We start from the raw sequence: 142,615 nt of genomic DNA, 5'->3' as shown, positions 1-142,615 counted from the left end.
AATTCGGAATCTAAAACCTGAAATAGGAAAATTGAAAACCGGAAATAGGAAATAAAAGAACCGACCATTCAGCCCATTCCCCTTTCTTCCATCAACACATGTCCATTGGTTTTGTTATTTTTGCCTTTGTTTATTTCCTTGCCATGGGCAAGTCTCGTACAAATGTCAGGTTCACATACTCTATGAAAATTACGTGCACCCGGACACCACCACTGCTCGGTGGGGCGCTCTCCAGCTACCATGCACGCACGTTCAATATATGGTCTCACTGACATGTGGTTGTCTTCACCATGGTGGCTTGGTCACGGTCTCATGGACGCGTCCAATTTTTGCGTAGAAAGTGTTGGGGCACAGTGAAAACGAGACACAGACATATAGAGAAAGTGACAGTTAGAAATGTAGAGAAAGTGACAGTTGTATATTCTTATGAAGTGTGTACATATATATACATAGTGAAGGGACACCACGAAGGGTCGCATCCCTTGGAATTCGATCACATAAAATATTTTCTAACACTCCCCCTTGATCAATTCCAACTTCATTTGATCATCTGTCAGCTGGTATTTCAAGCCATATCTCCTCAAAAACCCTGTGGGAGAAAAATCATGATGAAGCATATAGCTTAGTTGATATTACCTCGTTAAAAACTTTGGATGAGAAAACCTTAATAAGGCAAAACTCAACAAAGAAAAGAGTGTAATATGATGGTACAAAACAGGTCAAATATCATGGAGAATTACTTTCCCCGATCCTTGCAATCACTTAAGTCTTCTCATACCAATCACCTCAACACTTTTATGAAAACGTTGATTATGGTAGAGATTTTGTGAATAAATCAGTATTGATTATCACAAGACTTTGTTTGCAAGATGTTTATATCTCCAATTTCCTGAAGTTCATGGCGATAAAACAATTTAGGAGCAATATGTTGCTCCTGATATAACATGTTTCCATCTGAACAACACAAGCTCAACTATCTATATAGATAATGGTCAGTGGTTCAATTGAACCATGGTACAACATTGTTCTCCAATGGACCTCTAGCCCAAAGAACAATAATATGTCTATAGCCATCATCTCAAAAACCCCCGTGGGGAAAATAAATGATGAGACATATAACTCAGGCTAATATTTCTCTAAGATAATCTAGTCAGAAAATCTGAGAAATCAACATATTAGCCGAGTCTCCTTAAAAACCCAGTGGGAGAAATAAGGAGAGTAGTCATACTCTATTGTTGATTCATTTGAACTCTAGGGAGATAAACTCATCACCTAGTTCAAATACAACAATAACTATTCCATAATGTATCATCCTCAAAAACCTTTACGGGAAAATAGATGATACGACATAGGCTTGTGTTGATGTTGTCTCGTTAAAAACTTTGAATGAGAAACCCATGCAGGGAAAAACTCATGCGAAGAAAAGAGTACAACATGATGTATAAACAAGTTCTTCCGATCAAGAAGAAACTCCCCCTGATCTTTGCAAATCACTAAGTCATCTCATACCTACTCTCAAACATATTAAAAATGTGGAGTAAGGTAGAGACTTAGTTCATAACTTGTTTTTTCATCTAAACAACACAAAGTAATATTATCTTTATAGATAATAAGGTCAGTGATAGAAAATCATGACCACCACATATCCTCAATATGTAGTATATCATTCTGTACAATCCCACGAAGTGTACTATAGAATGATTAGTGTAAGTGACCATTAATCTCTGTTGATCAACATTTATCAAACAGTAGGTCCAACTTACCAGAAGTATGTCATTGATCTTGTACCTAGGGATCTTCTATAGATATCCAAGATCAATATATCCAAACATAAGGAGAGCATGAGTATACCTGGAGATCATAACTCGATCTCATGTGCTGTTAGCTAGCAAACCTTTGCAAAGCAATATCCGGTCGGATGCTCTTGCAAGATACAATAACACATCTCATGATCGGAAAGAATCAAATAACAATGATTCTCTCATATTGAATTTCTTCAATATATGTTGGATATAGACAATTTTTTTATCCAAGATACTCAAGATAGTTTACTTTGAATTGAAAATCTCTTTCAATTCATATCTTCTATCCCGAACTCCGTCGATAAGTAATGTATGTTTAGAAATATGTTGCACATATTTACGCTAAACATACCATTCTTTGTATATCCCTTCGGAAGGAAGGATTCACTAGGTCGAATGTACCATATTTGACCTGAATGCTCTAAGTCACAAAGACTTTCCAAGCATTGCAAAGTTGTGATTGGTTATTATGTATTTGGAATCCTTCAAGACTCCATAAATACCATAATTCAGTGACCACATTTGCATATGTTGTCACTACATCTATCAACTGCAAAGATAGATGATTTACTGCCCATATTATTGTATCGGAATTTAACTACTCACAGTAGAGGAGAATTTATAGCATTAAAACAATGCTTGGGTTTGCGTATAAACCCAGTTGCTACTAGCCATGCTTTCTCACCACCTCATTGTTTCCAAGTCCATGAAAACAAACTTGTATCCACAGTAAGATACCTTGAAGTGGAAATAATTCAACACTTCTTTCCGGTGAGCAAGGCTATCTCTGCAACATTGTATCACTCAATAAGATCCAGTTTGAGCAAACTTGTGCTCTGCTATGGCCATAGTCTTTTGGATCATTTGGAGTGCATATACAATTAGCTGAGATGTATGTGTCGACACTTGTAGCTTTTAAATAACACAATTCTCTAGTTGACATGAAGTCATTTTCTTATGCACCCTTATGATTTCTCGTGAAATCCCAAAACGAGAATAAATGGCTTTCGATAACCTAGCCTCATTAGTGTGCACTGAGCTAGGTTGTGAATGTCTTCCATTCACAGAATAATCCATATCATTTAGGTGTCCACCAACTCTCGGTTGGTTACCATCGAATAGATGGTCTGCATTTACTATCTTAGAAGGTCTAGCCTTCAGCTGCTTGCAAGCATCTTAATCCCAATTTGTGACCACACTTCTCCCCCTCTTATTTACAACATCATTTTAATAGGGAGTTGAGTGGTGTTCCATGTAACCACTCTTTCTGGCACATCCATGTAGGATTAATTTGAGTGACACCTCATAGTAAATGCATATGGCAGTCAATTTGCAACTTCTTGCAAATCATTTGAACCTAAAGGTTCAGTTTTAGTACGTGATCCTGAGCCTGAATGCTTACTGCATTCATTATAATTTCCTGGCATCATTTTGGTACTCGAAATCTCCCCCTAATGCCTGGAAAAGCTCATGATTCAAGCAAGCGTACGGGCCGTAAATAGATTCGCATGAAGAGATTCTAAAACTTAATGATCGACGGAGAATGAATTCTCACATAGATCCCTAGCTTTCTGTGTGCCCATATATGTACGCTGCGGTGGTGAGATTGGGAACATACCCAATGTACGCATGGGAAATCTTTCACGGATTCCCACGTACTAAAACTATAGGGGAACTTGTACATATAGTACATATAGTTAATCACAAGTCAGGAGCATGCAAAGCTTCCTGACTCCAACCATAACCAGTTGGAAATGACAGTACTTACTTATGGTCATTAATGATCTGAAATTTTTGAATCTATCGTAGATTCATCATATCCTTTATGGATATCAGTCTGAATACCAAGAAAAACGATCATCATTGTAAGCACATTTGGTAAATTCAGTAGTGTGGAGGCTAATGTGCTCAAGCTTGAGACATTATTACTTAATGGTCATGTGTCGTCCGAAGGATACACTTGAGGTCATCATATAGATGCACCAAAGAACCATATAAGGCCTTCAATGTCCATACGATCTCTGTAATGGACCACACTCGTTCCTTTGAAACAATTCAAAGAACTTAACCAATTCAGATCAGATTTTAAGATAAGAGGGACTTAAAATCTCATTTTTGATGATACTCATCAAGTATCCATCTTATGGGAAAAACATGACCAACATAATTGTCCACAACTTTTCATTTCATCCCAATAATGGAATTACTAATTCAATCTTACCTAGCATGGTAAGTATCATCACATGAAAAGTTATAACATATGCAACACTTTGTATGGGAGGATGCATGTAGAATACAGTCCATAAGAAATATTTCTGAGAAACATATGCAATATCCATCACTATCACCTTGTGTTTCCACATGATAGTAATTGTATGGATATCTCTATAATTTGGTAAGATAAATTAGGATATATCAACACATCCTTGATACTTCCATTACCAGAAGGGGACTAGATATTAACATATCATGATATCGCGCGAAGTGATTGTCAAAATATTCTTTCCTCTTTCCAAAGGAATATGAGAATATTTTATTTCCCCACTTATAGAGTTTGTGGCTCAATTCTCCACATTGCATGTTTCTTCCTCAATTGGAAGAATCCCTGTACAAGTTTGCACAACTCAAATCAATGAGTCATCAACTCCCTTGATGAGTTCATTCAACTCTAATCGATGAGTTTGTTTAACTCAAATTCATATGAGTTTTTACACTCAAATCACATGATTGTGTTCAACTCACATCGCATGAGTTGAACCTATCAATTATGAGATTATACCAAATCTCATGCGTCATTTAAATAGTACTCAAAAGCAAATCATCTAACAAAGTGGTCTTCTCTTAGAAAAAGAAGTGTTGTTACATGATTAGTCCAAATCATGAATTACACAACTAACCACTGTTATCATGTCAGATGGAAGATTGAAGTACACTTCATATCTTAGCTTTCATGAGTAGTATGCATCTATTGGGATTTCATATACATGATTAGATGCTTAGGTATACAACACTATACCACGTATAGTGTAATGAAAAAAGAGTTTGTCATACTCATTGCCCTTCCCTTTTTAATGTGCGTATATCTTTGCTTTCAAGCAAAATATATGAATACAAAGTGTTAGTCTACAACTTAATGTAGACACATACTCATAAGTCCACAAGTCTTATGATTTTCTTTGCTATTCATTTTGCGCTTGCATATCAAGCCGCAAAAGCACATAAGTTCTTTTCATAAGAACCGTAAGAGAAAGAGGGCATCTCATTTCCTCCAAAATGAAGAAGTGAATCCCCATATTATGCAAAAATGATCTTGATATCCATTGAACATATCCAATGAATATTGAGGATAATTAAGCCCATTAGGCGAGTTCATCAAACTCTATTAAATAATTATCCTTGGAATAACATAACCATTTTCGTGTGATGTTGCAATATTGCAGCAAAATATATCATATATTCATATGTTGGAGAATTCCAGGTATCACATACAGTGTACCAAAAGATTTTTGAAAAATTGGTGGACACAACGTAGATAATCTCCATGTAATGAAACAATGGAGTAGATCTCCCAGTAGTAGGCAAAACTTTTGTTGCCTGAAAGCATGGTCTCTGGGCTGATATATTCAAAGAACATACCGCAGCCAATGCTTAGGACTCCACTACCCTGTGTTTGACCAAATTTTCAAAAACAATGGTAATCACCATAAAGGTGAATAACCAACATCACATCTCCTGCATATCTACTTGGGACAACACATAGGTAATCATCATCCTCATATGATGTAGACCTCTTACTGATGGGCAAATAATATTTTGCTGTCTAAAAGCTTGGTCTCAGGGCAAATAAATTCGAAGAACTTATTGCAGCCAAAGCCTAGATCTCCATCATGTGTTGAATAATCTCAAGTTGAATATATGTATCATATTTTGCAAGAATTCACCCTTTAATTAAGTAGAACTTAATTAAAAGTATTCTCTGAGTTGCCAGCATGACCACAGCGTCCAGCCTGGCTCCATAGCCCGCGACGCCTGTGTGGTACGTGATCTTTTTGGGTTAGCACGTATAGGTAATCATCTCGAAAGATGTAGACCTCATAGTGATAGGCATTTCAAATGCGGCCTAAAGCACGGTCTCTGGGCTACTAAACTCAATAAAGAATTTAGCGCAGCCAATGCTTAGGACTCCATCACCCTATGCTTTTCCCAGAAGAATGCAACCTTATTTTGCATGTAGACTATTCAGTTTCGACTTATTAATGTGCTATGTTTTCCATGCAAACATAAAAGAATGTAAAAACAAAAGCAAGTCGAAAATATGTGAATTATAAATGTAAATATAATTCACTTTCAAGTCTGAATTTTTTACAATAAAAACAGACAAGTATGTGCAATTACATATATCATCATCAGTCTAAATATGCAAATTTAGATGTACAAATAATGATACATTCAGTAATTTATACGAACACATAGTTCACATAGTTCTTGTTACTGAAAAACTGCAGAAAATAAATAAATATAGCGCTCGTGGTCCAACCATGGCCGAAAATGGCCCATGGGTCTATTTTTTTCTTCGGGCAAGATGGAAGATATGTCTACCGAGTGTAAATTAGTTTGGGTATTTTAGCATTCATTCCAATCCACGTGTATTAATATAAATTAGAGTGTAAATTAGTTTATTTACGTTCCAATCCACCTCAATACATATATATAATACATTTCAGCTGCATTTTAGTTTCCTGGCAAGTCGAGGGGCACGATGCTCGTCGATGCTGCCGATTGAATGGGAGAAGATTTGTTCTGCGTGGTTGAATAAGAACTGCAAAGTTTGAACTCCCTGCTGGAGATTATTCAAGCCCAGTCCAACCTTGTTATAATTATTAACTCAGGAAAAAACATAACTTATATCATGTTTTTGTCTGTTAGTGGCGTATAGAGTTGAAAAATAAACAGGGAGCTGATGTGTTCCGTACGTGTATGTAGGAATAAGAAAAAGGAAGGCAGCACGAAAAGGGACCATGCATGAGTGATACGTCCAGTTAATATATATCATCACTAGAGAACATGAACACAATTTTTTCAGTGTTGTGTGACCTCTGACCATGCATGCATGTATTTTTAAGTTGTTGCTATATATGACGACAAGACCGAATTGAAGCTAGTAGCAGCAAGAAAATACTGTAGCAGCTAACATGAGTAGTACAGCGCTGATGATGAACACAGAGAGAGGTTGGAGTACCGCCCGGCCGGCCGAACTCGTCAGCGGCGCCGGCCCTTGCCGCGGGGCGGCTGATGATGCTTGTCCTTGCCGAAGAGGCTGCAGAAGCCGCAGGCGGCGACGCGCGGGGACGGCGGGTCCAGCGCCGGCTGCACGTGGCTGGCCCTGTACCCGCGGCTGGAGCCGCTCCGCTGCTGCCGCGACCGGGCCGGCTTGGCGAGCTCGCCCGACTGGTGCTTGTCCTCCCACACCGTCCCCGACGACCCGGACCGCCGGAACGTCTCGCTCGACCGCTGCAGGCCGGCCATGTATGTACGCTCTCTCCTCTCTGGCTAGGCTAGCTACCACTACCACGCCCTGGTCGTCAGCTGGCCGGCCTGTGAGCTTTATTTCCCGCCTATATATGACCGTGCAGTGCAGGCGAGGATGACGTACGGAGCCGGGGTTTCTGCGCTTCTTTTCTGTGTGTACGGGTACGGGCTCGGCATATAAATGGCCGCCTTGTGCAGATACGGCGGGGGAGGGGACAGACAGCGCAGTGGCTGCTTGCATTGGTCGTCAACTGTGCGATCAAGACTGCATTAAATTAAGCGGGAAGAGATGGTTATTTGACTTTGACCAGAGAAACAAAAGCGTAGCACGGGTCGACGAATGTGGTGTCAGTTTCTGAATAATTCTGATTTATTTACTCACGGCTGACCGGCTTGCAATGGACTATTGGACTGACTGAACAGGTGTGGTCTCTGGTTGCATAGCCTCGTCGATCTCGCGAGAGTCATGGATACTACTTAATTATTAGGTGGACATTGAATGAATTGGTTCTAATACCTCATGATCCGGTCGTACGTACGTGATGGTTTGTGTTGTTGTTTATGTTTACGTTTACTTGACGGCGGTAAGGAATGGTTGGTACATGCTGCCAAGACAACCGGGAGAACGTGGCTGCATGCGTGATCACGCGCACACGTATGCATGGCCTAAGATTTGAGTAGTTGTGGCATTGCTCGTCCACTCGTTGCATGCTGAGACTCTTCAAATTATAATGTGAACACCCCAAGAGCAACTCCAAAAGGATGCTAAAAGCACCCGAAAAAGTGCTTTTTGAGAAAAAAAAACACTTTTCTTCCACTCCAACAGCTTCTGCAAGCTTCCCCAATCTTTTTGTCGTCGCGCATCCGTGATGATCCCTCCCGCATATTTACGCGAGCTGAAATCTCCCCAATCCTCTCGCTCGCGCCCATCCCATTTGTTTCCCGCGTCTATTTGCGTCACGCGCACATTTTTGTCATGGCGAATGTCGAAGGAGGGGGATGCAACATCGACGTCGGGTACTATATATGAGGTGCAGCGCCCGTGTTCGAATCCAACGATGGCCCTCCTTGCATCCTTGGGTTTGCTACAACTACAAGACTGCATTACGACAAGAAAAGAAAAGCACATGGAAATTTCCTGCATCTTGTCGCGATTATTACTGGCAGCTTATCGTGCTAGACACATGAAATACCATAGAATCAGCGGATAAGAATGACCCATTTATCGTCACACATACGCTGGAGCAAAGAGGGCTAGTCTTCAGTTTTTTAATTTAGCCTAGTTTTTAGTTTTTTAGTCTTTATTTAAAGAAACTGTTGGAGTGTACAGGATAATTTGCCCGTGAAATTAGTTTTTAGCATGTCCCTAATAATTATTGTTTAGAGAAATTTTTTAGCAATCTTTTGGAGCTGCTCTAAGATGTTGCCTATTAACACTGCTATGTAACTGTTTTTTTGCACCCGATCCATTTACCGATTAGTTGGCAGTGATAACTCTCTTGAAACTTAAATTAAAAATCCAAAAATAATTAAAAATCTAAAAAATGATTGAGAGTTGTCAAAAGCCATTATTAAAGGTTTGTATCATTGTCGCCTTAGCCACGAATCAATGATAAAATATTACGTTAGTTTAAGCCATGAAGTGAAACAGGCTATCGTTGTCTCGCCTTGAGCCACGAATATCATTGTTAAACACCATTTTATATATAATATTGCAATATTTAAGAATAGTGCAGTATTTTTCAAAACTGTGAAAAAACTTTACTTCCAAACATCCCCTTATGTGTATAGGATACGTTCTTGTTGCCTTTAGCTAATTTCCAACAAAATTTCCGAGAGTCAAACTTCTGACGGGATAATTTTACTTCCGAGGGTTTCGCTAACTTCCTAGAGTTTATGGCTAACTTCCTAGAGTTTAGGCTCTAAAAAGTTAACTATTTTGGTGTAGTGATAGCCTCCTTCCCCTCTCCTCCATCTTGAACACCCATTCAAGGACACGTCTTTTCCTATCTCCCCCTCTATTATTGTTGTGACTATTTGTTTCTAAAATACTCATGGATGCTCTTGGATTTTCAAGAATGGGCATGACCTTCTTACTTTAAGGTTAGTAATAAGGGCACCTACCTCTTTGAATTTGTAACTTCTAATTAGTTTTACTGGTTATATTGCTTGATTATTATGCTAGTTATTTCTTAATTTTAGAGATCACTTTTCAATTTGATCTTGAAGAATACATTCAAATTATATCGAACCCATCTTGCAAAAGGTCGGTGACAATAAAATCATTTATATCATAGCAAAATTGATGGTTTAATGATTGTTAGTTAATATATCATTTAAGCTTTAGTTCTTGTACGGAGTGTGGTGAAGTTTTTTATAGGTACGGAGCGTGGTAAAGTTTTTTTTATAAAACCGCTAGTTTTGAATTCGATGAATAAATGTATGTGGTATGCCACACCTAGTAACCTATTGTTTTGAGCTACAATATTATTGATCGTGAAAGCTCTAATTTTGAAGAGGAGGATATCAAATTCAATTATAAGGAACACATAGATGTGATGCTTAGCAACCCATTATTTTTAGGTATAATATATTATTCATAAAGGCTCTAGTTTTTATTTTTCCAGTGCAGAGATAGATGGATCGATAGTGGAAATATAGTTTGTACCTCTAGACATGCGATATTTGATGGGTGTCAGCACCTTCATCATGGCTGCCAAAGCTTATGCTAAGTATGTAATCTAGGACATCAACATCTTGTATTCTACGCATGTAGAGATTGTAAAAAACTTAGGCAATTCAATAACGTGAAGCAGATACGATGTCACTTGATTAAAATTCCAAAAGAAATCTTGGATGATGCGATCATGCCTAGCGTAGCCCCCAACCCCCGAGGCTGTTACAAACAAAGAAACAAGTTTCAACATGGAAGACTATCAATAAATATATAATTAGAAATACTTTAGCTGACGATATCGTGTTGGATTTTTATGGGCTTGGCCTATTTATTCAATAAACTCTATGGTGTGTAATGGTGGAGAATACCAATAGTACCATATTGGAATTGCAAGGGTTGTTGGCTTGACTTATATGGTGGGAATTATTCTACTTAATTTGAGAAGTCAAAAAACGAACCAGGCGTGCCACACGCGCGCCGCCGCTGGCCGGGTGAGGTGTGGTTGTGTTAATTTTTAGCACTCATTAATCGCGGGAGTTAAATCTTTCAGATGCTCGTCTCTTGATCAGCCAGCTTCCCTTCCGCGGAAGGTTAAGAAGGGGAGAACGCCTGTCACTTGGGACACGCGAGCAGAACACTTTCAGAATCATAGTCCAGTCCTTAGTAAGGGTATTTCCATCTCGTAACTCGGGCAGGTGTCTCCGAAGCTCTTGCCGTTCGAGACCTTGCACGGGGGATCGGCAATTAGATTTTTGGAGAGCGTCTACACGACTGCCCAATGTCCATTGTTGTCTTCTTCACTGGTTCCTGGCGTCTTCATCTTGTACGGATGACAAGAGAAGTTGGACAAGGATCAGGATCCTCGGAGCGCATGGGAGGGTATGATCAATTCAGTTCTTTACTGTTTTACGTTCTGCAGATTATATATGTTTCATATGTTTATCTCTGCTGTTTCGTATGTAGCCATAGAATTATCCAAACTGTTCTGTCATATCATATCATGATATTTCTAATGCCTGTTCATACTATTAAAATATCATATATGTTTGTTTTAATTTTACAGTCATGCTGTTTCTGTTGCTATCTATTTATTTTCAATTATTCTGTCAGTTTATATGCTTATTATATTTATATGATTTATATGATTCATATGGTTTATGTTCTCATGATCCATATTGTTATGGATATATTCGATATCATGATTTCTTTGATTAATCATCTTTTATATGTTATCATCATAATGTTAATTTATGGAATTAAAATAATATGGAAAATGCCTATATTTCTAACAATCCAAAAACTTAATGTTAGGCATTTTTTCTGTCAGAGATTTTGCTGTTGTGCTTAAGCCTGATTCTTTTGATGGTAAAAAAATTCTTGATTTGAAAAGCTAAGATGAAATTGTGGCTTACTGCAATGTCTTGTTATCATGCTGCTGAGGGCAAGCCTGCCAACTTACCTCCTGAGGATGAGGCTAACTTTAAGGCTGATGACAACCTCTTTCGAAGAGCAGTGATCAGCGCACTTGATACAAAATTCCAGAAAAGCTATATCATCCTTCCTACAGGGAAGGAGCTGTAGGATGCACTTGTTGGAAAGTTTGGAGTAACTGACGCTGGTAGCGAGCTGTATCTCATGGAGCAGCTGTATGACTACAAGATGGTTGAGAACCGATCTGTAGTGGAACATGCTCATGAGTTTCAGGCACTAGCTAAGGAACTTGAGCTTTTTTCTTGTCCTTTGCCTGACAAGTTTGTGACTGGCGGTATAATCACCAAGTTGCCACCTTCTTGGAAGGACTTTGCTATCTCTCTCAAACATAAGAGACAAGAGTTCAATGTGGAAGAGCTCATTGATACTCTTGATGTTGAGGAAAGGGCTAGAACAAAGGACAGTGGAAAAGGTGTTGAGACCTCTACTGCTAATGTGGTACAAAAGAGAAACTTCCGCAAGTTTAACAAGAAAAAAAACCAGAACAAACAAGAGAACACAAATAAACCTGTTCAAACAGCACAATTTAAAAAGAAGAACAACAACAATAATAAGGGAAAGGGAGGATGCTTTGTTTGTGGCAGTGATCAACATTGGGCTAGAGAGTGCCCTGATCGCAAGTTCACACAGGACAAGAAATCAGCTAATGTTGTAACCACTGAAACTAGAGATGGAACATCTGGGTATGGTAATTCACTAATTCTTTACCATTTGTTCTTTCAGTTTGTAATTCACCTGAGTGGTGGATGGATAGTGGTGCAAATATTCATGTGTGTGCTGATGCCTCTATGTTCTCCTCCTACCAGGTCGGGAGGTCTGGCGCCTTATTAATGGGAAATGGGTCGCATGCTCATGTTCTTGGTGTTGGTACGGTCATTCTGAAGTTTACTTCGAGAAAGACGGTGCCATTGAAGAGCGTGCAGCATATGCCCTTTATCAAGAAGAATCTTGTTAGTGCTTCTATGCTATGTCGAGATGGGTACAAAGTTGTTCTTGAGTCAAACAAATGTGTTGTGTCAAAACATGGTACTTTTGTTGGTAAAGGATATGACTGCGGAGGCTTGTTCCGCTTAACACTGCATGATGTGTGTAATAAACTGGTGAATTGTGTTAATTTTTCTAATGAGTCAGATTTATGGCATTCATGTTTTTGTCATGCAAGCTTTGGCTGTCTTATGCGGTTAGCAAATCTAAATCTAATTCCTAAATTTAACTTGGTCAAAAAGTCTAAGTGCCATGTGTGTGTTGAATCAAAACAACCCCGCAAGCCTCATAAGGCTGCTGAGGCGAGGAATTTGGTACCTCTAGAACTTGTTTATTCTGATATATGCGATATGAATGGAATTTTGACAAAAGGTGGTAAAAGATACTTTCTCACTTTTATAGATGACTCCATCAGATTTTGCTATGTGTATCTCTTAAAAACAAAAGATGAAGCGTTTAATTATTTTTAAGACATATAAAGCTAAAGTTGAGAACCAACTTGAGAGGAAAATAAAACAGTTAAGGTCCGATCGAGGTGGAGAATATTTCTCTAATGTTTTCGATGAGTTCTGTGTGGAACATGGTATTATTCATGAGAGGACACCACCATTCTCACCACAATCCAATGGGATTGCTGAAAGGAAAAACCGCACTCTAACAGATTTGGTGAATGCCATGTTGAGTACAGCGGGATTATCCAAGGCATGGTGGGGTGAGGCGATTTTGATAGCGTGTCATGTCCTGAACAGAGTTCCAACAAAGAACAAAGAGATCACACCATTTGAGGAATGGGAAAAGAGAATATTAAATCTCTCATATTTGCGCACTTGGGGTTGCTTGGCTAAAGTGAATGTGCCAATCAACAAAAAACATAAACTTGGGCCTAAAACTGTTGATTGTATATTCCTTGGGTACTCTTTTCACAGCACTGGGTATAGGTTCTTAATTATAAAATCTGATGCGCCTGATATGTATGTTGATACTATCATGGAATCAAGAGACACAACATTTTTTGAGAATGAGTTTCCCATGAAGAATACACCTAGTGATACAAGTCATGAGACTATAATTCCCCATGAGCACGAACTGTCTATTCCTATAGATCATGCTGAGGATCCTCACGTGCACATCCCAGAGGAGGATGACACTATAATCACTCGAAAAAGCAAGAGACAGAGGGTTGCAAAATCCTTTGGTAATGACTTTATAGTGTTGAAAGGGAAATGTGCCCTTGGGCCATTTCTAAGTATTTTGGTGATTGAGTGCCAACACAAGTGGTCTTGTGGTAATCTATGCGAAGTGATGGACAAAGTGCAAATCAAGTCTAAAGGTATGTTTCTAGACTTGGTACAATGTTTTAAGAACTAATGTATTGTGTCTAAGTGCTGGAAACAGGAGAAATCAAATTGGAAAAGAGATGGCTTTGTTCAGCCAAAGACAACTCGGTCTGGGTGCACCGGACTATCCAGTGGTGCACCGGACAGTGTCTGGTGCGCTAGGCTGGCGACTGTCAACTGGCTGCTCTCGGGAGGCGATCAACGGCGTACAGCTATAAATCACCGGACTGTCCGGTGGTGCACCGGACTGTCCGGTGAGCCATTCACAGGCGAAGTCGTCGCTCTTGGGAAGTGATTAACGGCGTACGGCTATAATTCACCGGACTGTCCGGTGAGGCACCGGACTGTACGGTGAACCAACTGTCAGCCGGGCCAACGGTCGGCCGAGGATTCCGCGCGTGACTCGTGGCTGAGCCAACGGTCACAAGGGGCACCGGACTGTCCGGTGTGCACCGGGTGTCCGGTGCGCCAACGGCTCTGAATCTGCAACGGTCGGCTTCGCCAAATAAGGAAAGAGATCCACATCGGACAGTGTCCGGTGGTGCACCGGACTGTCCGGTGCGCTAGGCGACTGAAGGCAAGAATTGCCTTCCCCGAATGCTCTCAACGGCTCCTAGCTGCCTTGGGGCTATAAAAGGGACCCCTAGGCGCATGGAGGAGTACACCAAGCATCCTTAGAGCATTGTTGATCACTCACACTTCATTCTTGCGCACTTGTTCGACATTCTTAGTGATTTGAGCTCCGTTCTAGTGAGAACCTCGTGATATTCTTTTGAGCTCAAGTCTGGGTCTTGTGGTTGCGTATTTGCTGTGATTTTGTGTCTCGTGTGCGTTGCTCATCCCTCCCTTACTCCGTGCTTCTTTGTGAACATCAAAGTGTAAGGGCGAGAGGCTCCAAGTTGTGGAGATTCCTCGCGAGCGGGATATAGTAAACAAAGCAAAACATCGTGGTATTCAAGTGGGTCTTTGGACCGCTTGAGAGGGGTTGATTGCAACCCTTGTCCGTTGGGACGCCACAACGTGGAGTAGGCAAGTTTTGTACTTGGCCGAACCACGGGATAAACCACTATGTCTATCTGTGTTGATCCTCTTGTGGTTGTTGTGTTTTGCAAGAACTCCTCTCTAGCCACTTGGCATTATTGTGCTAACGCTTAATCAAGTTTTTGTGGTGTTAAGTTTAAGTTTTTATAGGATCACCTATTCACCCCCCCTCTAGATGCTCTCAATTGGTATCAGAGCCGTTCTCTTCAAGAAAGGGACTAATCGCCCGAAGAGATGGATCCTAAGGGCAAGGGGATTGTGATCAATGATAAGGAGGAGTCCTTCGTCAACGAGCCAAAAGATGGCAAGCCTACCGACTCGGGCTCGGGCCACAAACGAAAAGATGGGAAGAAGAAGAAGACGAGGCGCATCAAGGAGATCGTCTACTACGACGACAGCGACGAGTCCTCTTCTTCCCAAAAGGACAACGACGACAATGACTACGAGAAAAAGAAAACGGTCAATTCGAACTTTTCTTTTGATTACTCTCGTATTCCGCAAAGTACCAATGCTCATTTACTCTCCATTCCACTTGGTAAACCCCCTCACTTTGATGGAGAGGACTACGGATTTTGGAGTCACAAAATGCGTAGTCACTTGTTCTCTCTCCATTCAAGCATATGGGAGATAGTAGAAAGTGGAATGAAATTTGATAGTACTGATAGTCCCATGTTCATTAATGAGCAAATTCACAAAAATGCACAAGCTACTACTATTCTTCTAGCTTCAATGTGCAGGGACGAATACCATAAGGTGAGCGGCTTGGATAACGCCAAGCAGATTTGGGACACCCTCAAGATCTCACATGAGGGGAACGACGTCACCATGCTCACCAAGATGGAGTTGGTGGAGGGCGAACATGGGAGATTCGCGATGATCAGGGGCGAGGAGCCAACCCAAACGTACAACCGGCTCAAGACCCTCGTCAACAAAATAAGGAGCTATGGAAGCACGCGATGGACGGACCACGACGTCGTCCGCCTAATGCTAAGGTCTTTTACCGTCCTTGATCCACATCTTGTGAACAATATTCGTGAGAATCCTAGGTACACCAAGATAACACCCGAGGAGATACTTGGGAAGTTTGTAAGCGGGCGGATGATGATCAAGGAGGCAAGATACGTCAACGATGCATTGAATGGTCCAATCCATGAGCCTCAAGTCATTGCTCTCAAGGCATCAAGTAGCAAGGAGGCGCTACCTAGCAAGGTGGCGCAAGTTGAGGCGGTGGGGCTAAATGAGGAAGAGATGGCCCTCATCATTAAGCGCTTCAAGACGGCGCTAAAGGGACGCAAGGAGCATCCCAAAAAGAACAAGACGAAGGGGAAGCGCTCATGCTTCAAATGTGGTAAGATTGGTCATTTTATCGCTAATTGTCCCGATAATGAGAGTGACCAGGAACAAGGGAACAAGAGGGAAAAGAAGAAAGCTTACAAGAAGGCTAAGGGCGAGGCACACCTTGGCAAGGAGTGGGACTCGAATTGTTCGTCGTCCGACTCCGACAACGAAGGACTCGCCGCCACCGCCTTCAACAAATCGGCCCTCTTCCCCAACGAGCGTCACACATGCCTCATGGCAAAGGAGAAGAAGGTATGTACTCGGAATACTACTTATGCTTCTTCAAGTGATGATGAGTCTAGTGATGATGATGAAATAGACTATTCTAGTTTATTTAAAGGTTTAGATAGAAATAAAATTGATAAGATCAATGAATTGATTGATGCTTTAAATGATAAAAATAGGTTATTAGAAAAGCAAGAGGATCTTTTGTATGAAGAACATGATAAGTTTGTTGAGGCACAAAAATCCCTTGCTTTAGAAATTAAAAGGAATGAAATGCTTTCTAGTGAATTGTCTACATGTCATGACTCTATTTCTAGCTTAAAGAGCATAAATGATGATTTGAATGCTAAGTTAAAACTAGCTAATAAATCAACATCTTGTGTAGAAAATGTTGTAATTTGCAATAGGTGTAAAGATTTTAATGTTGATGCTTGTAGTGAACACCTAGTTTCAATTTCTAAATTGAATGATGAAGTGGCTAGTCTTAATGCCCAACTTAAGACTAGCAAGAGTGAATATGACAAACTAAAATTTGCAAGGGATGCCTACATGATTGGTAGACACCCCTCAATTAAGGATGGTCTTGGCTTCAAGAGGGAAGTCAAGAACTTAACAAGCCATAAGGCTTCCATCTCCGCCAAGGAGAAAGGGAAGGCCCCTATGGCTAGTAATGCTCAAAAGAACCATGCTTTCATGTATCATGATAGGAGACAATCTAGAAATGTTAATAGAAGTTATGATGCTTTTAATTCTCATGCCATGATTGCTTCTAGTTCTTCTATTATGCATGATAGAAATTTGGCTAAGAAAAATGCTATGCCTAGAAGAAATGTTGTTCATGTTCCTAGGAAAGTAAACAATGAACCTTCTACAATTTTTCATACTTGCAATGCTTCCTTTGCTATTTGTAGAAAGGATAAGAAGGTGATTGCTAGGAAGTTAGGGGCAAGATGCAAGGGAGATAAAACTTGCATCTGGATCCCTAAGACTATTGTAACTAACCTTGTAGGACCCAACATGAGTTGGGTACCTAAGACCCAAGCCTAAATTGCCTTGCAGGTTTATGCATCCGGGGGATCAAGCTGGATTATCGACAGCGGATGCACAAACCACATGACGGGGGAGAAGAAGATGTTCACCTCCTACGTCAAGAATAAAGTTTCCCAAGATTCAATCATGTTCGGTGACGGAAATCAAGGCAAGATTAAAGGCTTAGGCAAGATTGCAATCTCAAATGAGCACCCCATTTCTAATGTGTTTTTAGTGGAGTCACTTGGATATAATTTGTTATCCGTTAGTCAATTATGTAATATGGGATATAATTGTTTATTCACAAATGTAGATGTGTCTGTCTTTAGAAGAAGTGATGGTTCATTAGCTTTTAAGGGTGTACTAGACGACAAACTTTATTTAGTTGATTTTGCAAAAGAGGAGGCCGGTCTAGATGCATGCTTAATTGCTAAGACTAGCATGGGCTGGCTGAGGCATCGCCGCTTAGCACATGTGGGGATGAAGAACCTTCACAAGCTTCTAAAGGGAGAACACGTGATAGGTCTAACTAATGTTACTTTCGAAAAAGATAGACCTTGTGCAGCTTGTCAAGCAGGTAAATAGGTGGGAAGCTCTCATCATGCCAAAAATGTGATGACCACATCAAGACCTCTGGAGCTGCTTCATATGGACCTCTTCGGACCCGTCACCTATCTAAGCATAGGAGGAAGTAAGTATGGTCTTGTTATAGTTGATAATTTTTCCCGCTTCACTTGGGTATTCTTTTTGCAGGATAAAACTAAAACCCAAGGAACCCTCAAGCGCTTCCTAAGGAGAGCTCAAAATGAGTTTGAGCTCAAAGTGAAGAAGATAAGGAGCGACAACGGGTCCGAGTTCAAGAACCTTCAAGTGGAGGAGTACCTTGAGGAGGAAGGGATCAAGCACGAGTTCTCCGCTCCCTACACACCACAGTAAAATGGTGTGGTAGAGAGGAAGAATAGGACGCTCATAGACATGGCGAGGACAATGCTTGGAGAGTTCAAGACCCCCGAGCGGTTTTGGTCGGAAGCCGTGAACACGGCTTGCCACACCATCAACCGGGTCTACCTTCACCGCCTCCTCAAGAAGACTTCGTATGAGCTTCTAACCGGTAACAAAACTAATGTGTCTTACTTTCGTGTATTTGGGAGCAAATGCTATATTCTAGTGAAGAAAGGTAGAAATTCTATGTTTGCTCCCAAAGCTGTAGAAGGGTTTTTGTTAGGTTATGACTCAAATACAAAGGCGTATAGAGTCTTCAACAAATCATCGGGTTTGGTTGAAGTCTCTAGCGACGTTGTATTTGATGAGACTAATGGCTCTCCAAGAGAGCAAGTTGTTGATCTTGATGATGTAGATGAAGGAGACGTTCCGACGGCCGCAATACGCACCATCACTACTACAGATCATGCTATATGAGACAGTTAATTTTCAGTTGTTAAGACGCTTATGATGTGTCCAATTTTGATGGAGTCGCAAAAGATGTCCCACATTTAAGATGGTTATAAATCGTCTTAAAAGATATTATATAAGACAGTTTTTAATTTATAACCATCTGAAAAAGGTATTTGTTTAAGTCATTTTGTCCGATAAACCGTCTGAAAAATGTATTTGTTTAAGTCATTTTGTCCGATAAACCGTCTTGAATTAGGTTTTTTTAAGACACTGTTTCTAAAGAACCGTAGAGAATACAAACATTAAAAGTCATAAAGTATTTATCAAACCGTCTCGAACATCCTACAATAATAGACGATTACAATAGGAAAACCATCTTATTTATGTGACTAATAATGGACGTTTTAGAAATTGTCTTATTTAGGAGACTGATATTAGACATTTTAGTGACCGTCTTATTAAGATTTAAACGAAATGACTTACACGGCAGTACATTCTTCAATTTATAATCATTTGTTCAGACATCACGTTATAATAATTTGAAAGAGAAATATACATACACATATATTGAACAACATTATAATTAATATAATATAAATAAGTACCATTCAATATATCATAAATAAGCATTGTCAAACAAGGCATACATAAGTGTACTCTAAATCTAAACTAAAATACAACTGTTTGCATTAATGTTAAGCCTAACTTTATATGAATTCAAGTCTCCACACTTTTGCGACCACCAAATTTGAATTCCATTCTATGTTTTCCTGTACAACAAATAGGAGAAAACTAGACATAGCATGCAAAAAACTCCAAGCAGCACGTCGATGACCTCGAAGATGCCCTTGTGCTTCTCCCAGTTCTTGATCACTCCTACACGCCCGGTGTTCCTCCCGCCAGTCACCATGACCACGTTGTCGACGTCAAACTGAACAGACCTCCCGTTGCAGAGCTTGAACTGCACACAAACCAATAGAAAAGCAGTGAGCATTTCACAGACGTACTATGAAAGGGCATGAGAATTTCCAGTGATGTAACTGTATAGATAGATAGAGCAACATCTATTAATAGTCCTAACGATTATAGCACATGACATTATCAATGCAAGACTTTCATGCACACAGCATATATGGACTGTATAGCAAGGATAAGGTACATAGATCTACTAATGAAAAACAGCAACCTCACACAGCTACCAAGATCATCATGCTCAACTAGAACAATGAGAGATGATGTGTAAGAGAATTGAGCTAACCTTGGCATCCTCATCCCTGATTGGGTGAAGACGGAAGCAGCCTGTAGTTCTTATTTGTCTTAGGGATGGAAATGACATCTGCCAAAAAATGACACCACAAATCAGCAACCAAAATAGGTGTATAGGTATCTTTATGCATTAATAGAGATATAGGCATACCCATGAACCCAACAGGGTAGGTCTTGTCAGTCCTGACCTTGCCATCAACAAGTACATGGCGTTGCAAATTCATGTATGGTATGAGTTGAATATATAACATCAAATATGAAAAATCTAAAATAGACATACATGTCCAATCGTCTACAGTATTAATCATTCATGCACAAGCTGCTTGTTCCAGTAATGCTCTTTCGTGCACAAGTTGCTTGTTCCAGTTCATGCATATTATTTGATGGACGGACGCAGGAAGCAGCAGTGCCAACTCACCAGCAATCAACATGCCACGATGGCAACCGGGCAGGGCACGCAGGAGCAGAGCAGCAGCTAGCAGCTCTAGCTAGGGTGGTAAACCGGGCCTAGACAAGCAGGTGCCAAGTGGTAAGTAGTTAAGTGCATAGTCATCGTGTAATAAAGAGATTAGCTCCTGTTGCCAACAATGTTATATACTAGTAAAGTGCGCGCGCCATGCGCGCGTGGATTATAACAATGGGTGTGTGCTAAGTATATGATATAGTTTGGGGATATAGGCTATAAATATACTAAGAATATAGAAAGTAAACGTAACAAAATATGCCCCACTATGTACCAAATTGCATGGAACAATGGCTCATGCTAGTAGATAACACAGGGACCACATGCTGTTATATTTTTTTTGAAGTGTCTTGCAGAAGCCAGATATAAAATAATTGAACTGTAATTTAAAGGGAAGATTGACTTGTATCTGGTCCTTTAACATAACAGCCAGAGAGAAAAAAGGAGCATATGAGAAGGTAGCACTCAAATGAGTTCTAACAGCAATAACCAATTCGGAATTCGTTTAAAAAAACCTGTACATGCACCACAACAATTAGGAAATAAGGATATAAGGATGGTACTCAGTAGCAGCAACTGTGGCGTTCCAGATGGAGTTTTCTGCAAGAAAAATGCAGTGAAGTTCAAAACTACATTGCGAGGCATCATGTTCATGTAATTCTGCTAGACAAATAATGGGATCATACATGGAAAAAAGGGTTGTTTACTTGTTTCTCTCCCAAATGATTGTCACAGTGACGGAACAGATCTATAAGAAGATTTCCCCCTTGCCTGTGCAGTGTCGAGAACATGAGTATTTACATGAACACTAGTTCCATTAGCAATCCTTTCATATACATCAGACTGTACCCTTACCCTCTTGGGACATTGGTAATGCACTTCAGTTGCATGCATTTACATGTGAACCTACAAGAGGAAACAGATAGCATTAGCCATCTGGTGTTTGTAACTTTTGTCATTAAAAATACTCAAGTTACTCAGCCGACCTTCATGAAAAACAAGTGCTCAAATCTAACCAGAACTTTGAAGTGAAAACTGAGTAAGACCAAACTTACCACATCGCACATGTTAATCATTAGATTTGTCATTGAATCACCTTTACCAAGTTCTTGGTGACTTCCATGTGCAATTAGCAATCCTTTCCCTAATTCAGGTTGTAAGGCATCTGGTATTGTTTTCTCTTTCCTTTTCCAAAATTATCCTGAAGATAACACCAATGGGAACAAATATGACCCCGACGATGAAGAAAACAGAGACAACCTACAAAACATATGACAAAGCTCAAAACATTTGTGACCTTGTCCGATGTTACCTTCCTAAATTTCCAAAACCAGTAGCATCATAATCTTCACAACTCGTAAGCCTACCCATTTTGGAGTAAGAATCGGCTTGCAAGCTGGCAACTCCTGTTGTGTGAACTTGGAATCTGTACACAAGAATTTCAGAGTAAGAATAGGTTTGCAATCCGCAAATGCAAGTCACATCACAGTCTTAGCATTTGTCAAGCAGGTGATCACAATTTCTGACCTCATAATGTCATTGGAACCCAGTGTCCAAAGTCCAAACACATGTACTGTAAACAATACCACCATAACTCCAATTTTCGAAACATGTACAGAATTTGGACAGATTCTGAAACTGGACTTGGAAAAATCATAACTCCTAAACTACTAAACCTATGATCTTGAAATTTTTACACAAGTAAGATAAAGAAGTTATCTACAACGTTCCTATATAAAATTGCTACAGAAAACATGGTTTACTTCATTGAACTGGCTGCATAACTAAAACTGGTCATGCAGTCTCAAACATCAAGCAGTAGATTTTATTCAAGTTCTATACTCTTTTAAGATCAAGCATTCATCGAAAGACAAATAACTTTAGATTCTTCATTACGAGACACTTAGAATAAATATAAGGATAGAAGCAATCTGCTAACTTTCTAAATCATTTTGTTGGATACTAGAATTACACAATACTAAGGAAATCATCTCACTGATCATTCTAGCAAGTAGAGCACCATGAAAACATTACACGATTCCACTCGACTATTACTTAGAAGTAAAGACTTAAAGTACTTAACACACCTTCTATTAAGTAGATTTCAGATTTCAAACAGAAGACCTATCGATGTTACTAGATTTCAATTACTCGGAGAAAAATAGTAACCTCCAACTATGGCATTAGCCAGCCACTAATATAGATTGGGTGACTCCTAAAGCAACTCATTGACTTCAACACATCAACACAATCAGCACAACACACTGATAGGACCTGTCGGATAATCGATAAAAATTCTAAACTCATACTACACAATATTTTAGTTCACCAAAATCACAACATTGAACCTATAAAACCATACTTGGTAACCATGAGAGCATCACCGACACAAACATCTAATCATCCATTCATCAAATTAATTTTGCAAGGACAGTGACCGGGCTCACCATGTCATAAACCAAATCGATATGTGTAAGGGCGATGACGATTTCCGGTTTAAGCTTTTTGCCAAACACATAGAGCGCGCCGAATGGACTTTCTTCTTCCACGGTAAACCTAGGGTTTCACTCCACATATTGTACACGCATAAACATACATAATCATAATATGAGAAGGATGACAATATAAATTAAAAAGAGAATGAACATCGGCTCTCACCGGCAGCAAGACGAGGGAGATCGACGCTGGGGTTTGAGGGCTGAAACCAGGGGGACAGCGATAGACTCCGGGATCGAGAGGGCAGCATCGAGCAGTAGCTGGAGGGGCATCAGGCATCAGCATAGAAACGGCTGGGCGAGCTCGACTAGGGAAGAAGACCAGGCGCCATGGAAGGGGATCCTGCAGGGGGGAGCTCTGCCATGGAAATCCAGGGCGGCCATGGTAGGGGTAGGGACGACTTCTGCGTGGGGAGAGATGGAGGGAGCGGCTGGGGAGGGAGGAGATGGCTGGGCGAGCAGGGAGGGCGCGGCATGGGAGAGGACACCGGCCAAGGAGCGTCCATGGATCAAGAGGTGAAAGGGAAAAGGTGTGGGGAGGAGGTAACGTGAAGAAACAAAGCTCCTGGTGAGCGGCGTGAAGATAGGGCAGTAGACAGATGAGTAGAGAGGTGAAAGGATAAGGAAGCATTCTGGATTTTTTACACAAGTGACACAGATATACACGATTATGAGATTAAGGTTAAAAAGAGACATAAACAAGTTGGACCAAAATAATTTTGAGTACATAATTTTGACATGATTTTATTTGGTGAATACTCTGGAGTCAGATGAATTTTTACCCGTTATTTATTTTCGAATATTTAGATCTGGACGAGAAACGCACGGACCAAACCAAACGACATCAGAGTCGATATATTAAGACTGTGCTTAATTTGATTTGATTTGAAACCCAATAATTTTATCCGCAGTCTGAACAGAGAAACAAAATAATTATGAATACTCAATATCGACTATAATTATCTCGGTCAAATTTAATCTCGCATCAACACTCTTGCTGCTGATGGTGCCACGAATGAACGTCGCAGGCTGGCGCCGGTCGTTCTAAGCCACCACAACGTGAGACGGCCTCCAGCGGCGACGATTCTTGGGGTTCGGAGTCCATGATTATTGGGCGGCGGCTGTCGTTCCCGAGGGAGGCATTGGGTGTGTATGGTGAGAAGGCGTCGCGGATGGAAACAAAATGATAGCGATTTGTATATATCATCAGCTCAAGGTGATTTCACTATTTGCTACATTTTTCATATACGTCTTGTTAGACTATCATGTGAAGACGGTTCCATATTTATAAGTGTCTAGTATACTCACTAACATCTATGACGGTTCTTATAGTCCAGACGACTCTAATAGTATTCTTATTTGAGATGGTTTCATAAATAGAAGTGTCTCAAATACTCATTGCCATCTAAGACAGTTGTTAAAGTAGGGATGACTCAAATACTATCTTTATTTGAGACAGTTAATAATAAAAACATGTCTTAAATCAATATAAGACATTTTTTACGACGTAACTGTCTCAAAAAACTTTTCCAATTAAGACAGATTTCCAAAAAAATGTCTTATCTTACTCAACATCGTATGATATAAGACACTTCTATAAAATGTACTTATATGAGTCTTTAATGGTGTGTCTTAAATAGCATGATCTGTAGTAGTGCATGGTGATTGGCGATGTGCGACCACAGGAACTCGAGGAGCAAGATCAACCTTCTTCCTCAACAATGGTGCATCCCCCAACTCAAGACGATGAACAGGTTCATCAAGAAGAGGCGTGTGATCAAGGGGGAGCACAAGATGATCATGTAATGGAGGAAGAAGCACAACCGGCACCTCCAACCCAAGTTCGAGCGACGATTCAAAGGAATCATCCCGTCGACCAAATTTTGGGTGACATTAGCAAGGGAGTAACTACTCGTTCAAGATTAGTTAATTTTTGTGAGCATTACTCCTTTGTCTGTTCTATTGAGCCTTTCAGGGTAGAAGAGGCCTTGCTAGATCCGGACTGGGTGTTGGCCATGCAGGAAGAGCTCAATAATTTCAAGAGAAATAAAGTTTGGACACTGGTGCCGTGTCCCAAGCAAAATGTTGTGGGAACCAAGTGGGTGTTCCGCAACAAACAAGACGAGCACGTGGTGGTGACGAGGAACAAGGCTCGACTTGTGGCAAAAGGTTATGCCCAAGTCGCAGGTTTGGACTTTGAGGAGACTTTTGCTCCTGTGGCTAGGCGAGAGTCTATTCGTATATTGCTAGCATATGCCGCTCACCATTCTTTCAGGTTGTTCCAAATGGATGTGAAGAGCGCTTTCCTCAACGGGCCAATCAAGGAGGAGGTGTACGTGGAGCAACCCCCTGGCTTTGAGGATGAACGGTACCCCGACCACGTATGTAAGCTCTCTAAGGCGCTCTATGGACTTAAGCAAGCCCCAAGAGCATGGTATGAATGCCTTAGAGACTTTTTAATTGCTAATGCTTTCAAGGTTGGGAAAGCCGATCCAACTTTATTCACTAAGACTTGTGATGGTGACTTATTTGTGTGCCAAATTTATGTCGATGACATAATATTTGGTTCTACTAATCAAAAGTCTTGTGAAGAGTTTAGCAGGGTGATGACGCAGAAATTCGAGATGTCGATGATGGGCGAGTTGAACTACTTCCTTGGGTTCCAAGTGAAGCAACTCAAGGACGACACCTTCATCTCCCAAACAAAGTACACGCAAGACTTGCTAAAGCGGTTTGGGATGAAGGACGCCAAGCCCGCAAAGACTCCGATGGGAACTGACGGACACGTCGACCTCAACAAAGGAGGTAAGTCCGTTGATCAAAAAGCATACCGGTCTATGATAGGTTCTTTGCTTCATTTATGCGCTAGTAGACCGGATATTATGCTTAGTGTATGCATGTGTGCTAGATTTCAATCCGATCCAAGGGAGTGTCACTTAGTGGCTGTGAAGCGAATTCTTAGATATTTAGTCGCTACGCCTTGCTTCGGGATCTGGTATCCAAAGGGGTCTACCTTTGACTTAATTGGATATTCAGACTCCGATTATGCTGGATGTAAGGTCGATAGGAAGAGTACATCGGGGACGTGCCAATTCTTAGGAAGGTCCCTGGTGTCATGGAGTTCTAAGAAACAAACTTCTGTTGCCCTATCCACCGCTGAGGCCGAGTACGTTGCCGCAGGACAGTGTTGCACGCAACTACTTTGGATGAGGCAAACCCTCCGGGACTTTGGCTACAATCTGAGCAAAGTCCCACTCCTATGTGACAATGAGAGTGCTATCCGCATAGCGGACAATCCTGTCGAGCACAGCCGCACAAAGCACATTGACATCTGGCATCACTTTTTGAGAGACCACCAGCAAAAGGGAGATATCGAAGTGTTCTATATTAGCTCCGAGAACCAGCTAGCCGATATCTTTACCAAGCCTTTAGATTAAAAGACCTTTTGCAGGCTGCGTAGTGAGCTAAATGTCTTAGATTCGCGGAACTTGGATTGATTTGTAGCATACATGTGTATTATGCTTTGATCATGTTCCTTATGCATTTTGTTGTTTATTTATGGTGCTCAAGTTGTACAAACACTCCCCGGACCTCAAAAGTCCATGTGTGAGTGATGCACATACTTAGGAGGAGATGTACTACAACTTGACCCTTTGAGACTAACCGTGTGCTTGAGTTTGCTTGATTTAGTCTCAAAGGTGGATTGAAAGGGAAAGGTGGACTTGGACCATGAAAGACTTCCACTGCACTCCGATGAGAGGGTAACTCACTCCAAGTTCATCTCCATCTTCTTATTGCCTTTGTACTCTTATGTGAAGATTTTGGTGAGGCAATGAGGTTTAAGGGCCAAGATTGATCCCGTTTTGGTGCTTGATGCCAAAGGGGGAGAAAATAAGGCCAAAGCAATAAATGGATCAACTACCACTTGAGAATTTTGAAAATAGTAGAATAGAGCTTTTGGTTTGTCAAAACTCTCTTGTTGTCTCTTTTGTCAAAAGTTGGCTTCTTGTGGGGAGAATGTTTGATTATGGGAAAAAGGGGGAGTTTTTGAATCTTTGATCAATTTCTCTTGGAATACCTCTCTTTATGTCTCTACAAGTGAATTTGACTTAGAGATAGAAAATTGAGTTTGATTTGCAAAAACAAACCAAGTGGTGGCAAAGTATGATCCAAATATGCCAAAGTTGAATCAAAACAATTTGTGTTCTTATTTGCATTGATATTGCACTTGTTCTAGTTGCTTTGTGTTGTGTTGGCATAAATCACCAAAAAGGGGGAGATTGAAAGGGAAATGTGCCCTTGGGCCATTTCTAAGTATTTTGGTGATTGAGTGCCAACACAAGTGGTCTTGTGGTAATCTATGCGAAGTGATGGACAAAGTGCAAATCAAGTCTAAAGGTATGTTTCTAGACTTGGTACATTGTTTTAAGAACTAATGTATTGTGTCTAAGTGCTGGAAACAGGAGAAATCAAATTAGAAAAGAGATGGCTTTGTTCAGCCAAAGACAGCTCGGTCTGGGTGCACCGGACAGTGTCCGGTGCGCCAGGCTGGCGACTGTCAACTGGCTGCTCTCGGGAGGCGATCAACGACGTACGGCTATAAATCACCGGACTGTCCGGTGGTGCACCGGACTGTCCGGTGAGCCATTCACAGGCGAAGTCGTCGCTCTCGGGAAGTGATTAACGGCGTACGGCTATAATTCACCGGACTGTCCGGTGAGGCACCGGACTATCCGGTGAACCAACTGTCAGCCGGGCCAACGGTCGGCCGAGGATTCCGCGTGTGACGCGTGGCCAAGCCAACGGTCACAAGGGGGCACCAGACTGTCCGGTGTGCACCGGACAGTGTCCGGTGCGCCAACGTCTCTGAATCTGCAACGGTCGGCTTCGCCAAATAAGGAAAGAGATCCGCACCGGACTATGTCCGGTGGTGCACCGGACTGTCCGGTGCGCCAGGCGACTGAAGGCAAGAATTGCCTTCCCCGAATGCTCTCGACGGCTCCTAGCTGCCTTGGGGCTATAAAAGGGACCCCTAGGCGCATGGAGGAGTACACCAAGCATCCTTAGAGCATTGTTGATCACTCACACTTCATTCTTGCGCACTTGTTCGACATTCTTAGTGATTTGAGCTCCGTTCTAGTGAGAACCTCGTGATATTCTTTTGAGCTCAAGTCTGGGTCTTGTGGTTGCGTATTTGCTGTGATTTTGTGTCTCGTGTGCGTTGCTCATCCCTCCCTTACTCCGTGCTTCTTTGTGAACATCAAAGTGTAAGGGCGAGAGGCTCCAAGTTGTGGAGATTCCTCGCGAGCGGGATATAGTAAACAAAGCAAAACACCGTGGTATTCAAGTGGGTCTTTGGACCGCTTGAGAGGGGTTGATTGCAACCCTTGTCCGTTGGGACGCCACAACGTGGAGTAGGCAAGTTTTGTACTTGGCCGAACCACGGGATAAACCACTGTGTCTATCTGTGTTGATCCTCTTGTGGTTGTTGTGTTTTGCAAGAACTCCTCTCTAGCCACTTGGCCTTATTGTGCTAACGCTTAATCAAGTTTTTATGGCGTTAAGTTTAAGTTTTCACAGGATCACCTATTCACCCCCCCTCTAGGTGCTCTCAAGTGTACCTTGTGGAAGACACACCAACTACCATTAGTGAGGCATATTCCTCTCCTGATGCTGACTTATGGAAGGAAGTAGTAAGGAGTGAGATGGAATCTATTATGTCTAATGGAACTTGGGAGATCGTTGACCGTCCTTATGGTTGTCAACCTATAGGATGCAAATGGATCTTCAAGAAAAAGCTTAGGCCTGATGGTACAATCGAGAGGTACAAGGCAAGGCTTGTGGCCAAAGGATATACCTAAAAAGAGGGTGAGAATTTCTTTGATACCTACTCACCAGTGGCTCGATTGACTACAATTCGCACATTAATAGCTATGGCAGCCTCTTATGGTCTTATCATTCATCAGATGGATGTTAAGACAGCTTTACTAAATGGAGAGTTGGATGAGGAGATCTACATGGATCAGCCAAAAGGGTTCATTGTGGATGGTCAAGAGAACAAGGTGTGCAGGTTGATAAAGTCATTGTATGGCCTAAAACAAGCACCTAAGCAATGGCATGAAAAGTTTGATAATACTCTTACAGCTGCTGGTTTTGCTGTAAATGAATCTGACACGTGTGTATATTATCGGTATGGTGGGGGTGAGTCTGTTATGTTGTGCCTTTATGTCGATGACATCCTGATCTTTGGATCAAATCTCATTGTGATTGAGGAAGTTAAAAATCTTCTATCGAGCAATTTCGAAATGAAAGATTTGGGAGAGGCTGATGTTATTCTAGACATCAAGCTTGTTAGAGAAGGTGATGGTGGGGTAACTTTGTTACAATCTCATTATGTGGAAAAGGTATTGAGTCGCTTTGGTTTTAGTGACTGTGATCCTACTCCAACACCTTATGACCCTAGTATGCTATTGAGAAAGAATCGGAGAATAGCAAGGGATCAATTGACATACTCCCAGATCATTGGCTCGCTCATGTACCTTGCAAGTGCAACAAGGCCGGACATCTCATATGCTGTGAGTAAGCTGAGTCGGTTTGTGTCAAAACCAGGAGATGATCACTGGCGTGCTGTTGAGAGAGTGTTGCGGTATTTGAAAGGTACTATGACATACGATATTTATTATACTGGAAACCTAAAAGTGCTGGAAGGCTATTGTGACGCTAACTGGATTTCTGATGCTGATGAGCTTTATGCCACAAGCGGATATGTGTTTCTGTTTGGAGGTGGCGCTGTTTTCTGGAAGTCTTGCAAGCAGACTATCTTAACGAAGTCTACGATGGAAGCAGAACTCGTAGCATTAGACACTGTTGGGGCTGAGGCCGAGTGGCTTCGTGATTTCCTATTGGATTTACCGGTAGTTGAAAAACCGATACCGGCTATTTCCATGAACTGTGACAACCAAATGGTGATTACAAAGGTTAACAGTTCTAGGAATAATATGAAGTCTACAAGGCATGTTAAGAGAAGATCGAAATCTGTCAGAAAGCTGAAAAACTCCGGAGTTATAACTGTGGATTATATCCACACATCAAATAATCTAGCAGATCAATTCACTAAGGGTCTATCACGCAATGTGATAGAAAGTGCATCGAGAGAAATGGGTATGAGACCCATGTGAAATCTACTCTATTGGTAACCTGCTCTATGTGATCGGAGATCTCGTGAAGTAGAGTGGAGAAACAAGCTAGGAGTAGATTGTGAGGAAAGATCCCTTCTTTAACTCATTTCTGATGCACATCTTTCCTATCTATAAGGCAGGATGGTATTTACCTTAATGTATTCCAAGAGTCTTATAAAGATGAGATGTTGTCCTACAGAACATCTTCTGAGGAGTACACCTATATGAGTCATACTACTGGTCACAGTCTATGGGACTTGGGTAATCCCTAAATACTCATGAAAGGCACTGAAGTGTGACTTATATGCTTCTAAACAGCGGAAATGCCCTTTTGCAGCCTAGTATCAGCAAAGGATTTGAGCGAATCTCACTTCGCACAGAACTGTCAATTCAAGGCTTAGTCCATTGTTCAGTTGTGAATGAGTGAAACTCTTATTCTAGATGGATGTTCAACTTAACAGTCTCCATCGAAACACTGGTATATCAAAGGATTGTGATTCTGATACTTCATCATTACAAACCCTAGAGTTTGGTGGGGATTGTTGGATTTTTATGGGCTTGACCCATTTATTCAATAAACTCTATGGTGTGTAATGGTGGAGAATACCAATAGTACCATATTGGAATTCCAAGGGTTGTTGGCTTGACTTATATGATGGGAATTATTCCACTTAATTTGAGAAGTCAAGAAACGAACCAGGTGTGCCACACGTGCGCGTGCCGCCGCAGGCGTGGCATGGCGTGACGAGGCAGGCAGGCAGGCGGCGAGCGGGCGAGGCGTAGTGTGTTTGTGTTAATTTTTAGCACTTATTAACCGCGGGAGTTTCAACTCCGGGTTAAACCTTTTAGATGCTCGTCTCTTGATCAGCCGCATGTGAGACCCTTCTCCTTTAGCTTCCCATCAGCCGCATGTGAGACCCTTCTACTTCAGCTTCCCTTCCGCGGAAGGTTAAGAAGGGGAGAACGCATGTCACTTGGGACACGCGAGCAGAACACTTTCAGAATCACAGTCCAGTCGCTAGTGAGGGTATTTTCATCTCGTAACTCTGCGCGCACAGAGGAGCGAGAGGGAAGGTGCCTCCGAAGCTCTTGCCGTTCGAGACCTTGCACGGGGGATCGATAATTAGGTTTTTGGGGAGCGTCTACGCGACTGCCCAACGTCCGTCGTTGTCTTCTTCACTGGTTTCTGGCGTCTTCATCTCGTACGGATGACAAGAGAAGTTGGACAAGGATCAGGATCCTCGGAGCGCATGGGAGGGTATGATCATTTCAGTTCTTTACTGTTTTACGTTCTGCAGATTATATATGTTTCATATGTTCATCTCTGTTATTTCGTATGTAGCCATAGAATTATCTAAACTATTCTGTCATATCATATCATGATATTTCTAATGCATGTTCATACTATTAAAATACCATATCTGTTTGTTTTAATTTTACAGTCATGATGTTTATGTTGCTATCTGTTTATTTTCAATTGTTCCGTCAGTTTATATGCTTATTATATTTATATGATTTATATGATTCATATGGTTTATGTTCTCATGATCCATATTGTTATGGATATATTTGATATCATGATTTCTTTGATTAATCATCTTTTATATGTTATCATCAGAATATTAATTTATGGAATTAAAATGATATGGAAAATGCCTATATTTCTAACATATCGAGCATAATAATGACATTTCTTAACTACTACGTGTTGTAGAGGATAGATTTCTTTGTGCTAGATAATTGAGAAAAATTGAGATAATAAAAAAGGATGGAAAACAACCTTGTATCACGGTTGTCCAGTGAGCAATTTGCAAGACAACACCATTCTATTAGAGTATTAGAGTTGAAATCTATGTATGGATGGAATAATAAAGGTCTCAACGACTTATTATGTGTAGTGAGAAACTACTCTTAGACTAATGAGTTGCCAGAAAAGACATACCTGACTAAACAAATGATCTATCGAATCGACCCCGAGGTTGAAAAAAAAAACTATGTGTGTACTGATTGTATATCTTGGAGATAAATACAAAAAATTGGACATGTACACTAAGGGCTTGTTTGGAACAAAGGGTATTGGAGGGGAATGAGAGGGCTATAATCCCTTGTTATTTAATTTTGAATAGCAAGGGATTATAGTCCCCTCAATCCCTCCAATACTCTTGTTTCCAAACATGCCCTAAGTGTAAAGCCCCATGGTGCAACTAAGGGTTGTCAAATAAGGATAGCAAGACCAGAGAAGGACCCATAAAGGTTATTTGGTGTTTCCCTATATCTCCTCGTGCGCATAGGTTGTTTGCAAATGGAAAGCCCTAAGCTATTATGGTGGCATGGTAAAAAGCATAAGAAAGATACAATGCCAGTATAAAATCCCCTTCTACACTTTATGAGAGGATCTAGTAGGACTCTATGGGTTTGAGAGCCGTAGGAGGCTCGAGCTTGGCCCGCCCGCCCACCGATGCCTCTGTCCCTGACGGTCTGACCTCACCGATGAGTCGGACTGGAGGATGGTCAATACTATGTGCTACAATAACATCAATGGAGAGGTAAGGCGCCTCTGGTTTGGTCGATACTTGCCGCTACAATCACTAATGATGTGTTTGGTTTGAGGAATAGAGTGATCTATCTTCTTCTCACTCCTCACATTTTTATGTGGTTTGAGAAATAGAATGAGTTGATCCATCACCATCTCATTCCTTATAAGCTAATAATTAGTATATATATGAGGAGTGGGTTGATTCCACCAAAATTGATAGAATGAACTTATGATGCATTATCTCATGAAGCATTAAATGACTCCACAAACCAAACACACCCTAACCTGCCAGGGTGACCCCGAGTTTTCTAGTTGTACTTTGGTTCTAATTGTACTTTGGAGTTGCAGGTTTAGTTTCGATGGGCCTGATTGCCTGAACCAATGGAGGCCCAGATCTCTTTGAGTGATAGAGACACTGGCAGCCGGGGTAGACGTAAACCTGTGCGTACTGCGCTGGCAGGCTCCTGACGAATTTTACAAATCCCGTGCCAGCTGCCCGGCCGGCCGGACTCAAACCTGTTCAACTCTCCTGCGAATCCAAGTGGAAACGATCGGACGAAACAGCAACAGGCCAAATCGATCAGGACGAGCAACAGGACCACTAATTCGGGGAAAACAATCATAATCCTATGAGTTGTTAAATTGCTCACCAGCACACTCATTCATGCACGCGCTTTGCAGACCCAGTAGCGATGCCGCCTGCCGCCTGCAGTCCCGGGCATCACACCGTCCACATCAATTCCACCCGTGCACGCACTCGTCAGCCAGAGCCCTGCCTCTGCTCTATATATATACATGCATCATGGCCGCCCAACAACGACACGACACAACCCCAAGAGTATTGTAGAGAGCAGCAGGCAGCAGCACATCGTTCGTTCCATCCATTTTCGTTAAGAAGAGTAACGTTCTGACGATGGCCTCAGCTGCTCGGTCCGCCGCGCTCCGCGTGCTGCTGCTGGTGGCGGTGGCCATCGCCGGCGCCCTCTCGGACCCGACGCCGCTCCAGGACACCTGCGTGGCCGACATGCGGGCCGCGACGCCGGTCGACGGGTTCGCGTGCAAGCCGCAGTCGGCGGTGGTGGACGAGGACTTCTTCTCCCGCGCCATCGCGTCCGCCGCGAGCACCGCCAACCCGTTCGGCGCCAACTCCACGCGCGCCACCGTGGCCACGTTCCCGGGCCTCAACACGCTGGGCGTCTCCATCACGCGCGTCGACCTGGCCCCCGGCGGGCTCAACCCGCCGCACTCGCACCCGCGCGCCTCCGAGCTCGTCATGGTGCTGCAGGGCGAGGTCTTGGTCGGCTTCACCACGGGGGCCAACCGCCTCTTCTCCAAGGTGGTCAGGGAGAACGAGCTCTTCGTCGTGCCCCGCGGCCTGCAGCACTTCCAGCTCAACACCGGCGCCGGCGACGCCGTGTTCGTCGCCATGTTCGACAGCCAGTCGCCCGGCGTCGTCACGCCCACCTTCGCCATGTTCTCCACTAAGCCTGCCATGCCCATGGAGGTGCTCACCAAGACGTTCCTCACGGGCGAGGACCAAGTCAATGCCATCATGTCTAAGTTCGCTGGCTTCTAACATGCAACACAAGATACAGCCTATCAGCAGTTTAATTAGCTGCACATCTACCCGGCCCGATCCAGTCACGTTAATTAGTGTATGTATTCATTCGTTTTTACGTATTTATTCTCTGTTCCCCTGAAACTGTTTTTTCTCCACAAGTTTGTATTCTGCCAAATGTGTAAACACAATGTTAATTAATCATGTTTCCCACATTATATTACAGTGTGAATAATACCTTCAGTTTGACAAAAACTACTGTATTTTTTGAGCTAGCCAAAATTACACTGTTGTCCCATTGCAAGATATAATATTGTAAAACCATGGTTTTAAAAAATATTATTGTCAAACAGGCCCTAAGCCATGTTTAGGTGCTCTCCAACAGCGCCCTTCGTTCGTCCCCTCACCCCCGCGAGGGTGTACGATTGCTCCCCCTCGTTCTAAGTAGATCCCTAACCCTAACCCACAAAAGAACCTAGAACTAAAGCGGATTAGAGAACTTAGAGAGGTAAGGATGGTGGGGGAAGAAGAACCCTAACCTTAACCCAAAACAAACCCATCACCAAGTGAATCGAATAAGATGGGGGAAGTGGTTGGAGAACTTACCTTTTGATTTTGTCACCGACGACGAGCTCAATGAAGACCATTGTTGGACATTGATTCGTGGGACACAGGCGCTACCACAACATCACCACGAGGCCCCTCGATAATGGTGTGTTCACATAGAGGGGAGGGCATGTGTTAGCGGGAGTTCACAGGTGTGGCGCCAGCCGCCAGGACATGACACTCTTGGCCTTCACTGGTGCTAGAGGAGGGAGAAAAGAGTTCGTGGCCAAGCAGAGTGAAAATGAGCTAGGGTTCCCCGAGCGTGGTGAAATTTTAGTTTTTTATACCTCGCGCATCGATTGAAAACCGTCGTACTAGATCTGATGACTCAAGACGAGGTGGGTGCGGTTGCGACTCCAGCTTGGGTCAGATAAGCGGCTTAGGCCTAGGTTACAGCCCAGGCGCAGACACATGACTATGTAGTAACTTGAGGGATGCACAGTAATAGACTGAAAGTGTATAGTAATTCGCATAGTTGCATGCCAAAAGTAGACAGAGTGTCAAATTTGATTAAGTTTTTTTCTCAAAATTTAATTTCTTCAAATATGCAAAATAAAAGAGAAGGGGATTAAGAGAAATGAAAAGGGAAAAGAATGGATAAATTTTTTTAAGGATATAGAAAAAAATTAGAAATGTTTATGTACTATTTTTCTATTGCATGATTTTGAAATTTATTCATGCATTTATTCTATTTAATTTAAAGCCAATGTGAATTATTATTCGGATATGCAAGAATTATAAGTATTTATGGTATATTTATATTTTGACCAAAGTTGAATATATTTGTTCCATATTTATGATAAAAGTTTCTTTTATTGGTACAATGATGATTTAGAAATTTGGAATGAAGAAAGAGATACTCAGATGTATGACTTTTTGGCCAACTTTAAATTTTAATTTATGCAAGCAATACTTTATATTTTTACAAATTGCTTAAGTGTAACTCTAAATTTTATTTTTTAACTTCCGAAGTTGTAAATAGTGCAATGTTACTAAAGGGGTATTTGAATACAATAGAGCTAATAGTTTGTGATTACAACTAGTTGAAGACATATAAACGCCCTAATTAATAGTTCAACTATTAGCTACTTTTAGTAACTATTTGTTAGCTAGCTAATTCCACTAACAGTTTTTAGCCAACTAACTATTAGCTCTAGTACATTTAAACACCCCCAATGTAATATTCAATAGCTTCACCTCAGGGGGTGTTTAAATGTACTAGAGCTAATAGTAAGTTAGCTAAAAATATACTAGTAGAATTAGCTAGCTAATAAATAGTTAACTAACTAGTAGCTAATTTACTAAAAATAGCTAATAGCTGAACTATTAGCTAAGGTGTTTGAATGTCTTCAGCTAATTTTAGCGATTAACTATTATCTCTAGTGCATTCAAACACCGCTTAAGTCAACTGTAGCAAATAGAACCACTAAAAAGAGGAGATTACCCGTTAAGACCAAGTTCGGTTTGTTATGGATTGAAGGTCGTATTCAATTTTGAATACGAAGAGATTTAATTTTACCCTCCAATCCATAACAATTTTTTAAGGGACATAAATTGAATACGAAGAGATTTAATTTTACCCTCCAATCCATAACAATTTTTTAAGGGACATACTATAGGGGTAGATACTCAGATGTTTGATGACCATTAAAAACCTCACAATATACCCAATCAGGGGGTATATAGCAATTAAGTTTAGTCACCGAGATTATCAGTTAAGTTTAACTTTTGGCTTAAGTTGTTTAGCCACCGGTATTAAGTTGTTTAGCCAGTAGCTTAAGTTTAACCATTGGTACTAATTAAGTTTAGCCACCGGTACCGATTAAGTTTAACTTTTTAACTTAAGTTGTTTAGCCACCGGTATCGAGTAACGTTCTACCCAATACACTTCCTAAGTCTTAGGCACCGGGGCTGCTTTAGATACCGATGCTGAGGTTAAGTTTAGGCATCTTTAACTTTTAGTTTAAATTATTTAGTCAACTTTTAGCTTAAGTTGTTTAGTCACCAGTACTTGTTTTAGGCTTAAGTTGAAGGCCACCGGTACCAACCAACTTCAGGTTTTACCAGGCACCGGTGCTGATAAACATCTGATCTCTGATTTCTTTCAGAGGTAAGACGGTACATAAATCTGCTTTACATCTCGGACCTGTTCTTCAGGTCTTGGAATCATCTGTGTGCTGCTGTGGTTAGTCATTTGCGTCGTGGTTATTTTGGTAACTCTATTTCTCTGATTTGTATTTTTTCCAATAGCCCTAAGTGCATAAAACTGAACATTCGATTTGCATGCTTTTGTCATGTCGTCGTAAAAATAAGAGGAGGTTGACAGGTACCAGTACGGCAGTACCACCAAAAATGCAAAGCAGCAAGGCAAGCCAACAGGATCAGAGGGCAGACGAATGACAGTCGGACGTACACAGTGCTAGATGAAAATAAAACAACAGCTTTGCGACTTTATTATTACATATACATCGTTGAGTCGAAAGCGCGGAGGCTTCAGTCGACACAAATGTCAAACGACCCGTCCTGAAGAGAGTTTACAGCATGCACCAAACACTGAAAGTTTGAAATGAAATGAGAAACTTTTGAACCTAAATGATGGGATCAGAAACTTCTGGAACAGAAACACTGAGAAGTTTGGCTGCCGTGTCCTCTAATAGTCCCTGCCAGGCTTGCGGGTGCTGGTGTCCTTGCCGGCGTCGGTGGTGGTGGTGCCGTCCTTGTCCTCGCCGGCCATGCCGAGCGAGTTCATCATCGCGTCCTTGGCTCCCACGGCGGTGCTGACAACCGTGTCCTTGGCCCCCACGGCCGTGCTGACAACCGTGTCCTTGGCCCCCACGGCCGTGCTCATCACCTTCTCCCCTGCCTGAACAGCCGAAGAACGAATGTATTTTGAGATCGAATAACCCATTTTCGCAGTAGCAAAGACGGGAGAGAAGCTAACAATGACTAGGCATCACCGTGCATCTCACCTGCTGCAGGAGGGCGCCGGTCTTGTCCTTGCCGGCCACCACGGTGTCCTTGGCGTACAGCGCGGCGCCGGCCGCCTTCTGCCTGGCGGCCTCGGCCGTCTGCGCGACGTAGCTCCCGGTCTGCTGCGCGCCGTCGCGGGCGCGGTCCCCGGCAGCGCCGGCCGCGTCGGACGCAGTGTCCCTGGCGCGGCCAGCGGCACCGGAGGCCGCGTCCTTGGCCCGGTACGCCCTGTCCTTGGCCGCCTCCCCGGCGTCGTGGCCCATCCCCATGGTTCGGTCCGCGGCGGCGCGCGCCTTCTCCCTGGTCGCCTCCATGGCGTCGTGGCCCATTCCCATGGCGCGGTCGGAGGCGTCGGACGCCTTGTGCTTGGCCTCCCTCCCTTTCTCCTGCGTCGCCCCCATCACTTGACCCGTCTTCTCCTGCGATGCAGCAGCCAACGTTAGTGTCCACTCTATCGTGTGGAGTAGGTAACTGCAAAAGGACGACGGAGCGAGCAACGCGCGGGCACGGCGGCTGGAAGCGCGGTGCGCGCGCGTCTCATCTCATCACCTCGGCACGGGCCTTGGTCTCGCCGGCGTGGTAGCTAGTAGGATGCTGCTGACGAGAAGCCATCGCTGAGCTTGGATAAAAGATTGGATCCAACGAAACTGTGAGCTTCCCTTCCCTGAGCTTGGATAAAAGGCTTTCGTTAACTCGTTGTTGTCTGTGTGAGTGTGACAACGAACTGCTTTGGTTCACATTTATACCCTCGAGCTGCAAAGCGGAGGCTGGGGGATACGTGTCCTGCATGGGCAAGCGCTGGGTGCCACGTTGAGAGGACACGCGTTGCCACCGGCAGGGGCTCTCCAGGTGTCCGCCTCTGGCTGGCGCGACCGATACGGCCATACGGACGGGACCGACAAAGCACGAGAGCAAGCAGACCAGCGCGTCGGACGGACCCAAATCGGAGGAGAAGGTGAGAAGGGCGACGCGGCGGAAGGGGCTCGCGGCGCGAGGGTCAGTGCACGCGATCCCCTCGTGATGCGGCCGTTGGGTTGCGCGACCGCGCCGTGGCGCTTGACTGCTTGCCTTGTGATTGACTTAAGTTGAGTTCTTATGCTATCAAATATTTAAATATTAATTATGAGTATTAAATATACTCTTAATTAATTTAATAAATTTACCATGTCATTTAAATAGTCTAATCAACTTATAGAGAAAGGACGAACGCACGTAGTATATTATACTGTCTTGAGCAATGTCCTCTAAATTTTATCCTCTAAAATAATATTAATTGTCTTTTACAGCACATTCTAAAATATTATGTTCTTTATATATTCCTCGTCTCCGGCAATGTACTCTAAATTTCATCCTCTATATCTATTCTCTACACTTTTTTCTTCAATATTTAAAAAAAATCAAAACTGTATTTTCTCAAAAAATAAGACCTTTAGAAATTTAAATTAACTTTTTATTTGTATTAATAAATACCTTTTACAACGACGGTGTTGAGGTTGTTGGGATTTTCCTTTTTCCGTTCATGTGCCTCTCGTCGAGCAGGTCATGTGCCTCTCGTCGAGCAGGTTAGGCCACACCAAGACCAGAGCAGTGCCGCAGCCGATCTCCTCTACATCGTGTCATCGTGACACCTAATTAACCACATTAACGTCTGCAACCGAGCTTCTCCGTGCTCGTAGTGCTCCTCCCTGGCCGAGCACCTTCACTCTACCGCATCCAACCTTCTTCACGCCGCCTGCCAACGACTTCGTCACCGTCTGCCCCAATCTTTGCCATGTTCGGGAGCTTCAGTTACATGTCACGCCCGTTACCGACGACACCCTCGTCGTAGCTGTCTATGCGCGCAATTCGGTGTCTTAGTGGCGAAGCCGCGCTCGGTTGGCCGAATAGCGTGTGCACAGTGATTCGCCAAGAATAACGTGTGCAAGTACCGATCGCTATTTTAGCGGAAGCTTTACAATTCGCTGTTGGACGCTATAGAGGAGGTTGTGTTTGCCAGATTTAGGTTACAGAACGGTATAAAGTTCATTGTTGAAGAGAGTCTTAGAACGCAGCTAGTGTCGGGTTACGTTTGTAGAAGGTCACTAGACCGATGGGAATACACAGGCAACAACACAAACACACCGTCCACCTGGCTCGGTGCAACCATTTTTTATTTGTCTTTTTTTTTAAATCTTGTATTTGCATATCTATTTAGGTTATGTTTGGAACCTCTAGGTCTGATAGTTAGCTAACTAATGAACTAATTGTTAACTATGAGTTAGCTAACAATTAGCTATGGTATTAGCTAGAGGTGTTTGGAAACTTTACAACTAATTTTAGTAGCTAATTATTAGTTTTAGAGGATCCAAATAGAATTTTATAGTATTATTATATTTATAGGGTCGTCGATCTATAAATATAGACAGGACATCAAGGTATCATGGCACCATTGAAGTATACTCCATCATGACCATAGCACTGTAGAATCTTAGTATCATAGATCGTGACAACAAGATCAACTTCAAAGATCTCGATACCAAGGTTGCTACCACATATATTGGCACCATGTTCTAATAAATTTTATATTCACAACACTTCAACTTTATCACTCCCAAACCAAAGAACTATGATTCAAAACTTTAGAAACTTAAGGTTTGAAACTTTTAGCAATAAATTTCTAAAGTTTATGCACCCTACTCTCATAACTTTAAAATTTGAAAGTTCGCTCTCCAGATTCAGAAATTTCATAAAACACAATTCAAGACTTTGCACTTATATATCACAAAAAATAATAATTCAAACTTTACCCTCCAATTTTATGAACTTTAAACTACGACCGTTCACATTTGTACTCTCAAACTACCACATTTCAAAGACTTCTAATTTCAAATTTTATATTGACAACTTCCCAATTATATATATTTTAAAATTACTACATTGATATATATTATTGTGTGTGTTACTAATGTAATGGGTCTTGGTACAACCCATATATTGTTTCTATTTATATGCACAAACCTACCCCAATTAGGTTAACCTACCCCAATTAGGTTTAGGGTTTTCTTCTCCCAACATAGTATCAAGTCAATCTAGTCTTCCTCTTCTATGCCTCTCTCCCTTGAGCGACGTCATATGGCTGCTCCTCATGGTTGTCGTACCCCTCTCCCACCGGTGGGTAGCCGTTTGCCACCGGTGCTCCACTATAGATCGCCATCCCCATCCGTGCTAACATCTAAGCACGCCTGCTCCGCACCCGCGTCGGCCTAGACCTATCCTCCATCATGCCAATGATTGGTGTGCCCTCCCCTCCCCCCTTTGTGTTGGCTACCGCCTGACCACCCCTGCCTCTTGCCACGCCCAATCCCTCTGTGTCCGCGCATGACTGCCCAGTGCTCGGCCACCCGCGTCTGCTACCTGGTCTACGACCGCTTGGGCCATGCTCGCCTAGGCCCACATGGCGGCGGCCATGTTTGGCATAACCACACCAAGTGTCCAGTGCCAACATGCTCATGCCTAGCCCGGTTGTACCCGCCCCATCATCCATCGTTGTTGGTGCTCTCCTCATGCCATCTGTGTGTGTCCTCCTAACACCAAGCTCGCTCGTCCCTACACCAACCATGCCTACTCCTGCATAGCTCGACCCTAGCTTCACGAACCACTACCTCGACAACATTGTTGTCACTCTACCTTGGCAGCTACCCTCTCCACTGTTAAGCCCATTGTATCTGTTGTTCATCACCTCGAATGCACTGTGACCTTCACCTGGGAGCACGAGCGCACCTGAAAGGGAAATGTGCTACATGACATTTCTAGTTTGGTTTTGGTGATTAATGACCAACAAAATCCAGAGATCTAACTAGTTTGCTAAGCATGTGCTTGTAGGTTCATAAGTGTTAAATTGTGGAATCCAACTCAACCCTTAGCTCAAACAAAGGCATAATAGGGCAAATCTTAGAGAAGTTGAACTATGAGTAGTTCAAAGGTTTGGATAAGTTCTAACCACCCTTAGAATTATTTTTTAGCACCTTATAAGGTTTAGAATGAGAGATTTTAGAAAAGGTGCATTTGGAGCCCAGTTTGAGTCTAAACAAGGAACCTATGTTGGAGATTAGTAAAAACTGAAAAAACTATGACTTAGACTTGATGGATCTAAATAAGTTTGTCTAAGTCGTAGAAATACTCTCAAGTTTTAGTCAATCGAAGTTGGAGAAGAAAATCATAAAAGAGTTAAAGTTCAGTTGTCCAGTGGTGCACCGAACCAATCCGGTGGTATACCAAACCACCTTTCTAGAAGCGTCTGCGAAAGACTCCCTATGGCCTGGCGCACCAGACCAGTACGGTGGTGCACTGGACCACTTTACTAGAAAGCTCTACAGAAGCGATCTTGTGGCCTGGTGCACCAGACCAGTCCGGTGGTTCGTCGGACCACTTTACTAGAGAGGTTGGCAGAAGGATCCAGAAGCACTTCGACACGCTAGACTAGTCGGTCCAAAGAAAACTTCAGCATTGAGTAGTTGGCTACAACAGCTAGCTAGCGTGGTAGGACACATGGCGTGGTCTAGTGGTGCACCGGACTATTCCAGTGAGACCGAACAAAGGCATGTCAAAGCAGACCCCGTTGATTGAGGTAACCGTTGGAGGTCCAATGTGCACGAGACCAGTCTGATGCACCCAAGGAAAGATCATATTTTGCAGATTTCGACTAATTGCTATTTGAGGGGTTTGGGGCTATCTAGTTGGCTCAAATATATTCCTAGGTGTTTTTAGAACTTATCCAAGATGTTGAAATACCAATGGTTCATCTTCTCTAAAATATACCCCATTTGGCTAGGTTTGAGCTGTTTCTGACTTAGAATCTTGGTTTGTCGATCTTATGAACATGTAGTCATGTACTTAGCAACTAGATAGTTCATATGATTGTGATGGTCATTAAGCACAAAAACAAATCTAGAAATTGATTAAACACAATTTTACTTTTAGCGACGTAGGTTCTTTAGAACCGAACCTCGGTAAACAACTCATGTGTTCTTTATTTTTTGTTGTGCTTTGTTCTTCTCTCTCCCTCCCTCTGTCGGAGAGGCGATTCTCCGGCCGGGTGGCGGAACGCACCCGCCCTAAATCCTAAGATGAGGAGGGGCCTAAACGTTTTGTCTGCTAGATGGATTCGGGATGAACACGGGAACACACAAGGGTTTAGAGTGGTTCAGGCCGCCGGAGCGTAATACCCTACTCCACTGTCTATGTATTGTATGAGAGTCTGAGTCAATCTGAGTTGGGTCTGAGTGAACCTGCCTTGTAACGTCGTGTGCCCTCCCTATTATAGCTCAAGGGGGGCACGTACCAGGATGCTGAGCCCTGACATGTGGGCCCAGGAACAAAACGGAGGGAATACATTATAGAAGTAACTAATGCGAGTACGCCTGAGCAATCTACAGGCGTGCTGATGTCCGCAGCTGCTTCCTTGGTGACGCGCGAATAATGATGACCATAGTGCATGCGGCAGCATGGGCATACTACCTGCCAGCGGAATGGACAGGCATGCCGCCTGTGGAATGGACTAGTCACCGCGTGCCCGCGGAATGGATAGGTCTCATTAAATGCGGAGGCGGCACGTCGCCTGCCAGTGGAATGGACAGGGCTCATTAAATTCCGAGGAGGCACATCGCCTGCCAGTGGAATGGACAGGCGGCGCGCCTTGTCCGCAATAAATGCAGAGGTCGTGCAACCCAGAGGCCTTACGTCAGGCTCTGCACGTTGGCTTACGTCACGTGCACCATGCCACGTGGCAGCATTGGGGCTCCGCCTGAGCGAGGAGCAGAAGCGTATACGGTATGGTCCAGACACCTGTCGGTTCCGGACCCCCGCCTGGCCTCGATTAAGGCCTGGGTATTCTTTGTCTCGGAATCCCGGGACCCTCCTGTGAGTGGCCCGGACCCCACACAGAGGGGTCCAGAACCCATCCCAGGGGTCCAGTTTGTGCCCGCGGAGGTCCCGGACCTTACCCGGAGGTCTGGTCTGTATATATAGGGACCCGACACTTTCCCATAGGGGTTCGGACTCACTGTTGATACTTTGGAGTATATCATCTTCTTCGGTCACGTGGCGGCCCCGGAGCCGTCCACGTGGCAGGGTCGGGTGTTGTTTACCACGCGACTAGAGATAGCCGCGTGGGTCCCGCGTCTTCATACTGTAGTAAGGGGTACCCTAGTTTCAGGGTACCGACAGTGGCCCCTGGGCCCACCTCAGGGGAGGATACGAGACTACAGGTGGGGCCAAAGCTTGATTGGCGATTGACGCGCCGCTTCCGCGCGTTTGCTGACGTAATCACCGCCAATCTGCCTTCGGTCACGCCAACTGCCATGTCTGTCCCCGCGGCTGACTGACCTGCAGCCCCTACGCCTGATGGTTTCGCCGGGCCACGTGCGAGGCGCCTCGATACCACTGCATTGGCTTAAAAAATCACCCTCTCCGTCTTCTGTCGTGGCCCTGAGGAAGCACGCTACCGGCGCGTGCGGCGGTTCGCCTTTTCTGCACCCGGGAACCGACACCCAAGGAGTATGGCTCGTGGGCCCGGGCCCCCGTGTCAGAGATTGGGCTATTGTTTCTTATGGTGGAGATGAAGAGGCGCGCTGTCGCGGGCGATGGTTCACTCTTCAAGCGTGCGAGGCGGTTCACTTTTTCCTCACTCGGAGACCAGTACACCAGCTGTATGACTTGTGGACCCGAGCCCCCGTGTCAGGGACTGGGCCGCCTGTGCGTCAGGTGTGCGTCGGACGGGGTTTCCTGTAGCGTCTCGGCGCGCGAGCGGGAGAGTCTGCCTTGAAGAGGGATTCACCCCGCGAGCAGCAGTTGCACTTTCGCATTCTCTCCCAATTACTGCACCCTTTTGCATTCGCGCTCTCCAGCTTTGCGCTCGCGCCGCCGCCGATGCCATGACTTCGCTAGGCCATCCCGAACGCTTCCAGTCTGAGGGGGCGCTCAACCTGGTGCGCCACCTGCTCAGATGGAGCGCGCCGGTGCACGCCGGAAGGATCCGTGCCAACACCACTCCCCTTGGCGATCTCGCCGCCGGGGAGTTCGTGCTCTTCGTCTCCTACGTCTCCTGCGGGTTGGCGCTGTCGATCTCGCCTTTCTTCCTGCTGCTGTTGGAGGAGCTCGGCCTCCAGCTTCAGCACCTCACGCCCCACTCCATCCTCCAGGCGGCCATCTTCGTCCACCTCTGCAAAATGTTCGTGGGGGTGCCCCCCTGCACCTCCCTCTTCCGCCATTTCTTCGTGTTGGTGAAGTCTGGGAAGGCTAAGGACCACCTCGGCGCATACTACTTCCAAACAAGATCAGACTCAGCTGTGGCCTACATCCCCACCCTCGGCGGTGCAAGGTGGGAGAACTGGCGCGTCGACTGGGTGGTCGCCAGCACCGAGGCCAACAATCGCCTCGTCCTACCGAGCGACATGCCAGCGCTCGATCGGAAGCAGTGGAGGGCCAAGCCGTCGCTGGCGCCGGAGTTCCTGCCCGTGCTGGAGAGAATCAAGACCTTGGCAACCGGTGGTCTGACCTCCATGCATGTGGTCGGCGACTTCCTGAAGTGCCGGATCGCGCCGCTGTAGAGGAGGGTGTGCCTGTGTTGCTTGTTCACTGGCTCAAACGACATCGGCCGGATCCAGCGCGGGCCGGGGACCGACCTATCCTAGGAGGAGCTAGAACTTCTGGTGAAGGGGATTACTGGTGAGTCCTTCGTCCCTGAATCCTTGATACTCCCCTAGGACATCTCGGCGCTCTGTGATGATCCAGGGCTGCGATCAGTGGTGCTGGCCACACTCCCGACCCTCGACGAGAGCGGCGTGGCGGTTCGCCAGACCGGCGGCCGGGACCCCCACCGCGGGATCCGGATCTTCGATGCACCGGCTGGAGGCCCCCAGTCTGCCGGCGTTGCCCCCAGCACTCCTGTCGTGGCTCCCAGCGCCCCCGCCGTGGCCCCCGCCCTTTGGACAAGGGCAAAAGGCCTGCAGGCAGTTCCTCCGCCCCAGGTGGCACCAAGGGGTCGAAGGAAGAGAGGCGACGCCGACTGCGCCGTGCCGATGGGTCATTTATCTCAGACCCCCCTAGAAGCGTCAGAGGACTGCTGGTGGGGCCGAGGAGGCTGGCTCCCAGGCCCAAGGCGCGCACAGGCACGTCAGTCGTCCGCCACCACCACCACCGGGTCCGCCACCACCACAACCACCACCACCATCGGCCTCGCCGCCGCCACCACCACCTGGGGGTGATCTCCCCCAAAGGCACCACCAGCAGCAACAAAAACAACAGCAACAAAAGCAGCGGTCGCCCCGCTTCCAAGGTCGCTGGAAGGTCCAGAGCCTCAAGTAAGTGTATCCCCCTTTTTTCCATTAGCCTATCTATTATGCTGACGGGTCTTAACCCATCCTTTGCTTGTCAGGGCTTCCTCCCCATCTGCTCCCAAGGTCGTGCCTCCTCCGCCCCCGGCTGCTGCCGCCGAGACAACGCCACCGGGCTCCCATGCTCCAGCTGGGGGTCCGGCAGCAGCGGCGCCAACATCGAGCGGCGACGCAACGGCGGAGGGGGTCCCAACTGCTCCGACGGCTACCACAGCCTCAACAACGGCGATGTCGTCGAGTACACCATCGGTAGCAGTAGAGGAGGCCCCAACTGCGCTCGCCCCCGCCATCGAGGTCGACGCGAGGGGCGCGTCCAGCTCCATCCCACTGCCCACTCCGGAGGAGATAGAGGTGGTTTTTGGGCGGCGGCTCCGGTCTGGCGCCGAGCCAGAAGCGACACCGGTTCCCCTCCCCCGGGTGTTGTCTCATGCCCATCAGGCTCTTCATGAGACTGAGGCGGCGATCCTGCGGGAGTGGGAGGCACTTGAGACCGAACACCAGTGCCTCAGCGACTGGCGTACCCAGCTGGAGGAGCGCACCAAGGCAGCGTCCCACCAGTTCGCCTCTGAGCGGTCCGAGCATGAGCGGGTGAAAGTGCATTCATCCCTTTTGTGAGTTTTGGTGATTTGGATAACAACACATTTAAAGGTCTAACGAGTTTGCTAAGTGTTGAAGAGGAAATTCAATATGATGAACATACTTGAATAGTGTATAATGATCAGTGAACAAAGATTCAACACGAGGTTAAATAACCAATGAGACAATGCAAATGGATATAATATGATCTCTATATTAGTTTGAATCTATGGACAAGACCTAAGAAATCACTACATACATATGATCATAATAGAGGATGAAGTGATTAAGAGGATTGGTCAAGCCAAAGTAAATAAGATATGAGGAATCGTGAATTGGCTTGACCATATTACTATCAGTCCATATGTGCTCCTATGAGAATCAAACTAGAGCTTGATTGATCTTAATAGTTATATCTAGAAGACATTCAAGCAAGGTTCACAATATTGAAGAAATGATTCTCTCAATGGATGCTCAATATGATGTGACTCAAGAATGGCTTGATAGGGTGAAGATAGCAAGGAAAGGGCTTCGAGGAACTAAGCGAAGGTGAAGGCCAAGCGATGGCTTGTGGACCGAGGTACCATGGATAAGGTGAAGAAGAGACTACTTGCACTAAGTCGATGAACTAATCAGCTATGAAGAGTTATAACATGTTGATGCATCAGTAAGGTGACTTGAAGCCATGATTTGATGTCATATAAGGTGATATGGTACAAGTCATAGGGTTTGATTTGTGTTTGCTTCAAAAGGTGAGACAAAGATGTTTGTGATCCTTATGAAGCAACGCCATGGAGAAATCACACATGAGACACCAATGACTCAAAGAGTTTACTTAACTAATTTTATTTAATTTGAGTATAGGAATTATCGTACTATAAAGGGGGATCCAAAAAGAAGGTTGGTGTTTTGCCAAAGCTCAAGCCTCTATATTCAAAAGCTATTTTTTGAAAACCAAAAATCTCTTTAAAATTCTATGGTTGACCGTGGTTAGGTTTGAGAAACCTAAAGTGTTCTTGTTGAAAAGCAGCTGAACTTCTTAAACTGCAGCTGAGCTTTTCAGCTGAGCTGAACTTCAACTGAGTTGAGCTTTCTCAACTCCAGCTGAACTTCAACTTCAACTGGGGTCCAGGCAGGTTCAACCAGGGTCTAGGGCAAGTTCAACCGGGGTCCAGAGAGGTTCAACCGGTGTCCAGGGAAAGTTCAGCCGGGGTTTTTTCCCCGGACCTCACTGGTCAAAACCGGTTGAACCGGTCCTAGGGGAGGTTCAACCGGTGTCAGGGTCACCTGACCGGTTTGACCTCCTGACTGACAGACAGACTGCCAGTCTGACCCCTAGGCGGTTGAACCGGCCTTAGGGCGGTTCAACCGGTGTCAGGACCTGTTTTTGCAGTCTGACCTGCAGTCTGCCAGTCTGACCGGCAGACTGACTGTCAGCCTGCCCCAGGCGGTTGAACTGGTCTTAGGGGCGCTTCAACCGGTCCTCCACAGCCAAAATCAGCCCAACGGCTAGTTTTGAAGCCCCACCTATATATACTCACTCTTACCTCTCTCCCCACATAGGAGCACGACCCAAACTCCATTTCTAACTTGAAGAACACCTCCCACTCTCTCTCACACATCTCTTGCCTCTCCCATTTCAAATCTTTGGAGAAAAATCTTTGAGTGAGTTTGAGAGCTACAGTTTTTGTGCTTCATCTCCAAATCTATCTTGCTCTTCTTCATTCGAGCTTTGGTACTACATCGAGTTCTTTGTGGATTCATTACTCTTGGAGCTTCTAGCTTCTAGACGACTAGGTGTCTCTTGTGAGTCTCCAAATCTTGTGGAAGACCACAAGAAAGTTTGTATTACCTGCTCGTTTGAGAAAGATTAGTGTGTGAGCTTGACCTTTGTGGTCGGCAAAGGGAGGATTAGGGTTGAAAGAGACCCGGCTCTTTGTGGGCGCCTCAACGAGGAAGTAGGGCACCTTGGTGGTGTGACCGAACCTCGGGATAAATCTTGTGTCTCTTGTGTTCTTGTTCATTGTGCTTATATGTGTTCTTCGTTCTCTCACCATTCCGTGAAAGATTTGTTTATATCTTTTTGGTGTGTGGATTTTGAGAAGTGCCCTTCTCAGATCTACTACTTTGAACCCTATGGATCATTTAGAACATCTCATTTCCAAAGTTAACTGGGTGAATTTCGAGATCAATTCAGTTTTACCCAGTTTGCTTCTAGATTTTGTTGAAAAAGTTTTAACTTGCCTATTCACCCCCCTCTAGGCAACTTTCAGGGGGACCGCAAGGACTACAAAAAGGACCTCCAGAAGGTGTACGCCCGGGAGCTGGAGGTGGGTCGGAAGGAGAAGAGGTTGGCCAAGAAGGAGGAGGCCTTGAACCAGAGGGAGGAGGTCGTCACAGAGCTCCAGGCCAAGATGAGTGCCTTCAACGAAATCCTGGAGGAGCAGCGGGTCCAGCAGACCGCGGCTGTGGAGAGGCGTCTTCATACTGTAGCGAGAGCTCGAGGGCAAGGCCCGCGACGCCGCCCTCGCCGAGGAGAAGCTTAAAGTGAAAGGAGAGTCCTTGGACAGGTAGGAGACGGACCTCGCCAGGCGGGAGGCGGACCTCGCCAGGCGGGATAAGGATCTCGCCTTCAAGGAGGAAATGCTTGAAAGGCGGGAGAAGTTGTTGGCCGAGCATGAGCTCGAGGCGGAGGAGAAGGAGCGGACGCTGGAGGAGCAGGTCCGCCGGTTCTAGGCGGCACCGAGGTCCCAGGCGGTGGAGGCGACGAAGAAGGCACTTGAAGATCTCCAGGCGGAGCATCGCCGGGGGGTCCAGCGCATTGCTGCATGGGCTAGCGAGGCGAGCACGGCACTGGTGCCGCTCGGGATGAGTCCCATCCCGGTGTCAGAGCTACCGACGTCTATCTCTAACGCGCTCCCGGTGCTGGACTTCGCCGCCGACCGCCTCCGATGCCTGGACCAGATTCTTGGCGCCCGCGTGGAGGTCGAGGGTGGCAGGCTCTACCGGGCGATGATCGAGTACATCCTGACGTGCTTCCGGAGCAACGACCCGGCCATCTCCTTGGAGCCGGTGATCGCTGGTCTAGTGGCCGACACTGAAGATGCCGCCCGGGAGGCCGTACAAGATGTCGTGGAACTAGTGGACGAATGTTTCCAGCGGGATCCTGCTGATGATGAGTAGCTAGATCTGCAGAGAGAAGGCAAGGGTCCTGCTGGGAAGCGGCTTTGTAATATTTTTTGGTCTTTGTAAGATACTTTTGAGTACTTATTTATCGAGAAATATTAGCACTTATCTGTATGTTATTTGTCCTTGTTGTGTGTGGCGTTACCAACTCCTCCCTGGTACTTGGCCCCCTTGGGATGTAGGCTCGACGTGTCGAGGCTGGATACCGGTATACCTAAGAAAGAGTTGGCAACGGCCCCCAGGAGGTAGCCTCGACTGGGACCTGGATCTGTACACAGCTTCGGCTAGGAAGTATTAGTAGCACACCCATAGGACCCATCGTCTGTATCAGCCATCCTTTGATTCATGCAACAGGACCTGCAGGATTGAGTCTGGGAAGCCAAGCCTCATGTCCGGACCTACAAGATCATAGCTCCAAATACTAGGGCACCCGTTGAAGAGTGGTGGAGGTGCAGGCTTAGGGTACGGGACCAGGCTAAGCGGCTACACAGCTCTGGACCACCCCAGGAAACAAGCGCCCATTCTCTAGAACCGGACCCGCGGGTTACCAGACCCCCTTCATCAGGATAGGGGTCCCGAACTACAAGCCTGGCTTACTCAATTCAGATGTCATCATACCAACAAGGGTGGGAACTGTATGGGTGGGTTAGATAAAAAATAATATCTGGAAACTGCAGCAGAATAAAACCATCACAGAAGCACATCTAGGGGGTAAATCCTTTCTTTATAACTTGATATGCATGGGTGCAGACCAATAGGCCGGGCTTATGAGGGCGTACCTCACCGGACTGACGTACACATATGCACAACCTAGTTACGAAAAGAAGAAACCTTAACCCCTCAGACTTGCTCCTATGGATAGAACTTACGGAGATGCTCTTTGTTCCAAGGGTTGGGAAGAGGCACTCCTTCAGTTGTGGCAAGGCGGACACACCCGGGTCGGCATACTTTCGTCACCTTGAAGGGTCCTTCCTAACTGGGGGAGAGTTTGTGGAGCCCTTCTCGGTTCAGTACTCGCCTTAGGTCTAGGTCCCCGACCCCGAGCTCCCTACTATGCACGAACCGTTGATGGTAGCGCCTAAGCGCTTGGTTGTACCGTGCATTTCGGATCGCCGCTTGCCATCTGCGCTCGTCGATGAAGTCCACGTCCTCACGCCGTAGCTGTTCCTGTATAGACTCATCAAACGACTGGACCCGTGGGGAGCCCATAAGGATTTCCGGGGGAAGGCAGGCTTCGGCCCCGTAGACCAGGAAGAACGGGGTCTCCCCGGTAGCTCGGCTGGGTGTGGTCCGGTTCCCCCATAGCACGGACGGTAGCTCATTGACCCAATTTGCACCATGATTTTTCAAGCAGCCATAGGTGCGTGTCTTGAGTCCCCTGAGGATCTCTGCATTTGCCCTCTCAACTCGGCCGTTGCTCCGGGATGTGCCACAGACGCAAAGCAGAGTTGGGTGCCGATGCCCTCGCAATACTCCTGGAAGAGTCGGGTTGTAAACTGGGTCTCGTTGTCCGTAATAATACGGCTTGGGACCCCGAATTTGCAGACGATCGACTTGAGGAAGGCAACAGCAGCACCATGGGTGATGCTAACCACAGGGGTGGCCTCAGGCCACTTCGTGAACTTGTTGATGGCGATGAAGAGGAATCGGTACCCGCCGACGGCCCTGGGGAATGGTCCCAGGATATCCACCCCCCCATACGGCGAATGGCTAGGAGGGTGGAATCATCTGCAGAGCCTGAGCTGGTGTGTGTATCTGCTTTGCATGGAACTGACACGCCCTGCAGGACTTTACCATCTCAGCTGCATCCTAGAGAGTTGTTGGCCAGTAAAAGCCAGCCGGAAGGCCTTGCCAACCAGTGTGGGATGTTGAATGACTTCCGCACTCTCCTCCATGGATCTCCGCGAGTAACTCACGACCCTCCTCCTAGGTGATGCAACGCATGAGAATGCCATTGACGCCACGATGGTAGAGATCCCCCTCTACGACCGTGTAGTGTTTAGCCAACCGCACTATGCGCTCTGAGGACACATGATCTTAAGGAAGGATTTTTTCCTTCAGGTAGTCTCGGATCTCAGAGATCCATGCATCAATACCACTCTGAGATACTGGCTGTGGCGCTACAAGGTTGGCAGGACCCGCTGTAGCACACAGTCTTTGGTGGGCTCTGTAGATGGTACGCCACCGGGGCCCGCTAGCTTCGAGGTGCTAGTCTCGTCCCCTTCGTCCAGTTCGGCAGACTGCGGTGGGTCTCAGTAGCCATCTTTCGAAGACGCCATCGGGCACGGGTGCCCAAGTTGATGCCCTCATGGAGAGTTCATCTGCCGCCGAGTTGTCAGCCCGAGGAACATGTTGCAGTTCCAGGGCCGTGAAGTCTTTTTCCAGCTTCCTTACGTGGAGGAGGTAAGCTGCGAGCCTGGGCTCGTTGCAGCTACATTCCCCGTGAACTTGTTTGATGATCAGCTGGGAGTCCCCCTTTACGAGGAGTTGGCGGATCCCCAAGGATAGGGCGGCCGACAAGCCGAAGATCAGCGCTTCGTACTCTGCCATATTGTTGGTCGCCTTGAACTCAAGGTGCACCATGTACTTCACTTGATCTCCGTTGGGGTCGATGAGGACCACCCCAACTCCGCCAACTTGTTGACGGGCGGATCCGTCGAAGAAGAGCATCCAGTGGGGCTCGGTGAAGACCAGACCCCTGGGCTCCGCTGGTGTGGGGTCCGAATCGGGATCCGGACCCCTAGGAGCGCTCGGGGGAGGTGTCCACTCCACGATGAAGTCAGCCAGGACATGGCTCTTGACGGCGTGGCGAGGCTGGAAGTCCAGCTGGAACTCATCAAGCTCTGCGACCCACTTGGCGATGTTGCCTGTGGTGTTAGAGTTGTGGAGGATGGCCCTTAACGGAAAGGAGGTCACCACCATGACTCTATGTGCCTGGAAATAGTGGCGCAGCTTTCTGGACGCAACAAGCATAGCATAGAGAAGTTTGTGCATTTCAAGATACCTGGCCTTTGCCTCATGGAGGACCTCGCTGACGTAGTAGACCAGCTTCTGGATGGTTCGGACCCCTGTAGTCGGTCTCGGGCCCTCAGGTTCATGGCCTTCTAGCGCCACCTGGACTTCTTGTGCCGTCCTTTCGACGACCAGCACCATGCTCACTGCTTCTACAGCCGCCGTGATGTATAAATACAACGGCTCCCCAGGTTCTGGGGCTACCAGTATTGGTAGGGATACCAGGTGCTGATTCAACTCTTGAAAGGCTTGTTCCGCCTCTTCGGTCCAAGAGAATGGGCTGGACTTCTGCAACAACTTGAAGAAGGGCAGCGCCCTCTCAACCAGCCTTGAAATGAAGCGGCTAAGGGTGGCTAACGACCACGTAAGCTTCTGGACATCCTTGATACGGGCCGGAGGCCTCACCACATCAATCGCCTTGATCTTCCCCGGGTTTGCTTCAATGCCCCGGTGTGAAACTAGGAACCCCAGCAACTTCCCTGCGGAGACACCAAAGACGCACTTGTCCAGGTTCAGCTTCGTGCGTGTTGCCTGCAGCTTGTCGAAGACCAGGGTTAAGTCTTCCACTAGTGTCGACCCTCTCTTAGTCTTGACCATGATGTCATCGATGTATACCTCTACTCTGTCCCTGATCAGGTCCCCGAAAGTCTTACTCATCGCCCGCACAAATGTTGGCAAGGCGTTTTTCAGACCGCAAGGCATTACGACATAGCAGTAAAGCCCATCCACTATTACAAAAGCGATATGCTTCCTATCTTCCCTAGACATCTGGATTTGATGGAAAACAGAGTAAGCATCTAAGAAGGACAAGAGGTCGCACCCGGAGGTAGAGTCCACGATTTGATCTATACGTGGAAGTGGATATGGGTCCTTGGGACAAGCCTTATTAAGGCTGGTGTAGTCGATGCACATCCGAAGCTTCCCATTCGCCTTGGGGACGATGACTGGGTTGGCCAGCCATACTGGGTGATGAACCTCTTCGATGAAGCTGGCGTCTAGCAGCTTCCGGACCTCCTTTCGGATTGAAGTCTGCTGCTCAACGGACTGTCTCCGAGGCTTCTGACTCACCAGTTTGGCGTCAGGGTTGATCTTCAGATGGTGCTCGATCACCTCCCTGGGGATCCCAGGCATCTGCGACGGATCCCATGCGAAGACGTCGGCATTTGCCTGGAGGAAGGCGACGAGCGCGAGTTCCTATTTTTCCTCCAGATCACCCGCAATGCTAGTGGTCTGGGGGGAATCCGCGCAGAGCCAGATGGCCTTGACGGGGACGTCGTCCGCTCCGGATGGCCGCACCTTCGGCACCTTCGTAGGTGCCTTGGTACCAGAGGTCGAGGGGTTTCTCCCTCCATCGTTCGGGCGAGCAGTTTCCACCGCTAGGGCGTGCAGCTTCTCCACAGCCGTAAGCGCAGCAGCGCGGTCGCCCCGCACGGTGAGGACCCCGGCTGGAGACGGCATCTTGAGGACCAAATACCCGTAATGGGAAATGGCCATGAACCGGTACAGGGCCGGCCTGCCGATGATGGCATTGAATGGGAGGTTAACCTTTGCAACGTTGAACTGGACGTTCTCCGTGCGGAAGTTTTCCTCTGTCTCGAATGTAACCGGGAGCGTGATGCTCCCAAGGGGATACACCGGCTGCGCGCCCACTCTGGAGAATGGACGAGAGGGTCCCAGTCGGGACCCTGGGATCTGCAGCTGCCTGAACGCAGTGTGGCTGATGATGTTGAGCCCAACCCCACCGTCGATCAGAACGTGATGCAGCTTGATGTTGGCAATGACAGGGGCGGTGATGAGCGGCAGTATGCCGGGCCCTGCCATGTTCTCAGGGCAGTCGGATGCCCCGAAGGAGATAGTGGTGCTCCGCCACCGCTGGTGTGGAGCTGCCTTCGAGACCCTTGGGGTCGCTGACAGGACCTCGCGGCGCAGGGACTTCACGTTCCTGCGGGAGGTGAGCTCCCAGCTTCCGCCATACATTACGTACAGCTTCTTGCGGCGGTCGGTATCATCACCGGAGTTAGAGTCTCCAGTGAGGATGTCCTTGAGGACCTGCTCGGGGGACTGGTACCCGAGGTCCCGTTCCCCCGCGGCCACATCATCGTCGTCGACCCTCTCCTTGCCAAGCCGACGACGAGGTGGGGAGCCATCCTTGGAAGTCTGCTCGCGCCGCTCGTTGACGTGCTTCGCGAGCTTGATGATCTCGCGGCACTCCGCGACACTGTGGCGACTGTTGGGGTGCACAGGGCATGAGCCGTTGTTGCCTCGCTGTGGTCGTGGGCGCTTGTTGCGCTCGTTCCAGCCCCCAGTCGAGGCTACGACGACCGGAGCAACAGACGGTGGCCTCTCGTGGCCACGGTTCTTCTTCTTCTTCTTTTTTCCGTCTTGGGTGACGGCACCCGAGCCACCCGTCTGGGCGACTTCGGTCTGTGGTGCTGAGTGCCATGCACGGCCCTCGGCAGCTCTGGCACACTTCTCGGCCAGGGCAAAGAGCGTGGTGATAGTTTCCACATCGTGCGTGGCCAACTTCTCCAGCATCTTTTCATCACGCACCCCCTGGAGGAAAGCGGTGATGATGGAAGCATCAGAGATACGAGGTATAGTCCCTCGTACCTTGGTGAAGCGGGAGATGAAAGCCCGGAGAGTTTCCTCGGGTTCCTGCCTCACTGCATGGAGGTGAGCCTCCACGCCATGCTGTTGATAAGCGCTGGCGAAGTTCGCTGTGAACCGCGCGCAGAGCTCTTCCCAGGAGTAGATCGATCCTAGGGTGAGGTTCATGAGCCAAGTTCGGGTCGGCCCAGACAAGGCTACATGGAAGTATGTTGCCATTACAGCAATGTCTCCACCTGCTGCCGTAATAGCGGTGACGTATACCTGCAAGAATTCCGACGGATTTGATGTACCGTCGTACTTCTCCAGCAGGTGTGGCCGGAACTTGGATGGCCAAGTCGTCGCGTGGAGATGATCTGTCAGTGCGGCGCAGCCCACGCCGGCCAATGGGACACCCGCCTGGATCCGGGCGCCCGTTGGAGTTTGCGGTGTGACCGCAGCGAAGTCGTAGTCGAGGTTGTGACCCTCGATGTTCTGTCGGCGCTCACGCGCCCTCTCCAGAGAGACTCGGGCATCCTCGCTCGTACGCCTACGGTTGAGTTCTGCCCGCAGGTCATCAGACCTCTCCAGAGAGACTGGAGCGTCCTCTCCCGCACGCCTGCGGTTGAGCTCCGCCCGTAGGTCCTCAGTCGGTGCGGCCCTCACCGAGGGTGAGCACACTGACGCCGACGCCTCTTGTTGACGCCGAGATGACCGAGGCCTGTGCCTGGCTGAGATAGAATGTGCCATGCTGAGCAGACGGTCGACATCATCACACCACTGCTTCATGGCCCCGGCGAAGCCATGGAGCTAGGAGGGTGGCGTAGCAACTCCCTGTCTGCAGACAAGGCCCCAGGCGCAGCCCTTGACGCCCTGGACGCTTGCGCAGGAGTGTGCTGCCACGCAGAGCACACACAACAGCACCAGGCGCAGGGCGGCTGGAGGCCTGTGGCGTGGAAGACGCAACTTCTTCCCCCATCGGAAAGTCTTCGGGAACGAAGTCATGGTGCTCGACGATCTGGACCATGGTGTCGAGCAGGAAAACAAGCAAAAACCTAATGCCAAGAGCCCCCTACCTGGCGCACCAAATGTCGGAGAGGCGATTCTTCGGCCGGGTGGCGGAACGCACCCGCCCTAAATCCTAAGATGAGGAGGGGCCTAAGCATTTTGCCTGCTAGATGGATTCGGGATGAACACGGGAACACACAAGGGTTTAGAGTGGTTCAGGCCGCCGGAGTGTAATATCCTACTCCACTGTCTGTGTATTGTATGAGAGTCTGAGTCAATCTGAGTTGGGTCTGAGTGAACCTGCCTTGTAACGTCGTGTGCCCTCCCTATTATAGCTCAAGGGGGGCACGTACAAGGATGCTGAGCCCCGACATGTGGGCCCAGGAACAAAATGGAGGGAATACATTATAGAAGTAACTAATGCGAGTACGCCTGAGCAATCTACAGGCGTGCTGATGTCCGCAGCTGCTTCCTTGGTGACGCGCGAATAATGGTGACCGTAGTGCACGCGGCAGCATGGGCGTACTACCTGCCAGCGGAATGGACAGGCACGCCTCCTGCGGAATGGACTGGTCGACGCCTGCCCGCGGAATGGACAGGTCTCATTAAATGCGGAGGCGGCACATCACCTGCCAGTGGAATGGACAGGGCTCATTAAATGCTGAGGCGGCACATCGCCTGCTAGTGGAATGGACAGGCGGCGCGCCTTGTTCGCAATAAATGCAGAGGTCGTGCAGCCCAGATGCCTTACGTCAGGCTCCGCCCGTTGGCTTACGTCACGTGCACCATGCCACGTGGCAGCATCGGGGCTCCGCCTGAGCGGGGAGCAGAAGCGTATACGGTATGGTCCGGACACGTGTCGGTTCCGGACCCCCGCCTGGCCTCGATTAAGGCCTGGGTATTCTTTGTCTCGGAATCCCAGGACCCTCCTGTGAGTCGCCCGGACCCCACATAGAGGGGTCTGGAACCCATCCCAAGGGTCCAGTTTGTGCCCGCGGAGGTCCTGGACCTTACCCGGAGGTCCGATCTGTATATACAGGGATCCGACACTTTCCCATAGGGGTCTGGACTCACTGTTGATACTTTGGAGTATATCATCTTCTCCGGTCACGTGGCGGCCCCGGAGCCGTCCACGTGGCGGGGTCGGGTGTTGTTTACCACGCGACTAGAGATAGCCGCGTGGGTCCCGCGTCTTCATACTGTAGTAAGTGGTACCCTAGTTTCAGGGTACTGACACCCTCTAAGTTCTCTTATTCTTTATTCTCATTCTAAGTCACTTGAGTTGCTCTCCAAATTTATTTCACATATATAAGAGCAATAGGTGCAAAATAACTTTTTTCTCACTTGTTATACATTCTCTCTCGTTCTAACCGCTAATTGGGATCAAGTTTTGTTTAAGTGTTGAATTTTCAGGTATCGCCTATTCACACCCCTCTAGGCGATATTAGCACCATGACAGATGTCCTCGCTAGTCAGTTGATGTTGATCGTCTCTCGTCGACTCCTCCAACATTGAGCCATCCTCGCTGGCCTAGTGGTCCCTCCTCCCTCAAAATATGAGGCCACGATCATCGCTAACCTCCACGCTCAAGCGGTGGGTGTCCAAAACATACACTCATTCATCTATGTTGTCCTCAGTCCTACATCCACTCACTACGCCCGCTAGCGCGACAAGGTGCTCCTCTCTCTACAATAATATGCCCTCAACGACCACGTATACACCAACACTGTTACCCACCTGCTTCCATTCTAGCACCAGATGGACTATGTGATGCTCTCGTGGACCCTCAGCACCCCACACCCTCACTAATGAGCTCTAGGATGTTTTCCATGAGCGTGGAGCAACCGTTCGCCAGGTGGGTTCCCCTTGAGGCCTAGTTTCTCGAGAACTAGAAGGCTCGTGTCATCCACCTCGACGTCTACTTTTGGATATTATTGTAAAGGGATCTCTTTGTCACTGAGTATTTTTGTCGGATGAAGGGCATGGTATACCCCCTTTAGGATCTTAGGAAGCCTGTCTCCGACCGCACACTTGTCATCAACATTTTACGTGGTCTTAGCCGATACTACAACCACCTGAAGGCCTTCATCAAGCACTCCATGCCCTTCCCGTCCTTCCACAACATCCACAATGAGATACTTCTTGAGAAGCTCACTTTGGATGTTGAGTCTATCGTGTTTTCCATGGCCCTCTACGGCGCATCCTCTGACAGCCAGCCCCCTCGCCCTCTGTCGTCGGAGGGGCCTCCCTCGCACCCTTCTGCCTCCACTCCTTCCAAATCCTCTCGTTAGGCCACCAGCTCTAGAGGTGGTCGCCGACACCGCAAGGATGGTCGTGGGGGCGGTGACCCTACAAGAGACGACCCTCCTAAATGTGGCAGTCCCTCATAGTCGTCCTTCAACGACCCATGGAATAGGACCGTCTCCATGTGGCTGGGTCGGGCCATGGCTGTCCCCTCCACATGCCCTTAGTATCCTGCTATGCTGGCCACCACTCACCATTCCTCACCCCCTCTACAGCACCAGTCATCGCTTCTGTCTCTTCTTCCACTCCCGAGGACCCCCACCGCACCTCCACCATCACCGACACAATCTAGGAAACTCTATAGTGCGTAATCTTGAATTTGACTTCCTAGAAATCAAAGGACACAAAGTGTACAACCCTTCCATGGCCAACATTATGTACATAGCAGAGAAATCTTGCTCTTGAGTTCAAACGTTATAAGGTGATGCTGGAGGCTAATACATTAATGCTCCATGGACAACAAACATCATTGAATGTTGCGTCTACCTGAACACACCATGTCTTTAGCTAAGGACCCAATGTCGAGAGACTGATAATCAGCATAGGGGAGGCAAAGTCCACCCTCAAGTTGATCAACATCATGCAACCTATGTGACATCCTCCATAGCCGTGATCTTCACGAGCAACTAAATTTTAGACACCGAGATCCAAGTATGTGGAGTCTTACGAGACAAACAAGTACAATGTTGAGGATGAGAAAGTGGATGGATTCCCCTACTTCTCTAGAAGACTTAACTCCCTCACATATCCGAAGAAGTTCAAGTCCATCCACATCTATTATGATAAGAAAGACCCAAAAATCAATGGATTTTATGCTACTCAACTCCCATAGATCACATGGGAGGAAACAAAGACACCAAGGCAATCTACTTCCCAATGGTACTTGAAGATACCCCACTGACTTGGCTTAAGCAACTCTCGAAAGCTTCATCGACAACTGGCTAGCTCTGCAAAAGATTTGTGAATAATTTTAATAAAGTGTGTGGTCTCGTCCAACTGATTAGCATGATTCCCAAAATTGCAAGCAGAAGGATGACGAAAGTATACATGACTACTATAAGCGCTTCACTGAAACTCAATCTACCATGTTTGTTAAAACCTAGATGACTAGAGGGGGTCAATAGTCTATGAATTTTGTTCTACAAATTCAAAATTATCACTAGACCCAAGTTTATTAGTATAAAGAGTGGCACAGAAGCATATACTTACTCTGGATCTAGTTTATTATATGCAAGCCCCCATAAACATTTCTAGTAACTTGATATTTAGTGTACATTGAATGAAGCGAGCTACCCGTAAGAGATACCAAACAACAATAGAAGGTGTAATCGAGACAAAGCTAGTTGAGTAAGAATGTACGACAAGTATTGAAGTATTTACAATGATAAGTTAGGAGCGCATACCACATAGTCTAAGAAATGGCACAAGATATATCCCTAAAGTTTGATTGCTTGCCGATGACATATGTCCTTGTTGTGGTGAGTCTAAACTAGGTGCTTCACGTGCTAATTGGCATCACATGTCAAGCCCACAATAAGGACAACATAACAACCACGCTAAAGAGGCATTTCAACAAGCTATAATTTGATTTGCTCTTCGCGAACCTCTCATGGAAAATGAGCACAAAAGCCCCTCACAATGATGATTGGAGCTTTGATTTCAACACATTTGACATCTACTAAAATGTTATTGCAACACCTCTGACATTTCAGGTTTTCCGAGCATTTGATGACGCAATATACTTCAGAGAATTCTTGATTTCTCCCAACGGTAGAGTGTATACAACATGCTGAGCCCTCTAGGACTGCTTGTTTCTGAAAAGAGGCTCCCAGCTTGTGCAGTTGTGCTGCATGATCTTGCACATGGATAAATGTAATGATGTCCAATTAGAAGTCATAAGTGTCAGAATATAATATAAGTGAATTGTCCACCACTTTCTGTCAGCTTAAGATTTTGGGTTGGACTGGTTGGTGCATGCAACTTAATATGGTATCAGAGCCAGAGGTCTCAAGTTCGAATCCTGGTTAGCATAATTAAATAAAATAATTGTTGCTTGCTTCTATATTTCACGTCAGAGACCGAAATAAGGCTCGACATGAGGGAGAGTGTTAGAATATAATATAAGTGAATTGTCCACCACCTCCTATCAGTTTAAACTTTTGGGTTGAACTGTTTGGTGCATGGAACTTAATAATAAGCATATGGCGTCGTACATTAGTGATGTAGCTTTGCCCCAGTGAATAACAGTGACACACGAGTATCTTGTTATCTCCCTATCAGAAATACAGGAGATAGAAAGTCAATCACCACCAGGGAACTGCCTTGAAGGCAACAGAAGCTACCAACGTAACTGCCTTGTGCAGCCTGAGCTGCATGAGCTAGAAATTTGCCTTTGACAGGAGTTCTGAAAATGAAAGTATGCATTTAAAACTGAAAGGACTCCTAGTTAGGACATTCCAATCATGATACTCTTAGGGTCCGTTTGTTTCATTGGAATTGAATTCCATTTTAATAATTATAATTTAGACAAAATTAATTAAGTTTATATATTTATATATGTAATATATTTGTATATTATCCAAAATCATATGAGAGAGATAGTTATATACTACATTTATGTTATAGAGGTGTAAGTAGAAGAATGTGCTATAAGTTGTACATCGGAAAATAGCATGTAAATTTATAGAATCAATTTCCATCTCTCACCATATGAATTTGAGGTAGGCTTATATGATAACTTTGGAAAGTGGTGGAATGTCATGTTCTAAAAAAATAGTATATTCCATTAGTAAGATTTCAATTCCTCGAAATGAAAGGAAACAAACGGGGCCTTACTCTATTCCTAAGTTTGCACCAGGGGCAGGACATTGCTTTGAACTTCAGAAATACACATGTGACATGTTGCTTTGGCCCAAAACATCTTGTGCAGCCAACATATAAGAAAAGGGGTTGCCTCAAATGCCCAAAAGGAGGCTTCTATTTAAGTAAGAATGAATAAGTAACCACTGATAGTGCTTTTGACTGTTCCAATCTTATTAATGCATTAGTGTGATTAAGAACAATCGGACACCTCCTGTATGAAACAACTTTGGACAACTAAGCACTATAAGCAAACACGATTATCACCATGCTTTTGCCTGGAGTCAAGAAGAATGTGCAATCATTAGCTCGTGCGACACATCCCTTCAACTCTGTTTGGAGTTTCTTATTTTCCTAAATTAAATGCCGTCGGGTATACAAGTCTTCGTCAGTCTAAGTCAAATACTTGCACGGTCACTTATGCATTCTCTTTGCATGTCAAATACCCATGCACTGTTAACGCCAATGAGGCACAGTACAGAACAACAGATGCTGACATTTTCAGGTCACGAAATATCATCTCTGCTGCATGTGCAGTCATGTTGTTCGAGACGACCTTTGTACTACGTGTGTCACACAGCATGACAACAAGGTAGTGGGGTTTCCAATTTCTAGAATCCAACCACGCTCGGGCTGTGAACAACTAGTGGCCAGTCTACAGTGAAGCCGCGACTCCGAAATCGGTTTCCTGTTGCTTGCATTTTTCATCGTCGCAAAACCTGTCGAGGTGAACAAATAGATGGTCAACTTCAGAGAGGTGCTCGCTGCCTAGGATCACATAATGAGCGGCCAACAAGACACCTGCATCTCAGTCGTAATCTTCCTAATCTGCGCAGTGGATGTGTGCATGGTTAGGTCATAAAATCTCCCATAAAAAAGTGCATATGATACATAGCAGAAAGACAACACAGACACACAAGACAAATCCACAGGATATGTATGCGCCATATGTCAAACCTATAAGCAGCACATGATAGGGAAGATCTCAAACAGGAGCCCCACAACCAAAAATAACCAGTATTTTTTTCTTTGATGGACAAGCCTTTTTTTATTAAGGTGATAGGGCATTATTGTGGGGGTACTATTGCACTTGCACTTCCCTCTATTTCCATTATGTTCCCTCAATCCACTATACTCTTACACACTGTGGCATAGCAGTCAGTGTGCACTCACCCCACTTACTATTCCAGATCCTTTTTTTTGCTATGCATTTACCATGCAGTAGTGGGTGCACTGTATACATTTTTGATTATTTGATAATATTGTCACTCCTTAAAACAGATGCTCTGTTGTTATACTGGTACAGCAACATTTTGGTTATCTGATACATTTTGACTCTTAAATGGATGCTCCAGTTTTATACTGGTAGCACATCTTCCTTTTGGTTATTCGATAATTTGGACTTGTTAAAATGGATGTGCCGACTGTATAATAGTATTTCAAGTTTTGAACTACTGAAAAATTGTAGTTAAATGTGATCTTGATAAGATGCACAGAGTCCTGCCGCAACAATTACTAGTATGGAGGCCTGCCGTGTAACCATCATTGCATCATCATCATCATTACAGAAAAATGCTTTAATGCTCAAAAAATAATAGAGATCCATATAAGTTAATGCATACATGACCAAAGAACTACAAGCACACCTCATGCTATGTAGCATTCCAAGACTAAGGTGCCATTACATAATCTGGCACAGATCAGAAAAGTATAATACAAAAGGCATTGTATCAACTACTAAAACATGATAGGTTTTAGTTTACTTTGGCCTTAGTTACTAGAAAGGCAGTACGACTTCTAAAGTAGCTTCTGCCAAGTGCCGAATGTAGTTGACCTTGTGCTGTTGGGTGACGTGTTTCATCATAACCCTGTACAGGAATTATTACTAGTAGACCATACATAATGTCACAACTTATTTCATCTTTAGCTGTCTCAGCCAGCACCCATGTATAAAAGGGGCAGAAGTGTGATAGCTCGTCCCCATGAATCCTCCTAAGGCAATAACATACCAGTCGAAGAGAACAAAATATGCCTAAAGACACTTTTGCACTTGGCATCATCCTTTTAATTCTTCTCTTCAATGTATCTGCAGGTATGGGATTCGCTCTTGCTTCTGTGCAATATATTAATTGCTAGACCATTAATACCATACCTGAATATGTTCTTTTGTCTGGATGCAGGCCAAACTATAGTTGTTGAAAATGATAATCCTGTTACTGCAAGGTTGACAAAGGTACGACAATTGTCATCCTCTGTTATTATTTAAATTTGACATATGGAATCAGCAAAAATCTTGTCACCATCACTATAGATAGTAATGTTTGAAAGAATCATATAGCAATATCTTATAAACTGACAATAATGCAAAAAGGCCCATAGCTGAGTTTGTTAGGTAGTCTGAATAGCACTCTTCATGTGCTGAGTTCGACTTCGTCCCGACCCCGGTTGTGGGCTACAGTACTTCTATGTATGAGTGTGACAGGGTTCGAGTGTTTTCTCGACATGCATAGAAATATTTTATTCTTAATGCAATGCCTAGGATTGTCTTATCCCCGTAGGTCGAGTTTTTTTATATATAGACTGGCAATAATGATGAGGCCTGCTGAACCCTAAAATCATGTCAACAAATATCAGAATTTTTACATTTAGGTTTCTTTGCTCATTAGCTTAATCAATGCATGATTTTATTCTCTGAATACAGGGGCATAGCAGAAAGATTCTTACAGAAGTTCAGGATTATGATTACGGAGGGGCGAATTCTAGGCATGATCCACGCAGAAGGCCTGGGACTGGGGGCAGGAATGGCTAGACCATTAAACTCCTTGTTATACAATTGCATATAATTGTGTGAAGATGCTACTACACGCGGATGAGGTTATATGAGGGAGACTATTCTCTTACTAAAGCTAACCTAAGATACAAATATTTGGAATCCTGTTGAGTGCCTTTATGTATCCAATTGGAACAATGAGCTGTATGGTCGTATAGATATTCAGATCTGTCTATTCGATAAACTATCTAGCGGGATGAAGTTGAGACTAGCTCATATAAACGGTGCCTATGTGTACTTTTTTTGGCACCCGAAAATGTGTACTGCTAATTGCTAAAACATACTTGAGACAGCGCATCATCCATGGACCATTTTGTGAGGTGATAAATGTAGCACGATACTTGTGAGTTCATCCCTTTTTCTTCAAATTTTGACTACACAGGCCCTCTTGCATGTCAATTGACACCACACTCATCCCAAAGGTACAGCTGATGAAACAGACAGACTGATAAAAGGAAAAGGAAAAACTGTACAAAAAGAAACACCTGGTAGTAAAATTGTCGAATGCACTTACCAAGTAGCACGTGATTTTACTCAATTTCCTTCCTCTTTAATGAAATAAGGACCAGGCTTAATAGGATAAGGATAAAGGTAACCCTCAGGCCGAGAAAACCCAGCTTCATTCATGCGGTCACTGAGAACATGCAGTATAGGCTTCTTCAGCCCATATTCATGCCTGTTCTTCTCAAGATAGACATTAGCTTCTTCAGCCACCTCCATGGTGAATGCAAATCTATTCTCTTGAGATAACATCAGCTGATTAATGTCCAGGCATATGATCTTCCCATTCTCCCTTACTTTTCTCACCTTCTCCTCTAGAAAAGGGATACGATCCAACTTGTAACGCAACATGTCATCCTCTTTGGTCTGCAAGTATGATACATAGTTAAGTGTGACGCATAGAGGAAGGTTAGTAAATGCTGTGAATTCAAAAGGGTGATAAACGATTGTCCCACGTGCATAACCATAGACAGACGTGACTGCTACAGAGATCCATTGCAATTTGCATTCTATTGTTTGCATAAACAACTGTGGCATGTCAATGCCATAGTTGTGCCTGTAGGTCCACTTAATTAATGAACCAATGGTGAATAAGGCTACATTGTTAACCCAAAAGAGAAGTGGAATTGTCACTTGGAACAGCTAGTACTGATGATCTTGGAACTACAGCGCCGATGATGCTTTTTGGGCCTCCTAAACTGCTAAACATAATTGCCACTCGGCTGCACTTCTTTGTAAGGCTGCAGCTGTTGCTGTTTGCAACACTGTTTTGTACCGCTTTGCAGCAGCTGCAGCGCTACAGGAATGTTGCCTTCAAACCTTGTATAGATTATACTGATTCCGAAATTTGGTAGAAAACTTCTCCTTCTAGCGTGCTAATTCGCTACCATGCCGAGTGAGATAAGTATGGAATTCCAAGCATTGTTTGGTTGATGCAAATACCAGTTTCCGACGACGCCACACTCGCCGCCCGCTGCTGGCCCGCACGTCCCCACCTCCGCTACTGCTCCCAGATTCACTATTGCGCTTCTTCTGCGAGAGAATGGAACAGAGTAAAACAAGGGCAAGTGTGTGCGAATTGGGGGATGCTGCCAGCTGTGGGAGGAGAAAGAGAGAGAGAGAGAGAGGAAGTTAGCTCGGTTGTACGTCCACCTGGGCTCTCATGTAGATGGTGACGCCACTGCGGCCTAAGCTCCTGCCTACTCGCGCGGAGAAGGGGACGCCGGCGGCCAGGTGACTGCCGTGGTGGTGCGAAGCGGCGACGAAGGAAGCCACTGCCATAGCCATTTTGCAGGAGAGGTAGCCGAGTCTCTGACGGTCCCACTCCCACACCTCATCCTGTTCCCAAGCGCTTTTGGCGTTGGCTGCTGGCAGACGGCATGGGTCCGTTGGGCCAAAAGTGATCAGGCCCCGAGAATTTCCATCGGATCGACCCACGACGGTCTAGTTTCGGAGTGTCGCGCTAGTTAAAAAAATATTTTTTAATTCATTTTACCCTCTATCATTTCATTTGAGTTAGTTCAATTTATCCCTTGAACAAAATTTATCTTTTTATTTCTAAACTAAGTTTTCAATTTAAATTTTGTTGATTAGTAGTTAATATCATAATTTAGTCTAGAAAAAATATTTTATTTTTATAATTATTTTCATTGGTCATAGATCAGAGAAGATAATAATTTTAATGATACAAAATTAAATATAAAATAATAATAATAAATATTAACATATTTTTCTGATATAATTTATGATGTCCTCAATCACATCAGAAAATACGAGCTTGAAATTTAATTTGTATATAAAAAACGAAAAAGTCAAATCTTATTGGTTGTTCGGAGATGAAGAATGCACACAGCAGCGACAATGACCTTGTCGATATGCAGGGCCCTAGGAAACCACATCTTGTCCTCACTAAACAAGGTTTGTGTAATCTTCGTGGTATTTTGGATTATGGCTTATAGTTGTTTCGTATCACTCCATCCTAACATCCTTGCTTACCATGAGAGTTACAGTACATTTCGATTTATAATATGACAGACTAAGGGTTACATATTTATGGACCATAAAGGAATCCGTAAAGACGTGAGAAATACGGAAATGGGTCCTAGTCACTCTAAAATGTGCCATTATACACATCTTGGATTCTTTTGCGACTGCCAAACAAGTTCCCCCAACGGCCCAACCAGCTCTGATTGATGTATGCGACTTTGTCCATAACGTATTCATTTTGTCACATTTAAAATGAAGTGTTTTATCTTGACGTACCAGAATAACACGTTAGGGTTACCATTTTTTCACTGAGATCAAGTTGTGTAATGCTGGCTATTTCCCAAATTTATCTTCCTAGGAATTATTTTTGTTCTGTACAATACCATGCGTGTGAAAAATCATACAGAGTATAGCTAGCAGATTAAATTGATGTTACATGATATGTTCAGAACTTTATTCCTCTTAACTTGTTTGCCCAAGTTTAGAATTGGGATCTACATCATAACTTACCTACATGTAGTTTCTCTATATATATTTCCTACTTCCTACTCAAGAATCCTGGCATGAGCCGAATCATTGTTCTGTTATGCTGTTTATTGGCCCTGATCTATGGAGATTGCTAGTTCCTTTTGCACAATACTGATTATTTGCCCTTTGTTGCTTGATGCAGATGATTGTTGGTGTCTCTGTAAAGAAATAAAAGAGTAAATGTTCCCTCTCTCTTGTTTTGGACTTGTGCAGCTGTGTTGTTGCTACTTGGTTTTGGACCAAGATGATGAAGCTCCAAGGCTATTTCACGTGCATTTGATGTTTTGCAGAAGTTCAAAGACTAGGACAAGTCGACATATGTTTGTCAGACAGCCAAAAAAAATCAGCACACCGGTCTTGTCCAGATATGAGCGTTTGAATCGTTGAAAATTATTTTGTTGACGTTGGTCCTGTTCTTCCTTGTGAGCTTTTTATACGGGCCACCGGTGTGATCAATCATGGATTCTGTGGCCATTGTAAACGCTGAGGATTGGATTGGACTGCGGCATCTGTTCGTAGTTAATCAGCTTCTAGATTCCCGGACTTCATTTTTTTTAAAAAAAAAAAACCTGAACCCTTTTGGTGGTCCATAAAAAACAGAACAATTTTGGCTGTATTCGGCTGCTGGTTTTCTCAGCAGTTGGGGTTGCACTTGCTGTTGTGCACCTAAGCTAGACATATATGGTTTAATATCAAAATAAAACACTTCATGATAATAAATTTTACTGTAGATGCAACAAATGTGTTAATAAGGGCAAGGTCTCTGCTCATCTTCCAATTCAACGGCACATTTGTATGCCGCCTTTATCATTCTTGGAATCAGTTGTACCAAATCTGCAGCTCTGCTTTCTATCTTGGACATGATAATGTGCAGTCTTGCAGAACTCACTCTCGCAGCTTTTCAATTTCAAGTACGATTTTTCGCTGTTTCTAGTCAAATGTAGGAGCAAGAGAAGAAGCAAAAAAAGGATGGCATACAGAACTGACCAAGTAAAGAGTTACATGGTGCTGCAGAAACACGCAGCCCGAAATAAATACGTAACAAGTATACCTAAAAGTTTCATTACTCTTGTCTATAAAACAATATGCAATAGATACACCAAAATTGTACTTTAAATCCAAGAAGTACATAAACATCAACAATCACAAATATGGGTAGGAATATGGAACTATACATACATACGTACGTACATGTATGTTCACCAACAAACACCGTATTCTGATATGGCATAGCAAAGGTAGCAATCACCAGCAGAAAGGATATAAAGCACGTCGTTCAGTGAACAATAATGTGTGGTGCACTGAACTGCAACAAGGGAGACCAGACATCTTGAAAAAAGTTGGTCGTCTGAATGGGAGCTAGCACCTGCAGATCGAATGTGGTTTTTGCCGTTCAGTCAGGGATTAGTTTAGGCGGAGCTATCACTAATTCGAGTTGCGACAAACAAGTACCGCGGATTATCCGACTCTCTCATCGGGGGATTGAAGGTGCCAACCACATGCATAATAAACAAAACAAGCAAGAAATTCAATCGGTTTTATTGACTATTAAAAAACTGTACCAGAGATTTTTTTTTTGAGAAACAAAATCTGTAGATCGCATGAATCTCGCTCGTGTTCTCCTTTTATCCATTCCTAGCGTAATTTAATTTGCACCATCGTACGGGCTCCATTTCTTCTTCAGTAACGGTATGTACGTTGATAGCTAGCTAGATCCATTTGGCCATGCATGTATATAGACACGCACGATCAGTTTCATCAGGACCCTTCTGTGTTCTGTCGTCCTTGGCAAAGATTATATATTGTCGTAGATCCTCCATGCATGCATCATCCACAAACATGTCAAGTTTAACAATAATATCCCGAGTCTCTTGAGGCCGCAAACTTCACGTGCGCGCGCGGCAGGCAGGTTCGGCTGGGACATACGTAGAGGAAGTTAACAAGCGAGAGCATGGATCTATGAAAGCGTTGGCTGCTACAAAAGCCTAGAACCGAATGGGGCCGAAGAACCTGCTCGCGTACAGCAACGCCCAGATACGCATCGATGGTTCGAATTCGATGAATGAGCTGATGGCGTGCGTGCGTGCGAGGAATAGACAGACAACCGACTAGGCGAGGCTACGTGAGATGTACCGCAGGCGTATGTATATATGGCCGATCGATCGATAGGCGCGGCGTACAGCTTTCCCTGCTGCATGAAGTTGCCGCCTTCATCACACTTCACGGCATACGTCACAAAGGCTAGCCTAGCCTAGCCTAGCTAGCATAGGATGTGGACGTCCATGAAGTATGAACACGAGCGTGCAGTGAGGCCTGTTAGAATTATAGGCATTTTCCGTATTATTTTAATTCCATAAATTAACATTATGATGATGACATATAAAATATGTTTAATCATAAAAATCATTATCTCAAATATATCCATAACAATATGGATCAAGAGAACACGAAACATATGAATCATATAAATATAATAAGCAAATAAACATAGAACATGTATTATTATGGAACAACTGAAAATAAACAGATAGCAACATAAACAGCATGACTGTAAAATTAAGACAAACAGATTTATCATATTACTAGTATGATCAGGCATCAGACACGTCATGATATAATACGACAAAACAGATTGGATAAATTTATGGCTATAAATAAAACAGCAGATATGAACATATATAATTTGCAGAATGAAAAACAGTAAGGAGATGAATTGATCATACCCTGCCATGCGCTCCGAGGATCTAGATCCTTGTCCAACTTCACTTGTCATGTCAGCAGGAAGAAGACTTTGGGCAGTCGCGTAGACGCTCCCCAAAAACCTAATTGCCGATCCCTCGTGCAAGGTCTCGAACGGCAAGGGCTCCGGAGGCACCTGCCCTCTCGCTTCTCTGTGCGCGCAGAGTCACGAGATGGAAATACCCTCACTCGGCTGCTGGACTGTGTTCTGAAAGTGTTTTTTCGCGTGTACCGAGTGACAGGGGTGCTCCTCTATTTAACCTCTCGCAGAGGGAAGCTGAAGGAGAAAGGTCGCCGAGTCACGCCAAGAGTCGGCCAGCTCTAGCCGAGTTATGCCATGAGTCGGCCAGCTCTTGCCGAGTCACGCCATAAGTCGGCAGCTGAAGGAGAAGGGTCACTCGGCTGACTGACGAAGAGACAGGGTCACTCGGCAGACGAAGAGACAGAGTCACTCGGCTAACGTACGCGGTTAGTGAGTGCTAAAAATTAACACAACCACACCACGCTCGCTCGCCTGCCGGCCTGCCGGCCTGCCTGCCACGCCCGGCCCGGCCCGGCCGGCGGCGGCGCGCGCGCGCGCGTGTGGCACGCCCTTGTCCATTTCTTGACTTCTCAAGTTAAGTGGAATAAATCCCACCATATAAGTCAAGGCAAAAGACCCTTGGACTTCCAATGTGGTACTATTGGTATTCTCCACCATTACACACCATAGAGTTTATTCAATAAATGGGCCAAGCCCATAAAAGATCCAACAATCCCCACCAAACTCTAGGGTTTGTAATGATGAAGTATCAGAATCACAATCCTTTGATATACCAGTGTTTCGATGGAGACTGTTAAGTTGAACATCCATCTAGAATAAGAGTTTCACTCATTCACAACTGAACAATGGACTAAGCCTTGAATTGACAGTTTTGTGCGAAATAAGATTCACTCAAATCCTTTGCTGATACTAGGCTGCAAAAGGGTATTCCCGCTGTTTAGAAGCATATAAGTCACACTTCAGTGCCTTTCATGAGTATTTAGGGATTACCCAAGTCCCATAGACTGTGACTAGCAGTCTGACTCATATAGGTGTATTCCTCAGAAGATGTTCTGTAGGACAACATCTCACCTTTATAAGACTCTTGGAATACATTAAGGTAAAAACCATCCTGCCTTACAGATAGGAAAGATGTGCATCAGAAATGAGTTAAAGAAGGGATCTTTCCTCACAATCTACTCCTAGCTTGTTTCTCCACTCTACTTCACGGGATCTCCGATCACATAGAGCAGGTTACCACTAGAGTAGATCTCACATGGGTCTCATACCCATTTCCCTCGATGCACTTTCTATCACATTGCGTGATAGACCCTTAGTGAATTGATCTGCCAGATTATTCGATGTGTGGACATAATCCACAGTTATAACTCCGGAGTTTTTCAACTTTCTGACAGATTTCAATCTCCTCTTAACATGCCTTGTAGACTTCATGTTATTCCTAGAACTGTTAACCTTTGTAATCACAGTTTGGTTGTCACAGTTCATGGAAATAGCCGGTATCGGTTTTTCAACTACCGGTAAGTCCAATAGGAAATCACGAAGCCACTCGGCCTCAGCCCCAGCAGTGTCTAATGCTGCGAGTTCTGCTTCCATTGTAGACTTCGTTAAGATAGTCTGCTTGCAAGACTTCCAGGAAACAGCGCCACCTCCAAACAGAAAACACATATCCGCTTGTGGCATAAAGCTCATCAGCATCAGAAATCCAGTTGGCATCACAATAGCCTTCCAACACTTTTGGGTTTCCGGTATAATGAATACCGTATGTCATAGTACCTTTCAAATACCGCAACACTCTCTCAAGAGCACGCCAGTGATCATCTCCTGGTTTCGACACAAACCGACTTAGCTTGCTCACAGCATAAGAGATGTCTGGCCTTGTTGCACTTGCAAGGTACATGAGCGAGCCAATGATCTGGGAGTATGTCAATTGATCCCTTGCTATTCTCCGATTCTTTCTCAATAGCACACTAGGATCATAAGGTGTTGGAGCAGGATCACAGTCACTAAAACCAAAGCGACTCAATACCTTTTCCACATAATGGGATTGTAACAAAGTTACCCCACCATCAGCTTCTCTAACAAGCTTGATGTTTAGAATGACATCAGCTTCTCCCAAATCTTTCATCTCGAAATTGCTCGATAGAAGATTTTTAACTTCCTCAATCACGTTGAGATTTGATCCAAAGATCAAAATGTCATCAACATAAAGGCACAGCATAACAGACTCACCCCCACCATACTGATAGTATACACACGTGTCAGATTCATTTACAACAAAGCCAGCTGCTGTAAGAGTATTATCAAATTTTTCATGCCATTGCTTAGGTGCTTGTTTTAGGCCATACAATGATTTTATCAACCTGCACACCTTGTTCTCTTGACCATCCGCAATGAACCCTTCTGGCTGATCCATATAGATCTCCTCATCCAACTCTCCATTAAGGAAAGCTGTCTTAACATCCATCTGATGAATGATAAGACCATGAGAGGCTGCCACGGCTATTAATGTGCGAATTTTAGTCAATCGAGCCACTGGTGAGTAGGTATCAAAGAAATCTTCACCCTCCTTTTGGGTATATCCTTTGGCCACAAGCCTTGCCTTGTACCTCTCAATTGTACCGTCAGGCCTAAGCTTTTTCTTGAAGATCCATTTGCAACCTATAGGTTGACAACCATAGGGACGGTCAACGACCTCCCAAGTTCCATTAGACATAATAGATTCCATCTCACTCCTTACCGCTTCCTTCCATAAGTCAGCATCAGGAGAGGAATATGCCTCACTAATGGTAGTTGGTGTGTCTTCCACAAGGTACACTATAAAGTCATTACCAAAGGATTTTGCAACCCTCTGTCTCTTGCTCTTTCGAGTGACTATAGTGTCATCCTCCTCAGGGATGTGCACGTGAGAATCCTCAGCATGATCTATAGGAATCGACAGTTCGTGCTCATGGGGTATTATAGTCTCATGACTTGTATCACTAGGTGTATTCTTCATGGGAAACTCATTCTCAAAAAATGTTGCGTCTCTTGATTCCATGATAGTATCAACATACATATCAGGCACATCAGATTTTATAATTAAGAACCTATACCCAGTGCTGTGAAAAGAGTACCCAAGGAATATACAGTCAACAGTTTTAGGCCCAAGTTTACGCTTTTTGTTAATTGGCACATTCACTTTAGCCAAGCAACCCCAAGTGCGCAAATACGAGAGATTTACTCTTCTCTTTTCCCATTCCTCAAATGGAGTGATCTCTTTGTTCTTTGTTGGAACTCTATTCAGGACATGACATGCTGTCAAAATCGCCTCACCCCACCATGCCTTGGATAATCCCGCTGTACTCAACATGGCATTCACCAAATCTGTTAGAGTGCGGTTTTTCCTTTCAGCAATCCCATTGGATTGTGGTGAGAATGGCGGTGTCCTCTCATGAATAATACCATGTTCCACGCAGAACTCATCGAACACATTAGAGAAATATTCTCCACCTCGATCAGACCTTAACCGTTTTATTTTCCTCTCAAGTTGGTTCTCAACTTCAGCTTTATAGGCCTTAAAATAATTGAACGCTTCATCTTTTGTTTTTAAGAGATACACATAACAAAATCTAGTGGAGTCATCTATAAAAGTGAGAAAGTATCTTTTACCACCTTTGGTCAAAATTCCATTCATCTCGCACAGATCAGAATGAACAAGTTCTAGAGGTGCCAAACTCCTCGCCTCAGCAGCCTTGTGTGGCTTGCGGGGTTGTTTTGATTCAACACACACATGGCACTTAGGCTTTTTGACCAAGTTAAATTTAGGAATTAAATTTATATTTGCTAACCGCATAAGACAGCCAAAGCTTGCATGACAAAAACGTGAATGCCATAGATCTGACTCATCAGAAAAATTAACAGAATTCACCAGTTTATTACACACATCATGCAGTGATAAGCGGAACAAGCCTCCGCAATCATATCCTTTACCAACAAAAGTACCATGTTTCGACACAACACATTTATTAGACTCAAGAACAACTTTATATCCATCTCGACATAGCATCGAAGCGCTAACGAGATTCTTCTTGATAGAGGGTACATGCTGCACGCTCTTCAATGGCACCGTCTTTCCCGAAGTAAACTTCAGAATGACCGTACCAACACCAAGAACATGAGCACGCGACCCATTTCCCATCAACAAGGCGCCAGACCTCCCGACCTGATAGGAAGTGAACATAGAGGCATCAGCACACACATGAATGTTTGCACCACTGTCCATCCACCACTCAGGTGAATTACAGACTGAAAGAACAAATGGTAAAGAATTACCATACCCAGATGTTCCTTCTTCAGTTTCAGTGGTTACAACATTAGCTGATTTCTTGTCTTGAGTGAACTTGCGATCAGGGCACTCTCTTGCCCAGTGTTGATCACTGCCACAGACAAAGCAACCTCCTTTTCCCTTGTTATTGTTGTTCTTCTTTTTAAATTGTGCTGTATGAACAGGTTTATTCGCGTTCTCTGGTTTGTTCTGGTTTTTCTTCTTGTTAAACTTGCGAAAGTTTCTCTTCTGCACCATATTAGCAGTAGAGGTCTCAACACCTTTTCCACTGTCCTTTGTTCTAGCCCTTTCCTCAACATCAAGAGTACCAATGAGCTCTTCCACATTGAACTCTTGTCTCTTATGTTTGAGAGAGGTAGCAAAGTCCTTCCAAGAAGGTGGCAACTTGGCGATTATACCGCCAGCCACAAACTTGTCAGGCAAAGGACAAGGAAAAAGTTCGAGTTAGCTAGTGCCTGAAACTCATGAGCCTGTTCCACTACAGATCGGTTCTCAACCATCTTGTAGTCATACAGCTGCTCCATGAGATACAGCTCGCTACCAGCGTCAGTAACTCCAAACTTTCCTACAAGAGCATCCCACAGCTCTTTCCCCGTGGGAAGGATGATATAGCTTTTCTGGAATTTAGTATCCAGTGCGCTAATCACTGCACCTCGAAAGAGGTTGTCTTCAGCCTTAAACTTAGCCTCATCCTCAGGAGGTAAGTTGGCAGGCTTGCCCTCAGTGGCATGAAAACAAGACATTGCAGTTAGCCACAATTCCATTTTAGCTTTCCATATCAAGAAGTTTTTACCATCAAAAGGATCAGGCTTTAGCACAGCAGCAAAACCTCTGACAGAAAAATGCCTAACATTAGGTTTTTGGATTGTTAGAATTATAGGCATTTTCCGTATTATTTTAATTCCATAAATTAACATTATGATGATGACATATAAAATATGTTTAATCATAAAAATCATTATCTCAAATATATCCATAATAATATGGATCAAGAGAACACGAAACATATGGATCATATAAATATAATAAGCAAATAAACATGGAACATGTATTATTATGGAACAACTGAAAATAAACAGATAGCAACATAAACAGCATGACTGTAAAATTAAGACAAACAGATTTATCATATTACTAGTATGATCAGGCATCAGACACGTCATGATATAATACGACAAAACAGATTGGATAAATTTATGGCTATAAATAAAACAGCAGATATGAACATATATAATTTGCAGAATGAAAAACAGTAAGGAGATGAATTGATCATACCCTGCCATGCGCTCCGAGGATCTAGATCCTTGTCCAACTTCACTTGTCATGTCAGCAGGAAGAAGACTTTGGGCAGTCGCGTAGACGCTCCCCAAAAACCTAATTGCCGATCCCTCGTGCAAGGTCTCGAACGGCAAGGGCTCCGGAGGCACCTGCCCTCTCGCTTCTCTGTGCGCGCAGAGTCACGAGATGGAAATACCCTCACTCGGCTGCTGGACTGTGTTCTGAAAGTGTTTTTTCGCGTGTACCGAGTGACAGGGGTGCTCCTCTATTTAACCTCTCGCAGAGGTCCATTTCTTGACTTCTCAAGTTAAGTGGAATAAATCCCACCATATAAGTCAAAGCAAAAGACCCTTGGACTTCCAATGTGGTACTATTGGTATTCTCCACTATTACACACCATAGAGTTTATTCAATAAATGGGCCAAGCCCATAAAAAGATCCAACAAGGCCTTGTGGTCCCGCAGGAAAAACGAAATAAAGTAAAAGGCATCAAACAAATTTTAACGTACGTCGGTTTCATTCACTGATGACTCGAGTACGTGGTGGATAGAGCTAGCCCCAAAGCACCGAACGCTTGTAACAGCGAAACAGACGTAGCATTCTGTCAGTCAGTCAGTCCCACTGGCTGTTGGCCGCCGCTGCGCCTCCAAATGCCCGCGTGCGTGCATGCAGTACATTACAGTGATCCGCCCGCCGCGGGGCATGATGGTCGCGGCCTCTCGGTTCACCGAACAAGGACCGGACGACGGCGATCGCGCACGTGGCGCTGTCGGGTCGCAAAGGGGCTCTCGTCTCGACTCCCTTTCAGGTTCTCGCCGGGGGTTCTGCGCGCTTCCGCTCTCTTGCGTCATGCGCTGCCGTCCACCCGACCCGACCCGCCCGCCTCCGCTTTACCTGGTCTCCTGACCGGATGCAGTGCACCAATGCAATACTTCCCCGCCGGACGCGCGCCTCACGTGTCCAACGACAATGTGGCACATGTGCTATTGCGCCTCCGCCCTTCCTTCCTGGGGACCTGCCGGGATCGTGGTACCTACCATGCACGGGGTTGCGGGGCGGGAACGAGGCGCGCGTGCATGCACCTTGTCGTGTTCCCCAATCCCCTTGGTAATAAACGTACAGTGGACAGTTCATCAATTCACAAATACATTTAGATCTATTCTAGACATTCGTCTCAATTGTTTAGAAACCAAGAATTTTTTTAAATTCCCCACCACATATCCTTCTTTCTCCACCTCCTCTTCCTCATCCCATGTCGGACCACACTGTTTCAACCACCATGTGGCGTCAATCTCCATACACCAAGTTATAACGATTCGACTGACGAAATCCGATATGACAAGAACAGATCACCACATCGACGACTGTAGTGGGTGTCGTTGAAGTCCCCAAATCCAATGTATGCTTGCTGGTATGATCATGACGACCAACAACTGTTGAGTGGCCTTCTCTCATCGATGACCGAGGCAGTCTTTCATATATGACGTCGTCAGTGTCACGTCTTTCCACGAGGCATGTGACTCCCTCCAGAAGGGTTTCACCTCATCTACGCGATGAGGAGGTCCTCACATATATGCTAGTGAGGCTCCTGCCCGACTACGAACCATTTGTCACCTCCATGATGACCAAGATCGACACATTCTCCCTTAACGATATGTTTGCACATCTGGTTGCATTTGGGGCTTGCCAACTCAAACAAGTGGATGATATCATCACTAAGCATTCGGCTGGTCCACCATTTATAAAAGATGTGTAGAAATCTGAACTTAATTCCATCTCATCCAGATTGAGGGAGAGTGTTAAAGATAGAAGAGCATATATGTTAAAGATAGAAAGTTACATATAGGCAATGTTGTTACTTGCCATGCAAATCATTCTCCTATACATCCCTATGTATACATGAGTACAACCCTAAAAAACATTGCCCTGTGCCACTTTAACACCAATAATTATTGCTAGGCGGTATTTTTTCTTATAGATTCATAGATTAAAAGCTGAAGTTTAAATTTCCTTTGAAACAACTTCATCATGAGCCTTAAACAATCATAATTAACAAGCTCTACATTTTAAGGGTGCATAAGAGTTACCGTTAGAGCAACTCTAGTAATAGCCCTCAAATCCATTTCAATTCAGGATGATACCTCAAATTCTTTTATCAATGATTTTCTCGGCCGAAACACTAGAAATTGGAGGAGGAAGAGCAAAACCATGAGTAGGGCACAATTGCCATCAAAGTGAGAGCCCTAGGCACAACCACTGATGAGGATAAGCATTGGGGTGTTGGTGACCACCACCGTAGAGTGGTGTGTCAGGCGCAACCACTATTGATGAGAATTGACGAGGATTGGGGAGGACTCACTATCCATCGAGGTCATGCTGAGTTATGGATGTCTCATCGTGTGGGCCATGAGAGTCATGTCATGTGTGGTTGGATGCCAACACTCGCTAGGGACAAAATCCTAGTTGCATGTGTGAGGTGAGGAAAACACATCACATGCAGACAAGGAGAGAATGAGCTTGGCGCAAAAAAGCTGATGAAAATTGTCCTTTAGGGGCTTGTCCTGGATCCCCAAATGAGGGAAAGGGGGATTTAGGTGCCCACCCAAATTTGAGGGACCTAGTAGGATCCCTACTGAAGTTGCATTCTAAGTCTATGCACCCTTGTTTAGCTATAGGGGATCAAGGGGGTGTCGTGCTAGAGTTGCTCTAACCCACTTTTCAGATGACATGTATCCCTTCTACTCCTAATTTTGTTTCATTGTTCCATGAAAGCTAACAACTATTTATCACCTTGGATGAACTCCACTTCAAGTTCGAGTGTGACGACTCGAGTCTCTATTGGATAGATGTCATCGATGTCCACATATTGCCATGTTAAAACAACAATGGTCAAAAACACTGAATACAAATGATGAAAGGGTTATATTTGCAATCATCAAACATGATGGTTAAGGAGGATTTGCATCATTACCATTGTATTCTCAAGTGATCATGTGTAGGTGAGTTTCCAATTGTAAACATGAACGTTTACCTTTGTTCTACCGATCGAGAATATAACTTGAGATATAGCAACCATTTCTTAATACTCCTAAAATTGGGAGTGACATCACATTCAAGAGTAATTTGATTAGAGGTTCTTTAATGCACTTGTTGGACACCAAAATGAGCGGACGGTCCGGCCCTTGGGCCTGGACAGTCCGCGTGCCCCGAGATTAGATTAACTCGGGTGTTTAAACTTAACTCGTGCATGGTTATCCATCTAATTACGTGGAAGTTGTTGGCTATCTCTTAGGAACAGGTCCAGACCTCCTCCCCTATAAATATAAAGGGGTAAGGCCGATTGTGAACCCCGAACACATTCCAATCGAACCAATTACTTTATTTACCTTTCTTGCCATAGGAGTAGATGTAGCGTAGTTTTAGTTATAGTCTTCCGCATATCCACCTCCACCCTTATTCGACTCTATGTCGTCTAGATCCGTCTTGGGTGGCCTGCCGACCCCAAGACGACCCTAGGATCTTAGGGGCAAGATCTAGCTGTACACCCAAGGTCTCTTCCTCGAATTGATCTCTTAATTCCTAGGCAGCTCCACGTTGTCTAGGGACGCCTCGGGTGACCTATCGACCCAGAGAGCCCTGAGATCTCTCCCTTAGGGGGCGAGATCTAGATTCCAGCAAGGAGGAAGACGACCCTGCGCCATCGCGGACCGTCCGGACCTGTGCGCGGACCGTCTGGTGCAACGCAGGGAAGGCACCACTCCTGCGCCCAGGTCGCGGACCGTCCTGGCCAGAGCCGTGGATCGTCCGCGCCGCTGCAGAGGCACCGCCAGGCGATACACTCAAAGATGATAGATACCATACATGACACTGTATTCACATGCCTCCAACGGTTGCACCACATGGTCGCAAATCATGGTAGATAATGGATGACGACAATCAATAGTGTAAAGGATGGTATGGTCGGTAGCTGACGTGAACGAGCGATACAGTTCACGGGAGTTGGATCTAGCCTTACTGACCCATCTTTAGTGAATCCCTGCGTTTTGTTAGGTTTTTCTTTGGCCCAGCTTCTTTTAGCTCTTGGCCCAAATCACAATTAACATCCCTGTTCGCAAACTAGCTTAGAATAGCGGGCCAAGCATGCACCCGTTCAAAAAAAAAAAGGAGTTTGGAAGTCAAGTGATACACTCGTGCAAACGTAGTGACGCCAATGTATTTCACTATCCCAAATATATCACCGAGGTGCAAGAATAATCTTGGTACCGCACCAAGATTATGCAGCAGTGGTACGTACGGATATCTGGAGGATGAGGAGAATCTAGCCATCCATGATCAAAGATTGAAGACATGGGATCTGAGCGAGGAGGCCGTACCTGCTGCCGCAGTCCGCAGGGTGAAGATCCATCGAGGCGCAAATTAAACCATACCCGAAATTAAAATTGGATCGAACTCGGAACCCCCAGCGCGCGTGCAAAAGCTGTGTACCAAAGCAAGACACATGCATGTGTTTACCATCATCAGGTCAGGTCAGGTCAGGGTCCGCCCGTTCGTATCCTAATTGGCGGACGTACGCCGATCGAGGACGTGCACGAGTCGCCGTACGCGCGGGGGGGCTTGACGCTTGGACTTCTCGTTCCCGGCACGGCGGCAGCCATGATGCCTGCCTGGCCGGCTGGCCCGCCCAAGCCCAAGCGTGCCGCGCCGGCCATGCCATGGGCCCATGGCAATGGCATGCGCGCCCCCACTCCTCGTCCATTCGTTGCAGGCGTGTCTCAGAACAGAGCAGCATGCACGTAGCAGAGTACGTGAGCGTCAACCCGGCCGTGCTCAGCAAAGCAATGATGCCTGCCGCGCCGTTTGGCAGCAGAACTGTGTGGCTACACTGCAACAAGGGTCTACTACACGGCAAGCTGTATGAAACCGTTTTTAGGCGCCACGACGGAATCCTGTCATCATGTGATTAGCATTCTCTCGAGTGTCGAGTCTCTAGAACAACAACAAAAACGGTTCGAGGTTCCTTTCAAAGCATAAGCATCGTTTGGTCGATCGGTCCGGTTTCCGTGCTGTCCGCGCGCGCGTGCTCTCTCCGTCGCGTCTAGCTCCAGTTCATGCCATGCCGTTTGTATTGTACCTCTCGCCCAACCAGCTAGCCACAGCAGATTTTTGCATGAATGCGAGCTTCAGTTCTGAGGGGAACAACAACACATGGCCATGGCCCATGGCCATGCGGAGGCAGAAACGCAATTTGCCGGATGCTTGCGCGTCCCACAGAGTGAACAGCCAACTGTTGACTTGTTGAATAGGGAGTGAATACTGTGGGCTGTGGCACGCCCTCTCCGGCTTCTGGCTCCCCCACAACGGCGGAAGATGGCAGCAAGTCGAACATCCACCACGTCCATTTCCTCCGTCGCAGCCAGCAGCAGGGGCCAACATGATTCACATGCGGGCAACGCGTCGCTCCAAAGACTGTCTGTCCCGATTCCCTCTCCGGGTTCCCGGTTCAGCGAACCCACCCCAGGCCCACGCCCCCCCTCCGTACGTACCCGCCCCGTTTTTAAACGAGGCCCGCGCTCGCACCACCTCGTATCACGCTCACAAATCGCAGAGCGCACGGCGGCCACTGCCCACTGGCCTCCTGAATCCTACGCTCGCCAAGTCATCATTCGCGACCAGCTCCCGTGATCCTCAGCTCACCTGAGCTCCGCGTATAAAAAGCGCGAGCTGCAGAACCCAACCAACAAAAGACTCCACTTCGCCAAGTCACGCTCACGCACGCGTTTTCTCGGTGGACGGTGGGCACGGACACGGAGGAGCCGCCGCAAGCGCAGCGCAGCAGTGGGCGCGAAAGCAAGGCATGGCGTGGTCGGAGACGGACGCCGCGCTGTTCGCGGCGGTGCTGGGGCGGGACGCGGCGCACCACCTGAGCACCACGCCGCCGCACCAGGACGCGCCCGCGGCGTCGGCCCCCGAGCTCCAGGCGCGCCTGCAGGACCTCGTGGAGCGGGGCGGGGCGTGGACGTACGGCATCTTCTGGCAGGAGTCCTGCGCCGGCGGCCGCGCCGTGCTCGGCTGGGGCGACGGCCACTGCCGCGACGGCGGCGCCCCGCACCACGACGACGCGGACCGGAGCGTGGCGCGGAAGCGCGCGCTGCTGCGGCTGCACGCGCTCTACGGCGGCGGGGACGACGAGGGGGCCGACTACGCGCTCCGCCTCGACCGGGTCACCGCCGCCGAGATGTACTTTCTGGCGTCCATGTACTTCTCCTTCCCGGAGGGCGCGGGCGGGCCGGGCCACGCGCTCGCCACGGCCCGCCACGCCTGGGCCACCGTCGACCCCGCGCCCGGGTGGTACGTCCGGGCGTCCCTCGCCCAGTCCGCGGGGCTCCGCACCGTCGTCTTCCTCCCGTGCAAGGGCGGCGTCCTCGAGCTCGGCTCCGCCGTGCCCGTCCGCGAGACTCCCGAGACCCTGCGCGCGCTCCAGACCGCGCTCGCTGTCGCGCGGCCCCCGGCACGCGAGGAATGCATGAGGATCTTCGGCCAGGACCTCTCCCCCGGCGGGAGCGCCCGAGCCCCGCGCAGCGTCGACAATTGGGCTCCACATCCACACCTCGCCGCCCAAGCCACCGCCGCGTCCGCACTAGCCAGCAAGGAAGCCGCCGCGGGACACAAGGCTCCGGAGCCGCCCAGGAGCATAGACTTCAGCAAGCCAGGGAAGCCTGGGCACGGGCAGGCCGGCGGCGAGGAGCGGAGGCCGCGGAAGCGCGGGCGGAAGCCGGCGAACGGGCGGGAGGAGCCACTGAACCACGTGGAGGCGGAGCGGCAGCGGCGGGAGAAGCTGAACCAGCGGTTCTACGCCCTGCGCGCCGTCGTCCCCAAGATTTCCAAGATGGACAAGGCGTCGTTGCTCAGCGACGCCATCGCGTACATCCAGGAGCTGGAGGACCGGCTCCGCGGCGGCGGCGGCGGCGGCGGCGGCTGCTCGGCGGCGCGCCCGGACAGCCCGGACGTGGAGGTGAAGGCAATGCAGGACGAGGTGGTGCTGCGCGTGACCACGCCCCTGTACGCGCACCCCGTCTCCAGGGTGTTCCACGCCATCAGGGACGCCGAGCTGATCGTGGCGGCGTCGGACGTGGCGGTGGCGGACGAAGCCGTCACGCACACGCTCGTGCTGCGGTCGCCCGGCCCCGAGCAGCTCACCGCGGAGACGGTACTCGCCGCCATGTCACGGGGGATGACCAGCGCCACCCCCTCCCCGTGACTCTGTAGCGGTAGCTGTAAGTCGTAAACCGTACTCGCCCTCGTGCGTGCCGGCCACATAGTAAAGCCACAGAAATTGCAATGGCCAAGGCCCAACATTAAATTTACTGCTCGTTTCCTAGTTTTTTTGCATTTGGATTTTAATTAGATGAGATGTGTACACGCAAGGCGGCAAGGCACAGTTTGTTGCTCTTACTAGCTATAGCTACTTTAGTTTGTTGCTTTCCCAACCTACTAGTATTTTTTTCTGAACACCCAACCTACTATTTCTAGTGGCTAACTGTACTAGTAGTAGTTCTGTTGTTTTCACAGTCCACTTAGCTTGTCGTGACTCGTTTTTGAGATCAAATCTATTCCATTCGATTTTTGGTGTGCAAGTGTGTCGAATGTCCCTTGACCACTCCAACCTTGCGGGGAGCAAGCAAAGCAAAAGCACCCGCGGACCCCACATGTGCTGTTTACTTTGACCAAACGAAACTGAGTCTAATAAATCACTGGCTGATGACCGACCGGCAGCGCGTTTTCTTCGTTTCACATCGCCATTCGACACCTCAAAGAGACCAGCCCAAAGGTTTTCTTGTTCCTCTACGAAAACCCGCGCCGGGTCCCCGCGTGGTGCGTGGAGGTCCTGCTCCTGCTCCTGCCTGGTCGTCGCGCGCGCACGCACACGTCCATTTGTCGAGCGCGTCCCCCCTTCGAAAGTGCGGCGATCCCAAGTCGCCGTTGGCTCACGCGCCGTCTGGTCGGCTGGTGCCTGGTGGTCGTTGTTCGCCGCGAGGCCAAAGTCACCGGACACAGGAGGTTGGCGTGCGACCATCAGGGCTAACTTGGGAGCAACAAAACCGGTGAGATTAGAGAGCTAAAATACTCTCTCTATTCAATTTTAAATAAGAAGAATATTTTAGTCCCTACGGTTTTTTACTCATAAACTAGCCCTCAGAGATAAATTTCTTGGCGCCGATTTTCGGTGTTTTTTCGTCCCCGGTAAAGGCCTAAAAACTCTTTTATCGGTAAATTTCGTTTCAAATTTTATAGTTACAAAAATAAAAACAGAAAAACAAATTATAGTAAAAATTAGATGCTTTCCTGAGAAAAACATAATAAAATATGAAAGGATTTTTAGTTTTTCTAAACATTAGTCATCATTTTTCGGTAAAAAAACAATGCTGTAGAGAAATACGAATTCGTTTTTCAGAATCTAAAATTCATTCTGGTCGAGAAAATTCGAAAATTGGCGAATTTTGGTTGAATTATAGTTTTGAGAAATTTGAAGAAAAACAAAATGGTTAATCGTGGCGACCATATTCTCGCCCAGAGCCTCCAAATATGCAGGCCTCAAAAAATAGTCTACATAAGCAAACCAAGCATAGGTAGTCATCATTAGGGATGGCAACGGATAAAGTATTCGCGATAGTGTCTCTAGACATTCATATCCGTGACTTATATCTGATATCCGAATCCGTACCCGTTACCCGCTATGAATAAAAAATAGTATCCACGTCTGTTACCCGCGGGTAATGGATATCCACGGATATATCTGTTTGCCCACTACACATACAACATATTTAAATCCAGCAAATTCAAATATGATAACATATTTGTCCAACAAATTTAAATATGATAAAAACACGATTGGGATTTGGGGAGGCTAGACGGTCAGGAGATGGGCGGACCGCGACGGGACTTGGGTTGGCTGTGGTTCGTGAAGTGGTTCCAAACTCCAGTGACCCCACATGTCAGGTTACTTTAACGGACATTCGAGTATTCGGGTATGGATACTGATTTTTCGTACCTGTTTTAAAAATATCCACGGATATCAAATGCTACCCGTATCCGTATCCATGGGTACAGGCTCGTACCCAAAACCGTGTCCAACGGGTTTTTATCCGCGGGTACACGGATAAATCACATCCATTGCCATCTCTAGCCGTCATGTCATCACAATCCATATAGATTGGAGGGGTTGAGTGAATTTAAAACCTAAACAAGTAAAAAAATCCTTCTAATTCTTTTTCAATCACATTTAATCCATATGAGATGGAAATAACCAAACAGGGACCGAGCAGGAATAAATCTAGTATCAAAACCTAAAAGTTTAGTGCGGAGCCAGAATTGAATGATGATTTGAGGTTGGAATGAAGATTTAGGGGTTGTTTGGTTCGTGCCTAAATGTGCCACACTTTGCCTAAGGTTAGTCGTTCGAATTGAAGAACTAATCTTAGGCAGAAAAGTTAGGCAAAGTGTGGCAACTTAGACATCAAACCAAACAAGCCTTTACTCCTTGAAAAATAGACCACGAGTCTGCAACTCCGACAACCCCTGCCATCCGCCCCTGCAGGTACTCCCTTCGTTCATATGATTTTAGTCGTTTTTGGGTTTTTTCTAAGTCAAAATATTTTAACTTTGACCAACAATACATATAATATTAAATTATTTTAAACTAAAAGAATTATATATTATGGTAGTTCAAGTCATTATGAATCTAGTAACTTTAATTTTTTATGATGCAAAATTTTATGAAACATCCGATATAACTGGTCAAAATTGATAGTAATTGATTTAGGATAAACTCAAAACGTTTAAATCATATGGATGGAGATGGATGGAGGGAGTGGCACGTAACTTTGCATTCCTTTCATTTCGTAAATCTCTTTCAATTATTCCTCGCCGCATGCAAACAATGGTAAGAAGACCAACATGTCTTGGTTTTCGTCCCCACTAGTCCAGTTATTTATTAGACAAAATCACTTGATTATGAGTAGTTCTCACTCTGCTTACCTGGACAATTTTTAGATAGATTATACACATCCAAATTTAAGTACTTGACTTAACATAGACCCTATATCCCAAAATAGTTTATAGCTACATTTCTTCGTACTGATCAAACATCTTTTAAGATTGAACTAAATTTATAAATGAATACTAGCATTTTTCTCTGAATAAGTTTATTTAAAAATAGATTCAACGATCTATATGATGGTACTAATCATGTACTACCTTCATCTTTTTATATTTGACGCCAAACAATACAAATGTCAAATAAAAAATATAGAGGGAGTACAAAATTATTAATATTTTTTACATATTTGATCAAAGTAAAAAGATGATTGACTCTTCAAAAAGCATGAACGATAACTATTTTATGATAGAGAAACTATATGCTCATTTGGGGATAGAAACGATGCAAATTCCGGACCCGGATCCTCGCGTTCGCGCAGTCGACTGCCGGGAGGCAGACATGTGGGGTCTCTCGGCGTCGACGTGTAAGAGCAGTCGACTAGCGATGATCCCAATCCGCTAATTCCTCAACGCCAAATGACTCGTTTCTTTGCACGAGATGTTCAGGCTTCTCAGATGAGAAACGGTTTTCACTCACTTTCGTCTCTTTTTCTCTTGACCCGGCTTCCACATTATAAAGACGGTGACATAACATGAATTTTAATGCTATAAAGGCATATATGGTTTTAGATTGAGAGTATCCTTAATGTCGACCATCATTTAAAGGGGCTCAAAGAGTAGAAATAGAATATGAATATGCATAGAGATACTCCCTCTCATATGTAAATAGTTGACAACACCATGAATAAGATTGAGCGCAAACTTGTAAAGCCTCGTTTACTTCCAACCACGAAAGCGTTTAATTAGAGAAAAAAATCAATCCTTTATACTTATCGATTGACAAGAAGAACTTTGTTCAAAAATATATTTTTGTTCAGATGGTCATATATATTATGATAAAAAGAAGGTCAAAGCTATGTTTTTTTAGATCATGTAGTAGTTGTTTATTGAGCATTGGAGGTACTAGAATTTATTGAATGTGTAATCCGGAGCCGTTATGACTGTAGAAATCACTATTAGTCTATTACTATCTCTGAAAACTATTCTTTCGAGAGAGAGAAAATCGGTACTCCAGTTTAATTAAGGGTGTATTGCACAGGCGTGTATATTTTGCGTGACGGCCCTTCCTACGCTTTGGCAGGACGTGTCGCAGCGGCAGGCGGCAGCTTCCGAGCGAAGCGACGCCGCGCGAATAGACGTCGGACAGGCGCGTACGGACGGCTGATGGGCAGAGGCGATACGACGTGACCGGGCAGGACTGGGGCCGGGGCGGCGCCGGCGCCGGCGTCAGGGTGGGATCTGCCGATCATGCATCAAAGGCGGCGTCGGGACTCGGGACGATGGATCCCTCAGATGCGACGTGCCAGCAAACCGAACCGGCAGCCTTTCAAGGGGGTCCGGTCCGCTCCCGTTCGCGTGCGTGTCGTACAGTACGCTGGGTGTGTCGAACCACTGTAGCGCGAATCGAAAGGCTTCGCTTCCTCTGTTCTCCGGCGACCCGACAAGTGTCCGGATAGAATTCTCACCGGTGAGCGCTCAGCAGCAGCAGCAGAAGTGGGTGGGTTCGTCTCCTGTGCTGTGCTGGCGCCACAGGAGCCGGACAGATCGAGCAAAGTCACGGGGTCTCAGAACCGCCGCCGCAGAAATTGAAGGGAGAGAGAAAAAAAAAAGTAACGCGTCGGATTGGCTCGGCGTGTTACGATACTTTGTGCGGTGGTTTCGTTGATTAAGAAGCATCCGTTACCGGTCCCACCCACCATCCCACGGCAGCGCAGTTTCTATGTGTTAGGTTGCACCTACTGTTCAGTATTCATTCTCTCTCTCTCTCTGAGCTGAGCCCCTTGCCAATTTTGTCAGTTTGTTAGTTTTAATCTGTATCGGCTTCTACTGCTTTTACAATATTTTATTTTTATAGATTGTAGCTGTAACAGTCCGAAAAATTAGCTTTAATCTAAAACGAACAAACCTGTAAACGCTAGATACGGTACGCCGCGTTGCACGTGCGCTCCTTCGACTCTACAAGCTGCATCGCATGCCCGACTCGACAACAACCGCAGCGTGCCGTCGCGACATTCATTGTCCTTGCACTTGGCTACTGTTGGCACGAGAAATTTATCTTAGGTACTGGTTGTGCGGTGCATGCAGCATGATGATGCAAACCGAGGCCCTGTGCGTTGTACACCGTACTGTACCAGAAGGGAAACGAACGCGCCACCATCAACAATACATTTAGTGCTAGTTTTGGAATCCCATTTGTTTTAAGGGAAATTAGTTTATTTTCTCTTGCGAAAATAGAAATCACTTGGAAAAAAATGGAGTTGTCAAGCTAGCACTTAAGCTTGGTACGGTGGTACCTCATTGACATGGATGGAAATAGACGCCTGAAATTCGATTCATGAGAATTGGTACTCCCTCTGTTCTAAATTAAAGTCCGTCCTCTCTTTTTACTAGATTCATACAATAATTATTGTCTAGTTTAATTATCATCCATATGAATATGGACATAAAAGTATAGAGATAAAACGACTATCATTTTAATACGGAGGGAGTATTTATTAAAACTTGTATACGGATAATTAACTGTACGCTGGTACAGTAGCACACTGCCCTAATACTCAGGGTCCGATGCCTCTAATAAAACCTTGCAACCACTTCCAAATCTGAAAACTTTGTAAATGTGTGGCTTGTTGTAAACTACTTTTGGATGTCATCTATGTTGCCTAGAGGTAAAGAAACTAGTATGCACCACGCTACACTGAACTTATTAGACTCATCTCTATTAGTCCATACCCCCTTTATAGTATGGTCAAAAGAAAAATAAAATTTCTAAACTACTCTTAAGTGTCTCTCAGTTCCTTTTTTTTGACGATGTTCGAGTTGGGCAAACGGTAACGTCAAGTGTCACGCCGGCGGGATGAAGTACTTGCGCTACTTCATACACCGGAGTAAAAACATAGTCCATTTTCTGTTTTATGTGGTAAATATATAGTTGCCACGATAAAGCTAGTAATAAACGAAGATGTGGCCACTATATCTATGGCAAATAGTTAAAAAAACGCAGTTCCTATAGACACATAGCAAAACAAAAACAAAAACTATATATCTAGGAAAAAAACAAAATAAGTTATTATTTTAAATAGATGGAACAGAAAATGTGAAGAGTGACATTCCTGCTCCTACGTCGTACATCCGTTTCCATCTCCCGTTCATACACCGGAGTTACATGGATAGGTCCGTGAGTCCGTCCAATTTTATAAGCGCACGTCACGTCTCCATGTGCGACCATGGACGGGAACACGTGAGGAGTTAGGCGGGTGGTCACTCTTCTTCCCTCGCTCGTCGCAAGCTATTACTCTTCTTTCTAGCTACATACTATATACAGGTTAAACGTACCGGTGTGCGGTGCTCATGTGGTAACAAAACGCTAGCCAGCTAACGCTAGACGATGCCAGGCGACTCTGCTCTGTGTTGTCTGTCCGGAATTGCCTTTTGCATGGTGATGCCGCGTCACCTATAGCTTGCATTGCACACAGGTACTCTGCAGCCGAGAGCTACGTACGTAAAAGGTTCATCGTGGATCGTCTTGCTTGTGCTCGCTGAGCATGCAGAACCTACAAGACGACGTTTTTTTTTTTGCGTTGTACTTTGATCGGCTGATCGCTCACGCAACCACAGTAATCACCACTCTCAGTAGTACATCCGTGGCAACTCAGGGCTTGTTTCGAAGCACTCGCTTTATAAGAAATTGGTTTATAAAAATTGAGATGGTTCCAAATATATCAGTTTATATCCTATTTTATAGAAAATGGATTTCCACATTCTTAAAAACCACCAAGCTAGCCTTTCCCCTAGCTACACAGCCAATTTATGAAAACTGAGATATATGGTTCTAAACACAATTAACTAGTTTTTTAAATAAACAAGTTTCTATTGAAATTAGACCCACTAGTTTGTGGCCCAATTCAATAAGGAAGTCAAGGTGGTGCGTAGAGACGGCATGGGGCTTCAGTACCATATTGCTCATCTAGGTAATAGATAACCAACTTATATGTGAGAGTATTGCCTACTCCTCACATGATACAAATAAAGGGCTATGGAGGCTGCCACACACGCGCGCCACGTTATTTATCGTGTCATGACGTGCTCTAAACGACAGTTTAATTTTTGTATTTTGTTTATTTGGTTATCAAATACCACAACTAGACTGCTACGCGTCAACCGGGAGTAATGGACGTGCACGATTACGTGCGAGATCTCCGGATGGTTGCACATGGAGAGATTCCAGGGGATGGTTCCTAAAATTTAGCATATCGAATCAAGAAGGTTGCGACAACCCCTCTGTAAAGGGCAGATGTCCTTTAGTGGGAGGACGGACGCGAATAGCAACCGACTCGTCCTCTTCTTCTCATCTCTCTGTGTCGCTGTTTCTCTGCCATGCCTTCTCTTCGTCTGCCATGCATCAGATCAAGAGAGAGCGGTGTCTTCGAACCAACGCCGGCGTTTTGACGGCCTGCACGGGTGCCGTCGAATCAGGTTTCTAGGAAGTGCTTTGCGCACGTCTGCTCGCGGTCCTCACCATCACTCGTGGAAGTCATTGTAAGTGAATCTGTATTTCCAGTTTATTGCGATGACGGTCTTATGGTTAGATATGTTGTTGATTTTTCTTTTATGCATTAATCTTGTTGAGTTAGTTAAGATTTGTTATGTTATAATGTCATGGATACTATCTGCCAGTAGATCTAGGTTTTATGTTTTATACCGCATTATCAAATTAATCTTAGGCCCTGTTAATTTTCCAACAATTTTTAGAAACTATAGATAGAAACTGAATTTTTAAAAACTAGTTTGCTTTTAAATAGGGCCTTAAGGATGGTGAGGAGGATGAGACAAGCGACGCATGGCATCAGCTGACAGCTATCACTATCAGGCCAAGAACCGAAAAAACAAGCATGCATGATTGCTTTTGGTGTCCCAATAATGTCTACCCCGACCCTCCTGGACAGGTGGTATAGCAAAATGAGGTCGCTTCACCACCTAAAGATAGCCCACGTGCACGTTGCAAATCCGCTGTCTGTCTGTCAATGAATCTGCGTCGTCCCCCCTGTGCGACGACACATTTATCAGACATGGCGCTTGACATGCATGCATCTCGATCTGCATGCACTGCACTGGGCTTCTGCACTGCACCCGATCCGTTTCTGCATATGGAATGCGTGGGACTTTCCTCAAGAAACCATCTAAACCCATATCCAGGTACAGTACAGTACAGATGCACGTCTGGACATGGACACATGGAACGGTAAAAAATGTCTGCTGAGTGCTGACGCCAGAGTTTTTATTTTATTTTATTTTAGGGCCGCTAACGCCAATTGTCGTTGACCACCAGCGGCACAACGCAGTCATCAGTCATCACTCGTCAGCTTCTAGAGAGCGTTGAAACTTGTCGTACTCGTCCCTGTTCATCAGCATTCAGCAGCAGGCTAAACAAAGCCTAGATAAACGAAGCACGTACGGTTGAACAAGGAAAGCAGAGTACAACCGTCTCGTTGAATACGTCCACCAACTCTAAAATTTGGACATGTTGCCCCCAGATCCAACACTGTAAAGAAACGGAGCGAAATGTATGTCAAATGGTGGAACAACATTGACGGTTACGTTAAATAGTCAGGTACATCATAGGCTATAGCTAGGGCATCGATAGGTTCAATACCATCAGTCCTTAATTACGACATTACCCATCAAAGTTGAACACCTTTTTTTTTTTCTCTCCGAGCATCAACAACGAGATTGACAATCCATGAGTTAATGCCATCTCCACAGCGTCAACGACGAGATTGGCAATCCATGAGTTATTGCTTATATATGCACATAAGCTCCAAAATTCGACTTCCAATGCAATATGATAGCAAAAACTCGATTTGGGGATTCTTTTTAATCACACCATGAAATTCGATCCTACGGCGTCGAACTCAGAACATGAGGAGTGCTAATCGGACCATCTAACCAACTCAGTTATAGACCCATTCGCAATGCAAATATAATACTATACTAGCTAGTTGCCTATGCTTTGCTACGATTTTTATATATCATATAAATAGGTAGTAAGATATTTATTCAAATATAATTATTGTTTATTTCTAAACACTATGTTACGTGTGGTCTAATGATTAACCCTAAATTTCCGGAACTGTGAGTGTAGGTTCGAGTGCAAGCTCTACATTTTTTTGCGCGGTGTGGTAGCTGCGTGGGTAGGGTTGGGTGCTGAGTAGGCGCAATAGCTAGCTCTGTGGACGCTAGGATCCACAGGACAGTAGTTGAGAGAGGGGCGGGAGAACCAGTCAAATAGCGTGGGCGGATCTAGAGTGTCAGCGTGTCCACATGTCAGTAGCTGAGAGAGGGACGGGAGAACAAGTCGGGGCGCGTGGGGCGGGCCTAAAGTGTCAGCGTGGAGGGTGAAGCTGTGGTAGCACAAGGTGTCCTCATTAGGTTCTTAATAGAGTTGTATAGATGAATAGGTTTTGAGATATTTATTTAAATATAATTATTGTTTATTTATAAACACTAAAGTATGTGTGGTTTGATGGTTACCCCAAATGTTTGGAGCAAAGGGGTGTGGGTTCAAGTTCTCGCTTTGTATTATTTCTGCACGGTGTGGTAGCGCGGAGGGTGAAGTTGTGGTATCACCAGGTGTTCACATTAGATTTTTAATAGATAGATTAGTATAGATATAGATAAACATACATGCAGAGTCTCAATATACTTCAATGGTAGCCAAATTTTCATACATGATTCTAATAATGACTATAACAAACAATTCTACTATTCGGAGTAATTCTAGGATATTCCTTCTTTTAAGGCATTCATAATTTTTTTTCTCGAAACTTAAGGCATATATTACATGAATCATCTCATGTGCATATAAGTTTACTACATGTAAACAAGTAACAAGGTGCAAAATTAGTTTAAAACATTCTTAGAAGCATCCTAGCTTTTCCCCCTATCTAGTCACGGTACATATTGATTTTCAGAATTATTACCGGACATTCATTCATTCTGAAAAAACATGATGCTAGAGAAACAATTATGAGACTCTCTAAGCTGACAAGTCACATGATTTAAAGTGTCCATATACCTTATACCATGTTTCTAGAGTAATCACGCATTCAAAATTTTTATTCTTGTAATTACATTGTATACAATTCATAATGGAGTTGCACTAGCATAATAACATCAAAATTGCAGATTTACTATTGTCTACAATATCTTATACATGCATGTATAAGAATATATAGTAAATATGCATAAACATAAGGCGTATGGTTAGTTAATTAGTAATCTACTATAAAAACAAATATCTCATGGGTTACGTTCGAAAATATTATAATTCTCGTGAAGTACATGATTGACTCTACAAGAGTACAATTTCAATTTACTAATTACAGACTGATTCCAACCTATGTTCTCTTATAGTTCTATTAAGACATACTTGTTCCTTTTTCTATCCTTGTTAAATCATACTTAGCCAAACTTTACTTGTGCATGGTTTGATCTAAAGTGGACACGAAGGCACATGATTCAACTTGAGGAGAACGAAAAGTACGAATCTAGGCATGATCGACAACCACTATTGGAGGCTGGATCGAAGGAAACGTGAAGTGTTGGGGTGCAACAATAATGTATACACCATCTATGTGCATGGACAATACTAGGAGCATGCAAACAGCTAAGGAGCCGTTCGGTTGTCTAGGAATTGTGACCTGAAATCATTCCGAACCGAATTACTTCTTTAATTTATATAAGTTTTAATCAACTAGAAAAATTCCGGAGCCATTCCCGGAGAAACAAGCAAATTACGGTTATTTGCTTAGCTGTAATAAGTCAAGATAGATACAAGTGAAACATAGTTTAGTTTATGGAACCACAGTCATGTGCTCCTGTGCTCATGCAAGAGTGTAGCATGACAGACTTGGTGGCATTCATGCATGTGACCAGGTAGAGACTGCTGTGCTCCTTTTTTTGTTTCTTATTAACCCTAGATTCAACTCTTGTAGATGAGTTATTATATATACAAGATTCGTATGATAAGCAAATAAATATGTGTTGAGAGATTCAACTTCTCAATGGTTGAGAGATTCGATGCTAGAAATATCCCAAAAAGCACCTAAAACCTTCTCCTATAGAATAGTCGAGTGCACTCCAAAGTTGTCTAAGCCTCCAAACCACACAAAACGAGCTTTTTACTAGATTGTTTTCATGCTCACTCTGGTGTACACACAAGAGAGATTCAATACATTCAAAATCTATTTCTCGTGTCAGTCAGAGCAGTATTCATCATCCAAATGTGACCCATCTGGTGCACACCAGAACATAGTGCATGCGCACTAAAAAACAGAGCTAACAATCATCCACTATGCCTACTCTCTTGTAGCAACTCCAGTGTCACCACATGACAATTTTGGTGCACTAAAAATATCTCTCCGAGTTTCATTCGAAAACCTTTTCGACCATGCTAACTCCAAACTATTGTCCAATGTGACAACAACTCCTTTAACATTCTAATTGCTCCTTTACACACCACTCAATCTAAATGTAATGCTAGTTAGATCTCACTTAGTGGCATTATATAATCATTTAGCTCACAAAAGCTTCTCGTGATAGTATGTATACCTATCATAGACCTAGTCAAGCACTTTTCAACTCAACCATAGACCGATGAAATGAAATATACCCTCCAAATTTACCTTTGCCTTGTGTATCCTATTTCATCTCCATCATTGGTAATGCTACACAACCATACAACCTCCATCTTCACCAAATGATGAGCAATGATCATTTCTCGTATCGTGAAGCTCTTTTGTCACCCTCCATCAAACCACTTGATAATCAACACACATCAGCATCTTGCTTGATCTTACATAAATGATATGATCCACTTCATTCTTATGAACTTATTGGTCCATTGATCACAGCTTCGCTTGCTCTTCACCATTGTATCCGGTCCATCGGCGTCACACCCTTTACTCTAGCTTGACCACCCCGACGGTCCATTCGCAACTAAACCTATGACTTGGCCTTTACACTAGCAATCTAGTCCTTCGTAGCCAAACTATACCTCTTGATCTTCTCCATCTTGCCATATGAGAGTATGTCATGTCTTGTATCTAATATGCTCCTTCAACTCACCAGTTAAACATTTACAATATGCTCAATCCACCTCTCTGTCTTGACTATATGAGTTAGAGGTTATTTGAATGTACTATAGCTAAATTTTTAGTCCCTCTATTTTATTTTAGTCTCTAAATTGCTAAATATGGAAACTAAAACTAGTTTCGATATTTGGCAATTAAGAGACTAAAATGAAATAAAATAGCGGGACTAATTAGTCCCTAGAAACCAAGCACCTTTTTAGCTAGCTAATAAATAACTAGCTAACTCTTAGCTAATTTGCTAAAAGTAGCTAGCTAGACTGTATGGATGTCTTCAGCTAATTTTAATAATTAACTATTAGGTATAGTGAGTTCAAACATAGCCTTACACCAATAAATCTACAGACTAATTAAATGTAGTACTTGTGCATCTCACATCAGATACATTAGTTCATCTAAAATTATCGCTAAATTACTAAAATCAAACTATAGCGCCTTTTCAAAATTAAGCATATCATGTGTCTCGGCGCAGTTACATCGATCATATCTAGAGTTCGTAGAAAATATAATACGTGCAAATACCATGTGTCTAGTAATTAAAGCGGGGTTATGCTTAAGTTTTGAAACCCTAGTGTCCTTGTCTTGATCAGCAACGTAGAAAATACGTGCAAATACCAAATGATTAAACAAAACCTTGGTCCGGAATCTTTTCCATTCTTTTTTTATATCATTTCTGTCAAGGAGGGCGAGAACCATGGAGCACAAAGACCCGATGCCGTCCAGCCGTCTGCGACTTTAGTCACGTCACGGTTTGTCTTGTATATCCTTGTCTCTCGCTTCTAATTGGCTCACGATTGAGAAGAGGTCGATGTTCCAGCAACGCCTGCCTAGGGCTTACGTATTAGTGGTGTAATTTATTTATTCACCAGCTCGTGCAGGTACGGGGGAGCAATTTTGTGTGATCTTTTTGTTTATGCAAAACAAACCCCCCCAAAGCCCGGTATTTTATTAGTACTTTGCTAGCGTAACTAGCTTGACATCAAGATTGCTGGTAGTGATGGCCGATGCGTAAGCAAGTAATCGATGGGTGGATGTTTGTTTCTTTCCTTCTCGACAATCATCTATTGTGGTCAAAGGAGGCAGTTCAAATCAAGGCGAAAAAAAAACGGTCCCAGTGTCCGGTCATACACACAGGCTCAATATCTCGAATGCAATAATGATGCCATAGATATCATGAAGCTAGCTATCTATATGTTTACTATCCCTCCCGGCTTTTGGCGAAAGAGGAAGCTAGTACTACATGGATCTCACGTGAAGCAACAGTGCAATGAGACGCCCCAGGGCGAATTAGTACCGCGATTCCCTGTAGATTCGTACGCGACTAATTGATGGCCTTTTGTTTGTTTCCTCTGATAAGGTGTTGTGGTCAAGGAAGCAGTTCAAATCAAAGGGGTAAAAAGATGATTCGAGGCTAGAGACCCTAGACACACTGGTGCGTTTCGCCTGGATAGCAGCGGCTTCCAGGCAGCAGGTAGCAGCGAGCTCTGCTCTCCCTGCCGCAAAACGTTTTACTAGAGTTGGTAATAGTGTGTTTGGTTTGAGGAGTGAAGTGATCCATCTTCTTCTCACTCCTCACTTTTTTATTTGGTTTGTGGAATAGAATGGGTTGATCCATCACCACCATATTCCTTATAAGCTAATAATTAGTATATACATGAGGAGTGGGTTGATTCCACCAAAATTGATAGAATGAACTTATGATGCATCATCTCATGAAGCATAGAGTGACTCCACAAACCAAACACACCATAAATGATCGTAGTTGTTCGCACGTCTACTCACGCATCTTCCTAGATGCAAACCGCCTTTTTTTTTCTGGAAAAAGAATAAAAAAAAGATTGCTTAGAGCTAAATAAACTTGTAGTACGTACGGCCCCTGAGAAAACTAGCTGGTCAATGCCACTGCTGACGAAACATCATATACCTCTTGTGGTTGCGACTTGCGACATGAGATGAGACATTCGGTTGAATATTAATGCAACCCACGTGAGGCTATTATGTTAGTTAGGCGTGTGACTCAACAGAGATAGATGGAGACATACTTACTGTCTTAAAATAGTTAACATTCTGGCCTTTGAGAAATCAACTGTTTTTTTTATCTTTGACTAAATATATAAAAGACAACATTATTATTTATAGTAGCATTAGATCCTTAAATAAATATCTTTTTATGATGAATTTATTTAGGGATATAAGTCGTTCCAAACTTCAATGCTCTTAAAAGCAGCACTGCTTCAGCTGCCGTTTTCTCCCCTCACATTTTACTTTTTTTTGTACGGAATGAAGTTGTTTGGAGTTATTAGGTGATCTCACCTTTTTTTTTTATGTTATAGAATTGCGTGGAGCTGTCAGGTGACCTGACTTTTTTATGGAGTAGAGCTTCGTAGAACATGGCTAAAAAACGTAGAGCCGAGGAGCCATACACCCCATAAAGCCCATGTGCGGCCGCTGGAACATCACCAAAGTCGTTTGTAATTCAGACAGCCTTGCTACAGCGATATATATATTGTGCATCACGTCCAGCTCCCTGCCAAAAGAAGAGGCTCCTAAAACAAGTTCTCAGTCTGAATCTTCAAGCTTTTTGATGGCATCCTCTATCGCAGGTGCAGCATTGCAAAATGCTTCCCACTGCTCCATTGTCATACTAATACCTGCACTAGGATAAATGTTAGTAGAGAAGAAAATGGTACCAACAATGACACACGAAAAGCAGCACACCACAACATAAAACAAAGAGATCACAGAAATCCAAAACATTGGCACCAGTAAGCACATAAGTTTAGGTAAGCTGATATTAACAAACAAACAGCTGATAAGTCTTAATTCCTTTAGAAACATGCATTATAGCCATGCTAGACACAGAAATATAGAAACTGATGAACACCTACAAAAGTTTGAGCTCGCATAGGAGGTTTCTCAATCCTGGTCCATTAGAATAATAGGAACACGAGGGAGTAACTCATGCGAAACAATAACCAGACTCTGACATCACAAGTAGTATGCCATAAGGGATGACAACTGGTTTATAATTGTTTTGCTCTTGAACACAATGCCACACAGATAAGAGTGAATTAAATTTTCTTTTAGGAAATAGAGAACTGAATCGATTTCACTTGCATTTTCACCAACAGATAACAAAGGAAGAACACAGGTTGTACCATGAAAGAAGAGAGAAATGTCAACTAGTTTTTGAACCGAATATTCTAGAGCAGTTAAATATAATAGTTATTGACTGGCAACTGGCTTGCGAACGAATATTATAGTGTATCCAGGGGTGGATCTAGAATTCTCTCATGCCCCGGGCCAGGACTACTAAATTTTCTTCTCTTCTTTTTGTATTAACTATTTTCAACTAGATCGAATAGCTACTTATATGGAGTTAATTGGATCATACCCGGGGCCACGTACCGGGTGGCCCGGGGTGTAGATCCGCCCCTGTGTGTATCTGATTTGAATACGGTGGAAATGTGCTTTTGCAGATCAGCTCGCCTGCAGAAATGATTTCCTCAGATTTTTCTTTAAACCAAACCAAATTTCTCAGTAGGCAGGAGTGTTTATTCAATGGAAGTAAGCTGAACCTAATGTTGCATTAAAATGATCAAGTTGAACTTATTCACATAACCAACAAAAGCCATTAAACCCCAATACTGACAGTTTTCTTGCACACCAATTGAAACAGTACAGCTAGACACTAGTGGCAAAATAACTTCATAACTGTGGTAAAAACCTTTCGAAGATGCATGCAAATAGAGGACTGACATAGCCTAAAAAGAACTTGGTATGAATAAATCACAGATAACATAACAGAATCAAGGTATTGCTACTGCAGGAGAATGAAATGTACCCTAAACAGTGACAAACCAAAACCAAATTGTGGCAGTGGTTCTATATAATTAAATAAATAAGCCCCCCCCCCCCCCCCCCCCCCCAATGTACACATGGTAGGCACAGTTTTTTTTTCGAAAATCTAAAATAATAGCCACAGGTAAATGGCAGACAGATAACACTGGAAAAACAAGCCCGCGTCATTATCAGTTCTAAGTTCTGGAACAAATTGGTAAATTCAGTTTCAGGAAAACTGAGTCATTCTTTGTTCCATGAGTGTATAAAAGGTTAAAAAGGTGGGGCAATATCTAGCTGACATTGCAGATTAAAGTCCATTCAGGTGGACATCACATCAACATCCGAGCAGTAATCCATGGTGGAGTCACCTTTGGCGGAGGGCATCTCCTTGCCGTCCTTCACGTAGAACTCTCGGATGGACACCAGCGACCTGCCCTTGAACTCCGACAGAGTCACCCTCCTCTTGCTCGACAGCTGCACGCACAAACCCACATCACGCCACAAAACCCTAGCACAACATCCGAATCGATCGAACAAGAGCGAGAGAGAAGGTACGAGAGAAGGAACTCACGCGGCACAGGATAAGGTCCCCTTGGTCGCCGTACTCTCTCTTCCCGCCACCCTTACCTTCATCCTCCTCCTCATCTTCCTTCCGTTCCTTGTCCTTGCTCTCCCTGCCAGCGTCGCCCTCCTCCGCCGCCTTCGCCTCCTCCTGCGAGGAGAGTGAAAGTAGGTATTCATCAACGACGCCGCGGACGAAGAGCTTGCGGTTGGAGACGGAGAGGTCGATGCCGAGGCGGTCAGCGGCGGCGGTGCGTACCTTGTTCTCCGTTACGGACTCCATATCAGACCCTCGCGGGATCTCCAGCACCGTAGCCTCCACCTTCTTCGTAGCCTCGTCCATGCCGACGCCGCCCAACTGCCACAAACGGTTCTGCTCCCTTCGCCGGAGTTGAGAGTCCTGACTCCTGGCTGACGCACCTGGACTCTGCGACGACAACGAGGATTTGGGGGGAACGAGCGCTGTGAATGTTAGGCCGGCCCATCCAATTTGGTTTGTTGGGCTTTCGTGTCGTCTTTTTGGGCTTCTGTTAGCCAGAACTCCACCCAATATAGCATTTTCCCCTTCTTCCTTTTTTCGGTTTTCATCGTTTACTAGTCCTTTTTTCGGTTTTCATTGTTTACTAGGTATGTACCCGCGCGTTGCCACGAGAATTAAAAATTAGTGTAAAACATATAGATACGGGATAACAAACATCACTGTGATATGCAAAATTCGTGTGCCAACAAATCACATTAACACTAATATTATTTTGACGATATAAATATGTAATATCATTATAAATACACTGACTCAAATAGAATGAACTGACTCCAAAGTTGCGCAATAATGTCACCAATACAATCCTGGTATTTATCACCATCGAAGACATCAGTTGTGAAGTAAGAATCGATCTAATCAGTTGATCGCCTCTGTGTCAATTAGAAACGATCAACCGATTAGAAAACATTGGGAGCCATCCTCAATCGCGGCCTCCTCGTAGCCATCCATGATCCATCCCCAGAGCTCGAGCATTCAGCAGATACGATTCCTGCTCATAAGAACAATGTTCTTTGTCGAACCTTTGGGATTAAAGAGGTGATGGATCTGTATGCTAAAGTCATGGTATGATTGCAGAAAACAAACAAAAAGAACGTGAAGAAACTTAGTGAAGATTCAAGGGCTTTGTGTAATTTGCATTAGGAGGGAAAAATGTTCAGCGTCCAAACTACAAGACATAACACATGCCTATTGTAACCTAAGTCATACCAGATAACTGATGTTTCTGAAAGGACAACATAGCCCATCAAGTGCAATGAGCCCATGACCAAGACTAACAACAGTATGAAACATGTTGCGTGCATGACTCGTAGAGGTTCAACATCAAGAGCTCACAGAAAGATGGCAACCAGATGAGTCCCTGTCAATTGCTGCGCAATCTGTCCGTTCACCAGGTTCTCGTCGTACGTGCCCCTCTTAGTCGCATGACTTCCATTTTCCTGTCACACAAAGTGCAAAAAGGCAATGGCACCTGATTAAGGATGAAATTATGCACAGAACAGACATTTCAATTGTAATGAAATAAGATTCACTAAAAGCTGAAGGTTGTGTGAAGATACACATTCAGCTAAAACCACCAACACATGCATGAGCATAAGCTTTGGCACACCTTACCTCATCAGCCATGTCAAAGAAAAACGATGCCACAAAAAGTTTTTTCTGTCCAGCACCACCGCCACCATTCCAAATGCCACCAAAAGAACATTTCAGGTGGGTACATGCTTCATCCACTTTAAGAGATTTCACAACATCATTCTTGCATTTTGAATAACTTGCACCAGAAGGTGAAGCTGAGGCTTCAAATGTTTCAGAGCCATATTTATATTGCCCTACACCCACAAACCCAATACAAGTATGTGCTCTCAGTAAAAGATCAATAGATGAGTTATGTCACAAAGCAGGCCCACAAAGCATGGCATGTAGAAAGTTCAATTGTAAATCCAACAGGGCTCATAATCTCTTATCTGTGTATGTATTTGTTATGTATATATGAGTACAATCATAATCAGCACTATAACAATATCTTAATCATAGACTTAGTTCTTATCTCAAAGAATGATAACAATAGTTAGATATAAAACAAAATGAAGGGAAACATCCACCTGACTTTATTACACAATACGAAATTATCTGTTTGGTGCACAGAATATTGAAGAAACTTAACAAAGTTCAGCGCCGTCATTTTAGTATTAGAAATAAGTGTAAATCAACTTCATTGGCAGGGAGCTGATTCATGACTATAACACACAAAAAGGAAATACATGATAGGAAAAAATAAAGCAGAAATGAACAACCATACCTTGATATCCTTCTAACATACAGTTGTTGTAACCATTGCCATTGCCAGATTTTAAGACCTCTGCTCTAGCAGCAAGCAACCCATAGTGCAAATAGCTGGAAAAAAATCTGTAGTCATAACTCATAATCATGTGGTGTGGTTTCTAATAGACATTAACCAATATGCATACAAAACACTCGTGCATGACTTTACACCCTGAAACAGTACTAAAATACTGGTTATTTAGGTCACATTCTACACATAATTTTCTTAATGAAATGACATGCTACTCTCCTGCGTGGTTCGAGAAAACGAACATTTTACACATAATGGTGTAATATGGCCTTAAGGTTGCTCTGGCATACAGTTTGTGCTAATTCTGTCTTTGTAATTACATAATAATTCCCTTGAGTTACCACTTTCAGAACTACAACACCTGCTTTTTGGTGAAAATATGACCTATGAATTCAAATAGGGAGAAACAAAGGATTTACATGACTGTAACACAACTGGGAGTTTAAATAAATTTTGGAAGGTTGATTTCTATTTGTTAAGCCTTAAGCTTACACATGCAAGGTTAATAAAGAAGAAATTTCAAAACAGCAGTAATCATGCAAAGTTGAATAATTTGTAACACTGCCTATGAACACCAAGATTATATGTGGTTCCTTTTAGGTAGAGTTTCTTCACATATGTGTCTTCCCTGTCAGATGGTTTATTAGTCTTTTCTGCATCCTTCTCTACGATCACACATGCCATTTGGACAGATTCACCACCACGATCAACCACTCCAACTGTGTCTACATAAATCTTTCCCAAATTTCCCAACAGATAATTGATAGTAACCTATAAAGAGAGAAGACTAATACATGTTACTTGTTTCTGGAGTGAAGTCTGAATATAAAAGGAAACACACAGGTGATTTCTAAACACTTCCATACAAACTGTGAATAAATCTTCCTTGGGCATGGGCGCGGGTTTCTCGGCGACGGGCTGGTTTCGGGGGAGGCGGAGGCGGCGGGCGGGCGGGCAAATTGCAGCGGCGGGCGGGGTTCGCGACGGGGTTCGCCATGTTTGCATTGAGACGGCGTCGGGTAGGACGCATGGCCCGGATTGTGCGGGGAGGTGGCTCTCGCGACATGGGAGGACGGAGGCGGGGGCGGTCTACATTAGCATCTTAATAGATAGTATATAGATAATCATGGCCATTGTAGTTTATTTTTACTATTCACCAAAAATTGGATGCTTGTTTAGAGATTTGTTTTGTTGCTAAAATGTCCATAGGTGATGTATGATATTTTCTGATTTTTGCAATAGACTGAATTTCTTAGGTAAAGCGAGCTAGGACATTTGCTTATGATTTTGGTGCTGTCTTGAGCCAGCACAAACTGGTAGAGATGCTGAGGCTAAGGGATATGAATTCATATCACAGAAGAATGTGCCTGATTTAACACCATGCACAACATCTGGTAAGTTATAAACTTCCTTTGTTCATTTAAATTGTCCAATGTGATATCTGATGTAGTTCCTTTTTATTGCCCACGTTAGGACAAACCACTTTTATTGCCATATCATCTTGTTTTGATTCAACATCATTTCTTGTGTGCACTGAATTCATCGCTGCTTCATCTATCTTCCTTGGGGCCTTGCTATTCAATTTCTAATGTTTGAAACCTCCCTGATTTGAGGTGGTCTTTTCCTATTGGTTTTCCTCTTATGACGTTTCCATTAGCTTGGGTAACAGCTAACTCATCTGTGACAGTCCGAGTATGCCTTGGTTATGTTGTCTTAATATCTAAAATGATTAAACCAAGTAATTAATGTTGATGAGTACCTATACCCATCATCAAGCGATTATATTCAGATGGTTAAAGTGCCTAACAACAGTTGATTAACTGATTTAGTGAGCTCTAGTTAGGTAAAGATTGGCTCACCTTTTTTGTTTCTGGAATTGATGGCATTGGGTCAGCGCATCCCATTAGGAAATGGACTTTAGCCATCTCATTATAGTAAGTCTAGAAATCAGTTGGCAGGCCGAATGAGCCAAAAAAAAGAAAAAATTGTGCTCGATGTTCCTGCTACTTACTGGACACTTTGGTCATACAAAATTGATAGCCACTCATTAACCAGATCTGCCATATTATTTACTAATTGTCATACTTTTTTAATTTTTTTTCTTGTTCTTCTTGCTACTTACTGGCCATTTTGCTCATACAAAATTAATAGCCACTCATTAATTAGACCTGCAATACTATACATGATGACTTTGGCAGTCTATACCAGTGCTACAAGTGATGACTTTGGCAGCTTACCATATTATTTAATCCACTTAACTACATCTGCCTAAAGAATACATGCTTCCAGAGTCTCCGGTGGACTAAACATGATATTTAGGGGCTGGGCCACGAAAAGCTTGAAGGCTCAGTGTCGTCATACCGATTAATTTTTCCAAATGCCAAGGTATAGCATCAGACAAGTTGTTGCTGGACAGATCCAAGAACTGGAGGCTGCAGGCTGCTACCAAAAAAACCATGGAAAATATTCTTGCTCACATGGTTTCAGAACAGTGTTACCAGCGCTCGAATCATTTTTCAAACCATGCAAAAAACTGCATGCTCTCGGGCTTCGAATATCTTGAGTATGGCAAACTTGAACCCCACCTAGAGCCTCGTTCCTATCTTGAACTAAATTTTAGGATGGTGATCTTGGTCCAGGGTATGACAGAACTGAATGTTGGCAAGCCAAGGACAGTAATGTGCGCAGGACCATTTTCCTTTTGCATCGAGAATACAAGTAACTTTGGCACTTATACAAAAGGTGGAATTATTACACAGGTGAAAGAACGAAAGATCTTGAAGTTTAAGAGTTTGAGAGATTCGATTAGAGAACCCGGGAATTTCCCTCTAAGTGATTATTCAAAGTTTAAACTGAAGGATGAAGAACTTAAAGAAAGGATGGATGAGCTCTGTAATTGGGCGTCTTATAGGGGTCAAACTCTCACAAGAAAAGGTAAAATGAGTAGTGCAATCGTGTGATTCATCGAAATATAACTTGTTCTCTGACTTCTTTTTTCCCATTTTTCCCAAACTACTTTTTTTTGCTGGATTGAAAGTTATGGCTCCATATTCTGCAAAAAGACGCTCGAGGTTTGCTGAAAGCAGCAATCAGGGATCTAGATCCTGTTGTGTTCCTTGAAAATGAACTTCTGTATGAAATATCTTTCTGTGCTCAATTATATTCTCTATGTTCATGTGTTTTGTCATCCTTCACCTAACCCAATCCATTCTACAATGCCTAAACACGCAATAGAAAAAAACTATCATATTTCCTTATGCAAACATCTGAGTCTGACAGATCAATAGTTACTGCAGCTCTAAACAGTTTAAGCCATCAAACATTATGAACACAAAAGGGAACATAGTGTGATGGCAATAATAGGAAGTAACTGATCCAGTTCATTCGAGTTCATGAACACAAAAGAAAGAGACTAAAAAGAATGCTGATATAAATTCTGATCAGATCCCAAGAAGCAAGAGCTAGCTTTGGATTGTATTATAGTATGATGTATCAGCTTGAATTTACTGAAGAAAAACAATATGCAAAATAAAAAAGAGAAGGTTGAGCAATGGTACCCAAATTACCAAACATTCAACTCTGCTACTGGTACTGACTTGAGAGTTGAGACCTGCAACAACCATTCATTCAAAGCCAAAATATAAAGAGGAAAACACATAGCTGACAGAACATATTGTTGCAAAATAGGAATATCCATATATAGATTACAAACCAACAATCCTCTCTGCCGACTTTCTAATATGCATTAGTTCACTGTGAGCTGCTACACTCTAGCGCAACATACCATCTGGAGATGCATCTGGCACAGTAGCCTCTCCTGTCACAGCTAGTACACCAGATGACACCCCCAGCCTTCCGGCACTAGTGGCAACTCCTTATCCCTTCAGCGCTGCCACCAGGAAACCATAGTGGGCCTCTGCCGACTAGCACTGCAATCATCAGCGCGCAATCACCACGAGTTCAGTAGCACAGGAATCCAATAGAGCACGTGGCCATAGAACGAAGGCAGCGCGCCGCAGCTACGAGGGCAGGCGAACTCACCGCCGTGGTCCTGCCACCATCCGCATTGCACCGAGGCAGCCCTTCGTAGGCGACCCCTTCCACGCGGGCACCGGCACCGGTTCAGCCACGTACACCGCCTCCCCGGTGACCCTGCCGTAGAGGGGCCTCGCGACCGCCATGGGAGGGTCGTCATCGGCGGCGCGGAGGCGAGCGGCGGAGGAGGAGGAGAATGGGAAGGCGGGCGCGAGGGAGGAGGCTGAGGAGCGGCGGAGCGAGGCACGGAGCGCGGAGGAGGCGGAGCGCTTCTTGGCCTGGACGTAGTGCTTCTCGCAGACGGTCTTGTCGGGCATGGAGGGCACGCTGCAGCGCCACTGCTTGCCATCGGAGCGCTTGCCTGCGGGGATGAAGTCGGTTTTTGCTAGATGGGCCTTATAGAACTTAATTGATAGATGGACCTCACACGTTAACCAAATAACGCAGCACACGCAGGCTACCGCGGTGCAAATATATTGTACCATATCGGCTAGCCAAAGGTTGCGGTAGCAACTTATAAACCTTCCTGCTACAGAGGAAGCAGTCAGCTTGTGTAATCAACTCTTGGTATTGTCAAATTGTGTCAAATTTTTGCGCGAAGCGAGCGCGGATGGGGTGGGGTGAGGAGGTTAGTGTGGTGATGGACGATCCAGATTGAACGACAGCGATGGATGATCCAGCTTGAACGAAGGCAGGACGGCAGGCTACCCTTACAACCTTAATAAGTAGTATATGATATGATGGGGCGGGGTGAGGAGGTTAGTGTGGTGATGGACGATCCAGATTGAACGACAGCGAGGCTACCCTTACAACCTTAATAAGTAGTATAGATAGCAAAAGGTACGGACCGGAAGATGTCGTTGTCTTTATAAATTTTTTTGTTCCACTTCCACCGGTATCAGTGTTGAAGGGACTATCATCATTTGTCGAGTTGACAACCATTAATGGCTTGTTTGTTGAATTATGTTATACCCTCCATCGAATTAGTTGTTTTGGGTTTGTCATATGTCAATTATTATCAACTTTAACAGTTTTACCTTATGTTTCATAAGATTTTACAACATAAAAGTGAAGTTACTAGATCTATCATGACTTGAACTACCATAATATACAATTCTCTTAGTTTAAAATAATTCAATCTTATGTATATTGTTGGTCAAAGTTCAAATAGTTTGACTTAGGATAAACACAAAACAACTAAATGTGATTGTTGTTTCTATCTAATTGGTTATTATTGGGGGCCTTCTTTCGAAGTTCATCAAAACACTAAGTTAATAGTTATTTTCTGGTATATTTCTAAGTGTTTCATGCACTCCTATTAAAAGCATCTTCAGATGAATCAGTTACGGACGAAGGTACAAGCTTCGGAACACCTTCATAAAGGGGAAAATGACGAAGTTGGAGAAAGTCGAAGCATGTCACTTCAGGTCCGTTTGACAAGTTAATGGAAGGAAAGGACAACTTTGCCCTAACATGCATGATAGTTTAAATGTATAGGCTTGAGGATGTAAATATAATTTTACCACAACTATAATCTGCGTCTATAAATAGAGGAACAATATCATGCATTTGAACAACTTTCAATCGGGGTGGGGCGGATTGTCCTCGCCTACATAGTTGTCATTCTTCCTTTGTCTTGTAACCTTTACAAAGTTGAAGGTACAACTGTAATATTTAATTTAATATTGGAAATAGACCGTGGAGAGTAAAAAAGTTTGCAAGATTACTCGATATGTTTCATGTCCATGCCTCATGTATTTTACTTTCTTCATATTACTTTTTCTTGTTCACATATATTTTGTTAATTATAATCATACCTTCATCCTTCATTTTACCTTCTCCCTAAAGAAGAGTAAATCTAAAGAGGAAGGCAGAACTCTGCCTCGTTGTGTTGCTTTGTTTTTTATGGTCAAAGTAATAAAAAACAAGTGACCAACAATTATCTTTTTATGCATTTGGTATGTGAAATCTTATTTCTATTAGATGACCCATAATTTAATTATTTTTATATCTATTTTAAGTTAAGTCAGTAGTTTTTTTTGTTGTTGTTTTGAATGAAACTCTAAGTTTAAATTGGAAAAGTTATGTATTCCGAAACAATATTAGGTTATGTACAAGATTCTTCAACCTTTTTGGTAGCAATATTGTCTCTGGCTTTTTTAAATTGCAGTAAAATCTTTATGTATACTTAAATTATATGAATAGAGATAAACGAGAACTTTGATGTTTTATAGAAATTGTTTGTTACATCAAAATTAGAAGGAACTAAATTAATCTCAATTAAATATTGTCGAGTACCAAGGAACCGGGTACCACGAGAGGCCCACAAACCAGCGAGGTGGGCGGACGACCAAGTCCCCGGTGAGCAACCCAGCTAGGCGGGGCGGACGACCAAGTCCCCACCGAGCAACCCATCGAGGCGAGACGGACGACCAAGTCTTTGCCAAGCAACCCAACGAGGCGGGAGGGACGACTAAGTCTCCACCAAGAAACACAACGAGGTGGAGCGGACAACCAGCCCCCTGGCGACCAAATATGCAAGAGGAAAGGGCCTACGTAATACTATTGAGCCACGTCAGGGCGACAAGATGTGTCATCACGAAACCACACGACCGGGCCGAGTGCACAATATTGAGGGGTCTCTGTCGAACACAATGGCACGTGTCCATGTGAATCCTCAGTTATGTCCTCGCTGACTTGTGGGGCCGGTCAACTCCGGTCGCAGGGGCTTTAGCACAAGAGTCTCTATAGTGACTTGTATGCCTGAAAGGACGGGACAATACGCCATACTGAGTGTATGCCTACGCATGCTCAAAGTTGATGCAAGGGTCATGACGGAAGATGAAGTTGTACTAAAGACGACCCTGAACCTCACCATGAGACCACTCCATGGGACCCGCCAAGTACCGCTACGTTGACATCAGACAAGCTGCAAGGACTCGAACGCCAGACGAACAAGTCGGAATGCCATACTGAAAGGGAAATAGGGTCAAACCTTTTCCTAAATGATTTTGGTAGTTGAATTGCCCAACACAAATAATTATACTAACTAGTTTGCTCTAGATTATAAGTTCTACAGGTGCCAAAGGTTCAACACAAACCAATAAAAAGGTCCAAGATAGGGTTCAAAAAGAAAGGAGCAAAAGAAACCGAAGTAAACCCTGGTCTGGCACACCGAACTGTCCGGTGCACCACCGGACAGTGTCCGGTGCACCAGGGTGGATCAACTCGAACTCGCCACCTTCGGGTTTCTGGAAAAGCCACTCCGCTATAATTCACCGGACTGTCCGGTGTAGCACCGGACTGTCCGGTGTGCCAGCGGAACAACGGCTACAACGCAACGGTCGACTCCAACAGAAACCTGAAAAGTGCTACAGTACGCAGACAGTTTGCGCAGAGTCAGAGCAGGCGCCAGAAGGCGCACCGGACTGTGAACAGTGACTGTCCGGTGGCCTAGGCTGCTAGAGCTCCAACAGTCAAACCCTAACGGTTGGGTGACGTGGCTGGCGCACCGGACAGTGTCCGGTGGCACACCGGACTGTCCGGTGCGCCCATCGACAGCAGCCCAACCCCAACCACCACCACTTCAAGGCATCCAAGTTTTCAGCCATTGCATTCAATACAAGAGCTCTAGACTTCACTCCAAGACACAAACAAGAGATCAAATCCTCTCCCAAGTCCAAAATCACTCCAAACAATTAGTGACTAGTGAGAGAGAGATTTTTGTGTTCATTTGAGTTCTTGTCACTTGGATCGCTTTTTCCCCATTCTTGTTCTCAACACCTTTGTAATCAAAGCAAGAGACACCAAGTTGTGGTGGTCCTTGCGGGGTGTAAGTGACCCAATTGATTGAGGAGAAAAGCTCACTCGGTCTAGGTGACCGTTTGAGAGAGGGAAAGGGTTGAAAGAGACCCGGTCTTTGTGACCACCTCAACGGGGAGTAGGTTTGCAAGAACCAAACCTCGGTAAAACAAATCACTGTGTCATCCGCTTTCATTTGCCTGTGATTTGTTTTCACCCTCTCTTTCAGACTCGGTTTTATTTCTAACGCTAACCCGGCTTGTAGTTGTGCTTAAAGTTTATAAATTTCAGATTTGCCTATTCACCCCCCCCTCTAGGCGACTTTCAATTGGTATCAGAGCCCGGTACTTCATTAGAGTCTAACCACTCGAATTGATGTCGGGAGCATCCGCCAAGAGGGAGATGGAGACCGACACAAGCCGCAGGAGAGCTCCATCAAAGGAGTCCGACGCCAAAGGAAGGGAGGAATCACCTCCCCGCGTCAAGTCGCATCGGAGTGGCGACAAGAAGAAGATGAAGAAAGTGGTCTACTACGAGACTGACTCTTCGTCGCCATCCACCTCCGGCTCTGACGCGCCGTCCGCCACTTCTAAGCGCCAAGAGTGCAAGAAGTTTAGTAAGATCCCCTTACGCTACCCTCGCATTTCTAAACGTACTCCATTACTTTCCGTCCCATTAGGCAAACCACCGGTTTTTGACGGTGAAGATTATTGTATGTGGAGTGATAAAATGAGGCATCACCTAACCTCACTCCACGCTAGTATTTGGGACGTTGTTAAGTTTGGAGCACAGGTACCATCCGTAGGGGATGAAGGATATGATTCGGACAAAGTTGCCCAAATCCGGCACTTCAACTCCTAAGCCACTACTATACTCCTCGCCTCTCTAAGTCGAGAGGAGTATAATAAGGTGCAAGGATTGAAGAGTGCCAAAGAGATTTGGGACGTGCTCAAGACCGCACACGAAGGAGATGAGGTGACCAAAATCACCAAGAAGGAGACGCTTGAGGGGGAGCTCGGTCGATTCATGCTCAACCAAGGGGAGGAGCCACAAGCCATGTACAATCGGCTCAAGACCTTGGTGAATCAAGTGCGCAACCTCGGGAGCACAAAATGGGATGACCATAAAATGGTCAAGGTTATTATAAGATCACTCGTTTTTCTTAACCCTACACAAGTTCAATTAATTCGTGGTGATCCTAGATACAAGCTAATGTCTCCCGAGGAGGTTATAGGAAAGTTTGTGAGCTTTGAATTGATGATCAAAGGCTCCAAACAAATCATCGAGCGAGGCGCCACCTCCACACCCGAGGTGCAACCCATCGCATTCAAAGCGACGGAGGAGAAGAAAGAAGAGTCTACGTCAAGTAGGCTCCCCATCGACGCCTCCAAGCTCGACAACGAGGAGATGGCGCTCATCATCAAGAGCTTCCGCCAAATCCTCAAGCAAAGGAGGGGGAAAGATTACAAGCCCCGCTCCAAGAAAGTTTGCTACAAATGTGGTAAGCCCGGTCATTTTATTGCAAAATGTCCTATGTCAAGTGATAGTGACAGGGGCGACGACAAGAAGGGGAGGAGGAAGGAAAAGAAGAAGTACTACAAGAAGAAGGGCGGCGATGCCCATGTGTGTCGGGAATGGGACTCCGATGAGAGCTCCATCGACTCCTCCTCCGACGAGGACGCCACCAACATTGTTGTCAACAAGGGTCTACTCTTGCCCAACGTCGGCACAAGTGCCTCATGGCAAAGGACGACAAAAAGAAGAAGGTAAAATCTAGAGCTTCCACTAAATATGCAACATCTAGTGATGAGGCTAGCTCTAGTGATGATGAGGATGGCTTGCTCACTCTTTTTGCCAACCTAAACATACAACAAAAGGAAAAATTGAATGAATTAATTAGTGCTATTCATGAGAAGGATGAACTCTTGGATAGCCAAGAGGACTTTCTTATTAAGGAAAACAAGGAGCATGTTAAGGTTAAAAATGCTTTTGCTCAGGAGTTAGAAAAATGTGAAAAATAACTAGTGAGCTTAGCATTTGCCATGACACTATCTCTAACCTTAGAAGTGAAAATGCCAAATTAATTGCTAAGGTTGAGAAATTAAGTGTTTGTGATGATTCTCTTGTCAACCTTATAGATGAGAATGCTAGTTTGATTGCTAAGATTGACCAGTTGAATGAATCAATTTCTAGCCTTAAAATTGAGAATGATAAATTAATTGCTAAGGCTAAGGATTTAAATGTTTGCAATGTTTCTATTTCCAATCTTAGAAATGAGAATGTCATGTTACATGCTAAGATTGATGAATTAAATGCTTGCAAACTCTCTACATCTACGGTTAGCCATGTTTCCATTTGTACTAGATGTAGAGACATTAATGTTGATGCTATCCATGATCACCTAGCTTTAATTAAACAACAAAATGATCACATAGCTCAACTTAATGCTAAAATCAATGAGCATGAGATAGAAAATGAAAAAAATTAAATTTGCTAGGAGCATGCTCTATAATGGGAGATGCCCTGGCATTAAGGATGGCACTGGCTTCCAACAGGGAAACAATGTCAAGCTTAATGCCCCCAAGAAATTGTCTAATTTTGTAAAGGGCAAGGCTCCCATGGCTCAGGATAACGAGGGCTATATTTTATATCCTGTCGGTTATCCCGAGCACAAAATTAGGAGAATTCATGCTAGGAAACCTCATAATGTTTCACATCATGCTTTTATGTATAAGAGTGAGGCATCTAGTTCTAGGCAATCCACTCATGTTAAATTGCCTAAAAAGAAAACTCCTACTGCATCAAATGAGCCTATTGTTTCATTTAAGACTTTTGATGCTTCATATGTTTTAACTAACAAATCAGGCAAAGTAGTTGCCAAATATGTTGGGGCCAAACACAAGGGCTCAAAGACTTGTGTTTGGGTACCCAAGGTGCTTGTTTCTAATGTGAAAGGGCCCAAGACCGTTTGGGTACCTAAGAACAAGGCCTAAACTTGGTTTTGTAGGTTTATGCATCCGGGGGCTCAAGTTGGATCATTGATAGCGGGTGCACAAACCACATGTCTGGGGAGAAAATGATGTTCTCCTCCTATGAGAAAAACGATGATCCCCAAAGAGCTATTACATTCGGGGATGAAAATCAAGGTTTGGTCAAAGGACTTGGTAAAATTACTATATCACGTGACCATTGTATTTCCAATGTTTTTCTTGTAGATTCTTTATATTACAATTTGCTTTCTGTTTCTCAATTATGTAAAATGGGCTACAATTGTCTTTTTACGGATCTAGGTGTTACTGTATTTAGAAGAAGTGATGATTCAGTAGCATTTAAGGGAGTATTAGAGGGTCAGCTATACTTAGTTGATTTTAATAGAGCTGAACTCAATACTTGCTTAATTGCTAAGACTAATTATGGGTTGGCTCTGGCATCGCCGACTAGCCCATGTTGGGATGAAGAATCTTCACAAGCTTCTAAAGAGAGAACACATTTTGGGACTAACCAATGTTCATTTTGAGAAAGATAGGGTTTGTAGCGCATGTCAAGCAGGGAAGCAAGTTGGTGTTCATCATCCACACAAGAACATCATGATGACCGACAGGCCGCTTGAGCTACTCCACATGGATCTATTCGGCCTGATCACTTACTTAAGCATCGGCGGGAGTAAGTGTTGTCTTATAATTGTGGATGATTATTCTCGCTTCACTTGGGTGTTCTTTTTGCAGGAAAAATCACAAACCCAAGAGACTTTAAAGGGATTCTTGAGACGAGCTTAAAATGAGTTCGGATTGAGAATCAAAAAGATAAGAAGCGACACCAGGACGGAGTTCAAGAACTCTCAAATTGAAAGCTTTCTTGAGGAGGAGGGCATCAAGCATGAGTTCTCTTCTCCCTACACACCACAACAAAATGGTGTAGTAGAGAGGAAGAATAGGACTCTACTTGACATGGCGAGGACCATGCTTGATGAGTACAAGACTTCAGACCGGTTTTAGGCGGAAGCAATCAACACTGCTTGCTACGCCATCAACCGTCTCTACCTTCACCGAATCCTCAAGAAGACATCCTATGAACTCCTAACCGGTAAAAAGCCCAATGTTTCATATTTTAGAGTCTTTGGTAGCAAATGTTTTATTCTTGTTAAAAGAGGTAGAAAATCTAAATTTGCTCCTAAGGCTGTAGAAGGCTTTTTTACTTGGTTATGACTCAAACACAACGACATATAGAGTCTTTAACAAGTCCACTGGACTAGTTGAAGTTTCTTGTGACATTGTGTTTGATGAGACTAACGGCTCTCAAGTAGAGCAAGTTGATCTTGATGAGCTAGATGATGAAGAGGCTCCATGCGTCGCGCTAAGGAACATGTCCATTGGGGATGTGTGCCCCAAGGAACCCGAGGAGCCTCCACACGCACAAGATCAACCATCATCTTCAAATCAAGCGTCTCCACCAACCCAAGATGAGGATCAAGCTCAAGATGATGAAAATGAAGATCAAGAAGAGCCACCTCAAGAGGAGGACAATGATCAAGGGGGAGATGCTAATGATCAAGACAAGAAAGATGAACAAGATCAAAGACTGCCTCACCCAAGAGTCCACCAAGCGATACAACGAGATCACCCCGTGAACTCTATCCTCGGCGATATTCATAAGGGGGTAACCACTCGATCTCGTGTCGCTCATTTTTGTGAACATTACTCTTTTGTGTCTTCTATTGAGCCATATAGGGTGGAAGATGCATTAAGAGATTCGGAATGGGTGTTGGCAATGCAAGAGGAACTCAACAACTTCACGAGGAATGAGGTATGGCATCTTGTTCCACGTCCTAACCAAAATGTTGTAGGAACCAAGTGGGTCTTCCGCAACAAGCAAGATGAGCATGGTGTGGTGACAAGGAACAAAGCCCGACTTGTGGCCAAGGGATACTCACAAGTCGAAGGTTTGGATTTCGGTGAAACCTATGCACCCATAGCTAGGCTTGAGTCAATTCGCATATTACTTGCCTATGCTACTTACCATGGCTTTAAGCTCTATCAAATGGACGTGAAAAGTGTTTTCCTCAATGGACCAATTATGGAGGAGGTCTATGTTGAGCAACCTCCCGGCTTTGAAGATAGTGAGTACCCTAATCATGTTTACAAACTCTCTAAGGCGCTTTATGGGCTCAAGCAAGCCCCAAGAGCATGGTATGAATGCCTAAGAGATTTCCTTATCACTAATGGCTTCAAAGTTGGCAAAGCCGATCCTACTCTCTTTACTAAAACTATTGCAAATGATTTGTTTGTGTGCCAAATTTATGTTGATGATATCATATTTGGGTCTACTAACAAATCTACTTGTGAAGAGTTTAGTAGGATTATGATTCAAAAATTTGAGATGTCTATGATGGGGGAGTTGAAGTATTTCTTAGGATTTCAAGTGAAGCAACTCTAAGAGGGCACCTTCATCAGCCAAATGAAGTACATTCAAGACATACTCACTAAGTTTGGAATGAAGGATGCCAAGCCCATCAAGACACCCATGGGAACCAATGGGCATCTTGACCTCGACACGGGAGGTAAATTTGTAGATCAAAAGGTATACCGGTCGATGATAGGATCTCTACTCTATTTATGTGCATCTCGACCGGATATTATGCTTTATGTATGCATGTGTGCAAGATTTCAAGCCGATCCTAAGGAAGTTCACCTTAGGGCCGTGAAAAGAATCTTGAGATATTTAGTTCATACACCTAAGTTTGGTCTTTGTTACCCCAAGGGATCCACTTTTGATTTAATAGGATATTCAGATGTTGATTGGGCAGGGTGTAAGATTGATAGAAAGAGCACATCAGGGACTAGTCAGTTCTTGGGAAGATCCCTGGTGTCTTGGGCTTCAAAGAAACAAAACTCAGTAGCTCTTTCTATCGCCGAAGCCGAGTATATTGCCGCAGGCCATTGTTGCGCGTAATTACTTTGGATGAGGCAAACCCTTAGGGACTATGGCTACAAATTAACCAAAGTCCCTCTCCTATGTGATAATGAGAGTGCAATCCGCATGGCGGATAACCCCGTTGAACACAGCCGCACTAAGCACATAGCCATTCGGTATCACTTTTTGAGGGATCACCAACAAAGTGGGGATATCGAGATTGCTTATGTTAGCACCAAAGAACAATTAGCCGATATCTTTTCCAAACCACTAGATGAGAAAACCTTTACCAAACCTAGGAATGAGCTAAACATTCTTGATTCTTGGAACTTTGATTGATACTTTGCACACATAGCTCATATATATACCTTTGATCATATTTCTTTCATGTGCTATGACTAATGTGTTTTTCAAGTACATTCTTATGCTAAGTCATAGATTGAAAGGGAAATGGAGTCTTCGGCGAAGACAAGGCTTCCACTCCACTCTACCGGTATTATTTACCCTTCGCTGTCACTCCGCACCGCTCTTCACTTTGGTATAATCTTCACTCATATTTATTTGCACCATTGGGGAGAAAGTAACAAGGGCTCTAAAGACTCCGTTTTTGGCGATTAATGCCAAAGGGGGAGAGAGTATTAGCCCAAAGCAAAAGGACCGCACCACCACGCCAATTTCAAACGCCAATTTCAAAAAAAAATCGAAACAAGTTGTTTTCAATTAGTATCCTTCAAATTAGTATTCCTCTAAGAAATTCTATCTCAATTGGTATCTATATTTTAAAGGAGGAGTTTTTCAAAAATTGATATCTAAAATATTTGATCTTCTTTCAATTGGTAAAACCCTCTTGAACACTAAGAGGAGAATTTCATTAAGGGGAAGTTTTGTTTAGTCAAAGGGAAAACATTTGAAATAGGGGGAGAAAATCTCAAATCTTGAAAATGCTTCTCGAAATCTTATTCATATACCTTGGACTATTTGCAAAAAGACTTTGAAAAGAATTTCCAAAAAGGTTTTGCAAAAACAAAACAGTGGTGCAAAAGTGGTCCAAAATATTAAAAGGAAGAAATCAATCCATGCATATCTTATAGAAGTTTAAATTGGTTCAATTCCAAGCAACCTTTGCACTTGCCTTATGCAAACTAATTCAATTCTGCACTTATATATTTGCTTTGGTTTTTGTTGGCATCAATCACCAAAATGGGGGAGATTGAAAGGGAAATAGGGTCAAACCTTTTCCTAAATGATTTTGGTGGTTGAATTGCCCAACACAAATAATTGGACTAACTAGTTTGCTCTAGATTATAAGTTCTGCAGGTGCCAAAGGTTCAACACAAACCAATAAAAAGGTCCAAGATAGGGTTCAAAAAGAAAGGAGCAAAAGAAATCGAAGTGAACCTTGGTCTGGCACACCGGACTGTCCGGTGTGCCACCGGACAGTGTCCGGTGCACCAGGGTGGATCAACTCGAACTCGCCACCTTCGGATTTCTGGAAAAGCCACTCCGCTATAATTCACCGGACTGTCTGGTGTGCCAGCGGAACAACGGCTACAGCGCAACGGTCGACTCCAACGGAAACCTGAAAAGCGCTACAATGCGCGGACAGTTCGCGCAGAGTCAGAGCAGGCGCCAGAAGGCGCATCGGACAGTGAACAGTGATTGTTGGTGCACCACCGGACTGTTCGGTGGCCCAGTCTGTCAGAGCTCCAACGGTCGAACCCTAACGGTTGGGTGACGTGGCTAGCGCACCGGACAGTGTCCGGTGGCACACCGGACTGTCCGGTGCGCCCATCGACAGCAGCCCAACCCCAACGGTTGGTTTGGTGGTTGGGGCTATAAATACCGCCAACCACCACCACTTCAAGGCATCCAAGTTTCCAGCCATTGCATTCAATACAAGAGCTCTAGACTTCACTCCAAGACACAAACAAGAGATCAAATCCTCTCCCAAGTCCAAAATCACTCCAAATAATTAGTGACTAGTGAGAGAGATTTTTGTGTTCATTTGAGTTCTTGTCGCTTGGATCGCTTTTTCCCCATTCTTGTTCTCAACACCTTTGTAATCAAAGCAAGAGACACCAAGTTGTGGTGGTCCTTGTGGGGTGTAAGTGACCCAATTGATTGAGGAGAAAAGCTCACTCGGTCTAGGTGACCGTTTGAGAGAGGGAAAGGGTTGAAAGAGACCCGGTCTTTGTGACCACCTCAACGGGGAGTAGGTTTGCAAGAACCGAACCTCGGTAAAACAAATCACTGTGTCATCTGCTTTCATTTGCTTGTGATTTGTTTTCACCCTCTCTTTCAGACTCGGTTTTATTTCTAATGCTAACCCGACTTGTAGTTGTGCTTAAAGTTTATAAATTTCAGATTTGCCTATTCAGCCCCCCCTCTAGGCGACTTTCACATACCAAGAATACGGTAGCACACGCCCCTACAGACGATGCTAGGAGGGCCAAAGAAACCCAAGGCAACAAGTCGGGTACTCCCGAGTAGGATACAAGTTCCCATTGTAAAGTCCACCCTTGAGCTATAAACGCCCAAGACAATATTCCTTCTACACACATGCACACTAGCTGTAACACGCTTCAAAGCAATACCACGATCAACACTACACTGTACTAGGTCCCGGGCCTAAACCAATATAACCCCCTGTGTCTCAGTTCCTCAGCCCGAATCCTTGCGGTTCACCATTCGGAGTGAGTCCGTGCTTGCAGCCCCCACCGAACACAAATCTATTGTTTCCCTGGTTCCCTAAACCATGACGGTTGGCGCACCAGGTAGGGGGACGCAAGCGTGCCAAAGTGACTTTTTCACTCTGATGCCCTTTCTATTCAACGCTCACCGGGGGCGAAACTTTTGATCCCGGGAGCCGGCTCAACTTCGGATCCCTCAACTTCTTCACCGAGGAGACCAGCAAACTCCGTCTCGTCAGCCCCAGTGTGGCCAATGCCACGGGTCCGGGGCCCAGGCGTTCCGCCATGACCAAGGCAGAGAAGTCATGCCTCTGAAGGCGTGCCGCCGGCCTCAAGCGCCCTCTCAACGAACTCGTCGCTACCGTTAAGCAGTAGGCGAAAGTGTTCCCACCATCGGTTATGGTGGTCGTCGTCGGCTGCTAGCCTACATCCGTCCTCAACCTCCTCGAGGACGACTCGAGCCACACCTCGACGGAGCCCAGCTCGAACTCCGACGAGGCACAAGGAAGAGCTTGCTTTGTGGCCACGCCGCCACAAGGCAACAATGGAGGGGGAGACAAGGAGGCCCTCGACCAAGAAGAAGAATACAAGCGCTAGTGTCAAGCATGCATCCTGGCCGCGAGGCCGCTCTCCGACAGCAGGAGGAGGAGCTCGACGCACTCGTCGAGAGGCTCAATCAGGTTTATGGCAACGTTGAGCGGTGGAAGTGCAATCAACCCTAACTAAGGGGTTTGGTGATTTAATGACAAAACAAATAAGGGTACTAACAAGTTTGCTCCTAGTGTATGCTCAGTATCTACAGAAATTAAAGGAGTTACAACTTTTGTTGAGAATTCAAAAGGGAAGTTTCAAAGACAAAGCAAACACATCAGTGGTGCCTTGAAAAGACTCCATGTGACGAACATGTAAAATTTAATATATATCTTGAATCATAGGATCTATTTCTTCCTTAGTAGTTTCTCATAGGTAATGGTGTTTGCTATAGCTTAAGCCTCCAAATTCAAAATATATTTCGAAAACCAAAATCTCTTGGACACTCTGTGTATGACTGTTGTTAGGATTGAGAAACAGAGAGTGATCATATTGAAAAGCAGTTAAACTTCTTCAGCTGAGTTGAGCTTTTTCATCTGAGTTGAACTTCTTCAGCTGAGTTGAACTTTTTTAGCTGAGTTGAGCTTCAACTGTGAAACTATCTGACCAAAACCAGTTGAACTAGGGTTTCTCTCCTAAACTTTCTAGTCAAAACCAGTTGAACTGGTCCCCAGGGGCGGTTCAACCGGTCACTAGGACACCTGCCTAGTCTGACCTGCAGTCTGACAGTCAGAATGGCAGACTGGATGTAACACCCTGATTTTGGGGTATAAAATTTCTTTCTAATTATCACCCAAAATCATGTGTTACTCTTCTTTTTCTCACTCTAGGTTTTTTCTCTCTCTAGATTCTTTCTCTCTTATTCCTTTTGATTAGAAATAGCTTAAACTAGTGGAGGTTAATTATTTATTTTTGCCAAAACCTTATGGGTCATGACATGTTGCATCATGCTGAGCTTAAAGTATTCTTTGAAGTGTTGCACAAGTTTGAATTTATTTGAATTTGAAACCTAGTTTGAATTTGGATTTGAAAACCCTATAGAAAAAGAAATAGAAAAGGAATTAGAAAATCCAGAGAAAAAGAAAAGGGAAAGCAGCCCAGCCGGCCCAAGTCGGCCCAGCCAGGTCGCGCGCCCGCGCCGCCTGACAGGCGGACCCCGCCTGTCAGCAACAGTTCTCCCTCGCGCGCGCCCTCCCTCTCTCGCTCGCTGCCCGATGGGGCCGATTTGTCGGCGCCAGATTCCTTCACCCGCACGCTCCCTCTCTCTGTCTCGCGGGCCCAGATCGCCAGTCGCCGAGCCGTTACCCCGCGCCCCTTTCTTCTCTCTCTACGTCGTGGGCCTGCCCTGTCAGTTCCGTCCCCTCCGCGCTCGCCGTGGACCGGCGCGTGCGCACTCGCGCACGTCGTCGGATTTCTCGGCCACGACGCCCGCCCACGCGCCTAGCTCCCTTCTTAGAGCCCCGCCAGTGCCCCACGCACGCCCCTCGCCTCATTTCGCACAACTTCACCCTCTCTCGTGCTCTGCCCACGCCGCCAGCCCCCGCCGGAGACCCGCGCCCATGTTCCCGGCCATCCAGCTCGCCGGAGGCCGCTCCAAGCCTCCTCGAGCTCCGCCTCGAGGTGAGACACCCGTCCCCGTGCCCAATTTTCCCTATTGTGCCCTGTGTTCGGCCAATTTCACCTTCGCCGATGCTCGGCCACGGCGGTCCGCCGTGCTCGCGCGGTGGCCGACCGATTTAGCCCGGTCTAGTTCACCTGAGTAGGTCCCTGTGTCACCCCTGCCTCTGCTGAAGTTAGCCAAGGCCTTAGCGCGCCTTAAGTCCCCTCCCCATGGACGGAATGGCTCACCGGAGTTTCTCCGACCCACCCGAGGCTTTCTCACCATCGTTCTCCCCTCTCTGCCCGTGGATTCATGGCCTCTTCCCCGCCATTGAGTTCGTCGTGGCGCCCTCTTCCTCTCTGCCTAACTCCGACGACCTCGGAGCCACCCTAGCTTGCGCTGGCCTCAACTCCGGCGACCTCACCGCCGCAGAGAGGAGCAGCGCCGCCTGCAGCCGTCTGTTTCCCCCTGGTCTGATCCCCTCCGTCCGATTCAAATCGAACGGCTCAGATCACGGATAACGCTTCGCGCACGCGCGCCTTGACGCCCTGGCCCGCCTGTCAGCGCCCAAACCCCCTGGCGCTGGGCCCGCTCGGTCAGCGCGCTCTCCCCCTCTATTGCTGACACTCCCTGGCCCGCCTGTCAGCGCTCGCCCGCTCGCGCGCGCGCCCTCAGCCGCAGATCTAATCTCGGCCGTTGGTTTTAGATCTGACGGTTAGATTCACCCGATACCCCTTCACGTGGTAGTTTTCTTAAAGAGACCCTTGGTTTATTGGAAATCAACCCGCTGTCCCTGTTTTTCGCGCGCAGGCCCCTGTAATCTTGCAGATTTAGCCCTGGACTTTTAAATATTCACAGAATTAGCCCTAATTTCATATTTTGAATTCCCAAACTTGTTTATTTCATAACTTTTGCATATGAACTCCAAATTTAGTGATTCAAATTGCAAAATGTTCATAGAACTATTCTCTGTTTAAATAAAATAGGTTCACTTATTGTCTGCACACTCTAAGTTTTAGGATTTAATATAAACTTATGTAGATGTATGTTTTATTTATTTAATAAAATAAACAAAAGGAGAACCTTAGAGATTTAAACTTGTTTAAGCTTGTGAGATTAATAATATGTATTACATAAGTTCATCTCTGTTCTAAATTTTAGGTCACCATAAAATAAATTGATCTATGATTATGTACTTGTAAATAACACTTAGGGAAATAATAATCTACTTCCAAATGAAGTTAATTCATGTTATAGTTCATGTTCTATTTTGAATTCATTATCCCTTATGTAGTATTGTGTCTTTTTAAGATGTGTTCCAATGTTTGTGCATGTTTGGTGTGATGTTCATTTGTACTTTCCAAATGTATTGAATGCATGCTCGCTTTATTTAGACAACGAGCAATCTGAGGTTCCTGAGTGTGTTGTTGGAGACCTCCCTGAGCAACCACCTGGTGAAGGCAAGTGTCCTCTGACCTATTATATCCTACATACTTTATGATCACTATCCCGCATTACATTACCTAAACCTAAGGTTTGACTAGCTTTCTATTTACTTTATCCTTGTTTACCTTTTGGGGTTATCATGGTTACCATGTTGCTACTGCCTTAACTTAATCAATGAACATGATGTGAACATTTATGATACAATATTGTTATCCTAATTATGTGGATGATCTTGTGATACCTTAGGGGGCTCAGGCCTTTTTCCTGAGTACCTCTCCGTAAGGACCTGTTCGTGGAGTGACCACCCGGGATAACAGTACAACCATGAGGGTGAAATGGGATGCCCTTAACTGATTAATTAGATGAACCTGGGGGTGTAGTTGGCTTTGCCGGAGGGCCGTCAATGGGGCCGGGGCGTAGTGCTCGCTCTGACAAGGTTGGGGTGCAGAGGTTCTTTTGATTTGGTTTGTTAGTCACCCACCTTGGGGAGGTGTACTGCGTTCGTACGACTGGCAAAACCTAACGGGCAGCTATGCACTAGGGGAGTCTCTGTAAAGGCTACGTAGTGTATCCCTGGCCATTCACCTTAGTAGTGAAGATCGGGTCTGTACAACCCAGGCTGGAAAGGAATCACGACTTGTGGATAAAGTTTACAACCTCTACAAAGTGTTAAAAACTGGTATATCAACCGAGCTCACGGTTAAGAGCAGCCTTGGGATCCTCTTTGATTAGAAGAACTCTGGATACTTTTATGATGCTGGTTAATAATGATGTTATAAAATCTGATCTATGGTATTTCCTCTTTTGAGGAGGTACTTCCGGGTAATAACTGGGTTTATTACTAAAACTTGGCTCTACTAATAATAATAATAAATACTTGACCAACTAAAAGCAACTGCTTAACCCCAACTCCATATACAGCTAGTCCACTTTAGCCAAACGGGACATTTGTTGAGTATGTTGATGTGTACTCACCCTTGCTTTACACACCACCTCACCCCAGGTTGTCCCCAATGTACTCAGTGCTCAGGAGGTGCTGTTGGCAACATGGATGACTTCGAGGAGTTCCAGGAATATGACGAGTTCTAGTTCTTTCTTAGTGGTAAACCCCCAGTCAGCTGCGTGTGTAGGCTTAGCATCTATGTTTCGTATTTCCGCACTTTGATAATTATGTTAAAGACAATGGTTATGTATTAGACTCTGGTGATGTCTTAGACATCTTGATGTAATAAAGTACCTTTCCGCTATTTATTTCGAGCATTGTGTGATGATGTCCAACTATGTAATCGCTGTGTACGTGAGTTTCTGATCCTGGCACGTACATGGTTCGCATTCGGTTTCCCTTCCAAAACCGGGTGTGACACTGGCTGTCAGCTGACACTAGGGCAGTTGAACCACCCCCTAGCGTCGGATCAACCAGTGTAAGGTCAACTTGACCAGACTGTCCAGCAATCTGCTAGTCAGATTGGTAGACTGACTGACAGTCAGCCAGGGAGGTTCAACCGGTCCTCCATGGAAAAATTGAGCCCAACGACTCTTTTTGAGGAGAGTTAATAAGTACCCCCTCACATCTCTCTCCTCACAACTGCTGGTCGCCCACACATTCATGCTCACCTAACTTGAGACAAAGGCACTCTTTCACTCCTCACACCCGAACTAGCTCTCAAATCAAATCGATTGAAGGAGCCCTTTGGTATGAGGTTTGTGCTTGTGCTCTCGGATTTGGTTTTACTCTCCCCTCTCATTCTCATCTCTTGAGCTTGTTGCAAACACCTCTTGTGCGATATTGTTATTCTTGAAACCCTAGAGTTTCTAGACGGATTGAGGTTGCTTGGGAGTCTCCAAATTTGTGGACGACCCCAACAAGTTTGTATTCCCTACTCTTGTGAACAAGTTTGAGAAAAGAATCCCTTGACCTTGGTGGTCGGGTTGTGGAGGATTAGGGTTGAAAAAGATCCAGTCCTTTGTGGGCTCATCAACGGGGAGTAGGGCACCTTTGTGTCTGACCGACCCTCGGGATAAAATATTGTGTCTTGTGTTCTTGCTTGATCTGTGATTGTGATTTTATTTGGCAAGATACACGTATAGGTTTATTCGTCGTGTGGATCTTGTGGTGAATTAACTCCCATATTTCTCACCATCCACACTTAGATTATCCCTCGTGTTTTCCATTCTAAGAGACCCCTCTTCTATTTTCCACGTAGTTCATAGCCTAGATTTATTTTTGCAGTTAGACTCGTTTAGAGTAGTTCAATTTGCCTTTATAGCAGTTGAACTGGCCTGCACTAGTTGAACTGTTGATTTAATATTATCTCAAAATTTGTGGTGATAATTTTCAGGTTTAGCCCATTCACCCCCCCTCTAGGCTACTTTCAAGCGGAGACGCCTCGAAGCCAAAGGACCCAAGGCGAGGAAGATTTGTGATCAAATCGTTGAAAGCAGTAATGGCATGCATGACTTTCTCAACCCCAGGCAAAACTAGGCAGCAGCGGCCTTGATGCTCCGGTCAATCCCCGGGCTAGATGAGCCCGAGGCTAGGGCGATTTGCCGGAACCTCCACAACTTCGTGGAAAGGGTCACGGTACAGCAAGTCGAGGTCGATAAGCGGCTACCCACCAGCACGAAGAGCCGTAGCACATGCATGGCATTGTCCTGGAGCATGGGTAGTAGGCCTCCCAATCTACTCCGACGCGCGTCCACGTGAAGCGCCGCATCGGAGGCATCCGCGACGCCCGACAAATCCTCGACATTAGGCGTCAGGAGCAGGAAGAAGTCGAGCAGTCGTGCGAAAAAAGGCTCGAACACGGCCCTAGCCAACCTGGACCGGGACTACGCGCTTTCAGGCGGGAGATCAGAAAGGAACTGTCCCCCCCCCAAAGGTACGTGCGCCAGCAAACATTTCCGAATATGACGGATCCACAAACCCTAGTGTATGGATAGAAGACTACTGTGATATCCTGGCCCCGGTGGATGGTGATATCCTAGCCCAAGGCTTAATAGAATTAATAGAGTATCCATACCAACAAGGTGCATCTTCTTTTTCAGAAGCCTATCTCGAAAGAACCTCCAAGTTAAGTGTTCTTGGCTTGGAGCAATTTGGTATGGGTGACTGACCAGGAAGTTTTTTTGGGTGCGCATGAGTGAGGACAAAGTGCACACAGAAGACCCGTGTTAGTCTGTCGGGACAATATATGATCCTAGAGAGCTGTCAGAGTAAGTACTACCGGTCCGGGAGTAGACAGTATGTTACAACTACCGCCTTGCATGTCACATGGCGGGGATTAAGGATGATCACCTAGTCATCCAGTTCCTCCCCGTCCACCTCGCGGAAGGGGCAAGAGCTTGGCTCGTGCATTTGTCGGTCAGCACCATACACGACTAGGACGACCTATGGAAGGCCTTCATCGAGAATTTTTAGGGCGCCTACAAGCATCCCGGGAGCTCCTGGGACCTCAAGAGGTGCACCCATAAGAGCGGTGAGAGCCTTCGGGACTACATACAGAGGTTCTCGCAGAAAAGGAACGAACTCCCCAACGCCACCGACGCCTATATGGTGAGTGCCTTCACCTACGACACCACCGACGAGGCCCTTGTCCACGAGCTCGGACGGGGGCGACCAATGATGACCGCCAACCTCCTCGACATAGCGACCAAGTTCGCTGACGGGGAGGACATGGTAGGGGCAATATTCCACAAGGGAAAGGGCCCACATCACGTCGGCGAGCCGAGCAGTGAGAAGAGAGAACGTCCGGAGCACCCCAAGAAGCACCGGAGGAACCATCGCCCCGCACGCAATGAAGAAGAATTCACTGCCACGGATCGGTCATCCAAACCACCGACAAAGAACGGCGACGACCACTTCCAGAAGTTGATGGACACGCCATGTCAGAATCATATCTTCCCCATCTGCCACAAACTCCGAGAGTGTGAACTCCTAAGGCGCTTCATCTCTCTCACACGTTTTGCTTGAGATTGCATTTTAGTGAGAGATTGAGAGCTTCTAGTGCATTTGCATCAATTGGTGATTCTTGAGGCACTAGGTGGTACACCAAGCAAGTGTCATCGGCTTGTTAGCGTTGGAGGTTGCCGCCTCCTAGACAACTCGAGCGTCGTCTCTGTCGAACTCTCCATGAACATTGTGGAGGAGTCGCGGTGTTGATTGTGTGGGGTTCGCGCCTACCTTGTCGAAGCGGCAAAGGTGACACTAGTGGAACCAAGGTATTAAGTGATTTATTGTCCGCCTGGCTCAAAGATCAAGTCGTGTCTTGATAGAGAAGCAAGTGAGAGCTTGAAGTCCACCTCAACGTGGATTAGGTGTGATTAGCAAATCACCGAAACCACGGGATAAAATTTGGTGTGATTCTCTTCACTCATTACTTATTACTTTGCAAGTAGTTAGTAATTTGTGTATTGCCTCTCGTTTCTAGCATTGCCATAGTTGTTTCTCATAGATTTCTTACTTGTTGTAGCTCGAGAATTTTTATCTCTTGTCGTATTGATTAAATTTCTCTAGTGTCTTTGATTTTAGTCAAAACCGTTTATTCACCATCCCCCTAACCGGTGTCCTAAATCCTACAGCGATAGAGAAGACGAAGGAGGAGAGTTTGGAAGGGAGGAAGGAACAGGCTCTGGCGGCATCGATTTCTGCCAGCTTGGTTTCCTGGATGCAAGTTATAGACGCTTTTGAGGATAGCAACATATCTCGAACAATCACACATTTGTTAGTGTCACCAAGATCGTGAACGTTCTAGGACAATAAGGAAACATATTTTGATTTAACATTCATGTGGAAGCAGGTTATCACCAAGCAAGTACAAATGGCCCATGCCATGGTAGGGAGGTGACAACCAAAAGGGGGGTGTGCCATAGTGAAAGGGAAATGTGCCCTTGTGCCATTTCTAAGTATTTTGGTGATTGAGTGCCAACACAAGTGCTTTTGTGTTAATCTATGCAAAGTGGTGGACAGAGTGCAAATCATGTCAAAAGGTATGTTTCTAGACTTAGTACATTGTTTTATGGACTAATGTATTGTGTCTAAGTGCTGGAAACAGGAAAAATCGAGTTGGAGAAAAGATGGCTAAGTTCAGCCAAAGTCAGCTCTGTCTGGGTGCACCGGACAGTGTCCGGTGGTGCACCGGACAGTGTCCGGTGCCCCAGGCTGGCTCAGGCGAACTTGCTGCTCTCGGGAAGAAATTAACGACGTACGACTATAATTCACCGGACTGTCCGGTGTGCACCGGACAGTGTCCGGTGAACCATCGGTCGTCGGGCCAAACGGTCGGCCGCGCGATCCGCGCGAGACACGTGGCCGAGCCAACGGTCGGAAGGGGGCACCGGACTGTCCGGTGTGCACCAGACAGTGTCCGGTGCGCCAACGGCTCCCAAGTACCAACGGTCGGCTTCGCCAAATAAGGAAAGAGATCCGCACCGGACAGTGTCCGGTGGTGCACCGGACTGTCCGGTGCGCCAGGCGGCAGAAGGCAATAATTGCCTTCCCTGATTGCTCTCAATGGCTCCTAGCTGCCTTGGGGCTATAAAAGGGACCCCTAGGCGCATGGAGGAGATAACCAAGCATTCCTTGAGCACTCTTGATCACTCACACTTCATTCTTGCGCACTTGTTCGACATTCTAGTGATTTGAGCTCCGTTCTAGTGTGCTAGTCTTTTGAGCTTAAGTCTGGGTCTTGTGTGTGTGTGTTTGCTGTGATCTTTGTGTCTTGTGTGAGTTGCTAACCCCTCCCTTACTCCGTGCTTCTTTGTGAACTTCAAGTGTAAGGGCGAGAGACTCCAAGTTGTGGAGATTCCTCGCGAACGGGATTAAGAAAAGCAAAGCAAAACACCGTGGTATTCAAGTGGGTCTTTGGACCGCTTGAGAGGGGTTGATTGCAACCCTCGTCCGTTGGGACGCCACAACGTGGAGTAGGCAAGCGTTGGTCTTGGCCGAACCACGGGATAAACCACTGTGCCATCTCTGTGATTGATCTCTTGTGGTTATTGTGTTTTGTTGAGACTCCTCTCTAGCCACTTGGCAATTATTGTGCTAACACTTAACCAAGTTTTTGTGGCTTAAGTTTCAAGTTTTACAGGATCACCTATTCACCCCCCCCCCCTCTAGGTGCTCTCAATTGGTATCAAAGCCGTTCTCTTCAAGAAAGGGACTAACCGCCCGAAGAGATGGATCCTAAGGGCAAGGGGATTGTGATCAATGACAAGGAGAAGGAGTCATTCGTCAACGAGCCCAAGGATGACAAGCCTACCGACTCGGGCTCGGGCCACAGACGCAAAGATGGGAAGAAGAAGAAGACGAGACGCATCAAGGAGATCGTCTACTACGATGACAGCGATGAGTCCACTTCCTCCCAAAAGGACAACGACGACAATGACTACGACAAACAAAAGACGGTTAACTCAAACTTTTCTTTCGATTATTCGCGTATCCCACATAGCTCAAATGCACATTTGCTTTCCATCCCTCTTGGCAAACCGCCACACTTTGATGGAGAGAACTACGGATTTTGGAGTCACAAAATGCGTAGTCACTTGTTCTCTCTCCATCCAAGCATTTGGGAAATTGTTGAGAATGGAATGAAATTTGATAGCTCGGATAGTCCTATATTTATTAATGAATAGATTCATAAAAATGCACAAGCTACTACTGTGTTGTTAGCCTCTTTGTGCAGGGACGAGTACCATAAGGTGAGCGGCTTGGACAATGCCAAGCAGATCTGGGACACCCTCAAGATCTCTCATGAGGGGAATGACGTCACCTTGCTCACCAAGATGGAATTGGTGGAGGGCGAGCTTGGAAGATTTGCGATGATAAGGGGCGAGGAGCCAACCCAAACATACAACCGGCTCAAGACCCTTATCAACAAAATAAGGAGCTACGGAAGCACGCGATGGACGGACCACGACGTCGTTCGCCTGATGCTAAGGTCTTTCACTGTACTTGATCCACATTTGGTTAACAATATCCGTGAAAATCCTAGGTACACCAAGATGTCGCTCGAAGAAGTTCTTGGGAAGTTCGTGAGCGGGCGAATGATGATCAAGGAGGCGAGATACGTGGATGACGCGTTGAACTGTCCAATCCATGAGCCTCAACCCATTGCTCTCAAGGCAACAAGGAGCAAGGAGGCGCTACCTAGCAAGGTGGCGCAAGTTGAGGCGGCCGGGCTCAATGATGAAGAGATGGCCCTCATCATCAAGCGCTTCAAGACGGCGCTAAAAGGTCGCAAGGGACAGCCAAGCAAGAACAAGACAAAGGGGAAGCGGTCATGCTTCAAATGTGGTAAGCTTGGTCATTTTATTGCTAACTGTCCCGATAATGATAGTGACCAGGAACAAGGGAGCAAGAGGGAGAAGAAGAAGGCATACAAGAAGGCTAAGGGCGAGGCACACCTTGGCAAGGAGTGGGACTCGGATTGTTCGTCATCCGACTCCGAAAATGAAGGTCTCGCCGCCACCGCCTTCAACAAGTCATCCCTCTTCCCCAATGAGCGTCACACATGCCTCATAGCGAAGGAAAAGAAGGTATGCACTCGAAACAATGTCACTTATGATTCTTCGAGTGATGATGACTCTAGCGATGAGGAAATAAATTACTCTAGTTTGTTCAAGGGATTGGATAGAAATAAAATTGATAAAATCAATGAACTGATTGATGCCTTAAATGAAAAGGATAGACTTTTAGAAAAGCAAGAGGATTTGTTATATGAAGAACATGATAAATTTGTAGAGGCACAAAAATCTCATGCTTTAGAAGTTAAAAGAAATGAAATGCTTTCTTATGAACTATCTACTTGTCATGAAACCATTTCTATTTTAAAAGGTGTAAATGATGATTTAAATGCTAAATTAGAAGTAGCAAATAAATCTAACTCTTGTATAGAACATGTTATGATTTGCACTAGGTGTAAAGACTTTAATATTGATGCTTGTAGTGAACACCTAGTTTCAATTTCCAAATTAAATGATGAATTGGCTAGTCTTAATGCCCAACTTAAGACTAGCAAAAGTGAATTTGACAAACTAAAATTTGCAAGGGATGCCTACACGATTGGTAGACACCCCTCAATTAAGGATGGTCTTGGCTTCAAGAGGGAAGCCAAGAACTTAACAAGCCATAAGGCTCCCATCTCCGCCAAGGAGAAAGGGAAGGCCCCTATGGCTAGTAGTGTGCAAAAGAATCATGCTTTTATGTACCATGACAGAAGACAGTCTTATAGGAGTTGTAATGCTTATGATGCCGTTGACTCCCATGCCATGTTTGCTTCTGGTTCCTCCTATATGCATGGTAGAGATATGCCTAGGAAAAATATTCATCATGTGCCTAGAAAGAATATTGTTAATGTTCCCAGGAAAGTTATGAATGGACCTTCTAAAATATATCATGCTTTAAATGCTTCCTTTGCTATTTGTAGAAAGGATAGAAAGATAGTTGCTAGAAAATTAGGGGCAAAATGCAAGGGAGACAAAACTTGCATTTGGGTCCCTAAGGATATTTGTACTAACCTTGTAGGACCCAACATGAGTTGGGTACCTAAGACCCAAGCCTAAATTTGCCTTGCAGGTTTATGCATCCGGGGGTTCAAGCTGGATTATTGACAGCGGATGCACAAACCATATGACGGGGGAGAAGAAGATGTTCACCTCCTACGTCAAAAACAAAGATTCCCAAGATTCAACAATTTTCGGTGATGGAAATCAAGGCAAGGTAAAAGGGTTAGGTAAAATTGCTATTTCATCCGAGCACTCTATTTCTAATGTGTTTTTAGTTGAGTCGCTTGGATATAATTTGTTATCTGTGAGTCAATTATGCAATATGGGATATAATTGTCTATTCACAAATGTAGATGTGTCTGTCTTTAGAAGGTGTGATGGTTCACTAGCTTTTAAGGGTGTATTAGACGGCAAACTTTATTTGGTTGATTTTGCAAAAGAAGAGGTCGGTCTAGATGCATGCTTAATTGCTAAGACTAGCATGGGCTGGCTGTGGCATCGCCGCTTAGCACATGTGGGGATGAAGAACCTTCACAAGCTTCTAAAGGAAGAACACGTGATAGGTTTAACTAATGTGCAATTCGAAAAAGATAGACCTTGTGCAGCTTGTCAAGCAGGCAAACAGGTGGGAGGCTCTCATCACAACAAAAATGTGATGACCACATCAAGACCCTTGGAGATGCTTCATATGGACCTCTTCGGACCCGTCGCCTATCTAAGTATAGGAGGAAGTAAGTATGCTTTTGTTATAGTTGATGATTTTTTCCGCTTCACTTGGGTATTCTTTTTGCAGGATAAATCTGAAACCCAGGGGACCCTCAAGCGCTTCCTCAGGAGAACTCAAAATGAGTTTGAGCTCAAGGTGAAGAAGATAAGGAGCGACAACGGGTCCGAGTTCAAGAACCTCCAAGTGGAGGAGTTCCTTGAGGAGGAAGGGATCAAGCACGAGTTCTCCGCTCCCTACACACCACAACAAAATGGTGTGGTAGAGAGGAAGAACAGGACACTCATCGACATGGCGAGGACGATGCTTGGAGAGTTCAAGACCCCCGAGCGGTTTTGGTCGGAAGCCGTGAACACGGCTTGCCACGCCATCAACCGGGTCTACCTTCACCGCCTCCTCAAGAAGACTTCGTATGAGCTGCTAACTGGTAACAAACCCAATGTGTCTTATTTTCGTGTATTTGGGAGCAAGTGTTATATTCTTGTGAAGAAAGATAGAACTTCTAAATTTGCTCCCAAAGTTGTAGAAGGGTTTTTATTAGGTTATGATTCAAATACAAAGGCGTATAGGGTCTTCAACAAATCATCGGGTTTGGTTGAAGTCTCTAGCGACGTTGTATTTGATGAGACTAATGGCTCTCCAAGAGAGCAAGTTGTTGATCTTGATGATGTAGATGAAGAAGACATTCCAACGGCCGCTATGCGCACCATGGCGATTGGCGATGTGCGACCACAGGAACATTTGGAGCAAGATCAACCTTCTTCCTCAACAATGGTGCATCCCCCAACCCTAGATGACGAACAGGTACCTCAAGTGGAGGCGCATGATCAAGGGGGAGCACAGGATGTTCAAAGTGAAGAGGAAGAAGCACCTAAGGCACCTCCAACCCAAGTTCGAGCGATGATTCAAAGGGATCATCCCGTCGACCAAATTTTGGGTGATATTAGCAAGGGAGTAACTACTCGATCTCGATTAGTTAATTTCTGTGAGCATTACTCTTTTGTCTCCTCTATTGAGCCTTTCAGGGTAGAGGAGGCCTTGCTAGATCCGGACTGGGTGTTGGACATGCAAGAGGAGCTCAACAACTTCAAGCGCAATGAGGTTTGGACACTGGTGCCTCGTCCCAAGCAAAACGTTGTGGGAACCAAGTGGGTGTTCCGCAACAAACAGGACGAGCACGGGGTGGTGACAAGGAACAAGGCTCGACTTGTGGCAAAAGGTTATGCCCAAGTCGCAGGTTTGGACTTTGAGGAGACTTTCGCTCCTGTGGCTAGGCTAGAATCTATTCGTATATTGCTAGCATATGCCGCTCACCATTCTTTCAGGTTGTTCCAAATGGATGTGAAGAGCGCTTTCCTCAATGGGCCGATCAAGGAAGAGGTGTACGTGGAGCAACCCCCTGGCTTCGAGGATGAATGGTACCCCGACCACGTGTGTAAGCTCTCTAAGGCGCTCTATGGACTTAAGCAAGCCCCAAGAGCATGGTATGAATGCCTTAGAGACTTTTTAATTGCTAATGCTTTCAAGGTTGGGAAAGCCGATCCAACTCTTTTCACTAAGACTTGCGATGGTGATCTCTTTGTGTGCCAAATTTATGTCGATGACATAATATTTGGTTCTACTAACCAAAAGTCTTGTGAAGAGTTTAGCAGGGTGATGATGCAGAAATTCGAGATGTCAATGATGGGCGAGTTGAACTACTTCCTTGGGTTCCAAGTGAAGCAACTCAAGGATGGCACCTTCATCTCTCAAACAAAGTACACGCAAGACCTGCTAAAGAGGTTTGGGATGACGGACGCCAAGCCCGCAAAGACGCCGATGGGAACCGACGGACACACCGACCTCAACAAAGGAGGTAAGTCCGTTGATCAAAAAGCATACCGGTCAATGATAGGATCTTTGCTTTATTTATGTGCTAGTAGACCGGATATTATGCTAAGCGTATGCATGTGTGCTAGATTTCAATCCGATCCAAGGGAGTTTCACTTAGTGGCCGTGAAGTGAATTCTTAGATATTTAGTCGCTACGCCTTGCTTCGGGATCTGGTATCCAAAGGGGTCTAACTTTGACTTGATTGGATACTCAGATTCCGACTATGCTGGATGTAAGGTCGATAGGAAGAGTACATCGGGGACGTGTCAATTCTTAGGAAGGTCCCTGGTGTCATGGAATTCTAAGAAACAAACTTTTGTTGCCCTATCCACTACTGAGGCCGAGTACGTTGCCGCAGGACAGTGTTGCGCGCAACTACTTTGGATGAGGCAAACCCTCCGGGACTTTGGCTACAATCTGAGCAGAGTCCCACTCCTATGTGATAATGAGAGTGCTATTCGAATAGCGGAAAATCCTGTTGAGCACAGCCGCACAAAGCACATTGACATCCGGCATCACTTTTTGAGACACCACCAGCAAAAGGGAGATATCGAAGTGTTTCATGTTAGCACCGAGAACCAGCTAGCCGATATCTTTACCAAGCCTTTAGATGAGAAGACCTTTTGTAGGCTGCGTAGTGAGCTAAATGTCCTAGATTCGCGGAACTTGGATTGATCTATAGCATACATGTGTTTATGCCCTTGATCATGTTCCTTATGCATTTTGTTGCTTACTTGTGGTGCTCAAGTTGTACAAACACTCCCCGGACCTCACAAGTCCTTTGCAAGTGATGCACAAATTTAGGGGGAGATGTGTTACAACTTGACCCTTTGAGACTAACCATATGCTTGAGTTTGCTTGTTTTAGTCTCAAAGGAGGTTTGAAAGGGAAAAGGTGGACTTGGACCATGAAAGACTTCCACTGCACTCTGATGAGAGGGTAACTTATTCTAAGTTCATCTTTATGATCTTATTGCCTTTTACTCTTAGTTAAAGATTTTGGTGAGGCAATGGGGTTGAAGGGCCACAATTGATCCCGTTTTGGTGCTTGACGCCAAAGGGGGAGAAAATAAAGGCCAAAGCAATAAATGGATCAACTACCACTTGAGAATTTTGAAAATAATAGAATAAAGCTTTTGTTTTGTCAAAATACTCTTATTGGCTCTTTTTGTCAAAAGTTGGCTTCTTGTGGGGAGAAGTCTTGATTATGGGAAAAAGGGGGAGTTTTTTGAAATCTTGAATCAATTTCTCTTGGAATGACTCTCTTTATGTCTTAACAAGTGTGTTTGACTTAGAGATAGAAATTTGAGTTTGATTTGCAAAAACAAACCAAGTGGTGGCAAAGAATGATCCATATATGCCAAATATGAATCAAAACTATATTAAGTTTTCATTTGCATTGATATTGCACTTGTTCTAGTTGCTTTATGTTGTGTTGGCATAAATCACCAAAAAGGGGGAGATTGAAAGGGAAATGTGCCCTTGTGCCATTTCTAAGTATTTTGGTGATTGAGTGCCAACACAAGTGCTTTTGTGTTAATCTATGCAAAGTGGTGGACAGAGTGCAAATCATGTCAAAAGGTATGTTTCTAGACTTAGTACATTGTTTTATGGACTAATGTATTGTGTCTAAGTGCTGGAAACAGGAAAAATCGAGTTGGAGAAAAGATGGCTAAGTTCAGCCAAAGTCAGCTCTGTCTGGGTGCACCGGACTGTCCGGTGGTGCACCGGATAGTGTCAGGTGCCCCAGGCTGGCTCAGGCGAACTTGCTGCTCTCGGGAAGAAATTAACGACGTACGGCTATAATTCACCGGACTGTCTGGTGTGCACCGGACAGTGTCCGGTGAACCAACGGTCGCCGGGCCAAATGGTCGGCCGCGCGAGACACGTGGCCGAGCCAACGGTCGGAAGGGAGCACCGGACTGTCTGGTGTGCACCGGACACTGTCGGCTTCGCCAAATAAGGAAAGAGATCCGCACCGGACTGTCCGGTGCGCCAGGCGACAGAAGGCAAGAATTGCCTTCCCTGATTGCTCTCAACGGCTCCTAGCTGCCTTGGGGCTATAAAAGGGACCCCTAGGCGCATGGAGGAGATAACCAAGCATTCATTGAGCACTCTTGATCACTCACACTTCATTCTTGCGCACTTGTTCGACATTCTAGTGATTTGAGCTCCGTTCTAGTGTGCTAGTCTTTTGAGCTTAAGTCTGGGTTTTGTGTGTGCGTGTTTGCTGTGATCTTTGTGTCTTGTGTGAGTTGTTAACCCCTCCCTTACTCCGTGCTTCTTTGTGAACTTCAAGTGTAAGGGCGAGAGACTCCAAGTTGTGGAGATTCCTCGCGAACGGGATTAAGAAAAAGCAAAGCAAAACACCGTGGTATTCAAGTGGGTCTTTGGACCGCTTGAGAGGGGTTGATTGCAACCCTCGTCCGTTGGGACGCCACAACGTGGAGTAGGCAAGCGTTGGTCTTGGCCGAACCACGGGATAAACCACTGTGCCATCTCTGTGATTGATCTCTTGTGGTTATTGTGTTTTGTTGAGACTCCTCTCTAGCCACTTGGCAATTATTGTGTTAACACTTAACCAAGTTTTTGTGGCTTAAGTTTCAAGTTTTACAGGATCACCTATTCACCCCCTCTAGGTGCTCTCACATAGCTGTTACAAGGATAAAAAGGAAGATTACAGGGGCAGAGAGACAAACGACGCTAGGCTCTTGGAGACCAGACCGAGTCCGGCTGCAACAACCATGCAGAGCCGATGAAGAGGCGTAAAGGGCGCTACGCATTGCTGTCAGCTTGCACCAACGCAATAGCATTTTCTCCAACAATGCCAAGACCAGCCGCCTTGAAAGCCGAGTGTAGCTCGGATGGCTAGAGCGCGTCGCTCGTTCACGACCCGCCCACATTCGAGCCCCAGCTCGGCGTGTGCGGTCTCACTGGTAACTGTGTTTCCCGTAATAATTTAGTTGCCTCAAATGGATGTGCCACAACTATCATATCTCTCAGCCGTGTATATCCCTAGTTGTAAGAACAACTCCAGCAGACTCCCTCTCCGTATCCCTAAAACGCACGGCCAACAGTTTCTCTCTCCTCTCCATCTCCGTTTCCAGCAGACTCCGTATTTGCACTCCGCATGCAGTCTATGACACCTGGGGCCCGCGAGCAGCCGCGCGCGCGCATGCAGTGAGCTGCGGAGAGGAGAGAGAAAGCGTGGAAAAGGGGAGTGCAGGTACAGGCCGTGCGCAAAATAGGGATACGGAGCCGCATGCGGAGTGCTGCTGGAGTTGGTCTAAGGTTGTAGTTCTAAGCTTGCGCATAGGGTAGGTGTGTGTGGGCTCAGTGGTGTGCTTGTGGTGTGTATCGCGTGGGTTCAGATACTACAACTTATTATACTCAATGGGCGAGGCAATAAAAAAAGACCAGTCGCCTTGACCACTTTGCGGAGCATGGAGATGTCCAGCGGCTTCTTGTCATGGTAGAGAAGCCTATCGTCAGCCACGAGAGACTTGATCTCAGGGGCACAAGGGAGGAGGGCATTTTTCAGACTTTTGAGTTTTATAGCCCACTCCGAGACAGTAACATATTGAAGGAGGGCTCCTTCGCCGCCAGCCGAGCACTGGAGCGTTTGGTAGGTGGTTGGATTGTCATAGGGGATGGGGTGAATGTCAGCCTCGTGGGAGGCACGTCCTCGTCATGCCATGGGAGGAGGGGGACTGCATGGGATAGGAGGGTTTAGGCTGTCTTCAGCAACGTCCTCTATATCCATCCTCTATATCCGTCCTTTACAGTCTCCTCTAAAATATTTTATCCTCTATATCTCATTTCTCTCCAACAACGTCCTCTAAATCACGTCCTCTATACTCAAATATCTATATTAGAGACATTTTTATTTTTATTTTTTATACATACGTATTTGTCATAATCTCAAATGTATTGTACCTATTTTAGTTTTGTTAAACCGGTTAATTGAAATATTCAAATGGATAGATGACCGTTTAAAGAAACTCTATATATAGAGAATCCAGCAGCGTCCTCTAAATTTAGAGAACCGTTTAAAGGACGTTGTTGGAGAGCGTAGAGGACCATTTGATCCTCTATATTTAGGGTACAGAACCATTTAAGTCCCTTGTTGGAGCTAGCCGGCTATCTCGGTAGCTTTTGGAGGAGATCACTTCAATTAGGGCTTGTTCGGTTATTTTCAATCCATATGGATTGGAGGGAATTGATACGGATTGGAAGTGATTTTAACTTACTAGGGATTGAAACCCCCTCAATCCCTCTCAATCCATATGGATTAGACTAGCTCCAACAAGGGACCCTAAAGGGTTCTGTACCCTAAATATAGAGGATCGAATAGTCCTCTACGCCCTCCAGCAGCGTCCTCTAAACGGTTCTCTAAATTTAGAGGACGCTGCTGGATTCTCTATATATAGAGTTCCTCTAAACGATCTTCTATCCATTTGAATACTTTAAATAACCGGTTTAGCAAAACTAAAATATGTACAATACATTTGAGAGTATAACAAATACGTATGTACAAAAAATAAAAATAAAAAATGTTTCTAATATAGATATTTGAGTATAGAGGACGTGATTTAGAGGACGTTGTTGGAGAGGAAGGAGATATAGAGGGTGGAATTTTTTAGAGGAGACTGTAAAAGACGGATATAGAGGATGAATATAGAGGACGTTGCTGGAGACAGCCTTATGGCAAAACCGAACAAGCCCTTAAGGGGACGAACAACCTTACTAGCGACTGATCGATCTTAATTAATTTTAGATCAGTGAAATGTTTATAAATTAGCACGTGAACAGGAACAGCCTTGCTTGCACAGGGAATTCTCGAAATCTTTATCAGCTGCTGAAAATTCAATGGCTTGGAAGCGAGACCTTGCAGCATCTTGGAAGGAACAAAAACCATGGACCGAAACTCACTCCTAGCAAACGTGTGGGACACTAACATCTCGCTAGGCTGGTACAAAACCGACTCCAACTCACGATGCACCGAAAAACCGGTGGTACCACACATGCCGGACGGCGAGAAGACGACCGAGGCAACGGCCAAGGATGTCGGCGGCGGCAGCCAGCCAAAACCACCGTCCCGCCGCGGTAGCGCCCGCTTCGAGCGCCTCCTCTCCGGGCTGGGCGCTGGTCCGCTCGTGGACGTCGAGCCCGACAAGGTTAAGGACGAGATCCGGCGATGGGCCAAGAAGGTGGCGGCTCTGGTGCGCCAGCTCAGCTTCGGCGCCTGGGCGGAGAAGAGCGACGGCGGCTCGTCGGAGAACCACGGCGCAGGCGATGATGGATACGAGAGCTGAGCACCTAGACTGCAGATAACTTTCGCGGGCAGTAAGCCAGTAATAACTCCGCTGATATGGTGGCAGCACCGGGCAAAAGCAAGCGCAAAATTCATTCTCCTTTATTCGTTTGTTCGTTTCTAAGGGCGCTGATACTGTATGTGTACCACAGTAGATCTTACCTCAGTTATGTCAAAAGAGATAAAAATTAGCAAAGGCCATGGATGTAATGATTATAATAAAGAGCTATGGATATTCTCCGGTACCTGTTCGGTTATCCTAGTTATATGTAGATTGAAGAAAATTGATATGGATTAGAAGCCATTTTAACTGGGGTGTTTGGATCCATTTATTTTAGAGAAATTATAATTTAATTAATAAAGTAACCTATTTAGCTTAGAATTTAACATTCCACCACTTTCACAACTTTCCAAAGTTCTAGTATAAACCTACCTCAAATTCCTATAGTGGAGATGAAAAATGATTTATGTATCAATAGAATTTGTTTCTACTCTACAGCTTATATAACGCTCTTCGACTCACTCCTCTATTAGCACATAAATATCTCCGATATCTTGCTAATAATAATATATAAATATATTTTGTATAAAACCGAATTAGATTAATTAATATGTATCTAAATTACTATTATTAGAATAGAATTCAATTTCATGGATCCAAACAGGCGAGATTTAAACCCACTCAATTCCCAATCCATATGGATCAAGATTGAAACGAACGTGCCCTAATTGATATCTAATTGATATCTGTTGGCTAGGGTGCCATCTTACTCTTCGAAATCACCCACAGCACATTACTAAGCTGTTTGGTTTGAGGAATGATCTAGTCCATCGTCTTCTCACTCCTCACTTTTTTGTTTGGTTTGTAGAATGGATTGAGTTGATCCATCATCACCTCATTCCTTATAGTTATTTAGTTAGTACTAATATGAGGAATGAGGTCATTTCACCAAATTTAAGGAATGGACCCATGATGCATCACTACATTTTGGATGAAATGATTCCTCAAACCAAACACCTCCTACATGGTGCAGCATGTGAGTTTCCGTTCAATTCAACAGACCATTAAAATGAAAGAGGGGAAAAACTGACTTACACTTGTGGGCATTCTTCACCATTTGCTGGTAAGATAGGTGGCGATCACCTAATATCTACACTTAACGGTCATATGCATCAAGATATTACACCCCTAGATTTGTACATCTTTGTACTATACAAAACCGCTCTACCTAAACTACAAAACCAGCGATAACCGCTAAACTGTGCATGATGTTTCTCAATCCAGTTTTCCGTCAAATTTTGAAATGCTCCTCAAAAGTTGTTTGGAGCAGACGTTTTGTGCCTGAGCTACATATCGCACACGATTTGCTTTCACCCACGCAGGCTCCTAATTGGCAGAAATAAAACAAGAAACAGCACAAGGGCACTTCAGTTAGGAAGAAATCGCAGCAACAGAACAGAAGCAGATAGATGCAGAAAATCACCTCAGGCACAAAGTGTGAGAAACCAAACTTGATTAAGAGGAGAGCATGCTCCATTATGAGGATTGCTGCTAGTCCTGGCTCAATCCTCCATTTCCCCTCCTCGTCATACAGACAAACGAGAAGCAAGCAGTTGGTGCATATTGCCATCACAACCAAGAACTGAAAACAAACTTCAGAGTGAATCAGGACATGCATATTCCCACAACTCACAAGTAGTGAAATTAAAAAGTTCAGCTAGTAAACCTGGAATATGTTCAACCATGCTCCAATTGTAGCTGCAGCACGCGGCTCAGGTCTTTTCAACATGACTAGCAACTTTAATGCATCTGCTCTGATTTCAGTAACATTGTTCTGTAGTCCAAGTAGTTCACAACAACATTAACAGAGTTACATCAAAGCAACAAACACAAGAGAGGCTAAACAACATAGTGCATTAGTGATTTAGTGATAGAGATCCATACCAGAGCTGCAAAGCAGAATATCAATGGAAATGCACAGGCAAACATCATGATCATGCCAAACTGAAGAGCCAGCTCCAGAAAGTCTGTAGTGGATTCAATAATATAAGCACAAACACCATCATTTGCTTTCAAACTGCAAATGCTAAGCACAGGTGTTATATATGAACTGCATCCAGAGTGACTATTAAAAGAACCGAAAAGGACATATTTACCATCAAATAAACCGTCTTCAAGTTCTGCTCCAATGCTCGCAGTATAAGAGGGTTTTAAATACTCTTTCTCCACTCTTGTTGATAACCGCACTGACCTACCCACTGGTGATTCTTTCTCATGCTTTTTCTTGCTACAAGATGGGAGAGAATTCTTGTATTACTCTATTGATCTGGGAATAATAAGTATAAGGACAAGAGTTCATGTGAAACTTACTGAACAGCTATGTACTTTTTGTAGCTGTACTTAAGGTAAGGAATGGAATTCTCAATCAGATTTTCCAATACCTGAAAAAAGTAAACATATCGTAAATAGGGTACTATGGTACAAACATATTTGACAGTAAAACAATTATGTTGCACATGCCTGGGACACAATGAGACGCTGGATGAGGACTTGGCGGAGGGCCAGTATATCACGATACAATGAAGCATGGTAAAATAACCCAATATATGACTGCATAAAGTAAAGACCAAAGACCTGCATTTTAAGAAAAGGAAATAAGGTAAGAAGCCAAAAATAAAGAACAAATCATCTTTCACTTCATGGTATTTACCTTATAAACTAAACTAGCGGAACTCGATTCTTCTCCTTGGTTGTTTTCATACTTTATCAAATTGACAGACACCTTGCCACCAATTCTGGTGTAATATTGAATTGCAACAAGATATACTGCAGTCAACAAATACCTGTATGATATAAAATTGATCAGAATAATAGAGTGCAGATTTTAATGATGACCAGAAATGGAAAACAAGGGAAACTGGTATTAAGTACTAGGGTAGAAAAGCTGGCTAGCAAGGTCAGTTGCACAGCTTTAAGGTGACCATATCAAATTTGAAAAATATGAAATACTCACTTCATAGCCTCAGTTTCTGTAATCTCATATAGATGAGCATAGGCCAACTCAAATGGCAACTGAAGACAGATGATAGCCAGCACAATGATAGCATTGTTCCTTATTCTAAGGAGAACACCAAACCATTCGTTCCTTTGTAACTTGCTTTTCTCAGCAGATACATCACAAAACTTCTTTTCCTCAACAGTAAGAGAATCACTCAAGGAACTGAGTTCGATGCCCAGATTTTTGTATTCAGATAGTGAACAATTAATACCCCATCTGTTGGAGGGCATCATAGAGGTAAGGAAACCGTTGTGAGGAAATTAGCCTGATATTTCCAGATCAATATGAGTTATTTTTAGATTAATATAAACAATGTATAACCTTGCAAGAAGTGCTGAATTCTTCCTTTTCCAAAATTGCAGAAAGAAGACGGCCCAAGAAATAACAAAGATAAAGAAAGCAGGAAGAACCAACCACTGCAATGACCTGAATTCAATGTAAAGAGGAGAAATGTAGAAGTAAGAACATATAGAAAAACAATTTTGTTACTAAATTTTCTAAGAGGCATTGCATGTGAAATGCATACCCAAAATCTATTAGTTGAGTTGTCAATCCAAAAACAGCTGGGAAGAAAAGCCATCGTGTATACATTCCTAGGAACGCAAAGTATGTTGCAATCTGCAGTTCAAAGTGGAGGTTTAATCAAGTAGAAGGTAGAAAAAAACTATTACCATGCTTTAGACATGATGGAACATAAATTAAATATAGTGCAAATAAGCTGCACTGGACACAGTTCTACCTTTGTTCCAAAGTAGGAGTAAATCTCATCAATAGGTTGCCATGTGAAGTCAAGCCAATTAAGTGCCCAATTTCTCAGGAGTTGCTTCCTCTTAATTTCATCTGCAACGAAAGTTTTAGCTGGCATACAGTAATAGTTTGACAAATATGAACATAAATAGAATTAAGATTAGTGTACCATGCA

The 142,615-nt window shown here is 44.8% G+C and overlaps 9 protein-coding genes, 2 long non-coding RNA genes and 2 pseudogenes across 17 annotated transcripts in view; 5 read left to right on the top strand and 8 right to left on the bottom strand.

The window, feature by feature from the left end:
- Window positions 1-397: 397 nt before the first annotated feature.
- LOC103651281 (plant/F18B13-26 protein) lies at window positions 398-7,474 on the bottom strand. The gene is made up of 2 exons (XM_020550494.2): window positions 7,042-7,474; window positions 398-589 (listed from the first exon to the last, which is right to left on the bottom strand). The coding sequence occupies exon 1, from the start codon at window positions 7,326-7,328 to the stop codon at window positions 7,062-7,064; it is 267 nt and encodes an 88-aa protein (XP_020406083.1). The 5' UTR covers window positions 7,329-7,474; the 3' UTR covers window positions 398-589; window positions 7,042-7,061.
- Window positions 7,475-19,574: 12,100 nt separating this feature from the next.
- Window positions 19,575-20,373, bottom strand: LOC103651279 (40S ribosomal protein S4-pseudogene; annotated as a pseudogene). Its single transcript, NR_164639.1, has 3 exons — window positions 20,266-20,373; window positions 20,107-20,184; window positions 19,575-19,809 (listed from the first exon to the last, which is right to left on the bottom strand). The product of NR_164639.1 is annotated as a 40S ribosomal protein S4-pseudogene (transcript).
- A 1,129-nt stretch (window positions 20,374-21,502) lies between these two features.
- LOC109944885 (uncharacterized) lies at window positions 21,503-35,306 on the bottom strand. 3 transcript variants are annotated; one of them, XR_004857358.1, is made up of 5 exons: window positions 34,951-35,306; window positions 23,236-23,333; window positions 23,025-23,133; window positions 21,890-22,003; window positions 21,503-21,778 (listed from the first exon to the last, which is right to left on the bottom strand). It is a non-coding gene; the product is annotated as an uncharacterized lncRNA (long non-coding RNA). The 3 variants fall into 3 exon arrangements; XR_004857359.1 differs by having other exon boundaries at window positions 21,503-21,837; window positions 21,945-22,003; XR_002268196.1 differs by lacking the exons at window positions 23,025-23,133; window positions 23,236-23,333 and having other exon boundaries at window positions 21,505-21,778.
- LOC103651278 (germin-like protein 1-2) lies at window positions 33,055-34,805 on the top strand. Its single transcript, XM_008676904.4, has one exon. The coding sequence runs from the start codon at window positions 33,700-33,702 to the stop codon at window positions 34,360-34,362; it is 663 nt and encodes a 220-aa protein (XP_008675126.1). The 5' UTR covers window positions 33,055-33,699; the 3' UTR covers window positions 34,363-34,805.
- Window positions 35,307-37,374: 2,068 nt separating the features above from the next.
- On the bottom strand, window positions 37,375-38,629 carry LOC100286330 (uncharacterized). The gene is made up of 3 exons (NM_001159217.1): window positions 38,470-38,629; window positions 37,920-38,339; window positions 37,375-37,813 (listed from the first exon to the last, which is right to left on the bottom strand). Exons 1-3 carry the CDS (start codon window positions 38,530-38,532, stop codon window positions 37,601-37,603), a joined length of 696 nt encoding a protein of 231 aa, NP_001152689.1. The 5' UTR covers window positions 38,533-38,629; the 3' UTR covers window positions 37,375-37,600.
- A 23,615-nt stretch (window positions 38,630-62,244) lies between these two features.
- Window positions 62,245-66,539, bottom strand: LOC100273331 (Protein PLASTID TRANSCRIPTIONALLY ACTIVE 7). Of its 2 annotated transcripts, none has more exons than XM_008674201.4 (4): window positions 66,307-66,539; window positions 66,097-66,186; window positions 65,168-65,520; window positions 62,245-62,542 (listed from the first exon to the last, which is right to left on the bottom strand). In XM_008674201.4, exons 1-3 carry the CDS (start codon window positions 66,439-66,441, stop codon window positions 65,188-65,190), a joined length of 558 nt encoding a protein of 185 aa, XP_008672423.1. In that variant the 5' UTR covers window positions 66,442-66,539; the 3' UTR covers window positions 62,245-62,542; window positions 65,168-65,187. The 2 variants fall into 2 exon arrangements, with proteins under 2 accessions (XP_008672423.1, NP_001347167.1); NM_001360238.1 differs by lacking the exon at window positions 62,245-62,542 and adding an exon at window positions 63,409-64,039 and having other exon boundaries at window positions 66,307-66,446.
- Window positions 63,802-64,902, top strand: LOC103651277 (uncharacterized). The gene is made up of 3 exons (XM_008676903.3): window positions 63,802-63,915; window positions 64,004-64,056; window positions 64,525-64,902. The coding sequence occupies exons 1-3, from the start codon at window positions 63,852-63,854 to the stop codon at window positions 64,630-64,632; spliced, it is 225 nt and encodes a 74-aa protein (XP_008675125.1). The 5' UTR covers window positions 63,802-63,851; the 3' UTR covers window positions 64,633-64,902.
- Window positions 66,540-81,635: 15,096 nt separating the features above from the next.
- On the top strand, window positions 81,636-83,563 carry LOC100284359 (uncharacterized). Its single transcript, NM_001157254.2, has one exon. It carries the CDS (start codon window positions 81,907-81,909, stop codon window positions 83,308-83,310), a length of 1,404 nt encoding a protein of 467 aa, NP_001150726.2. The 5' UTR covers window positions 81,636-81,906; the 3' UTR covers window positions 83,311-83,563.
- A 6,946-nt stretch (window positions 83,564-90,509) lies between these two features.
- Window positions 90,510-91,669, top strand: LOC103651276 (uncharacterized). Its single transcript, XR_564655.3, has 3 exons — window positions 90,510-90,743; window positions 91,007-91,400; window positions 91,502-91,669. It is a non-coding gene; the product is annotated as an uncharacterized lncRNA (long non-coding RNA).
- A 6,064-nt stretch (window positions 91,670-97,733) lies between these two features.
- Window positions 97,734-100,241, bottom strand: LOC100285609 (RNA polymerase II transcriptional coactivator KELP). Of its 2 annotated transcripts, NM_001367223.1 has the most exons (4): window positions 100,017-100,188; window positions 99,768-99,908; window positions 99,565-99,670; window positions 97,813-98,004 (listed from the first exon to the last, which is right to left on the bottom strand). In NM_001367223.1, exons 1-4 carry the CDS (start codon window positions 100,098-100,100, stop codon window positions 97,913-97,915), a joined length of 423 nt encoding a protein of 140 aa, NP_001354152.1. In that variant the 5' UTR covers window positions 100,101-100,188; the 3' UTR covers window positions 97,813-97,912. The 2 variants fall into 2 exon arrangements, with proteins under 2 accessions (XP_008673016.1, NP_001354152.1); XM_008674794.4 differs by having other exon boundaries at window positions 97,734-98,004; window positions 99,768-100,241.
- A 237-nt stretch (window positions 100,242-100,478) lies between these two features.
- Window positions 100,479-106,527, bottom strand: LOC103651275 (apyrase pseudogene; annotated as a pseudogene). The gene is made up of 7 exons (NR_161173.1): window positions 106,192-106,527; window positions 105,935-106,079; window positions 105,708-105,760; window positions 102,097-102,191; window positions 101,412-101,626; window positions 101,133-101,236; window positions 100,479-100,788 (listed from the first exon to the last, which is right to left on the bottom strand). The product of NR_161173.1 is annotated as an apyrase pseudogene (transcript).
- Window positions 106,528-138,256: 31,729 nt separating this feature from the next.
- Window positions 138,257-138,878, top strand: LOC100277731 (uncharacterized). Its single transcript, NM_001151224.2, has one exon. It carries the CDS (start codon window positions 138,345-138,347, stop codon window positions 138,633-138,635), a length of 291 nt encoding a protein of 96 aa, NP_001144696.2. The 5' UTR covers window positions 138,257-138,344; the 3' UTR covers window positions 138,636-138,878.
- Window positions 138,879-139,629: 751 nt separating this feature from the next.
- LOC100382382 (starch branching enzyme interacting protein-1) overlaps window positions 139,630-142,615 on the bottom strand; it is a 4,558-nt gene continuing 1,572 nt past the window's right edge. Inside the window, exons 4-16 of the mRNA NM_001175127.1 lie at window positions 142,610-142,615; window positions 142,433-142,533; window positions 142,220-142,311; window positions 142,015-142,119; window positions 141,649-141,909; window positions 141,346-141,478; window positions 141,156-141,269; window positions 141,006-141,076; window positions 140,792-140,922; window positions 140,580-140,662; window positions 140,362-140,469; window positions 140,119-140,277; window positions 139,630-140,021 (exon numbers count right to left, since the gene is read on the bottom strand). The exon at window positions 142,610-142,615 is cut by the window's right edge and continues 121 nt beyond it. Coding sequence (NP_001168598.1) covers window positions 139,911-140,021; window positions 140,119-140,277; window positions 140,362-140,469; window positions 140,580-140,662; window positions 140,792-140,922; window positions 141,006-141,076; window positions 141,156-141,269; window positions 141,346-141,478; window positions 141,649-141,909; window positions 142,015-142,119; window positions 142,220-142,311; window positions 142,433-142,533; window positions 142,610-142,615 — 1,475 coding nt within the window. The 3' untranslated portion in view covers window positions 139,630-139,910. The remainder of the gene's footprint in view (window positions 140,022-140,118; window positions 140,278-140,361; window positions 140,470-140,579; window positions 140,663-140,791; window positions 140,923-141,005; window positions 141,077-141,155; window positions 141,270-141,345; window positions 141,479-141,648; window positions 141,910-142,014; window positions 142,120-142,219; window positions 142,312-142,432; window positions 142,534-142,609) is intronic.

Source organism: Zea mays, chromosome 3 (assembly GCF_902167145.1).
Source record: "Zea mays cultivar B73 chromosome 3, Zm-B73-REFERENCE-NAM-5.0, whole genome shotgun sequence".
NCBI lineage: Eukaryota > Viridiplantae > Streptophyta > Magnoliopsida > Poales > Poaceae > Zea > Zea mays.
Note: the sequence above shows the minus strand (reverse complement) of the source record. Positions and strands in the feature narration are given on the sequence as shown.

Bases quoted from the DNA above. Each gene is read 5' to 3' on its own strand.
- LOC103651281 (XM_020550494.2), bottom strand. From the start codon at position 7,328: ATGGCCGGCCTGCAGCGGTCGAGCGAGACGTTCCGGCGGTCCGGGTCG.
- LOC103651278 (XM_008676904.4), top strand. From the start codon at position 33,700: ATGGCCTCAGCTGCTCGGTCCGCCGCGCTCCGCGTGCTGCTGCTGGTG.
- LOC100286330 (NM_001159217.1), bottom strand. From the start codon at position 38,532: ATGGCTTCTCGTCAGCAGCATCCTACTAGCTACCACGCCGGCGAGACC. The intron at 38,340-38,469 runs GTGATGAGATGA...GCTGCATCGCAG, and splicing joins AGACCAAGGCCCGTGCCGAG to GAGAAGACGGGTCAAGTGAT. The intron at 37,814-37,919 runs GTGAGATGCACG...TCGGCTGTTCAG, and splicing joins CCGGCGCCCTCCTGCAGCAG to GCAGGGGAGAAGGTGATGAG.
- LOC103651277 (XM_008676903.3), top strand. From the start codon at position 63,852: ATGCCTAAAGACACTTTTGCACTTGGCATCATCCTTTTAATTCTTCTC. The intron at 63,916-64,003 runs GTATGGGATTCG...GTCTGGATGCAG, and splicing joins TCTCTTCAATGTATCTGCAG to GCCAAACTATAGTTGTTGAA. The intron at 64,057-64,524 runs GTACGACAATTG...CTCTGAATACAG, and splicing joins TTACTGCAAGGTTGACAAAG to GGGCATAGCAGAAAGATTCT.
- LOC100273331 (XM_008674201.4), bottom strand. From the start codon at position 66,441: ATGGCTATGGCAGTGGCTTCCTTCGTCGCCGCTTCGCACCACCACGGC. The intron at 66,187-66,306 runs GTGGACGTACAA...ATTCTCTCGCAG, and splicing joins CCATCTACATGAGAGCCCAG to AAGAAGCGCAATAGTGAATC. The intron at 65,521-66,096 runs GTATTTGCATCA...TCATACTTGCAG, and splicing joins TGTGGCGTCGTCGGAAACTG to ACCAAAGAGGATGACATGTT.
- LOC100284359 (NM_001157254.2), top strand. From the start codon at position 81,907: ATGGCGTGGTCGGAGACGGACGCCGCGCTGTTCGCGGCGGTGCTGGGG.
- LOC100285609 (XM_008674794.4), bottom strand. From the start codon at position 100,100: ATGGACGAGGCTACGAAGAAGGTGGAGGCTACGGTGCTGGAGATCCCG. The intron at 99,671-99,767 runs GTGAGTTCCTTC...TTGTGCGTGCAG, and splicing joins GGGACCTTATCCTGTGCCGC to CTGTCGAGCAAGAGGAGGGT. The intron at 98,005-99,564 runs GTGACTCCACCA...ATCCTAGTGCAG, and splicing joins GGAGATGCCCTCCGCCAAAG to GTATTAGTATGACAATGGAG.
- LOC100277731 (NM_001151224.2), top strand. From the start codon at position 138,345: ATGCCGGACGGCGAGAAGACGACCGAGGCAACGGCCAAGGATGTCGGC.